This window comes from Peromyscus eremicus, chromosome 8a (genome assembly GCF_949786415.1).
Source record: "Peromyscus eremicus chromosome 8a, PerEre_H2_v1, whole genome shotgun sequence".
In the NCBI taxonomy this organism is placed as follows: Eukaryota; Metazoa; Chordata; class Mammalia; order Rodentia; family Cricetidae; genus Peromyscus; species Peromyscus eremicus.
Window position 1 is genome coordinate 56,727,819 of NC_081423.1, and position 105,984 is coordinate 56,833,802.

A 105,984-nucleotide genomic window follows, 5' to 3' on the forward strand; every position below is an offset into this window, starting at 1 on the left:
GACCTCGCCGGAAAGCAGCAACCTCGCACCAGATGCCGCTTCAGAATATGAGGGACACTTTGGGATCCGCTGACTTTGTGTGAGGGCGGGGCCAACTGTCACCTGACCCGAACCACCTGACTTAGGGAGCCGAGAGTTCCGTGCGAGGAGCTCTGGAAGTTGTAGTTTTCACCAGTCAGAGCCGGATAGATGAAGCTGGGTAGGGTTGAGGGAAGGGCGGAAGGGCGCAGGCGCCTTGGCAGGGACGGGGGCTCCGATGTGAGGGGAGACCTAGTCACTTGTAGGGGCAGCAGGGCTCTCGGAGCCTTTGTCGACTCTCGGAAACTCGGCGCTCCTTGGCGAAGATTCTCCAAGCACCCGCGGCACTGTCCGGTACCTTCAGCCCACTAGGTCCCGCCTTCTGTCGCCTCTCCACCAATCGCCGGGGGTCGCTGCGTGTGGGAGCCTGCCTTCCTTGACCAATGGGAAGATAAGAAGTCGCCATGTGGCGTGAGGCTGAAAGATTGGCAGGGAAGCCCCGCCCCTGCGCTGCCCTCCCCGGTGCAGAGTGCCGCGGCTAGCGCGCCGCTGAAGCCACCCGACCTCCGCTGTCACCGCTGCCATGGCTTCACGACCCGTCACTCTCGGCATCGACTTGGGCACCACGTCCGTGAAGGCTGCCCTGTTGGAGGCTGCACCCGACCACCCAGCCGGGTTCGTGGTGCTGGCCACCTGCACCCGGGCTGCCCGGGCAGAGACAGAGAGCGCCGCAGCCGGGCCCCAGGTGAGGCAGCACCCTGGAGTCGCCGTCTCCGGACGACACTGGCGGCATCCCGGGCAGCACCTTTCCGCGAAGATGTACCCCTGACTGTCCAGCTTGTCTGACCTCCGCCTGCCATCCTTTCCTCTAGGGTCTTGCAGCCTGCAGCCGCTCAGGCTAAGCCGTTAGGTTTTCCCAGGGAGCTTTCCCACCTGCGGGCATCGATCTTCCCACTCTCAGGCTTCTCTGGCGGCCCTGCAGGGCTGGAACCCCCTACTCTCTGCTCATCACTTTCTGTACTTTGACCGGAGAGGAATCGCTTTCAGAGTAATAACCACAGGCCTGACTATCACGCTTGTTGCTCGTGGCTCAACATCTGCCCTGTGCCCTCAAGTTCAGGCTTCGTTTTTTTACCCCTTAGGCAGGTTGGGCTCTGGAAATCAGATGTAGAATTAGGTTTATACCTCGATCCTCTCACTCCGTAGAAGTGAAAGTAACAGAAAATTTCACTTGTTACTCAAAGAATTCCAGCCCCAATGAGAGATCTCTGGAGCATTGTTGTCAGAGGGTAGGACTGAGATAAGCTGATTAAAATTTTAAAATGGCCGGGCGGTGGTGGCGCACGCCTTTAATCCCAGCACTCGGGAGGCAGAGCCAGGCGGATCTCTGTGAGTTCGAGGCCAGCCTGGGCTACCACGCGAATTCCAGGAAAAGGCACAAAGCTACACAGAGAAACCCTGTCTCGAAAAACCAAAAACATTCAGGGACCCACAGGATGGCTCAGCAGGTAAGAGCAATTGCTGAGCAAGCCTGATGACCCTAATTCCATCTTCAGAACCCACCATGGAGGGGAAGAACTGACTCCTGAAAGGTACTCTGACGGCTACATGTGCCCCACGACAGGCACGAGTCTGTACACACACTACATATATATTATATACACTATATTATATGTAGTGTACATGTATATATAGTATATATGTATACACACATATATGTACACATATATTTAAAACTCTATGAATTAAGGACAGTGAACTCTGTTGAGAGATGATGTAAGTAGGCTCAGAACAGACATCAAGCTTCAGACTCCAATCCTGTTAGTTTCCTGAAAAGGGTCAGTTTATAGTCAGTGAATTTACAGAAGTTAATATCAAGACAGAGTGTAACATCTCACTTTTTTCTCGGCCTCAATTTATTCCCTCGTCTGAACTAGGTGTCCACTAAGGCTTCTTCCAGCCAGAAACTTGGATTGAATGCAGTACCCCACACTTGAGCCTTGTGTCTCAAAAGCTCTTGCCAAGGGTCAGTTCTTTGGAGGTTCAGAACCCATCTTGCTGGGACGTGTTTAAGAAGATAAAAATTGCGGGCGGTGGTGGCGCACGCCTTTAATCCCAGCACTTGGGAGGCAGAGCCAGGCAGATCTCTGTGAGTTCAAGGCCAGCCTGGTCTTCAAAGCTAGTTCCAGGACAGGCACCAAAACTACACAGAGAAACCCTGTCTCGAAAAACTAAAAAAAAAAAAAAAAAAAAAAAAAAAGAAGAAGAAGATAAAAATTGCAGGAACACTTCTAATTTTCCCAGGGGCCTTCGGTTGGGGCCTTAGCATATTAGAATGATTATTTCACTTCATGAATTATGACATGGAGAAATTGGCTTTGGTTCTGGAGGAGTGAGGAGCTGGGCCAGGATTATAGTACAGCAGGTTCAGGGCCTGCCTTTTCCTCATGAACTTGAGCCTCCCTCCCTCTTATGAGATAGGGTCTTGCTGGCCTCAAACTTGGATCTTCTTTATTTAGCCTCCCAAGTGCTGAGATTACGGGTGTGTTCCACCCCGTGCAGCTAAAACACAAGGTTTTGGAGGGAATCTGTGACTCAGTTGTCTGTCATCTCTGGCTCCGCCTCCTCAGTTGGAGGGGCTCAGGGATGGACGGGTTTGAGTGAGTTGCTCTGCACTTTGTCAAGTCTGAAGTTGTAGATCTTGGTCTGGGTATAGACTCACTGATGGTTTGAACCTGTTACAGTGTGGGCGCGCCCATTGTCCCAGGACTGCCCCTGGTCCCACTCAACCCTAAAAGGAACTGCTGAACACAGCCTCTCCTTGTCTTTACTCCCAACTGGGCTCATTTTCCTCCTCCATGGTCTCCGCCCACACGACCCACTCACCCCCGACACATTTCAAACAGAGGCCCCTCTGTCCTGAGGTGATGCACCATCTGCTGGCCATTTGGGGACTTTTAAACTACCACTGTCTAACAGAAATGCAAGTCACAAATGTGGGCTACACGTGTAATTTTCAGTCTTTGAGTAGCTATTTTAAAGGAAGTAAGAGGAATGGATGAAATGAATTTAATTTAGATTTTATTATTTATTTATATTTATTTATTTATTTAGAAACAGTGGCCCACTATGTAGACCTGGTTGCCTGGGAAATTAATATGTAACAGAGATCTACCTGCTTCTGCCTTCTGAGTACTGGGACAAAATTAGTTTTCATTATGTATTTTATTTAACCTAATGTATATAAAGTATCATTTTAACATGCAATAATAGAGATGTGTTAATGAGATATTGTACATGACTCATATTAATTCTGAACTAGTGTGTGTACATTTAGATGCTCATGTGTATTTGTATGTATGTGGACGCCAAAGGCCAACCTTGCATTGTATTCTTCAGCCCTCAGGTTTTATTCATGCCCCCCCCCCCAGTTTTTTCTTTTTGAAAAAGTGTCTCTCACTGGCCTGGAGCTTGACAAGTAGCCCCCAAGGATCTGCCTATTTCTGCCTCGCCAGTGCTAGGATTAAAGTACACATCACCGCACCAGAGTTTTAAAAACACGAGTGGCAGGGATTAATCTCAGGTCCTCAGGCTTGTAGGGCAAGCTGACTGATCCGTCTCCCCAGCCCTCAGATGTAACTCGTGCCTATGCAACATTTCAGTTCGGACCGGACTCCGATGGCTAGTGGCTGCCGTACTGACAGTGCCCTAAACAACCGTCCCCTCTCTTTTCTTTGTTTACCCCTGCCCTCCCTGTCTTTCTTCCTCTGTGGAGCTCACACACAGAGCTGTGTACCCCTCTATGCACTTTGGCTGGCACAGTGGAAGGCTCGTTGGTAGGGTGTGGGGCTCCATGCTAAGGATATGCTCTAGTTTGCATACCCCCCTTCCCCAGCTTCCCCTTACACACCCTCCTTTGTTCACTTGGGAGGCCAAGAACTGTCTTGACCGGGCTTTGTTTGTTTGTTCCCAGAAGGACAGATGTACTCCCTGGAGGAACCCAAAGAGTCCAAAGACTCAGCCTTCTCATGTTTTCTCCAGCCCATAAGCCTTCTACCTCACAGCGAATGGCCTTTATTTCCAGTTGCATTCTACTCTCCCTTCTCTTTCCATGGACCTTTCCAGTTGTTAAAAGGCTAGTTTATTTTGTATTTGATGTGATTTTCGTGTGCCCAAACACCTTATTTTAGATGAAATCAAAATACATTTTCAATTTATGAAGCTTAGAACCCTAGCTCTTAGGGAAGGATTTCTTTCTTTCTTCCTGTGTCTGTGCATCTGTGCTTGAGTGTGTGTTTGTAGTGCCTTAAAAGGATAGACGAGGGTGTTGGATCCCCTGGAATTGGAGTTACAGGCAGTTGTGAGCCACTTGATGTGGGTGCTGGGAACTGAACCCTGGTCCTCTGGAAAAGCATGAAGTACTCTGAATTGCTGAGTTATGTCTCTAGTTCATAACCTGAGTTTTTTTTTTCTTTTTGTTTTTTGAGACGGGGCTTCTCTTGTTTTGTAGACCAGGCTATCCTCAAATTCATGTGTCACCACTGCCTTGCCCTTTTTTTTTTCTTCCTAAGTTTTAGAATTTAACTTGTAAAGTTTGTTTCATTAATAAGTAACATTGAGAAAACAAAAATAAAAACAATTACCAAGTATTTAGGGCTATTGAGATGGCTCAGAAGATAAAGATGCCTTCTGCCAAGATTAATGCCTTGAGTTCTATTCTCAGAATCCACATGAATCAACTCCTGCAAATTGTCTTCTGACCTCCAAAAGCATCCTGTGGCATGTGTGCTCTCCTCTCAGCACGCGCGCGCGCATGCACACACACACACACACACACACACACACAATAAGTAAATGTAAAAAGGACTAACAAAAAATATCCCTAAACCAAATGAAGAACTGGTTGGGGCCAGGGTATAATGTCGCAGCTAGCCCTTGCCTAACATCTTTGAAGTCTGGATTAGATCCTAGACACAACAAACCAAGTGTGCCATTTTGACAATTTCTGATGGCCTTTAAATAATACTTAGTTCCATTTTTAGCTAAGGATATGTCTCAGATGTTTGTTTATTTATTAAAAGATCCCTCCCATCTCCGTTTCTCTCTCTTTCTAGGGATTGAATCTAGGGTCTTGGGAATGCTGGGCAAATGCTATATTGCTGGCTTGTGTCCTAACTTGCTTAGTTTTTTAAATTTTATTTATTTATTTTTTTAGATTCATTAATTATGAATGTGTATAAATGTTTTGCCTGAATGTATGTATATATGTACTACATGTGTGCTTGGTGCCTGTGGAGGCCAGAAGAGGGTATCAGATCCCCTGGGACTGGGGTTACAGATAATTTTTTTTCTGAGACAGAGTTTCTCTGTGTTGTTTTGGTACCTGTCCTGGATCTTGCTCTGTTGAGACCAGGCTGGCCTTGAACTCACAGAGATCCACTTGGCTCTGCCTCCCAAGTGCTAGGATTAAAGGCGTATGCCACCACCGCCCAGCAGTTATAGATAACTTTGACCCACCGTGTGGTCCTCTGCAAGAGCAGCAAGTGCTCTTGACCACTGAGCCATCTCTCCAGCACCTCTTAGATGTTTTTAACTGTGGTTATTCACACAGTCTACTTTCTTGTTTACGTATACACACACACACAAGGAAACATAGGAACAAACCCTCAGAATGTGCAAAAGTAAAAGGACTTTATTTGGGGGTTTTGGACCTGCAATTCGGAAGGTCCAGGGTTCAGCTTGCTCTGAATTCACAAAGACCACAGAAAAGTGGAAACTCCAATGGGCAAGTAGGATGGAGCAGTGAAGAATCCTACAGGGAAGGACAAGAGCTGGTGACAGGGGCCAGTGCTGGGCAGACGGTAGGACAAGTATGCTGGTGTGTACTGAGATGTTCATGTAAGAAGTAAGCTCCACAGCCTCCTAGTTTGTGTTTTGAGGCTCTAAGCTCAGTATAATCCCCTTCCTTCCCCTCCTTTTTCCTTTTCTCTTTCTTCCTCTTTTTCATCCTGGGGATCGAATCCAGGACCTTGCACTTGCTGGGCAAGCACTCTAAGGCCGAGCTGAATCCCCACCCCCCAAATTAATTATCTTAAATGTAAACAATTTACTTCAGATATTAAAGTATCCTAAGACTCTGAATAACAAATACTAGTAGCATAGGTGTGATTCTTTTAAATGTAACTGTATGTAATTCTCCCACTTTGAAAGTTAATTTATCCACTGAGAAACAATGAGGCATCTAGGTTTCTTTGGTAGGTGACCTTTGTGAGTCCTTTTTAGCCTATTGAAATTTAGAGTGTTAGAGGGCCTCAAATCTAAACTTGCCTTTAAGCCCTCCCAGTTTCATTGAGATCAAATTGCTCAGTGTATCCTAAATTGCCATGTTCTAAGGGATATCGTTCCCGGAGCCTCAACACAGGGTGATGTAAGAAAGCTTCATCGTTCTGAAGTGATTCAGGATAGGATAAGCCTAGTGTCTGAGCCTGTTACTGGGATGAGATAGAACCCTGAGGTCCTATTTATGGTGTGTTCTCAGGTTTGTACCTCACCAGTACCTATTTTTGAAGTTGAGTAACTCCCCTCCCGTTCGAATGCATTCCTTCATTTGAGTTGCTCTTTCCTTTTCTGAGTTTGGTCCTGGAGACTGAAACTTGCACTTGCTGGGCAAGCTTTCTACTATTGAGCTGTAGCCCCAGACCCACAGTGGACATTTCCTTAGCTGTAAAACGTCAAAATGTGTTTCCCCCGTGTGAGGCCAAAGGCTTATCTTGAACCTGCCCGACCACTGTATTCTTTTTATTGTTGTCCTCTGCCAGGGCCACTTGACTTTTCCTGGAGCTAACGTGGTTTTAGATTAAGCTCTAAATTAGATTAAGCTCTAGATTAATTTTCATGACTTTATCTTTTGTTCTTTCTTTCCTTTGGCTGGGGATTGAACCCAAGGTCTCATAGCTGGTAAGAATGGTTTCTACCACCAACTGTATTTTGTATTTTTATCAGAGTCTTTTGAGGTTGATATTTGTCATGTGTGGAATAGAACCCAGGGCCTGGTAGATTCTAGGTTAATGCTCTACCACTGAGCTACACTCCTATCTGTATTTTGTATTAAGACATTTTTAAAAAGATTATTTATTTATTTTATGTATACGAGTGCTCTATCTGCCTGTATGCCTTTTTCCCAGAAGATGGCATCAGATTCCACTATAGATCGTTGTGAGCCACCATCAGATTCCACTATAGATGGTTGTGAGCCACCATGTGGTTGCTAGGAATTGAACTCAGGACCTCTGGAAGAGCTGCCAGTGCTCTTAACTGCTGAGCCATCTCTCTAGCCCCTCTATTTTGTAATTTTAAAAAAGATTTACTTTATTATTATTATTTTTTTAAGATTTATTTATTTATTATGTATACAGTGTTCTGCCTGCATGTATCCCTGCAAGCCAGAAGAGGGTGCCAGATCTCATTAGGGATGGTTGTAAACCATCATGTGGTTGCTGGGAATTGAACTCAGGACCTCTGGAAGAATAGCCAGTGCTCCTAACCGCTGAGCCATCTCTCCAGCCCCAAGATTTACTTTATTTTTAATTATGTGTATTCATGTATGTCTGTGTGTAGATTTGTGCATGTGAGTGCCAGTGCTCATGGAGACCAGAAGTGTCAGCTCCAACCAAAGCTGGAGTTGAGTTACTGGGTGGTTGTAGGCCCCTACACCTGCAACGTGGGTGCTGCCTAATGTGGGTACTGGGTGTCCAACTTGGGTCTTCTGCAAGAGTTGTACATACTCTTAATGGCTAAGACGTGTGTGTGTGTGTGTGTGTGTGTGTGTGTGTGTGTGTGTGTGTATGGTGTAGGTAGGTGTTTGTGTGTATATGGGTGAGTGTGCAAATGTGTGCATGTATAAGCCAGAGGTGAACCTTGGGTGTTTTCCTTCATTTATTCACTTGATTTTTTTCAGGCAGGATATTTCACTGAACCTAGAGCTTTCCAGCAAGACCCAGAGAGTCTGTTCTCTCTTCACCAACACTAGGACTGTAGGCACATGCTGCTGTGCCCAGCTTCTCTGTGTGGGTGCCTGGCTTCAAAACCAGGTCCTCGTGCTTGCGTGGCAAATATTTATTGACTGAGCTGTCTCCCCAGCCTCAGGATCTGCTTTGTTTGTATTTATTATTTACTCATCTGTTCATTTATTTTTAAATGTAATCTCACTATGAGACTATGTCTCACTAGCTCAGACTAGTCTCAAACTCTCAGGCTCAAACATTCCTCCTGCTAGGACTTATCAGAGAGTACTCTAGTCCTTTGGAGTTTGCTTTCTTTTCTTTTCTTTCTTTCTTTCTTTTTTTTTTTTTTGGTTTTTTTGAGACAGGGTTTCTCTGTGTAGCTTTTGAAGCCTTTCCTGGATCTCGCTCTGTATCCCAGGCTGGTCTTGAACTCACAGAGATCCGCCTGCCTCTGCCTCCCAAGTGCTGGGATTAAAGGCGTGCGCCACCACTGCCCGGCTCATTTTGTTTTTGAGACCAGGTCTCACTACATAGTTTCAGCTGCCTTGGAACTCTCCATGTAGACCAGGTTGACCTTGAACTAACAGATCTACCATCCTCTGCCTCTCAAGTGCTGGGATTAAAGGCATGCTCCATGCTCCACTGTGCTGGGTCCTTTGTCTATTTCTTGACTATGTCTTTCCAGGATCGAGGTTCAGAGGATGATATTCCCCCCAGTATGGCATCTTGTGTTGAGAAAGTCTGTGTAGGGGAATGGAAAGGTCCTAGCCCAGTTTCTTCCTCACCCAAACACACGCAGAGGATTTTTCTCAGATGTGTCAAGACCAGGCTGCAAGCTGGATACGAGCCTCACTTTCCACATCCTTGGGAGGCTGAGGCTGGAAGGGGCATCGCTAAAACAGGAATTCAGAGCAGCCTGGACAACAGGGCAAGATTGCCGCCTCACTTCCCTCACTGTCCCCCCAAAGTCCAGCATACAAAGGCGTAGACCGGCCTTCCATCCCACCTGCAATCTCACCCTCAGGCTCCATCAGGAAGACCAAGGAACGGAGTCCTCCAAATGGGCTTCCCTCTCCCGGTGGTTAATTTCCATTCTTTGGATTCACTCCAGTTCCAAAGAGACTCTTACCAGCTAATTTCTCCTCCTCCCCTTATCACGGAAGACTTTTCAAATTTCTCCACACCCCCTGCTCTTTCTTTCCTTCCTTCCTATAAAGAAGGGGTAATGTAAAACTTCAACTGGCCCTCGGCTTCTGTTCTTTTCCATGCTGTGATTTTCTTTGTCCTCTTGCTTGTTAATAAATTGATTTGCTTTTTTCCCTATTGAATCTGTCTCCAGTCATTCATCCCAGTCAACCTGGAATGAGGGGAGGGAGGGGAATTTCATCTGCCTCTGCCCTGCCAGACTCTTGCCTCTGCCTCTGTCCCACTCTTCCTTCCACAGTATTTCTCCTGCAGACTGTGGAACACGCTTTTCTCAGTAGAGCTTGCCTGGTGTATCGCTAAACTGTCCCCAGTTGTGTTTCCTCCCTGCGGGTGGGGAGTGGGCCTTTGATGAACAGTCTCAGGGGTGGGGAGTGGGCCTTTGATGAACAGTCTCAGGGGTGGGGAGTGGGCCTTTGATGAACAGTCTCAGGGGTGGGGAGTGGGCCTTTGATGAACAGTCTCAGGGGTGGGGAGTGGGCCTTTGATGAACAGTCTCAGGGGTGGGGAGTGGGCCTTTGATGGACAGTCTCAGAGGTGGGGAGTGGGCCTTTGATGGACAGTCTCAGGGGTGGGGAGTGGGCCTTTGATGGACAGTCTCGGGGGTGGGGAGTGGGCCTTTGATGGACAGTCTCAGGGGTGGGGAGTGGGCCTTTGATGGACAGTCTCGGGGGTGGGGAGTGGGCCTTTGATGGACAGTCTCGGGGGTGGGGAGTGGGCCTTTGATGGACAGTCTCAGGGGTGGGGAGTGGGCCTTTGATGGACAGTATCAGGGGGTAGGGAGTGGGTCTTTGATGGACAGTCTCGGGGGTGGGGAGTGGGCCTTTGATGGACAGTCTCAGGGGGTGGGGAGTGGGCCTTTGTACAGTCTCAGGCCGGGCCCAGCTGGAGCTAACCAGATCCTTCAGTTCTGTATCTTGGCAATGACCCTTGGGGGAATGAGTCGTCTCTCTAGGAGATCTCTAGAGGCCCTCCCTCCTTGGTCTGCCTGTTTGCCTGCCCATGCCCACCCTGTCCTGTTTTGTTTCCAGGGACGAGAGCAGGATGTGACTAGAATCATCCAAGCCCTAAATGAATGCCTTGATGCTCTTCCCCGGCAACAGCTCCAGAGAGTCGGGGCTATCGGAGTATCAGGACAGATGCATGGCATCCTATTTTGGAAAGCAGGTCAAGGTATGCTGGGTGTGGGTAATGATCTCATGCCGCGGTCACTTAACGGACTAAGAACAGGGTTGTGAAGGGCTCTTGGACCAGGGTCAGGTTGTCCTGGCATAGGCATAGTACCTTGTTCCTCAGAACAAAACATCATAGGCTGTCACCTGTGTTTTGTGTACATTTTATCTGGGCCAAATGTGTAGTGAAGACTCAAGCTGTCTGCTTACACATCCATTATATTACCTGTGGACAGCCAGAGGAGAAAGCAAGTTTGATTTTTCTTTGGGACTCAGTAGAGAGGATCTCACATAGCTTTCTTTTTTATTGTGCCAGCTGTAATTGGACAAGATACCAAACAGAGGAAACTGGAATTTGAGTGTTTTAAAATTAAAATTTTATTTATTATTCTCTCTCTCTCTCTCTCTCTCTCTCTCTCTCTCTCTCTCTCTCTCTCTCTCTGTGTGTGTGTGTTCATTTGTTCTCTTCTTCCATTGTACGTTCTGGGGATGGAGCTCAGGTAACTGGTTAGACCTGTATGGCAAAGCATATTTACCTGCCGAACCAACTTGGGTATAGGTTTTTTTCCCCTTCCTTTTCCTTTCCTTTTCTTTTTTTTTTGAGACTCAGTCTTATGTAGCTCAGGCTGACCTTAAACTCTTTAAATAGTTAAGGCTTGTCTTAAACTCCTGATCCCCCTGCCTCCACTTCCAAGTAAACCCAGGACCTCACCTCCCATGTGCTAGGCAAGCACACTAGCACTGAACTACGCCCTAGTTCTCGTTTTTTTACTTTTTATTAATGAATTGGTAAGTTGCCCAGGCTGGCCTTGAACTCACATTAGCTTGGGCAGGCTGCAAAGAACTTAGGATCCTCCAGTCTCCTCAGTAGCTGGAATTATAAGCCTGTGCCACCAGCCCCAGCTGGGTATAGTATCTAATCTTATATAATTTCACATAATTCTAGCTATTATCACTTTAGTGGGCAAACCATTATTATTGTTATTATGCTCTTGTCATTTGGTCCTGGGGACGGGACCCAGGGCCTCGTGCATGCAGAGCATCACTTCGTCTTCATCTGATGGTCTGCCGAGGTGCAAAGGTGGTGACCTGTTCTGTGTGGCCCTGAGGGGAAGACTGTGCCAGGAAAACAATGAGCACTTCAGGTACCAGGTGTCAGGCTAAGGATGCATGACCTCATCCATCTTTCCCAACAGCTTTACGATGAGTGTCACTGTCACCACCGTGCAGGTGAGGAGCAGGAAGTTCAGAGAGGTTAGAACAACACGCTTTGGGCCACACAGCAGCAAACGTGGTTGAACTTTCAAAGGCCTCTCAGAAGACCAGAGCCACAGGCAGGTAGTGATACAGTGAAGAGAAGGACTTCCCAACAGAATGTCCACAGAAGGAATAGAATTTACAGGACGTTACCAGCTCCCTGGATTGCTAGGCATTCCTTTTTTTTTTTTTTTTTAAATTATAGAAAATGTCATATAGACATAAACTAGAAAGGATAGTATTACAAAACCACCCGTTCACCCTCAGAAATGTTATCATTTGAGCGCAGATGGGTGCTATTACTTATTGAGATGGAGTCTTGCACCTCCCGGACACGGATGCATGGCACTGCACCTGGCTGAGCTCAGATTTTTCAAGCAGAGGAGAAATGGGGTTGATGGGTGAGGTGGTTAAGAGGGTGGGATGCTGGATTCATGCCTGTCTGTCTAAAAAGTCAGCGACTCAGCTCCCCTGGGCTAAGGGGATGGTGACTTCCTTCATCTAGTGATGTGTCCTCAGAGCCTTGCCCCAGACAGCGCTGGGTATCTGTAGAAGCCTCCTCCTTCCCTTGTCTGCTTGTTATCAGGTCACTTCAGACAAGAGCTGCCTGGCTCCAAGCAGCAGGGGGCCAATGAGGGCGCCAGCACTGACCGACCTCTCCCAGGCAGTCTAGGTTGTAAAAGCTTTTTAAATTCTTGAATTCTTCATTAACAAGAATAAATGTCCTTTTAATACTAAAACCCTTCCTAAAGGGGAGAGCAGAGATCTAATGATTGTGGTCTGCTCCTCTGCCTTCTTTTCTCTGAGTCTCCTGGATTCTGTACCAACCACACAAACCATCAGCCACATCATTGGAAGAGCTGCTTAAAATTTCACGGAGCCAGGCTGCTGTCTTGTTTTGCTTTCTGCTTCTGGGAAAGAGGAAGCGAGTTGGCTGCTGCTGATTCCTGATGATGGAGTCCAGCAAAGTCAGGTTTGGGATCAAGTTGTGCTGTTTTTAATGGTGGCCATAATTCAGGTTGGCTTTAGTACCGACCACATGGAGGCCCTGTACTGGTCCCCCTGGGAGATCTGGAATTGAGTGTAGAAGCCTGTATCTTCAGGAACACAGCCGACACGGTCAGGCACCTGCAACTCGAGCAGAGGGCTAAGTACTTCAGGGAGGACACAGGCAAGCAAGTGGGAGAGCTGGGAGTGACTGGCACTTTCTGAGAGGCCTGTGGTTAGGCCTGTTTTCAGGGTCCACTCTCAGGCTCAATAAAAGAGGGAGAAAAATAGGGACCATAAAGCAAAGCTAAAAGGCGAGCTGCAGACAAGGTGAAAACATTTGCCCATGTCGAGTAGGTGAAGGACAAACGTCAGGCCAAGAAAGGGCAGATGGACCAAGGGTCCCCGACAAACAGTTCCTAAAAGGGGAAGTACAGAGGAGACGATGCTCAGCGTCATCCGCAATTAGGAGAATGCAGATGTCAACCACCACGAGACACTGTTTTCCACCCACTGGACTGAAAGAAATCAAAAGGCCTGGGAACATCAAGAGTTGTCGAAGGAGTGGGAAACGGGTTTATTACAAATACTGCAGCTGGTAGTTAAATAGTGTAAATGAGCTGGTTTTTTGTAGGGCAGCTTGGCCAGGCCTGTTAAGAAGGGTGGCTGCTATTTCTCAGAAATTATACTGCTTGGAACTGGTCCAGGAGAAGCACTTCACGGCACCTTTGTTTATAGTGGTAAAAATGTGCCGTTTACCTGTGGGGACTCATCACACACATGCAGTCAGGCCCATGGCGTGGGACGACACTTAGGAGTTAGAAAGAATAAGGCACATTCAAGCATATTGACACACAGACTCAAGACATGTTGTTGGGCAGCAATAGACACAGTCGAGTATTGTTGTTTAAGCAAACACACCCAGGTCAACTACATAAAACAAAACCTGTCGTGTGAGTGTCAACAATAGACAAGTCACCCAGGAAGAGTACACGGTGATAAGGAGGGGGCTGCAGCTAAGCGGAGAATGAGCAAGCAGGACTTTGGCCCTGCCTGTAGTATTTGAAGATTTTTTTTTTTTTCTAAATTGAGAGTGCATCTATTTATTGTTGTGTCGTTACAAGCTTCAAAATATAATACAGCTCTTTACCAAGGGGAAGGAAGAGGAAGAGAAAGAGAAGGAGGCACCCGCTGGGGCAGATTCTGGGACAGACTCCCTAGATTTACATACTAATTATTAGGTCTGTGGAGCTGGGGAAATTTTAAAAGCATCCTGCTTTATTTTTTCTTACGTGGGCATAACAATCACATAATCACTTCTCAGCACCCATATGGCAGCGCTCACTGTCTGTAATCCCAGCCCTTCGGAATCTGGTGCCCTCTTCTGGCCTCCACAGGTACTGCATGCATGTGGCGCACAGACATACATGTAGACAAAACACCCCTACACAGTAATTAAATAATTAAACAAGCAAATAAATTACCACATAGAGTAAGTGAATTACCATTTTTAAAGCGTGTTAAACAACCTATGGCATATTATAAGCATTCTATTTTTTTTATCATAAAATTACAATTCAAACAATGTAAAAATGGGATCAAAAGAGTTTTGGAAACAGATGAAGGTATGGAGCTGAAGCTGGGGGATTGCAGGGGCTGAAGTAAGAAGCACACACTTAGATTCAGGTAGCAGTGCAGCTGTGAGGAGGCTGTCACAGGAGGAAGTGCCCGTTCTTGTCCCCATCTCTTAGGGGAGCTTAACCTGACACCAGGCAGATGTTGTAGGTCCCTGATGTCTGATGTCCAAGCTTTAACCTATAACTTGCCTCTCTGCTGTGCTGCATGCCAGGAATACTGACAGACTGTTGACAAGGTCCCTTTAGAGTCACTGTTTCATCTATCTGCAACATGTGTCCCCAGCCATTTATTATTTTTTTTAAAGATTTATTTATGTATATGGTACTCTGTGCGCATGTACATCAGCAGGCCAGGAGAGGGCATCAGATCTCATTATAGATGGTTGTGAGCCACCATGTGGTTGCTAGGAATTGAACTCAGGACCTCTGGAAGAGCAGCCAGTGCTCTTCTTAATCTCTGAGCCATCTCCCCAGCTAATTGTAAGGCTCACTCCCTTACTCCATGTTCTTCACATGTCACTTCAGAGAGGACTTCCTGGACCACCTCCAGTAACCTACCACAGTCTTTCCCCTCCCCCTTCTGCACATTTTCCACAGCAATTAAAAGTACCTGGTATCATGTCTTTGCTTGTTTATACTCTGTCTTCATTCTGGCGTATAAGCTTCATGGAGGCAACGGGCTTGTTCATTTACTTTGTGTTCAGAGACTAGACTAGAACCAGTCTCTGACACCCGTTAGACCGTCAGTCGGTATATCATGCAGTCACTGTGCGTGAGTGAATGAATGGATGTCATAGCCTGGGAATAATGGAGAGGGGCAAGTAACTCACATTCTTTGGTTCCCTATGAGTAAATTTGTAGAAAAATGCAATGACCTTGGATCCCAAGTCTGGGGTCTGAGATCAGACACAGCCATAAAACTTTTACCCTGCTTGGCAAGTGATGTTCTTCAGTCAAGGACAGACTCTGACCTCTGTCTATTAAGTCTTGAGCATGCCCAGTTGCTGTGAGCTGTTCTGGACTGGCACATTGTGTCAGCATTCTTTTCCTATTCTGCTGCATTAGTTGTCATTAAATTTGCATGGTGACATGAGAAACAGCCATATCTGAGGAGAAGATAGGTAAGGGAGGTACGCTGTCTTTTTCAAAGGCTTTGGAAAACCCTGAGGCCCAGGGCAGGGTAAGAAGCTGTCTTAGTTAGGGTTTCTATTGCTGTGAAGAGACACCATGACTACAGCAACTCTTATAAATGAAAACATTTAACTGAGGTGGCTCACTTACAGTTTCAGAGGTTCAGTCCATTATCATCATGAGGGGGAGCATGGTGGTGTGCAGGCAGACATGGTGCTGGAGTAATAGCTAAGTAATAGCTAAGGCGACAGGAAGTCGACTGAGACACTGGGCAATATCCTGAGCATAGGAAACCTCAAAGCCTTCCGCTAACAAGGCCGTACTCACTCTGACAAAGCCACACTTCCTAATAGTCCCACTTCCTATGAGATTATGGGAGTCAATTGCATTCAAACTACCATAGAAGCTGTGTTAGCATTCTGCTGCTTACAGAGAGAAAAGGTTAATTTCAGCTCACAGTTTTAGAGGTTCCAGTGAATTGCTTTGGGCCTATAGTGATGTATCATGGTGGAAACATGTGGGAGAGACAAATATCTTACTTCATAGTTGGGAAGTAGATGAGACAGAGAAGAAACTCATGCCCCATGACTTCTCTCTTTAAATTTTTAGGAGATTTTGGCTGGGCATGATGGCACATACCTTTAATCCCAGCACTCGGGAGGCAGAGGCAGGCAGATCTCTGTGAGTTGGAGGCAAGCTTGGTCTACAGAGTGAGTTCCAGGATAGGCTCCAAAGCTACACAGAGAAACCCTGTCTCAAAAAACCATAAATTTTTTTTTAGGAGATTTTATTTATTTTTAGTATGTGTGTATGAGTGCTTGTCTGAATGTCTATGTACCATGGGCATACAGTACCCTCTGAGGCCAGAAGAGGGCATTGCATCACCTGGGGCTGGAGTTAGACTGTTCTAAGCTACCCTATGGGTGTTGTGAATTGAGGCTGGGTCCTCTGGAAGAGCAGCCAGTGCTCTTAACTGCTGAGCCACCTCTCCAGCCCCCCACAATCTCTTTTGAGAGCTCACCCTCAGTGACCTGAAGATCTTCCACTAGGTTCCTCCACCTCAAAGTTTCTGCTGCTTCTCAACAGTATGAGATGGGACCAAGACTTTAATCCGTGGGCTTTGGGAGACATTGCAGTCTGAACTATCACAGAAGAGAAAGACTCATCATCATCATTATCACCTTCTCTAGTACTTACAGAGCATTCTCCATGTACTGGCAGTGTTCTGAATGCTCTTCATGTATTACCTCATTTAAGGTAGACAGCATCACATAGACAACACATAGGACTCTAACCAGAACCTTAATTTAACCCTTGCTTTTGCTAGAATAAAAGTGTCAGGAACATTAAGATCTAGGGGTCCAGAGTTCCAAGTGCTTTCTAGTTTTGAACTTTTAGATGGTTGCCACCAAGGTACTGGCTAACATGACCACCACCCTTGTCCTCAGGATTGGTTTTAGAGGAATCCTAAGAGGAAAAAAAAATACACAAAGAAAATCGGAGAACACTGCGAGAGACCCTGGGGTAAGGGGGACTCGTTTGAGCTGGTGTGTGTGTGTGTGTGTGTGTGTGTGTGTGTGTGTGTGTGTGTTGGCTTGGGCTGGGTAAAATTCTGGCTTCTCCAGAACACCATAGTCCTACAGGAACACAGGTGTCTTCAGGGGTAAAACCAAAGCATTAGACAAAAGTTATCCCCATCCAGCTCCAGGGTTGGTGACTTATAGTCTAAGGATTATGTAACATCATTTGTTCTTGGGGGCTAGATGGGAAGTCCCAGGATGAGGAGATAATTTGTGGCACAGGGCTAGATTACCTTTGGATCCACCCAGGATCTATGCATCCTTCCTGCAGACCTTAGGGCAAGGCCTGGCTCATTGGCATTCCTGGGCAGAGTAGCTAGTATTGCTGGGGAAAATGAGCTCGTAGGTCAGGATAATAGACACTTGAAGAACAATTCTATTCCTCAAGGAAAATGTTGCCCTGGGTTAATTTGATTGTATGAGACAGAACTCTTAGAATGGGACACACTAAGAATTTAAAATTGCCGGGTGGGGGTGGCGCACGCCTTTAATCCCAGCACTTGGGAGGCAGAGGCAGGCGGATCTCTGTGAGTTCGAGGACAGCCTGGACTACAAAGTGAGTTCCAGGAAAGGCGCAAAGCTACACAGAGAAACCCTGTCTTAAAAAAAGAAAAAAAAAAAGAATTTAAAATTAGCTCGATACAAACCAGGTGTAGTGGTGCATGCCTATAATCCCAGCACTCAGGAGGCTCAGGCAGGAAGATGGTGTTGTAGAGACCAGCCTGGGCTGGGCTACAGAGTGAGACCCAGTCTACAAAATTTAATTTGATACACTATCTAGGATTACTATTACTGTGATGAAACTCTATGGCCACAGCAACTCAGGGAGGAAAGGGTTTGTTTGGCTTATGTTTCCATATTACAGCTCATCATCAAAAAAAATCAGGACAGGAACCTGGAGGCAGGAGCTGATGCAGAGGCCATAGAGGGGTGCTTCTTATTGGCTTGCTCCACATGGCTTGACCAACCTGCTTTCTTATAGAACCTAGGACCACCCACCCAGGAGGCCCCACCCACAACGGACTGGGCCCTCCCCCATCAAGCACTAATTAAGAAAATGCCCTACAGGCTTGACTACAGCCTCCTTTTAGGGAGGCATTTTTTTCAATTGAGGCTTCCTCCTTGCCGGTGACTCTAGCTTGTGTCAAGCTGACATCAGCTAGCCAGCACAAACACTAAACAGTGTTGAAGGGAGATTATATCAGCATGGGCACCACAAAGGAACATGTAAAAAGAACCAGGAGAGTTAGCTATGAAAAGCATAGAAGTTGAAACGGAGGGGGTAATACATGAACTTAATAGCAGAATGGATGACACTTCAGAACACACATCGGACTGAAAGACCAGGTTGAGATGTGTCATGGGGCTGGTGAGGGGGCTCAGTGGGTAAAGGCTCCTGCTGCCAAGCCTGGCAACCTGAGTTTGATTCCCAGAACCCGCATGGCAGAAGGAAGGACCCAACTCCTGCAAGTTGTCCTTTGACCTCCACACTCACTGGCATGCAGATGTACACATGTGTGTGCACACATGTGTTCACAAAGTACATGTGAAAACAGTTATTAAAATTGAAGACTGTCAGAAGGAAGATGGAAGACAAATATCTATCTATCTATCTACCTATCTATCATCTGTCTATCTATCTATCTATCTATCTATCTATCTATCTATCTATCTATCTATCTATCTATCATCTATCATCTACCTATGTATCTATCTAGCCGTCTTAGGTAGGGTTTCTATTGCTGTGAAGAGACACTATGACTACAGCAACTCTTAATAAAGGAAAACATTTAATTGAGGTGGCTCACTTACAGTTCAGTCCATTATCGTCATGACTGGAAGCAAGGCAGCATGCAGGCAGACATGGTGCTGGAGCTGAGAGTTCTTACATTTCGACTCATAGGCAACAGGAAGTGGTCGTCTCACTGAGTGTGGCTTGAGCATATGTAAGACCTCCCTCAAAGTCTGCCTCCAGTGACACACTTCCTCCAACAAGACCACACCTAACTCCAACAAGGCCATAACAGTGCCATTCCCTTTGGGGGCCATTTTCTTTCAAACCACCACATTCCACTCCCTGACCCCCAAAGGCTTCTAGCCATATCATAATTCAAAAATGCATTCAGTCCAACTTCTAAAGTCCCCATAGTCTATAACAGTCCCAAACTTATTTAAAAGTCAAAGTTCAAAGTCTCTTCTGAGATTCATGTCTTCTCTTAACTGTAATCACCTATAAAAAGATCAAAATCAAAAAGCAGATCACATACTTCAACATACAATGGCACAGGATATACATTACCATTCTAAAATGTAGGAAGGGAGCATAGTGAGGAAATACTGGACCAAAGCAAGACCAAAAACCAGCTGGGCAAACTCCAAATTGTGCATCTCCATGTCTGATGTCAAAACACTCTTCAGATCTCCAACTCATGTTTCTTGACTGCAAAGTACTTCTTTCTCTTGGGCTAGTTCCACTCCCTGTTAGTAGGTCTTCTTGGCAGGTATCTCACAGCTCTGACATCACCAACATCTTGAGGATTCCAAGGCAATCCAGGCTTCAACTTCACAATTTCATGCAATGGCCTTTCTAGGCCCCCAATCAGGGACACTCCTGACATATCCCTGGTCTCAGCAGCTTTTCTTAGTGGTGGAGGCAAATTCTGTAGCCCCTTTCTTCTATCCTTAACTCCAGAACCATGTGGCCAAAGCTGCCAAGTTCTGCTGCTTGCTAGGGCTGGAACATGGCCCCCTTATTCAATTACATCTTCACCAGCTTTCTGGTTTTTGTGGTTTCCTTCACTGCCTAAGCTTGGCTGTCCTTGAACTTGCTCTGTAGACCAGGCTGGTCTCAAATTCAGAGATCCACCAGCTTCTGCCTTCTGAGTGCTGGGATTAAAGTTGTGCACCATCACACCTGGCTCTAAGCTTTTCTTTATTTTTATTTTTATTTTTTTACAAATTGGAAACTTAGCTGGGTGGGATCTTGCCCTGAGGTCACCACTCACTTTATTCCATTCCTTAATCTGTTTATCTCCTTGACTACAGGGTTTAGCTCCATTCTACTTCCTGCTGCTCCTTTTCTCCTCAGCTTGCTCCTTTTCATTATAAATCTTTATAATGACAAGGGCAACTCAATTAAAGAAAACATTTAATTGTGACTCATTTACAGTTCAGAGGTCTAGTCCATTATCGTCATGGCGGGAAGCAATGCAGCATTCAGGCAGACATGGTCTAGAGAAGGAGCTGAGAGTTCTTATGTCTTGACTCATAGGCAACAGGAAGTGGTCTGTCTCACTGGGCATGGCTTGAGAATATATGAGACCTTAAAGCCCACCTCCACAGAGACACACTTCCACCAACAAGACCACACCTACTCCAACAAGGCCACACCTCCTAATAGTGCCTCTTCCTTTGGGGACCATTTTCTTTCAAACCACCACACTGTCTGTCTGTCTGTCTGTCTGTTTATCTATCTATCCATCCATCCATCACCTGTCATCTATTTGTCTATCTATCTATCATCTATTGTAGCATGAATCTTAGAGAGTCTTATTAATAAAATCAAACCCAGGGCCAGTTATTGAGGTGAACACTGGAAGATCAGAGAGACAGAACAAGCCACAGCTAACCTCACCTGGCCAGCTTCTCAGCTGGTCTTGTTTCCTCAGACTGGAAACTTCTGTGTCCTCATCCCAGTGGCTCTCAGCTGAACTGCTGCTTGAAAGCCTGAAGCTTAACCAGCCAAATGCTTCTAGTTTCTGATCCTCACGCCTTATATACCTTTCTGCTTTCTACCACCACTCCCTGGGATTATAGGCTCGCTTTCTGAGATTAAAGGCGTGAGTCATCATTCTTGGTTGTATCCTTGAACACGTGGATTTCTTTCTGCCTCTGGAATGCTAGGATTAAAGGCGTGTGCTATCACTGCCTATCTTAAGTATCTAGTTGCTTTTCTGTTCTCTGAGCCCAGATAAGTTTATTAAGGTACACAATATTTTGGGGAACACAATACCACCACAATCTATCACTTATCTATCATCTGTCATCTCTATGTCTATGATCTATCTGTCTATGATCTGTCTGTCTATCATCTATCATCTATTTGTCTATCATCTATTGCTCATCTATCATCTATCTGTCTGTCATCTATCATCTATCTGTCATCTGTCATCTATCTGTCTATCATCTATCTGTCTGTCTGTCATCTATCTGCCTGTCATCCATCCATTCATTCAAGAGAGGCAGAGAATATAAACAGAAGCACTAACATCTGAATAATATGAGACCTGGAAAGAAAAATGAAAGTGAAGAGGAGGATGTGAAGAAATAATGAAGAAAAATTTCTCCTAATTGACAAAATAAGATGGAATACCCCAGATTGAAAGGGCCCAAGGAATGTGTACCAAACCCCACAGCTAGTTATGTTCCAGTGAACTTTTTTTAAAGATTTATTTATTTATTATGTGTACAGTGCTTTGTCTGCATGGCCAGTAGAGGGCACCAGATCTCATTACAGATGTTGTGAGCCACCATGTGGTTGCTGGGAAGAACAGCCAGTGCTCTTAACCGCTGAGCCATCTCTCCAGCCCCTCCAGTGAACTTTTAAGGACGGAAAATTTAAAAGCTCACAGAGCCTTAGGTCATATCCCACACAAAATAAAAAGGAACAGATGAACTTTTTCTTCTAGCAGTACTCTCTTGAAATGACATTGGGAGGAGATTTTGAGTACCTGTCACTGCTTCCACATCACAAATTATCTCCAAACTAAGTGGCTTATAGACAGCTACCACTTTGGGTTCAGCTGACTGACTCTTGTGCATGGTGTTGAAGGAGGCTGCTTCAGTATTCATCTGGGGGACGGACTCCTCAGGGTGGCTCAAGATGGCCTTACTCAGGGCCTGGTGCCTTTATGAGGAAGACTGCAGGGCCAGTTCCCCCAGGAATGTCTGCTAGATGTCTACACGTGGCTTATGTGCTTTCTGGCACAGTGGCTGCAGGGTATCTGGGCTTTGTACCTGGAGGCTGGTTTCTCTGAGAGATGTGGGGGTGACGACTCTTTGGTGTGTGTGTGTGTTTGTGCACGCGTGGGCACAAATGCGCACCATGGCCACATTCTGACCATGTGTGGTGGTCAGAAGACACATGTAGGAGTCTGTTGTCTCCTTCAACCATATGGACGCTAGGACTGAACTCAGGTCATCAAGCTTGGTGGCCTGTACCGATATCCACTGAGCCATCTCACTGGCACTTCCCATTATTTTTTGAGCTAAGATCTCTCACTGAATCTGAAACTCACCCTTTTCACTGGACTAGCTGGCTAGTGATCCCCAGGGACCTCTCCATCTCAGTCCTCTAATGCTGGGGTTATAGCCATGCCCAATTTTTACCTGGGTGTTGTGGATTTGAACTCGAGTCTTCTTGCTTGATCTTACCCACTGAACAACCTTTTCTGCTTTGGCCGCAGCATGTCTTATAACCTAGCGTTATTGTCCGAAATTATGACTTTCTCCACATTCTCTTGGTCAAATAAGTCACCAGGTAAGCCCATAACTAAAGGAATAAGATTTAGACACTGCCCCTTAACAGGAGATACAGCAAAGGATGTGTGGGAGTCTACCACAGTTAATGTTTGTAGAGAGAGAAGGAAAGGCTCTTTGAACCTAGACGTTCCAATGGATCAAGCTGCCATTCAACTTTGAGAACATGAAGAACATTCTGAAGCTCGAAGAACTGCAGATGCCGAAGGACCTGTACTGTGAGCAGTTTTGGTTAAAGTATTTAAGTCAGGGCACAGAGGATTTCATAAGGTGTTAGAAGAGATAGATGGATGCAATAAGCTTGGTCAGACCTCTTCAATGTCAAAAATCGTTAATGAACTTGAGGTTGGGGAGGTGCTCAGTGGTAGAACATGTGCTCAGTATTCAGGAGATCCTAGGTTCCATCCCTAGTACAACAAATAAGCAGTTAATTAGCTCAGAACAAAAGAAAAGAGAAAAAAAAAACCATCTGGGTGATCAATCTGGTATCAAACCTAGAAAATTTTGTCATGATGAAGGTTGGAAGGACGGGATGAGCAAGGGGCCTTGAGAGTTCTTTAAGTATCTTCTCTTATGGGATGAGGGAGATGCGGAATCAAGCTGGAAATGAATTTAATAAACCAAACCAAGCCAAGTCCAAAAATAATCTGGGTATGTAGTACCCTGACAACCAGGAAACTGAGGCAGGAGGATCACAAACTTGAGACTAGTCCTGGCTATGAGCTATATAGCAAAACCCTGTCTTAAAACACCCAATCTAACCCAACCCTTTCCCACCCACCCGCTCCACCCCTAGGCTCCACCCCCACACAAGAAGAATGAATGTTAAAAAAAGAGAGAGAGAAAGCAGAACAGAGGTTATTCACACGGGAGGAGTGAGTGACTTGCCCAGGGTCACTCAGCCACTCTGATATCAGAACCCTGTGTGAATGAAGAAGCACTGTCACAGAGTGGAGATGTCTGTGCTGTAAACTCACTTGCAGAGAGGATCCAAGGACATGCCTCTGCTCAATGCTGTTTTCTCCACTCCCGTTGTCTCCTTTGTTGCAGGCTCTGAATGGATGGAGCGAGGGCCTGCCCTTGTATTTGAGCCCAGAGCTGTGAGCCCCTTGGTCACATGGCAGGATGGCCGTTGTAACACTGATTTCCTGGCTTCTCTGCCCAAGCCAGCATCCCATCTCAGTGTGGCCACGGGATTTGGCTGTGCAACCATCTTCTGGCTTTTGAAAAACAGGTCCGACAACTGTTCTTTGAATCAGCATGTGATTTCTGGGGTGTGAATAGACAGGGATAGCTAGTCAGCATTTCTCTACCTGCTGCCCTGTGCCTTGAGTGTGGCCTGGCACAAGGTGGAGTCACAAGGCTCACATTTGGTCTAGAATGGTTCCATTTGTGGAGGCTCACCACTGGATATCTGGTTTTAAACCAGGACAAGATGGGGGTGGAGGTGGGGTGGGAAGGGAGAGAGAGAGGGAGAGAGGGAGAGACAGAGAGAGCAAGACTTGTCAAGGTGAGTTCACAGTGGGGTCAGGGCTGTAGGGGACAGGGCCATGACCTTCTTTCCTGGGTATAGTGCTTCTTCCCCCAAGTTCCCTCCCTTGGGGCAGGCTTGGGATAGCTTTATCTAGAGTGGCTGGGGCAGCCTTTCCCAGGGAGTCACTGTATTGAGCTATAGTATGTGAGGTTGTGGCTGTCCCCTAGCTGTGCCATGTCTAGTCCCCTCTGTTCACAGCTAGGTACATCGTGAGCTTCCGTATCCTCATTATATCGTGCTGAACTGTTTTTGGTATGACAAACAGCCCAGAATCCCTGAAGTCCTATGATGCAGCTGGCACCATTCAAGACTATGTGGTTGCCATGCTGTGTGGCTTGCCAAGACCCCTGATGTCTGACCAGAATGCAGCTAGCTGGGGCTATTTCAACACCCAGAGCCAAAGCTGGAACTTGGAGATGTGAGTATGGCCTCATGGGTGGATCCAGAGGGTGGTGTCTGGAGGGGGAACTTCAGTGGGGTTTTAGAACTGTCAATCTTCCCTGTACTTTAAAGAGTAGGGACAGAGGCTGTCTACTGGAGGGATACTTTCCACTTCATTCCACAAACGTTTGCTTTTCAGGTACAGAACCCCAGGGCCCTGTAAGTTTGCTTCCTTCAGGGCCTCCAATTTTGAGCCTTGAGATACAGTTAAAAGCACATGGTAGTTCAGGTAAAGAGCTTTGTGGTCTACTTCATGCAACCTTCACTAACCATGAGCAATGGATGCATGGGGTGTTCATGAGGCCGCTGGGCCTGATTTGGTTTGGAGTGTGCTAACCAGCTCTGATGGTCCTGGGTCCCTGGTGTTCCCTTTGCTGAAGGGTTGTGTCCCCTTCAAACACAGGTATTGTTTGGAATGCCCTTGAAGTCTGGCTCATCTCTAACCCCTGCTCCCATCCTCCTCCTCTATTTATCTCTACCTCTTTCTGATGGCTGCTGTTGAGACGGGTTCCCCCCCCCCCCCCCACTCCACGGCGAATCTCAAGTTTCTGTTCACTATTTACAAAACCCAAACTCATGACTTTAAAAATGCCAGAGATGTTTCATGATAACACTGCATTCTGCTCTCCCTTCGGCTGTGTGTAAGCTGTAGCACCGTTTCCAGGAACCGGGAAAATCCAGATGGCCAAATACCCCGGGAACTCTAGGGCTCACTTTTGTTTTGCAGACTGGAAGTGGCGGGCTTTCCTGTGCACCTGCTCCCCGACATTGCAGAGCCAGGGAGCATGGCAGGCAGAACCTCTCACACATGGTTTGCAATCCCAAAGGGCACGCAGGTGGGCGTAGCCCTGGGCGATTTACAAGCCTCTGTCTATTCCTGCATGGGCCAAAGGACTGATGCGGGTGAGTTTGCCTTTTGTTCCCTACTCAGACTCAGGCCGCTGTCTCCTCGGTACCAGCTCTGACCCAGGGTCTGTGACCCACAGCGTAGCCGCAGGCTCAGCATCCCGTGAAGGTGGAAACACCTTCATCCTTGCAGGGAATTCTCTGCTTGGAAAGCTGACAGGCCTCAGAGTTCTATCTCCTTGCATTGACCCCACTAGGGTTAGGAGAGGGAGAAGGCTCTCTTTTTCTTTCTATATACTCCATGACCAAGTAAATAGAGATTAGCTGGAACCATAGCTCACTGGCAGAGTTCTTGCCCAGCATGCACAAGGCCATGGGTTCTGTTCTCAGCATGAGGGGTGAGGCAAGAGGAGGGGACTAGAGCTGTTATTGTGTCAACAAAAGTTACATTAATGCACTTCTAAGTGCAGAAACCTTTCTGTCAGGACATAGTCTCCATTTGGTTTCTTTGTAAGAATCTATAAAACCTAAGGACATGTAAAGTGGTGCAGACCCTTTGGAAAACAGTCTGTGGGTCCTCACAGGTTAAATGTTAAGTTACCATAGGACCTGATGATTCTGGTCCTAGAGACACAGCAGGAGAACTAGAAACATGTGTCTGCACAATCATTCCAACCCCATAGCTCATGCAGACACTGTTCACAACAGCCCCGAGTGGAAACAACCCGAATGGAGTGTGGAAAGGATACATTTTCCTTTTAGAGTGATGGAGATGTTCTAAAATTGGTTAGTGGTGAAGGCTGTTCCTAGGAGATGGGGAAAGGACCACTTTTCCTACTGTAGGGTTATAACACAGATCACTTCTGACACTGGGTGCACCGGGTTTCCCAGACATCAGCAAACAATGAACTGCGCTTCTGAGCAACTGTCTATAAGCTAAGGTTCTCATACTCACCTATAGGTTCAGTTAATTTGCCTGTGTTGTTTAGGGAGATATGCTAATTGGTTTATTGTGAAGGATATAGCAAAGGATACAGTTGAAGAGGTGGATGTGGAGGACAGTGTATGGGAGATGGCATGTGAGTTTCTCTACCCTCTCTTCCATGCTACCCGCCAGAATCCTCCATGTCTTAGTTACAGAAACTCTCTTTATCCTGTGTTTAAAAACCCAGGTTCTCTGGAAGAGCAGCTAGTGCTCTTAACCACAGAGCCATCTCTCCAACCCCTAAGTGGTTTTTTGTTGTTGTTTTTGTTTTGTTTTGACAGAATCTTATGTAGCCCAGGCTGGCCTTGAACTCTTTATTCTCCTGTCTCTACTACCTTCTATTTCCTGAGTTCCTAGGATACAAGTGTGCAACACCATGACTAGCTTTCCCTCACCCCTAAAAGCCATGATATTGAATGTACCAGGGTAACAATGCTGTAGCTGAATGCCACAGACTGGAAATTTATAAAGGAAAAGGTTTTTTCAGCTTATGGATCTAGAGGTTTGACAGTACAACATTGAGGGCCCACATCTAGTCTTGAGCTTTGTTGCAGATCATGGCATGACATCATACGTAAAGACAGAGAAAACTAGACAGGGTGAGCTAGCCTTTTTGATAGCGCTGCTCTTATTATAACCCACAAATCCATTCCTCAAAGAGCCATCTGACCCAACTTGGAACATTCCTGCTGATCGCCCTTCTTAGCCTCATAATGGAATTGAATTCTGTCATGGGTTTGGATGAGAACTTTCTAGTCATAGCAAGGCCTCCTCTTCCTGGGGTGGTTGGATTCTCTAGTTCCATGGGCAGGGTTGGTGGGGTCCCTTCCCTGGCCCCCGACCCTGAGTCTAGAGGTAGGCGGGGCCCATGCTGCTTCTGGCTTATAGCCTTGCTAGAAGGTTTGATGTGGTACAGCACAGAGGTCTTTTTTTTATTCCTTTTGAGGCTGTTTTTGCTTTTGTTGTTTCTGATCCCTTAACAGGTGAAGAAATTGGATGCTGACTTGAGTTTGGTTTCTAAACCTGCTAGCTCTGAAAAGTAGTGAACTATTGCCCCTGCTTTACTTTATTAGACTGATTTTATTTATTAGCGCATTATTTATTAGACCGAGTCCAGCGCACACTTGGTGGGGACAATTGGCTGTGCCTCTTAAATAAGTACTCTCCAAGAGCGCACACATTTTGCACACAACCACACTGTGCCCCCTGCTCCGTTATGGTGTTATGCTATGTGACCCTGAGTGAGCCCTGCTGTCTTTGTGCAGTTCTCAACATCAGCACCTCTGTCCAGCTGGCAGCCTCCATGCCTGTGGGATTCCAGCCGCTGCAGACTCCGGATCCTGCAGCCCCGGTCGCCTTCTTCCCTTACTTCGACAGGACCTACCTGGGGGTGGCAGCGTCACTCAATGGAGGCAATGTGCTGGCCACGTTTGTCCAAATGCTCGTTCAGTGGATGGCGGATCTGGGTAAGGTGTAGCCCACAGAGTGGTGTGCTCTCCGCTTATTGCCCTTGTCAGTGAATGTGTACTGTCCGGATCCAGTCTGCCACCCAGCTGAGTCCCTGCATATTCCTGCCTGTCCCAGGAGTCTGAGTTCACGGCTTCCTTTCCTCTGTTTCTGAAATGTCACTGTACACTTTTTTTTTTTTTTTTGAGGCGGGGAGGCAGGTTTCCAGGTACCTTTCCCCTGACCTTGACCATGGATTATTGTAACAGTGTCCCAGCTCCCCGGCCTCCGTAGTCTTACACCTCTGCTAGAAAGTCCAGGTCTTCTGGCTCCTCACATTGAAGGCCTCCCTTCTGATGACTACAGATATCTGAAATGACTGGCACACATGAGCAAAAAGGACCACTGGTGTTTGACAACCTTATAAATCCTCACAGCATGCACTTCTGGTCGGCAGGTCCTGCCGCGATTTCTTGGAAGGCTCCTGGGACTTATGGAGGCCTTCTTTCTGATTTCTTTGATTTCCAAAGAGCATCTACCAGGTTTTCCTCTGCTCTGTATGTACAGTGTCACATGTAACTGTTGTCTACCAGAGTTCTGTCCTGTAAGCACTGAAGGTTAGCCATCCAGGTTTAGGGAAATTGTGGCCTTCAGATGCAGTGATCACTGGAGCATGTATTTCAAAGTCAGGTAACCGTAGGAAGCATACAATATGGGGACAAGATGAGGCATCGGCAGAAGGCATGTGGGAGGCTTCTACTGGCTGTGCATACACGTTGGCAGGCCAGGCCGGGGTTGACAGATTGAGGGGTAAATTCTACCTTCTTGGCTTGGATCCTGTTGGTGCTTTTTGAGTTGCAGAACCAGTCCTCAGCCCATCCAGGCAAACTCTGTGTTCAGATACTGCTGTAACTGGATTGGGTCTACCAACTGCCCTCTGTGCTGTCAATAGGGACTGTTTTCCTTACCTGTAAAAGAGATAACACTGTTCTGTTTACTGCTCTAATTGGTACTGTGTATCAGGGAGAGCGGAGCCTAAAAATGAGGCAGATTAAAGTCTCATGCAATAGCCAACTTTATTCAGAGCATCAGACCTTAACTCTGAGGGTTAAGAAGAGTCACATGACAAAACATGCTTTTCTGTAGAGGCTTCTAAATAAATAACAATAGTCAGTTGTAATGGATAATCTAAAGCAAACGCGCTCCTGTCTGCTACATCTGGGAGGGGCACAGAAGCACATTCCAAGAGCAGCTCCGTGTTTTTGAATAAACTGAGGACATAAGACTCTTGTCTTATTTTCTTGGAGTTTTCTCACAGCACTCAGAATTCCCCTTGCACGACTCCATTCTTGGACCGTGTTCTATTCCATGTGTCTCTCTGTGAGACCTTTCACATTCATGCTTCTTGTTTGATGAAGCAGGGGGTGCTTTCAAGATCAGTGTTTTTATGTAATGTGACTTTTTATGGAATTCTACCATTATGTGCATTTGTGTCTTTTGATTGAGCAGTTCTCCCCCAAGGACTCAGTCTTATACATTTATATGCTGTATACTCTAAAGAACACGAGTTTTCAAAACGTTTTTCTCTGTTGGGGATTGACCCAACTCCTCATACATGTAAGACAAATGCTGTCTGCCTAATCCAAGAACAGAGTTGTAAGAAAACCTAACTATAGATGAAGATTTGTATGTAGAGAGACAGACCTACCATTTTCCCCCAAGTCCTAAATCCTTAAAGTTTCTCTGTGCACTTTTTAGACACTCCAGTTCGGTTTGGTATGGGAACTAGATTAAATTTTTTTCCTTTATTTTTATTCTATGTGTATGGGTATTTTTGTCTGAATGTATGCCTGTGCAGCATAGGCATGCACTGTCTGAGAGGCCAGAAGAGGGCATCACATCCTCTGGGACTGGGGTTACAGACATTTGTGAACTACCATGAGGGTGCTGGGAACTGAAACCAGATCCTCTGGAAGAGCAGCCATCTGGAGCCAGGGCTAGGGGCAGAATTTTATATATTCTGCAAATGTGGGCTGAGAAGAATTTTCTGGTGGGAAGGCCTCCAAACAGAGCCTACTTGGCTTCATTGGGTACAAAAATGTCCATATGTTTGGCTGTAGCTCTGGCACACTGTCCCTGCCTTCAGAAGCATCTTAGGCCTCCCAGACTTGAATTCCTTGGGAAAGGAAGGACCTGGCTTTTGTCCCTCAGCATGTCCCTCCACAGACTCAGACTGCGGGTTCTGGGCTCCGGTGAAAACCCAGTTTTCACTCCATACTCTTGCTTCTCTAAACGTGGGTCAAAAATCTCTTACTCTGTAATATTCCCTCTTCTATGCTTTTTGTTCCCAATTTTCTCATTTAAAAAAGAAAGTTGGAAGATGGGTGTGGTGGCGCATGCCTTTAAGACGAGGCATGCGTATGAGTTTGAGGCCAACCTGGCCTACATAGCCAGTCTGAGGTCAGCCAAGGCTGCAGAGAGACCTTGTCTCAGGGGAGAATCGGGGAGAGGGTGGGGAAGAAACTCAGGCCTGGGCATGTAGCTTGGTGGTGGAGTGTAAGCTTAGCATATGCCAGGGCCTGGGTTTGATCCCCAGCACTTCAAAACAAACAGGAACAAATAGCTGATCATTTTATTGATAATCTTAGAGGCATCAGACTGTGACTAGTTGCATTCAGCACTGAAGCTGTTTTCTTTCTCTTTCCAATTTCTGAGTACACATGATTGAATTTATATGCCAGATATTCTGATGATGTGACTCTACCATGGCTCTCTAGGTTACTGTTTCTCACAAATGGCAGGCAAGTGTCCTACCATCGAGTCACACTCTCACCTTTAATTGTGGAGTTTTTTTGTTTGTTTTTTTCGAGACAGGGTTTCTCTGTGTACTTTTGGTGCCTATCCTGGATCTCACTCTGTAGACCAGGCTGGCCTCGAACTCACAGAGATCTGCCTGGCTCTGCCTCCCAAGTGCTGGGACTAAAAGGCCACCACTGCCACCCGGCCTAATTGTGGAGTTTTAAAACCACCTTGAGGGCTCGAAAGATGTCTTAGTTGGCAAAGTAAAAGCATTAGAATCTGGGTTTGGAATGCTGGCATCCACATAAAAGCTGGAGTAGATGGGCTCTTCACAGAGCTCATTGGCCAGCCAGCTTGCCTAAAGACCAGTGAGCTCCAGTTTTAGTGAGACATTTTGTCTCAAAAAATAACGTGAAGAGCGATCAAGGAAGACACCCAGTGTCAACTTTTGTCTTCCACATGGACACACACACATGTGCACCCCACCTGACATGTATGTACCCACCTGACAAGTACATAGAGCACACATGTATATACACACATACAAGGCTCCTCCAAGACCCGGTATTGACCTCTACATGTTCAGAGATGCTGACTCAGCCTGGGGATGGGGTGGGGCTGAGCATGGCATTTTACATATGTACCCCTCCCCCCACCTCAGGTGGGTCTGATGCCTTTGCATTTGCACAGCTCTGGTTGGGACCAGCAATCCTTGCCTCTGGGAGCTTTCCACAAATACAGAACTTCATAGTCTGCCCTAGGTACCCTGAGTCAGAAGCAATGTTTGTATTTCATATTCATATTTCAGAAGCAACTACAGCCTTAGGCTCATGGCTATCTCACTTGGCTGCATCTAAGAATCTATAGCCTAGACCTGTTCTATCAAGGGAGTGGGTCCCACAGTGCCTTCAGAGCAACTCAGGCTATTGTGAAGAACTATACTTAGTAAAGAGTCCCTAGTCTGGGTAACTTTTTTTTCTCATCAAAGTTGGGTTTGTTCTCCCTCAGCTAATGGAAAGTTTGAGATCAGAATCATTTTTTTCTTTTTATGGTGCTTGATTTGAACCCAGGGATCTAATCATGCTAGGCAAGTGTTCTGCTACCAAGCCATGCCCAAGCCCCCAAAGTGGGTCTAATTTGAAAGTAGATTGATGCAAAAAACCCAACCTTCCTTATTACTTATATTTTTAATTCTTTTCTTTCTTTCTTTCTTTCTTTCTTTCTTTCTTTCTTTCTTTCTTTTTTTCTTTCTTCCTTTCTTTCTTTTTTTTTTTCAGATGAGGGTTTTGCTGTATAGACCAGGTTGGCTATTAACTTGTGATCCTTCTGTCTCAGCTTTCTGAGTCCTGGAGTTATACTGCACCCAGATAATTGTGTTTTCTAGAGTGCAGAGGTAACATAGGATGGGGAACTAAAATCTGACTTGGACACTGGCTTGGCATCAATCAGCTGAAGATAGCACACATATTACTTCTTCCTGGGCCCCAGGTATCCCATGTACATAATGAGAATGGCTTAGGCTGCATTCTTATAGCAAGAGTGGTTTAGTGTGGGATCCATGGAGTGCAGTATCACTACTAATGGCTGAAATAGCAGTTCTGATGATGCTCGTTAATGGATGTTTACGTTTGGCCCTTTAGGATCCCATAGCTGTGCTATGGTTATAATGCTCACTTTAGGTTAGGATTCACAACAGCATGGATGAGCTATCTCCCAGAAATCTAGCTGTGGCCACAGGGAGACAAATGACTGAAATCTAGAACAGAATCTAGCCGGCCAGACTGTGATTCTCTGAGCCTGAAGCTTCCAGCCACAGTGTGAGAAGCAGCAGACAGACCTGCCCTTTCCCCCTGGGGATTCTAAAACAGTCTCTGCCTGCTCCCAGTGGCTGCGTGATCTCACACAGATCTTCCATTTCTGACAGGCCTGGAGGTTGAAGAATCCACTGTCTATTCACGCATGATCCAGGCGGCTGCACAGCAGAAAGACACACATCTTACCATCACCCCAACAGTGCTGGGCGAGAGGCACCTGCCGGACCAGCTGGCCTCTGTGACTAGAATCTCCTCCTCTGACCTTTCCCTGGGTCATGTGACCCGGGCCCTGTGCAGAGGCATTGTTCAGAACCTGCACTCCATGCTTCCTTTTCAACAGCTCAAAGAGTGGGGCGTGGAACGGGTGATGGGGAGTGGGAGTGCGCTGTCCAGGAATGAGGTGCTGAAGCAGGAGGTCCAGAGGGCATTCCCTTTGCCAGTGTGCTTTGGGCAGGACGTGGATGCAGCCTTTGGGGCAGCTCTGGTCATGCTCCGGAGAGACCTCAGCCAGAAGGAGCCTTAGTTCAGCAAGGTCTTTGGTTAAAGTAATGCTGGGAATTCTATCTAAATGACATTGCCAACATGATCTCTGAATTGTCCTTTTCCTGGACGGTTCTTTGGGCAGACTGTAAATTATACTTGATCTTGAGGTACTGTCTAAATTGACCAAGATCTTACCTTCAGGGCATATGATAATCATGCAGCCAGGATCCCAAACTAGTGCCTTCCAAGAACAGGATCTTCTGAGAGCAGATTGCAAACGCAAATGTGAGAGGTGGAGAGAATGGGAGGGAGGGAGGAAAATGGGAAGAGGGAGGGCAAGAAGAAGAAAGAGAAAAACACAAACAGCTTCCTGGCCGCTGGCTCATCTGTGACTCACTTGTAGACAGCAAGAAAGATGACTTCAGAGCAGAACAGTCTGGTAGCCGTGGCTCCAAGCAAAGAAGACCTGCCTTATGTCCAGCGTTTGGACTGGTCTCTGTAAGCGGTCCAGCTTTGAGTCAAATGCATTATTGGAAAAATCCTTCCTGCAGGATTGTACGAGGTGGCTGGAGGCCCCCTCTCCAGTCTTGTTGTCCCTCAGCTATGGCATGTTCTCCGGGTAGAGAGAGACCCAAGGACACTGAAGCAGGATGGCTTGGAGGAGGCTGGGGTCTTGTGCTCCTCGCCATGTATATTTGTTTCTGGGAGAGCACTGCACCGGGGCTGCCCTGAGTCCTCTTAACACAACTGGCCTGAAGGCGCATTCCAGAGAAGGAAAGGCAGGTGGCATGAACAGCAAGAGGGGCCAGAGCATGGTGGCGAACACCATTCTGATAGACTGTTTTAAAGATGACGGCAAGGCACCGAGCCTTTTCCGTGATTGTGCATATGTCCCCATAGCCCCTGCCACAGGGGGTGGCCAATTTCACCAGAGAACCTCTTATCCCACAGGTCCCACCCCTTTCTCTGTGGTGAGGGCCTTGCTGGCCTTTGATGGCTCTGGCTCAGTAGAAATGCCCTGTTGGCGTGGGCATGCATAGAGGGCTAGAGTCACCATCACTGTGCCTACTCCTAGACTCCTAAAGGACCCAAGGCTCGGGGACACCTGTAACTTTGGGGAGCAGTCATGTTGTCTCTTTGTATGAGTTGTTTTGCGAGCTATATGATTGTGGGAAACCATTTGATGAATTTGACTCCCACTGCTGGCTACAGTTTAGTTAACTGAATAAAATTCATTTTTCCAGAATCTTGTCCCTTTGATAAACACACACCCATCTGTTTTGAGAAGATCATATGCTGGAGGATGTCTTCCTGTAGGCTGTGAATATATGTTGTTCCCATTGGTTAATAAATAAAGCTGCATTGGCCTATGGCAAGGCAGCTTAGAGGCAGATGGGAAAATCCAAGGAGAGAGACAGGAAAGAGAAACGCAGAGTCTAGAGAGACACCAGCACTGCCAGGAGAAGCAACATGTGAAAGTACTGGTAAGCCACGGCCACGTGGCAACTTATAGATTAATAGAAATGGGGTAAGTTCAAAGAGCTAGCTAGCAAGAAGCCTGCCATAGGCCATGCAACTGGTAATTAATATTAAGCCTCTGAGTGATTATTTTATAAGTGGCTGAGGGACCATGGGGCCAGGCACAGACCATGGGGCTGGGCGGGACCTGAGCAAACTTGCAACTACAATCATATATTGCTGCATAGCTGTAAAACTGACAGGGCTGACATGGCTGCAGGGATCCTCATAGGTAGATATGGTGGTGCATGCCTTTAATTCCAGCACTTGAGAAGCAGAAGCAAGCAACTGTCTGTGAGTTCTAGGTCTGCACAGTGAGCTCCAGGACAGCCAGAGCTACACACAGAGAGACCCTTTCTCAAAAACAAACAAACAAACAAACAAACAAACACCAAAAGCCTTGCTCAGTGTTCACCAGGGCAAGGATACATATCTTAGATAGACAACCAGGTGTCCCTTAGCCAGATGAGTTGGGACAGTCATGTTGCAGCCCTTGAGGAAGGCCTTAGGAGAGAGGAGGAAAGGCAGAGGGCTCCTTGGTACCCTGTCAATTGAAGAAGCAGTGTTCTCGGACCCTTTAGCTCCTCAAGGTGCAGCTGGCCTTGCATGTTCAGGAAGCTGTGGGTAATGTGTAAATAAAGACTAAGACCTTGGGCTGGTGAGATGGCTCAGTGGGTAAACAGACTTGCTGCCAAGCCCAGTGACTTGAGTCATCTCCCTCGATCCACATTGTCCTCTGACCTCTGCACCTGTGCGGTGGCACGTGCATGTCCTGCCCCAAATAAATAAGTAAATGTAATAAAGAAGGTGAAGATCTGGATGGGGATCCTTTAAGCCATGGAGCCAGCATGACACTAGAACTCCACGACCTTTTCAGGCCACATGTCTGCTCTGTCCTTGAGGGCTGAGCCTTGGAGCCCAGGCTTGTTGACTAAATGCCCCGCTGCTGCTTCCCTTGCATCTCCAATAGGGGTGGGGTTGAAGCACAGATGTCAGGGCCTCTTTTCTCTGGCCTGGAGTTACCACCCCCTCATTGCTTCAACCTTTATCACTGCAAGATGCCAAAACATGTTGGAAGCCAGATTATTCTGCAGATGAATTAGGTGGCTGCTAGCATCAGGCTGGATACCAATGCTCTCTAGTTTTGGGGGGCACTTACGGTTTTCCCCGTCTGATTCACTTTGGCTGGAGAAATGTAAATAATAGTTGTGCGTCAGTTTTAGGCAGCCATCTTTGCCACACTCTCTTCCCTTTGCCTAGGAGATTGGTGGTGTTCCAGAGACACATACTTGGTCTTCCTGGGTCCCTGCCTGAGGGCAATCTGGCATTGAATCTTTACCATTCAGTGAAGAACACAATTGTGAGTGAGAAAGAAACATTTGCTGTCTGGAGTCTTGGAGCTTTGGGGATGTTTTATTACCACAGCAGACTTTCATTCATCCTGACTATGCAGCCACAATAACCATGGCTGTCTGTGGAGTTTCTGTCATTCCTAATGCAGACCAGACTAGTCTCACTTCCAGAGCAACAGGGTTTGCTGGGAATCCTATCTGTCAGGTTGACACGTTGATGAATTTTTATCACGAGGAGATAGAATAAGCATCGTGACAATAATCTATATGCCCAGAAGGGGGAGTCGTTTATTCTCCATGCAAGTGACAGTCAGCCAAATCTTAAAGAGTTTCAGTAACATTTAATATTTGTTGATACCTGCTGTGCAGCGAGAACTAATAAGTTCTGTTTATTTCAACTCATTTAATCTTTATAATCTAGGAGGTGAGTGTTGTTGTCCCCATTTCACAGATGGAGAAACAGACTCACTAAGTAACTTAGCTGAAGAAAACACAAAGCAAGGAGTCCAGCCCCCAAAGCCTACTCTCTTTATTTCATTTATTTATCCATTCATTTTGACCATATTTTTATTATATTTATTATTATTTTAAAGTTTCATACAATATTGTTTCATCATATTCTTTCCCTTCCCCAACTTCTCCCAGATCCTCCCCACCTCTCCACCCAACATTTTATGTTCTTTCTCTCTTCCCTCCAAATAGAAACAAACAAAAAAAATCAACAAAACAAACCCCCAAAGATGAAAGAACCAAACCATAACAACACTACCACAAAAAACGCACACATGCCCAAACCACAGAGTCTGTTTCGAGTTGGTCAGCAACTCCTGCGCACAAGGCTTCCCTTGGAGTGACTCAGTATCACTCTCCTGGAGAAGAGTAAATTTCCCTCTCTTAGCAGATACCAATTGGGTGGGACTTAGTGTCTACTCCCCCTTCTCTGGGCTAGGATATTGTCTGGCGTGGATTTGTTCAGGTCTTGTGGATGCTGTCAGGCTTGGTGAGTTCATACACCATTTCCTTGGAGTCCTCTACCACCTCTGGTTCTTACAGTCTTTCTGCCTCCTCTTTCCCATAGATCCCTGAGCCTCGAGGGGTGAGGTTTAATGAAGACATTCCATTTAGGGCTGAGTGCTCCAAGGTCTCTCACTGTCTGTTCATTGTCCCGTTGTGGGTCTCTGTGTTAATTCCCATCTACTGCAAGAAGCAGCTTCCGTGATGAGGGTGGAGTGATGGGTTCTAGCTGAGTGTAGTGGCTGTGAGGTCCCTGCTAGAGAGTGATTTTGCAGGCTGGTGGGATGTCACATAGGAATGGAGGTGGGCTCAGAAGAGTGACTAAGGGGGGGGGCAGCAAGGAAGAACTTAGGGGACTCTGGGTCTGCGCCAGAGAAGCTGAGTCCCAAGGGGATGAAGGTGGGCTGGGAACACAGAGCCCACTCTCTTTGGAAGTCTAGGGAGAAGGATCATGGCAGGCACATGTGTTCACATGAAAGTGTTGACAAATACAGAGTGTGACACTTGGTCTGGAGTAATTTGGTCAGAGGGCAAATGAAAAGATGCCATAGGAGCTGTGTGTCGAAACATGGTCCAAAGAATGACACATGGTGAACATGCCTTGGGGAACTGTGAGAGAGCCTCCAGGAAAAAAGGCTGAGGACCTTCTACCTCAGGTGCATTTGGTTCCCTGGATTGTTCTTGGATGTGATTTTGTACCTCCTGTGTTAAACATTCACATTTAACTTGTAAGACATGTTCATTCTTGTTGGATGTCAGAACACAGCTATAGAACCCAATCTGACCAGTGTCCCCTGGGTCTGCATATGGCCTTCTGCCCTGCTTTCGTGTTTTCCCAGATATCATCTACAGTACATGCCAGGTAACTGTATTAAAATTGGTCTGTCCTGAGAAAGTTATGGGGAAGGGGCTACTATGTCATTATTTAGTATGTGCTTACTGGTGTTTATTTACATGTTTTTCTGAACTCAAACAACTCTCTTTGAATCATTGCTTTCCTTGTTCCATTCATGTATAAGAGTACACTGAAACTGAAGTAAGGTTGTCTACGGCATTAGACTGTAGTCTGCCCCATTCTCTGAGGTCCTCAGATCCCAGATCCAGCAGACAAGATCTGCACAGGTCGACTAAAAAGTCGACAGTTGTGGTGGGATATGGTGGCCAAATTGGGACAGGTGTGTTCCCCTGAAGTTATGGGGTTTAGAAGGCAGAGGCTTCCTGGGATGGAGGAGTATGGTTGATGGTGTGGATGGTGTGGACGCTGGATGGGAGGGTGGCTTCTACAGAAGGCAGCAGCCCAGGAGATGCTAGAAAACTGCCTGGAGAGAGATGGGCAGCTTGGCCCCACACAAGCAGAGGTGTGAACGCCAGCCCACCCTTTCCCTGTGGCACACCACTGGGCCTGTGACTGTAGCTACATACTGATCATGTGGCTTTCATGTTTTCTGTTTTTCTTTCTTTCCCAAGTAGACACTACCGAAGGCAGGTCCCTGTGCTCTCTGCTCTGTCTTCTTTCGCCTTAACTTGCCCTTTGCTCATATTTGGAATGGTCTAGTAAAGCAGAATCCTACCCATGTCTATGGCCCCACCTAAAGGCCATGGGCCTGCCATATGGAGTCTTCCCAGTGGTACATCTGCCAGGGGATTCTCCACAGTAGCAGGGATATTGCCCCTCAGTCAGGGCTTGCTATAGGCCTTGTCCCATGTGAGTAAGTCTGTGTAGGATTCATATCCACTGTGGGTTCCCAGTGGGCAGAGGCCTTTTATTCACCCTCTTGTACTGCTGTGAGATTTTCAAAGCCTGTGGTAAGGGTCCCACTTGACCTTTGTTTCAGCCATGGGCAATTGGCCAGGCCAAGTCTTTTTTTTTTTTTTTAGTGCTAAAGAGCAGAGTCAAGCCGTGTCTTTTCTTATACAGTCAGATCCTTACAGTCATTACACACGAGGTCTTCTTTGCTTATTCACTCAGGAAGATGTGCTAATAAAATATCTATCTTTAAAAAAAAACAATTTTAACTCACCATACTTCTTAATGTCTAAGATACTAACAATTGAAAGAAGTTAATAAAAAATGTTTTAGGAATAAATAATCCCTAGCACATCAAGCATACATTAGAATGTAAAATCCATCCTAACCTGAGGAAAAAAATCAGAAGGTTAGAAACGCATCAGGGCAAGTCTTTGACAGCAAGACATTCTCATTACAGCGATGCTTGCTTGGCTGACTCATGAAACATTAAGCAAATCCTTTTTTTTTTTCTGTCATTATAAAGCAATTAGTCACAACCTCAGGCTAATGGCCGGACGCAGCTCAGCAGTCAGCAGCCGTGGTTCTGAGAATACTAATACCTCTGGCCTGCCTTGGCTCCTGGAGCTCGTTCACCATCAGCTCATTAGTCCCCAGCGCGAAGAAGGAGCCGCACAGGTGCACCCACCAGCTCAAGATCCTTCCAAGCAAATGTATGGAACACATTACACAAATAACACACGTTTTCTGTCACATGTAGAATTGAGATTTTATATATATGCGTGTGTGTGTGTGTGTGTGTGTATTTATATATTCAATGTGTTTAATTAAAAACAGAGAAGGGACAGTGTGGGGGGAAAGAAGACATAAGGAGGAACAAGTGAGGATAATAAAGATAAAAAGACTAATGTGCTCTCGCAAGGTTTCAGCACATACATATGTAGGAATGAAGCATGAAGTGGAAGGAAGGGGTCAGGAGGTATTGCAAGAGGGTGGCAAGGCGGGTGACGGGGGCAGATGTGAGCAAAGTCAAATGGCATGTGAAACGATCTTAAGGAAACCCCTTATTTTCTCACTAAAAAGAACTGTAAAAGCACAGCAATTTGTATTTTACTTTGTTCTTGGAAAATGGGAAAAATTAAAATCATGAAGAGTAAATACTGACTCAGCGGGTGTCAGTGTGACTTGTCAAAAGCCAATGCATGCAATGTATTAATACATTCAACTATACTAATTTCCTAAGAATTAGCATAAAATATTGGACTTGGAGTGAAAATAAAAAGCTGTTATGTTAAGTGGAGGAAGCCAGTGTGTTGGAAATCATCTCCTTACAGTTAGGAGGAAGTGAGAAATGGACATCCATGCTGCGCTGTGTCGGCCATTCATATGGAAAGTCCAGAAAATGAGATCCAGAGGGACAGAACTGAACTGATAGATCACAGAGGCAGAGGGGGTAGCTGAGAAGGAGGGTGTGGGGGTGGCTTCTTCTTCCTCCTCCTCTCCCTCCTTTCCCTCCTCCTTTTCCTCCTCTCCCTCTTCCTCTCCTTCCTCCTTTTACTCCTCTTCCTCCTCCTCTCCCTCCTCTTCTTCCTCTCATCTTCCTCCTCTCCCTCCTCTTTTCCTCCTCTCCCTCCTCCTTTTCCTCCTCTCCCTCCTCCTTTTCCTCCTCTTCCTCCTCCTTTTCCTCCTCTCCCTCTACTCTTCCTCCTCCTTTTCCTCCTCTTCCTCCTCCTTTTCCTCCTCTCCCTCTACTCTTCCTCCTCCTTTTTTGTTTGTTTGAGAGGGGTTCTTCTGTATCTCAGGCTGGTCTTGGGCTCACTATGTGGTGGAAGATGACCTTGAACTTTTGGTTCTCTTGCCTCCATCCCCAGTCCTGGTGTTACAAGTGTGTGTGTGTGTGTGTGTGTGTGTGTGTGTGTGTGTGTGTGTGTGTTACTATACCAAGTGGAGGTTTCTTTTTAAGCTAATAAAATGTTCTAAATTTTGGTAATGGTCATATGAACCTATGGCTATATACAAACCATTGAATTGTGAGGGAAAAAAAGGGCAAGGTCAAGCAGCCTAGGTGTCCATCAACCAAAGAATGGGCAAGCAAAGTCCAGGCATACAGGCAGACAGTGGAATATTATTGTCTCTGAATGGAAGGAAACCAGACACCTTGAGAGCATCATGTAAGGGGAAAGAAGCCAGTTATAAACAGACAAATATGGTGTGGTCGTCTGCCACACTTGAGTGTACTTACAGCAGTGGTTCTCAACCTGTGGGTCATGACCCTTTTGGGGGGGTCACATATCAGATACCTGCATATCACACATTTATACTACAATCCACAATAGTAGAAAAATTACAGTTGTGAAGTAGCAATGAAATTATTTTATGGTTGGGGGTCACCACAACATGAGGAGCTGTATTAAAGGGTCCCAGCATTAGGAAGACTGAGAACCACTGACATATAGAGACAGAATGAAAACGGTGCCTGCCACAGATTGGAGGGACTGAGGGATGGGGGATTGTCTATGGAAGATAGAGTTTCAGTTTGGGAAGTGAGGAAGCTCTGGAGGGATGGTGGTGTTGCCAATGGTGTGAATGGGCAGCAGGCCGCCTACTATGTGCTTTCAATGGTTAGGAGAGTGAAGTTTAGGCTCTCTCTATCTTACTACAATTCAAAAGTGAGAGCAAGCCCTTGGGGTCCTAATAATGGAAGCTAAAACGGCAAGCGCAATAGAGAAGGAGTGTGGTGTGGAATGGTTTGCTAAGCCTGGCTCTCATGCCTGGACTAAGACCTTGGTGCCACAAGTTTCTCTTCTGCAACTTAAGTATGACAGTCGCTACCCACCCAGTGCCCGGGGTTGTTGTAGGACCTGGGAGGTGGGTGTGGGGAAGTCCTTGGGTGGCAGTTCTGTAGAGTGGCTGGGAGTCACTGTACTCTGACGGCCTCCAATCTGACCACAGCTTCTGTACTACTCCAGGTGGGCCTGCAGTAGTTGTGTCTGAGCTACAGCTTATTTACAGCCCCCGGCCCAGCTTCCTAGAGGCAGCCGCTCGGGTGGCTTCTGCAGGGTGTTTGTGGGTGCAGCCTGCATGTACTCCCTAGAAGCTGGCAGATTTTCCTGGGCAGGATCTGGGAAGGAATGAACTTGTCCCAGTCACCCACTGTGTGTGATGGGTGAACCTGCCACCTGGCAATTAGGTTGACACAAGACATTGACACACATGCTTCCTTGTTCTGTTGTTCACTGTGGAACCCCAGTCGAGCAAGGCTGGGTCCTGGAAGACCTAGAGACTCCCAAAACTATACTGTATATCCTGGGCTCGATACACAGGAACCCAGAGGCCCACAGGAGGCAGGGCCTCCAGACAAGACAGGTGACACAGAGGTCCCACTCTTTTTCACTTTGAAAATATGGCAGCTTTAATGCCACTGGGCTTTGACTCTCTGGTGGGCGGTGACAGTCACTGGGGGGAGCTGCTCCCCAGACCATGGCATACAGGAGAGATGGTTTGGAAAGTCAAGTCTTCCTGCCCTGAGAGCCAAGGCCTGGCACAGGCTGGACTGGGCTGCAGGCGGCTAAGTGCACCTCAGCCCTGGCATGAGTGGAGGCGGGGCGGTGGCTAAGTGGTTTCTGAAAAAGGGCAAAAATGATGGGAAAAGCTTTGGAATCCTCTGGGAATCGGAGCCGTGGCAGCAGCAGCTGCTGCCATTGCTGGAAATGTTTCCTTGAGTGCCAGAGTATGCCCAGAGCCCACCCCTGCCGTGCACCCGGGGAGGGGCGAGGACCCTCACGGAGGCAGGAGGGCCCCTCTAACCACACACCAGCCCGACTCTTCCATGAAGAACAGCTCCGAGGCACTTGCTCCATTTGAGGTGTGCCGGCACCTAGCTGGTAAGTCCCTTTCTCCATTTGGTGGCCTGCCACTGTCCAGCTGTGTGTGGTTCTGCTGGGCTCTGAGGGCCTCAGTTACCCCATCGGAAGACTGGGTAGTACCGTGGCTGCCTTAGGGGCTGCTGGGAGGCTGAAGCAATAGTGCCACACACTTAATTTGGCTGACTGTAGGCAGTGGGTCCCTGAAAGAAGGGGCTGTGAGCATCAGCATCCTTACATTTGTTCCTGCAACAGGAATGAGGAGGCTGCAGCTGCTGTAAAGGCCAGAGGTTTGTGCATCGCTGCATGCGTTCAGCGTGCTGGCCTCTCTGTGCAGAGGGGTGCAGGGCAGGGTGGGGGCAGCCAGCCTGGCTTCTTGCCCTAGTTCCTCTCTCTTCTTAGCAGAGCCCCTCTGTCCTTCACTCCTGGCATACAGGAAGCCCTGCTTAGTTCTTTGTCTTGCCTGAGTTGATGCTTGCGCCTGGTAGAAATGGGTGTGATGTGGCTGGCCACGCTTTCCCAGCTTCTCAAAATCACAGGCAGCCAGAAGGAGATGCTCTCAAGGTCTTAGTGGGAGGGAGGTTTGGGGCACAAAGGCAAGTGGGGGAAGCATCCCCCCGCCCAGAATGTACTCATGGTCTGGAGAGAAAGGGGGATACCCTTCCCTGCAAAGCCAGATTGACTACTACCCATTGACAAGGAAAAGCAACTCAGAGTTAAAGTGCGTCTTGGTGGGTGGGTTTTCAAGACGGTCCTGGGGTGCATCATGAGTTCATGGCCCTGGCATAAACCAGAATTCCCACTTCCGTCAGAAAACCAACAGGTGTCTGCGTAAAACATGGCTGGAATTCCCCGGATCACCGTGACAACTTCTTCTGTGACTGGGGCATCACTATGGGGCTCACATTCATGACATACTTCAGGCATGGTTGTCATAGACTATCTCTTCCCATTCCCTTCCCTTCCATTGCAAATGCCCCCACCCCCTGCCCCACGTGGCCCCAGTAGTCATCTTACCCTTATACTGGGAGAAGCTTAGTTTCCAAGGGGGACTGGCTGTGGAAAGAGCAGTGAGGATTCACAGTAACTTGTAGGCTGCGTCCCCAGTTCCTGGTTTGGCTCGATTGGGATCAGTCCAAGGAAGAGGCAAAGACCCAACCGAGAACCTTGCTGCCAAGTTCACGGAGGGTCCTGCTAGCAGCTTCTCTCTTGTCAATTGGCTGGGCTCCTCAGGATTCCTTTATTCCTGGGTTTGCAGCCAGCATTATCCAAGGTGGACGTTCTGGAGGGAGTGAGGCATGGGCCGTGTACCTTACCTGTACTTTGTTTGGGGTTTGGGGCCTCTTGGGATGCTTGCTTGATCAGGAGGTGGCTTTCCGTTTGGGGCTCCTGTCTGGTAGGAGTGCCTGATCTGATCAAGCCCTCAGGCCTTGCTTGCTGTGGAGCTTAGGACATTGCTGAACGTGTGATCAGTAGCCCCGAGCCTTCCAGAGAGGTGGCAGAGTGCTAGAGAGGCTCTCAGTCAAACCCAGCTTCCTCCTGGTCACTGTGTGACATCTGGGAAATAATATAACCTCTCTGGGCTTCAGTTTCCACACCTAAGATTTACCTCTTAGAGATGAGGGCGTTAAGTGAATGTAGGCGAATGTTGGTGTTGTATATAGGATGTGCTCAAGCACGCTGGCCATTCTTATTCTCATTCGCCCCCTGTGCCTTTCTTTTATTTATTTTTGATTGATTTTTTAATTGATTTAATTTAATTCATGCATGTGAGCACGTTCTACCACAGAGTCACACCCTCAGCCCAGCTGAGCTTTTAAAATGACTACAGCCTCCCCAGACTGTGAACAACAGTCCTTGACAGGAAGCTGTCTTTTAAAAGCCTACACCAGCACCGCTCTCCATGTTTCCAAAGTTCCTCTTGGCTTCCTGCTGCCTGCCTAACCACGTTCCCCCGTTCTGTTTCTTGGCCTTCAAGGCCTGCCGCTTCCGGTCCTGTGGTTCCCCTGTCTCCTGTCTGAACTGCAGCACAGTGTAGATGGGACTGGATGGTGAGCTGAGAGACGAGGAGCGGTTAGAGGGGGATTTCTGCGTCTGGGAGCACTCTCTGCCCAAGTGGCTCAGACAGATGGGACAGCCTCAGGTGCTCCCGAGAGCAGACCAGCGGGAGAAGTAGCTATGCTCTGCCAGTCACAGGTTGGGGCTGGTCAGGGGCCCTCATTTTGTTTTTTTGTTTTTTTGTGGCTGTGAATATTAGTCCACAGCAGATTCATGGGCCTGGCCTGGCCATGTGCTCGGGGTTTGTGCTGCCTGGACTTCCCCTTGAAAACTCAGGACTCAAGAGACCTCCTCAACCCCTGTCAGTGGCTGCTTTCCAGAATGTAGACGCGGCTGGAATGTTCATTTCCCTAGCCGACTGTGAACGGAGATGGATGGCGGCGGCCTGTGTCCGATCACTCTTCTTTCTCTCAGAGTCCAGCACAACCTTTCCTTTCCTAAAAATAGGTTTTAAAATTTATTCTTCGAGAATGTCGTACACAAATACAATGTATTTTGATCATATCCATCCTCTTAGCCTCACTGTCCCCCGTGTCACCTGCCTAACTTCATGTCTCCTCCTTCTAAATAACTGAAATGAGTGTAGACCTAATGTGCACGGGTGTAGACCTAATGTGCACGGGTATGGGATCATCCACTGGAGTACAGGCAACCTGCCAGGGGCCACCCTCCTGAAGAGAACCGACTTTCCCCTCCTCAGCAGCCACCAGCTACCAATAACCCATAGGTAGGGATGGGGCCTCCTGAGCCCTCCCCACCCTGAGTGTGGATTGGATTGGTTTTGTACAGAAAACCACGGCTGCTGTGAGTCCATGCAGCAGCCCTGTCATGTCCTGAAGGCATTGTTTCATAGTGTCCTCCCGGGATCTTTGACTCCTTCAAGCTTTCTGCCTCTTCTTCCATGATGGTCCCTGAGCCTTGGTGGGGAGACACAGCGTGGCTTTTTCAGAGAAAGTTTCTGCTGGGCAGAGGTCACAGGGCATGGGAGGAAGCAGCAGGTAGACAGAGACAGTTGGACCACAAAGCGCACGGTGCTAAAAGGGATAGGCAGAAGCCTGGCCGCTCTGAATGTTCAGGGATGCTGGGGCTTTGTGGAGATGAGTATACTGGTGTTGGGTCCTGAGGGGAGGAGGCGTTTGAAAGGTGGGAAGATTTGGGCAGGGGAGGGGAGGAAAAAATCACTCCAGGTGGAGGCACCATGGAAGCAAAGGCCCCTGATCCAGGAGAGACCTGGGCACCAGGGAGCAGGATGGCCAGCAGGTAAGGGGGGGAACATGGGAGATGGGGTGAGAAAGAGTGTCAGCCACTGCTTAACTGCAGGGCACACACCTGAGGAACTAGCTTGTGCCTAGAGGTTCAGGTCTAGGTTCAGAACACCTGCCAGCCCCACAGCAAACGATGCCACAAAGTATAGGCTGAGATGCTTGAAATACACCAGTTTCACAAAAATGACCCAAGACATGCATACATGCTGCACACGTGTGTGCGTACACACCGGTCCTGACATGGGTGCCGCAGCTGTGTGGAAACAAAGGTGTGCAGTTCGTGTGACTCACGGCACCTGGCACAGGAATTTATACAGCACAGATGGGGGGCATCATCATCTTCTATGGACATGAACTGCCTGGCTCTTTGGAGCTTGGTCAACCTCGTTGGCCTCCATGTCGTTTCTCCACTGTGGTAGGAGGAGGTAGGAAGAACAAACCAGACAGCTGAGGCCCAGAGAACCTCAAGGGTGGGCGGCTTCTGACCTCAGCCCCAGAGCTTGCTGGCTCTAAGTTGGGGAGCTTGACCACCGTGGCCACAGGACCCGCTGGACACTGCAGTTCTGTTTCCCCAGGGCCGCTGGAGTGGGAGGCACAGCCCCGAAAGCTTCAGTGCTGCGGGGCAGTACGAATTGGGCTTTTGCAGCATCCTGCTTCCCAGGAGCCTTGACAGGGAGAGCAGGGAGGAGATGGGAATTTGTGGGCCTCAAGATGGGCACAGACCTCATCTTTGTGGCTACCTGCAGGTTGCACATTGGGCCACAGAGGATCTGGCAAAGATGAAGAAACGGAATAGCTTAGACTCTGGGGAGTCTGAGCGCCCACCCCAAGAGAACTCCTGCCTGGACCCTCCAGACAGAGACCTCAACTCCAAGATCTCAACTCCATCTCCAGCCAAGCCCCACATCTTCACTACCAGGAGTCGCACCCGGCTTTTTGGGAAGGGTGACTCAGAGGAGGCCTCACCTATGGATTGTCCTTATGAGGAAGGCGGGCTGGTCTCTTGTCCTCTCATCACGGTCAGCTCTGTCGTCACTATCCAGAGGCCTGGAGATGGACCTGCCTGTGTCAGGTAAATCTGGAGGTCCTTCCCCACCAAGACCCAATTCCACTAGTGGCAGTCCCAGCCATGGAGTAGCACCTCAAAGTGGTCTTGCTTCTGGGTTAAAAGTCACAGAGCTGGGGAGCTGCAGAGCCTTCAGAGGTGGTCCCCTCACTAACACACAGTCACAGATGTTGATGTTGAAGTGTGTACACTGATCCCAGCTGCCAGCATATGCTAGATATCCAGGCCTCGGATGCTCACCAGCCCCAGATACTCAGACTTCAAACCCAAGGTTAGGATCTTGTGGACTAAGGCGACAAATGGCTCAGGTGAAGAGCCTATCAGTCTTCCTACCTCCTCTGAGGCAGGGTGGGGAGTCACTCAGGGTGGCTTCTGGGTAGTGTGAAGATGTCTTTTCACTCATCAGAGACCAAGCCAACCCCGCCTAGCCCCTCTAGGCTCCTGTCTCCTGAGCCCCAGAAGGAAGGCAGGTGGGCTAGGTAGAAGAAGAGTTGGCAGTAGCAAAGACTTTCTCCAAGCTGTCTACAGACAGGCCAGGGGCAGGATGGGACACCTGTGCCCCAAGCTCCCCTTTACATTGGTTTCCTAAATTGGCTGGTTTGCCTTGGGGCTTAGTCACATTCCTTGACAAGCCCCAAAGGCTTCAGGGGAGAGCAGTGCCCGAGTTGAGGGTATGATTTGTTTTCCAGGCAGGCTTCCCAGGACTCTGTCTCCACCGGTGTTGAGAACCCCCCCAGGCTCTATGACCGCAGGAGCATCTTCGATGCCGTGGCTCAGAGTAACTGCCAGGAGCTGGAGAGTCTGCTGCCCTTCCTGCAGAAGAGCAAGAAGCGCCTGACGGACAGCGAGTTCAAAGGTGGCCCTGTGAGGGCTGGCTTCCCAGGAGGGGCCATTTTCCAGTCCTGGCCTGGTTTTGACCCTCTCTCTGCCCTTCAGACCCAGAGACAGGAAAGACCTGTCTGCTAAAAGCTATGCTCAACCTTCACAACGGGCAGAACGACACCATCGCCCTGCTCCTGGACATCGCGCGTCAGACGGACAGCCTGAAGCAGTTTGTCAATGCCAGTTACACAGACAGCTACTACAAGGGTGAGGTGGGGGGGGGGGTGGTACAGCTACAGCACACCTACACCCTGAGGGGGTTGCCCCGGTCCCTGCCGCTGTGCTGCTTTCTGGTTCTGATTCCCTCCCCTTTCTCATCTGCAGTCTCCTCCCTGGGATCTCTGCGGCTCTCCTGCTGACTCCCTTGCGGTCACCTCTGCCTTCTTCCCTCCTCCTTCCCTCCTGTCTCCCTCTGCCTCCTCTGCTTTGCAACTTGGTATTTTCTGTTGTTGTTCCTGCTTCCCGACTTTCCTGGCCTCATTTGTGGATCCCCGCCTCCTACCGGGAGGGATGGTGCTGACATTTTCTGTGGGCTTCTTCCTACAGTTGCTGCCTGCCAGGGGCCTTCCCTGGTCTCTCTGGGCCCCAGGGGACTGCCATCACAAGGCTAACAGTGGGCTTCCCTCTGTAGGCCAGACAGCGCTGCACATTGCCATTGAGAGGCGGAACATGGCCCTGGTGACTCTCTTGGTCGAGAACGGAGCCGACGTCCAGGCTGCAGCCAATGGAGACTTCTTCAAGAAAACCAAAGGGCGGCCTGGCTTCTACTTTGGTAGGGAGGCCATGTGGCATACATGAGGGGGCTGGAGGCCCAGTCATTCAGGGACTAGCCAGTCTCATTCCTGGGGCCCCACTGGGGGACCCTGTGTTGGCTGCAGGTGAGCTGCCTCTGTCTCTAGCTGCGTGCACCAACCAGCTGGCCATTGTGAAGTTTCTGCTGCAGAACTCCTGGCAGCCAGCAGACATCAGTGCCCGGGATTCGGTGGGCAACACGGTGCTACATGCCCTGGTGGAGGTGGCAGATAACACAGCCGAGAACACCAAGTTCGTGACAAACATGTACAACGAGATCCTGATTCTGGGCGCCAAACTCCACCCCACGTTGAAGCTGGAAGAGCTCACCAACAAGAAGGGGCTCACACCACTGGCTCTGGCTGCTAGCACTGGGAAGATTGGGGTAGGGTGGGGGCTCTGGCCTGGAGCTGCTGTTACCAGGCAGGGCAGGGTGGCTGGAGAGAGGACTGTGTGTACAGGACTCTAATTCCACCAGCGAATGGGGCTATTGATGTGAGTACGAGGAGCTGTGAGCAGAAACCATCCAACAGGGACTTGAGGGGTGTGTGTGTGTGTGTGTGTGTGTGTGTGTGTGTGTGTGTGTGTGTGTGTAGTCTAGGTTGAGAGAGAAAGAGGCTGTTGGTGAGTGAGATTTTTGGAATGACAAGGAGGGTCCTAAGCGGGAAGTTTGGAGTAGACCAGGCCCCAGCCAAATCAGGGTCCCATGCATGATGTCAGGTAAGGCTGATGATGCGTCCGAAGCTGCTTGAATTAGAGGGGAGGGCCTTTCTCAATCATAGAGATACTGGGAAGCTGTCCCTGCCCATTTAAGCCCTGTGGGAGCCTCCCTATGGCTTTCATTGTGTTTCTTGGATTTCTCTCTCTCTCTCTCTCTCTCTCTCTCTCTCTCTCTCTCTCTGTATGTGCGTGTGTGTGTGTGTGTGTGTGTGTGTGTGTGTGTGTGTGTGTGTGTATTTCACTCTGTAGCCGAGGCAGGTATGTAATTAACTAGACTGGTCTCAAAGTTGCAGCAATCCTCCTGTCTCAGCCTTCTGAGTGCTGGGATTACAGCCATGAACCATCATGACTGGCTTATTCCTTAGACTTTGATTATTTCCTTCTGGCTTGAAGTTTTCTAGAAGGGGTCCACCAGTGTCTTTGACAGAAGGACTGTAAATCTTGGGGCCCTGGTGTAATGCACCCGATGCTGGGCTGGCCTGATAGCCTCTCCTACCTGCTACAGGTCCTGGCTTACATTCTCCAGAGGGAGATCCACGAACCTGAGTGTCGGCACCTGTCCAGGAAGTTCACTGAATGGGCCTATGGGCCTGTGCACTCCTCACTTTATGACCTGTCCTGCATTGACACCTGTGAGAAGAACTCAGTTCTGGAGGTGATCGCCTACAGCAGCAGCGAGACCCCTGTGAGTGGCCAAGACTAGTGGGTGGTGCACCCGGCTCCACCCTGCCCATGCTCAAGCTCCATCTAGTTTCACATGAAAAACTGCTGCCTGGAGCCCATGTCCTGCAGGCTTGTTCCACCTCCTTTCCATTATGTTTTCTTTAGCAAATGAAGGATAGTTGTTAGCTCATAAAAATGAGAACATTTCAGACTACAGAGATAAGGACAGCTCTCTTTTGTGCCACGTAAAAAGCTTCATGGAGTTTTTTATTTGTGTAAATGGGATCCTACGACACACGCTGTAGGATAAGCGGTTGTTTTCACTCACTGGCGTGTGTGGTAGTTAGCTTTACCTTAGCACCCGGATGTCTGTCTCATTTAAAAGCTGTTGCCCAGCATTCATCCCACAGGACAGTCAAGCTATTTGCAGCTGCTCACCACGCTGCAGGCCACTGACAGAAGCCTGAGGATTTGTCAGTGAAAGATACATGAAACTGCTATCTCCAAATCAAAAAGTATGCCCACCATGTTTCTTCTTGTTTGAGATGGGGCTTGCGATGCAGCCCAGGCCAGCCTTGGACTCCTCACCCTCCTCCCTTCAAAGTGCTAGGATTGTAAATCCCGGGTCACCACACCCTGCTGTGAGGTGGAACATCGTCAAGCATTTACTGGCCTTTTGTACTTCTTTGGTGGGTCTCCTAAGGTGTACTGGACTGTTTGCTGGCTGCTTCCGGTGTATAGACTTCTTGCTTCTGAATGAATCAATCTTTCCTCTATTGTTCGTGTTGCAGTGGGGTTTCCCTCCCAGCCTGTCTCTTGCCTTTTAATTTCACAAACAGCATCCTTTAGGTATAAAAGGGTTTCATTCGGATAGGGTCGAGCTGGGTGGTTCTTCCTGTACTGTGTGGGCCACATAGGTGTAAGAGTGTCGTGGGCTGGTGTAGCTATTCAGGGAGTTGCTGGTGCAAGAGTGAGCCTCACTTCTCTCTGCTCCCATAGAACCGCCATGACATGCTTCTGGTGGAACCCTTGAACAGACTCCTGCAGGACAAGTGGGACAGATTCGTCAAGCGCATCTTCTACTTCAACTTCTTCGTCTACTGCTTGTATATGATGGTCTTCACCACGGCTGCCTACTATCGGCCTGTGGAAGGCTTGGTGCGGATGGGAGCACGGGCCCTACTTGGGGGTTGGGGTGGGGCACTCCCCTGAGATGCTGTCGGCTCCAGGCCCAGTCCTTGCCTGGTACCCTTTCCTAGCTCACCGAGAGGTAGAAAGACTGCATGGAGAGCCTTGCTTCTTGTCCTCAGTTTCCCCTCTTGCAGGCTGTCCTGTGCCTGGACTTTGTCTTTTAAGTCTGTGGTTCTGGGAGGTTGAGCATGTGAGCACTGAGTTCCCGAGGATGAGGACTCAGGCCTGGGGAGGCAGCTGCCCCCTGGGCTGGGTATCTGGAGATTATAGGATGTTGCAAGCCCCGGTTCCATTGCTACCCGCTGGTCTGCACAGTTTGGCTCACCTGCTGGTTACAAAGTTGCTCCTTAGACCTATGCCCTTGAGTACTTCTTTTTTTTTTTTTTTTTTTTTTTGGTTTTTCGAGACAGGGTTTCTCTGTGTAGCTTTGCGCCTTTCCTGGAACTCACTTGGTAGTCCAGGCTGGCCTTGAACTCACAGAGATCCGCCTGGCTCTGCCTCCCAAGTGCTGGGATTAAAGGCGTGCGCCACCACCGCCCGGCTTGCCCTTGAGTACTTCTTTTATGCTAGCCTGGGTTCCATCTCCCAGTTCAGCTTAGGATGAGACTCTTTACCCTCTTCTGAGCCGTGAACTCCATTATATTTCTGAATTAGATCCTTCTCATTTAATACCCAGAGCACTAATTTTCCGCCCTATTTCTGGAACATTTCACCTGTAAATTTAGTTTAAAAACTGGAGTTCTATCTCTATATAAAAAGGCATTTAGTGACTTCATTTGAAAAGAAAAGAAAACCGGTAATGGGCGTAGCTCAGCGGCATAATGCCTGCCTAGGATGTGCAAGGCCTTGGGTTTGATTCCCAGCACCCCAGCATCATAACAAGATAACAAAAAGAAAGGATACACACATTTTGTTAGAGAGGGGAGAATCATGCTAATAAGTAAGATGAATGAGCAAGCTAGTGCTCGCAGAACACCAAGGTAATCCTCTCTAGAAAATGGCTGAAACAGGAGGGCCGTATGCATGACCGTGTGGGGGACAGTCCTTCTCCTACTCATCCTGGGGAACTTTGACCTTACCTCCTGGCAGAGCAGCTGGGTACCACAGGCTGTGGGACGAATGGGATTCCCAATGTACCAGGTCTGTAAGAGCACCTCCACCTACCCTGTCACCTGCTCCGTCCCCTCAGAGACCTGGGCAGGGACATTGCTTGGGAGACAGTACAGCTCTGCAAGGATCCTCTGATACCCAGAGACTCAGGCAAGCAGGTCTTACAGAGGGACCTTCTTGCAGATATCCAATAATAACTCTTTGTCTTTGTGTTTCTTTCTTTAAAATTATTGTTGTTGTTGTGTGATGGTGAGCATGTGGAGATTGGGATTAGAAAAAAAACAAAACAACTATTTGGAGTCAGCTCTGTCCTTCCATGATGGGTTCCAGGGACCAAAATCAGTTCTCAGGTTTGCCTGGAGCATGCATGGAACCATTTTGTCAGGCCTCTGTTTCTCTCTTTTAATGGAGGCTTGTCTCCCAGGCAGGGGCCACATCTTAACTGTAAGGCTTTCGTGAACGTTTGTTGAATGAATGGATGAATGAGTGAGTGAACGGAGTCGCTAGCTTCTTTGTGCCTCACAGCCCCCCTATAAGCTGAGAAACACCGTTGGAGACTATTTCCGAGTCACTGGAGAGATCCTGTCTGTGTTGGGAGGAGTCTACTTCTTCTTCCGAGGGGTAAGCATTCCTTCACCAGTTGTGGGCATCTATTGTCACTAACAAAGGTCACGAGAACCACTGAGATATGAGTGAGCGAGGCTGAGACTCCTTCGGGTGTTCAAGACTGGGTTGCAGGGACCATCCAGTGCATCCCTAAGGGCCCATGGCAGTCAAGCAACACAGGCAAATCTCCACCACTGAGTCTTGTGGGAGGGGTCTTTCTTTGCCTGGCCAGCAAGCCCCGGGTGTCCTTCTGCCTCGCACTCCCTACCCAGCTCTTGTCTCACAATGTGTAATGCTCTTGCCCCTGGCCTTTGTTTTTCATGAGTGCTGGTCTCAGGCTCGCACATCAGGCACCTTCCTGAGGCATCGCCTCAGGCCCCAGGGTCTTTTCTTTGAACTTGGGGGGCTCCTTTTAGAATTTTGAATTTGGGGGCTCTGTACAAACTAGAGCTTAGGGGAATACAGGGGGCTTGTGCTTTTTAGTTTCATTTTCCTTGAGTGAGACTCAAGAGGAGTGATAACTCAGGTCCATGAAAAGAGATCAGAATGCAAATTGTTATTATTATTATTATTATTATTATTATTATTATTATTTTGACTTGAGGTTTCTCTATGTAGTCTATTCTGTCTTTGAATTCTTGATCGTTTTGCCTTAACTTTTCAAGTGTTGGGATATTAGGTGTGTACCACTATACCTGGTTAGAGAATTGTGATTTTAACCTCTAAACTTCTTGGTTTGGGTCACATGCATTTTTTTTCAGTGACTATCTTGGTTACTTTTCTATTGCTGTGATGAGACACCATGAGCAAAGCGACTTACAGGAAAAAAGTTTATCAGACCTTCTGGTTTAGGAGGGAGAGAATCCGTGATGGAGGAATGGAGGTTGTGGGTGACAAGTGGCTGGAGCAGCAGTTGAGAACTCATGTTTTGAACAGCAAACAGGAAGTACAAACAAGAGAGAGAGAGAGAGAGAGAGAGAGAGAGAGAGAGAGAGAGAGAGAGAGAGAGAGAATATAATACTGGGGATAATGGAAGCAGTTTTTGAAACCTCAAAGCCCATCCCCAGCAACACACCTCCTCCTCTAACAGGGCCACACCTGCTAGTCCTTCCCAAACAGGTCCACTGCCTGAGGATGAAGTATTCAAACATATTAGCCTATGGGGGCCATTCTCGTACAAGCACCATACTTACTTCTAGGGAATCCTTCTTTGCTAGTCACTGGACTTTCTCTTCATGGAAACATTGTCTTTTCACACTGGTAATTTATGTTATCTAAGAGTGTACAAAGCCCCAGCAGCAAGTGGGCACCTCTTAGCAGACAAAGCGTTAAACTGGGGGCAGACGTGTGTAGGCATTTTGGAGAGGATTTCCAGCCACCAAAGGTTGGTCTGGTGAGTTAGTTCAGTTGTGGCTGTGTAAAGGGATTTTTATTATATTTATTACATTATATATTTATTATTATGCTATGCTCATTTATAGAAAAGGAGGGTGGTCGTGGGAGAGCAAACTAGACGAGGCTTCTCAGCCCTACCACGGGATACAGGAGCTGTAGCGTTTTGGTGATCTTTTCCTTCCCGAATTGCCTTCTAGATACACTTGTAATTGTAGTCAGATAACATCACCCTCCCTATTGGCCTCACTAGCTGCTCCATTCTTCACACTCTCTGCTGGAACCCACTCTGGTGTTCCAACGTGGTGACCCTTGGAAAGCGCGCCAGGAGCTCCCCCATTCAGCCACATCTAACACCTCCCAGAAACTTACCTGTCTGTTCACTTGCAGATTCAGTATTTCCTGCAGAGGCGGCCTTCCCTCAAGAGTCTGTTTGTGGACAGCTACAGTGAGATACTTTTGTAAGTGATGCTTCGTGCTCTGTTTAGCCTCCCGAGGTGACAGAAGTTAGTTCTCCTTCATTGTCTCACCTATGCTTGAACAGGCACGTAGTAGGTCCTCAGTTAGCATGCTGAAGCAGTGGTGGGAGGCACTCAAGCAATAGTCACCAGATGAATGAATAGCAACTGTTTACTCTGCCAGGTAAATGTCAGGTGCTGGGCTCAACGGGCTGTGTCACAGGGTCACGTGACTTACAGTTGGCGTCAGGTGTCCCTCTCCTCAGTTTGTTCAGTGTGTGCCTCCCTCTGCCCTCCACTGGGTGGACCCTGGGAGATGGAAGTGAAGTATACCCAGTTCTCACCTTCAAGACTCTCCAGTCTTTAAGGAAGGGTCATTTTATTTTCATTCCAGCTTCAAGGACATTTTGGACTGGGTAATTCACACTTGGTGGGAAAGGGATTGTCCCGTGCACTGAGTATTGAGTAGCTTTCTCTCTCTCCAGTAGCTTTCCCCCATCTTCCAGTCTTGACTATTAAAAACACCTGCAGACAGATACCACCAAAGGTCCTTTTCTTGGTGTGGGGGTGGGGGGTGGTGTGTGCTCCTGGTCGAGAGCCACTGCTTTTCGAGGGGACAGGTAAGTGAAGGCACAGGTGTTGCAGAGCCTCTGTTCATAAAATAAACTAGAACCCGTGAACCTCATCCTGCACAGAGGGCTTTCAACTCTGGATCTCCTGGGATCCTGACTTAAACTCTCTTCTGATGCCCAGGTCTCCCTCAGTCCTGGGGCTTCTCTTCTCATTTCTGGCATGATTAACGACTTGATTTCTGGTGCTATTGTGACTAGTTTGTTTTTAGGATTCATAAACCTCATGTACCCATTGTGATCTTCAGACACCTATATTTTAGTCCCAAAGGGCAAGCTCAAGTTTTAGGATCTATAGCAACTGGTTAACATAATACTGATTTATCTAAAAAAGAATTGTCCCCCGACGTAGTATTGTGACAGTAGACTCAAGATTCCATTCCTAGAAGTTATAGGCTCATTGTAGTTATGGTAAACACACACACACACACACACACACACACACACATACACACACACACACACACACACAAACGCACATTCATGTAATTATACTTACTAATATGTAGTACTTTTATATTATCAAAACTACTCAGACATACTGATATAACTCATAAGAGGGCAAAAAATGCTTATACCCAAATCCAGGGTTTCTTGCCCCCAACTCTTCCCGTTCTCTGAAATCCTCTTGCCTTGGGCTCTTTCTTCTGACACCTACTCATGCCACAGAGAAGGATTTAGTCTCCTCCTCCCCATCTGCTTCCCTTCTTTCGTCATTCCGATGTGATTGTATACTATTTTTGTCTTTGTCAATAATCACCATTTGCATTCTTATACTTTGGTAAATATTCCTAAATGTTGAACAGCTTTGTAATGTCCTATCACTTTTATTTGTGTCTTCTGGCTGATAATTCCCTTAACTGTCACTTGTTTAGTTTTCAATGTACACAATGTTAATTCTTCCCACATACCCTAAAGCAGGTGCAGTCTTCCTTAGAGTCAAACTTATAAGTTGTAACACATGGTCAGATCACCTTCTCCCCCTTGAGCGATTTCTTTCTAGAGTTTTCTTTTCTTTTGTTTGAGACAGGGTCCTCTATGTAGCCCAAACTGGTCTCTTTTCTAACTCACAGCAACCCTCCTGCCTTTGCATCTGGAGTGCTGGGGTGACATATGTGGACCACTGTACCTTGTTTCCTGTTTGCTCTTTGTGATTGGGTTGTTTTCCAAGCCCGACCCTTCTTTCACCCTGGCACTTCTCTCTGCTGCTAGCCTTAGCACTCTCATGGCTCCCATCTAGCTCTTCCTCACTTCTTCCTCTTTCCTGACCTTTCTTGTTTTCCTGCACACCCTTCCATGTTTTCAGTGGGGTCTCCCCGAGGGGAAGCAGCGAACCCTGTCGAGTGCATACGTGCTCATCATCAGTAGGTTGGAGTATTCAATACATTCCTCATTTACATTTTCAGCATACAATGGATTGTGCAGGATATAACTATCATGAATCAAGGAGCATCTACACTATATGTACCTTGTGCTTCTAAGAATACAATTTTGCTTCTCAGCCTGCCATACATTTCCCTCCTTGTGCCTGCTGAGAATGTGTGGGCAAAAGGAAGCAGGACAGCACAGCCCCGGCCCTGCGTGGCTACGTTCTCACTCTTCCGATTCTTGCCCTCCCCTCACCCCAGGTCTTTCGTTCTTCGCATCCCCTAAGCTGACCGACTTTGCCTCTGCCCTCAGCTTTGTGCAGTCGCTGTTCATGCTGGTGTCTGTGGTACTGTACTTCAGCCAACGCAAGGAGTACGTGGCTTCCATGGTGTTCTCCCTGGCCATGGGCTGGACCAACATGCTTTACTATACCCGAGGATTCCAGCAGATGGGCATCTATGCTGTCATGATCGAGAAGGTGGGTTCCCAAGTGTGTTTTCCAAAGAGCCCTCTGTGCCTCATGGATGCGAGATACTGTCCTGCGTATTCTGTTCAGCCTTTCTGCATCCTCCAGGGAGCCATTTGTTTAGCTCTTAGCCTATTTATTCCCCAAGAATCAAGCAACCTGGCATTGACCCTGGCATGGACGTTTTCTTCTAACTTGTTGCCTTTGTGTTCCAAACCTGAGCAAAAGCCATGGGAGAGGTATGAATCGTTTCCTCACGACCTCTGAGCTGAAAACCATAGAACCTGGCCCGCTGTAGGTTCCTGTCACACGTTCTCTGGTCACTCCAGGCTGATGTAGTCCTGATCATTCCTGTGTTCCTCCCATGGCTGGACTTGTCTTTTTACCAGGCTGCTCTTTCCTGCAGATGATCCTCAGAGACCTGTGTCGATTTATGTTCGTCTACCTCGTGTTCTTGTTTGGATTCTCCACAGGTAATGCACTGAGTCAAAGCTGGTGGCAGGCAGGTCTGTTGCTCACCTGACCTCTTCAGGCTCTGCAGGGCCAGGGGAGGAGGAGTCAGGTGCATGTTTGCGGGTGACAGAGGGATAGAGAGAACACACATCGGCATGAGTCCGAGAACTTGAAACGGTGATTTGTGAAGTGCTCTCAGTTGTTTTAGAGATACCGGGCTCCTTGCTTACCATATAGCTACATCCAAATATTTCAACACTATTTCAGGCTCACAGGAAACTTCCAAGAGCTGTACAAATGACTCTTCTCTTCTTCTTACCCAGATTCCCCAATTTTACCACTTTAAAAAATCTCTCTGTCTCTTTGTCTCTCTCTTCCTTCTCTCTGTCTCTGTTTTCCTTCCCTCCCCTACTCCTCCATCCCTTCCATTCTTTTTTCCTGGTTCTGGAGATTGAACCCAGGGTCTAATACATGCCAGGCTGGCTCTCGCTGGGCTACTGCTGCAGCCTTCAGATTCCTCAACCCCGCCGATCCTCCCACCTTTAGTCCCTGGCATTTTATCATAAGGAAGAGCTTTTTCTCCCTCTCCTCAATTCAATTCTTTTTAAACACAAGGATGTATGGCCCTGGCGTTCTTTTTGCTCCTTGTAGATCCCCACTGTCACATGAGTCATAATCCTTGCTATCATCAGTTATCTTGAAGCTGAGATCTGGTCCTCGGGAACTCCTTCAAGCCGGATCCTCGACCTTTCTACCTGATCCACATCCTGTTGTGAGCACATGCCTCTGCCTCAGTTCTCATCTAATTTCTGCGGTTGTATGGTTTCTGAGGCATGCCCATCTCTGCTCCCACTCTACAGTTTATTTTAGAACTCCTGTCTAGGAGGGTTGAATATTGGTGACTAGGGATGCTGATGGGTATGGGCTGTGTTACCTGATCTGAAGTTCTGCATATCAGTATGAAGGAAATGGGCTTAGGGGGTTTTCGGGGCACTGGTGCATGGTAAGAACGGCACACAGCTGCTTAGCAGCTCTCAGGCTCTGCAGCACACTTCCAAAGAATGTTAGCAGAGGCCACTCTGCTCTGGGCTGCTCAACATCCATGGTTCTAGAGTGGACCTCTAAAAGACATGGTGTGGCTTGACATCCACGGTTCTAGAGTGGACCTCTAAAAGACATGGTGTGACTTGACATCTACGGTTCTAGAGTGGACCTCTAAAAGACATGGTGTGGCTTGACATCCACGGTTCTAGAGTGGACCCCTAAAAGACATGGTGTGGCTTGACATCCATGGTTACAGAGTGGACCTCTAAAAGACATGGTGTGGCTTGATATCCACAGTATAGAGTGGACCCCTAAAAGACATGGTGTGGCTTGACATCCACGGTTACAGAGTGGACCCCTAAAAGACATGGTGTGGCTTGACATCCACGGTTACAGAGTGGATCTCTGAAAGAAATGGTGTGGTTGGCAAAGTGACCCAGGCCTGTCTTGTTAAATAAGTTGTATGCTATACAAAGGCCTCTATATTCATATGGTACACATAGCTTTGCATATTTCTTCAAACACTCTTTCCTACTAGATCAGGATTATAAAAAAGCAGTGTATTATTACAGTTTTCTGATAGTCTGGGAGTGGGGAGGTGCTACATAACTGAGCAGCCTTCCTGCTGCAGGGTCCTGGGGTAGGAGAGGTATGTATCAGGGGGTCTGAGGTTTTGGTTTCCATCCACCCACACCCCCTTTTTCCTGTGACCTGTAGCTGTGGTGACACTGATTGAGGATGGGAAGAATAACTCTGTGCCTGTGGAGTCCACAGCACACAGGTGCCGGGGGCCTCCCTCTAGGCCACCGGACAACTCCTACAACAGCTTGTACTCCACATGTCTGGAGCTGTTCAAGTTCACCATCGGCATGGGCGACCTGGAGTTCACTGAGAACTACGACTTCAAGGCTGTCTTCATCATCCTGTTGCTGGCCTATGTGATTCTCACCTACATCCTCCTGCTCAACATGCTCATTGCCCTCATGGGTGAGACGGTCAACAAGATCGCCCAAGAGAGCAAGAACATTTGGAAGCTGCAGGTGGGCACCAGACCCGGGCAGGGAGTGTGGCCTGGAAGGTGCTGACTGGTCCCTGTGCTGTTACATCATTGGGTACATGAACCCCTGTGGGATTGGATAGGGGGAAGGAAGCACTGAGGTCTAGAGATGTCATCTATCCACATTTCAAGCCACACAGCTGGCAGGTAGCAGAGGCAGGGGTTAGACTGGTCAGTCTCACTTTTGGGACTCTGATCTCACCCAGCTCCCCAAGTAGTCCCTTTGTGAGCTCTATCAATTCTTAGGGTTGCCTTCCTGGACCCAGCAGGCTGTAGCTAGGCATAGACAGGTTTGGCTGGTCTTCTTCACAGAGCATGTGCCTGCCAGGCTTTGGACACAGGCCTGTTACAGGGGGTACTGCAGGGCCAGCTTGAGGCTCCTGGGGCTGAGAGAGATTCTGGAGAGGGTAATCCAGACTGGTGGCCTAGTTCCCTTTTCCTTCAGAGAGCCATCACCATCCTGGACACGGAGAAGAGTTTCCTGAAGTGCATGAGGAAAGCCTTCCGCTCTGGCAAGCTGCTGCAGGTGGGGTTCACACCCGATGGCAAGGATGACTACCGGTGGTGTTTCAGGTAAGGCCAAAGAAGGAGTTGAAGCTGAGAACTCCTGCTCTCAGTCCAGGGCACGGGGGACCCATCTGGAGCAGATGACGGTCTAGATACCGGGCTCAGGACTCCCTGGGATTAATCAGAGGAACAGGGGACTCTCAAGACTAGCAGCAGGCACAAGGGCCACCATAGGATTCAGCTGTGGGCACAGGACACCCACCTCAGATCTCAGGAGGGAGGACTTCCAACATTAAGCACTGAATAACTTGAGGTGTCCAAAAATGACTGCCTGGTGAACAGAGCCAAACCCAGGAATCCAGTGTTTAAAATTCTTGGACCTTGTGGAGCGGTTGGGAAGGATGGGGTATCCATGAAACAAGCCCTGGCTGTGTCTCCGCCTGCCATGTCTTCATCCTGACATGAAGGCTGCTCAGCCTTAGACAGCTGGGCCTCCCAGACCCTGTCCCCTCCCCCACAGGGTGGACGAGGTGAACTGGACTACCTGGAACACCAACGTGGGCATCATAAACGAGGACCCGGGCAACTGTGAAGGCGTCAAGCGCACCCTGAGCTTCTCCCTGAGGTCAGGCCGAGGTGAGATGGCGTGGGTGGAGCCACGGCAGGGAGGGCCCTGACACTGGGAAGGTGGGTTCCCTGCTCCGTGTTGTCTTTCCTCACGTAAGACCTGGGCTGTGCAGCACCAACGGATGCCAGCCAGCCACATGCTGGCGACGGCTGCGCGTCCTCAGACGCACCTGTGCAGCACTGCCCGAAGCTCCTTGGATGCACTGATTTCAAATTAACTTTTGGTCATTGCGTGTTCGGAAAACTTTTGATGTAGCCAACATTTTCGTGACCCCCCACGTTCAGTTATGTGACCCCATATGGGGCCACAGCCCAGGGTTTGAGAAGCTGGGTGTTGACCACACAGTGCTGTTGCAGAAGTCTCGGGGGGCCCTGTTTATTTTGTCCTTATTGTTGTTTTTCTTTCTCTCAAATTTGATGTTTTTTGATCTGCCTTCGTATTCTTCGACTCGCTCTTTTTTAGCCAGTTCCAAATGGTTCTTAATTCCATACGGAAAGTTTCTTACTTCAAGTTTTAAGCCTTTTGGTTTTAGAGTTTCTGTTTTTTCTGTGTTGAAGTTTCCATTTCTTTGTTGAGGTCTTCTAGCCATTCCTTCATTAGGAGCACATTTTCCTCTGCTTCTTTGAACATATTAATAAGTTACTTTACACTTTCTATTTGCTAAGGGATGGACTGGCTCAGAGGTAGTGTCTTGGCCTACCAAGAACAAGACCCTGGGTTCAGTGGTCCCTAGCTAAATCCAACATCTGGGCCATCACGGCATCCATTTCTCTTTCTTTCTTTCTCTCTTTCTTTCTTTCTCTCTCTCTCTCTCTCTTTCTTTCTTTCTTTCTTTCTTTCTTTGTGACAGAGGACCACATTTCCTTGGCTTCCCTTTTAGGTCTAGTGTTTTCAGATTGTGTGCTGGACATTGTAGATAAGATACTGTGGAAAGCCTGGATTCAGTTACCTTCCCCCTAAAAACATTGACTTTTGATTATTTTATTTATAATTGTCTTATATAGTGAATGGTACTTCAGTTGTTCAGGAATCACCTTGAACTTATGCAGGTGTAAATGAATGTAAGGATGTTTCCACACACAGGCTAGGTTCCCTCCTTACATTCAAGTTGAAATGTGTCTGCCCCACTTCCAACCCCATTGTAACCAGTCTCTATCAAGCATCTTGAAATCTTACCATCGGCAAGCAGGCAAGCAGGGTCTAGTTCTCAGCCAAGGACTTGTGGGTAACCACCCTGCCCCAAATCCGACCAGACCTCCAACATCATGGTATCTGTTCTCCTATGCTCTGTTTTACTGATTCTAGCTGCCCCATGACTTCTTCCTCCTTAACTCCGCTAGGATGGCTGTTCACTGTATTGTTCCTAAGCAGAGAGCCAGGGCGTTGATGGGGCCCCCTTTGTGAATGTCACTTCTTTTAGGGTTTGTAGTATCTCACATCTGTCACCTCAAGTCTAAACACATCTGCTGAACGGCATGTTGCTCAGCTTATGGTTGTCATGAGCAGGACAGTCCCATACAAGATCCTCCATTACAGTTGGATATGGAGAGCTACTTCCTCAAAGGCTCACTGAGGCCCTGATGATATAGCTCAGTGGTCGAGCACTGGGCTAGCACATGAAACACCCTGGATTCCATCTCTAGTCCAGAAAGAAGAGGCCCACTTTGGGAAAGCAGTTCCCTGCACTGAGGCTTCATTCCGTTCACACAGGTCCCCAGCAGTTCTGTGATTTCCCTGGGAATGTAATTGGAAAGACTCCACATTGTTACCTTTGCTCATTACCTGTTCTTTCATTAGACAGGCCAGCATTGTCAGAGAGCTACTCAAAGATGGCTGTGTGTGATTTGAGTGCTTGCCATGATCCTCCCACTGACTTAGTTAGCTGCCAGGGCTGGTTCAAACTTCTAGAGTCTGACACTGGGCAGTTTATTTTAGACATATTTAAGTATGGTATTATGTTGGGAAAGAGTTTCCTGGTGACAATTATCACAATAAATCTTAAGGCATGACTATGTTGGAACTCTTTTGCAAAGTACATGTGACCTCTTCTATAAGAGTGGGTTCTATAACTTAAGGGCTTAGGGGAGGATCTGATGTGGTCTAGGTCGTTGTAGAGGTCACCAAGCTACAAAGTACATGTGACATCTCCCCTAAGGATGGGTTCTATTGACTGAGAAAGAATGCTCAAGATAAAAGTCTAGGGATGAAGAGTCTGGGATAAACATGCTAGTCTGGGGGATTCAGACAAGGCCCAGCTCTATGGACAGCATAGATCACCAGGCTGTTAACTACATCCACTCCCAGGAGATATAAAACAGGTGTGTATCTCCTCTGCTGAGTGTTTAACATTACTGGTTTCCCTGGTGCTTATCTCTGAGCACAAGGACCTCATGCCCTCTACGCTATACATCTCAGTGACCCTCTATCCAGTTAGACCGATGATTCGGAACAGAAGCTGTGGAGTTTAATATTAGATTTTACACTTTCTGCTTATTTCTTAGGGAACATTCCTTTAGGATTTTGCTTTCTCACTTTTGTAACAGTAGACACTCCAGTGGTCCTAGTTAGATCATTTGGATAACAAGGATCTCTCCCCACCAAGCTGCATGTGGTAGGAAGAGGTGGGAGAATGCCGGAGAGGGACGGGAGGGTGCTAAGTGGAGGAACTGGGGAGGCCATGGGAGAGTCTTGGTCTTAGAACATGATGAATGGTACTGGGAACTGTAGATGCCTCTGGAGACCCTGGGACTGGCGAGATCAACAGCTCCCAAGCTGGGTGTTTCCTCTTCCTAGCCAGTTAGTAGTCGGTATCTCAATGGCAATGATTCCTTACGAGCTCCCTGGGGCTTTCGATCATGCCAAAGTTCTTGAAGCCCAGTGTGACCATGTTTCCCTGGCATTTTCCTCAGCACCTATGCCCTGGCAGGACCTTGACTCAGCACCTATGCCCTGGCAGGACCTTGACTCAGCATCTATGCCCTGGCGGGACCTTGACTCAGCACCTATGCCCTGGCGGGAACTTGACTCAGCACTTATGCCCTGGATGGACCTTGACTCTAAGTCTTGATTATTTATTTTATTTTATTTTATTTTATTTTTGGCACTTTAGAGCTGCCCACTGTGGAGTTGTATTGCAGAAACCTCTTTACCCTTCCATTTGGGCAGTGAGGCAGTGGAGCCGGAAGCAGGTGTGTGATAGACTCTTGAGGTCACAGGTTTGCCAGGGCCTGGAGGAAGAACACCTTAAAGATGTTACCTGGGTGGATGAGGGGAAGAGGAAACTTCATGGATCCAAGAGCTTGAAGATACTTTTTTTCCAGAGAGTCTCACTATGTACCCCTGGCTGTCTTGGAACTCACTCTGTAGACCAGGCTGGCCTTGAACACACAGAGATCCACCTGTCTTGGTTTCCTGAGTGTTGGGATTAAAGGTGTGTGCCACTATGCCTGGCTAAATTTTTTTTTAAAAATATATTTTGAAATTAAAATATAATAACATTATTTTCCTCCTTCCATCCCCTCCCATGTTACCTCCTTCCGACCCCTGTCAGGTCCCCCCATTACCTCTTTTTCTTTTGTTATTTTATATATATCATATATATATATAGTATATATACACATACATACATATTACATATATACATATATACACAAATATATAAATATAACTTGCTGAGCCTGTTTTTGTTGTTTGTGTGTATATGATTTCAAGGCTAACCACTTTGTATTGGATAACCAATTAGGGAGCTTGTCCCTGGGAGAGGCTAATTCTCCCTCTCTCAGCCATCATTAGTTGCCTGTAGTTCTTTGTCTAGGGGTGGGACTCTGTGAGAGTTCCTCCTTTTGCGTGTTTATTGATATTGTCATTGTTTAGGTCTTATTTAGACAGCCATCTCTAGGAGACAGTCTCACAGCAGACTTCCCGGTCCTCTGGTTCTTACAATCTTTGTCCCCTCTTCCAAAATGTTCCCTGAGCTTTAGGTGTAGGAGTTGCATTGATGATGTATCCACTGGGGCTGGGTTCCCTACAACCCGCTGATCTCTGCATCTGTCCAGTTGTGGTTGTCTGTCATGGCCTCTGCTGTAAAGAGAAGCTTCTTTGGATGAGGGGTACCCAGGTCTCCTTTCATCTGGAGATGTGAGGCCTACCAGTAAACTCCCATTTCTTTTGTTGTATCCAAGGTGGTAATGATGTGTTGCCTTTCAGTTTCAGGGAGAAATTGGAAGAACTTTGCCCTGGTTCCTCTTCTGAGGGATGCAAGCACTCGAGATAGGCATACCACCCAGCCTGAGGAAGTTCATCTGAAGCATTTTGCAGGATCCCTTAAGCCAGAGGATGCTGAGGTCTTCAAGGATTCCATGGGCCCAGGGGAGAAGTGAAGGACACCATGTAGGGGTCAATGCTGGGTCTTTGGATGGCCCATTGCCCCTGTCAGGAAGGGTCTTCTCAGGGAACATCAGAGCCCTGTCATTGCCTGGGTCCATCCTGTGCCTGCCTAGGCACGTTCCTAGAACTTCACTGGGCATGCTGTGGGAAAGTGGGAGGGTGTGTGGGAAGAGATCTGTATCCAACTGTCACTGTCTTCAGGCCAATCTTCAAACACTTGGCTTTCAGCTCTTTACTGACCTTGTTAAACAGAGTGGATGGCAGTCTCTACTTGGACAAATGTTAGGCCCTGATTTTTGGGTTGCTGGGACTATGAGCAAATGGAGTCCAGGGAAACAACCTTTAAATACTTGCTTTGATATAAAATGCTGAAACCTTTCTTCTCTATACTATGTTAACATCTTACCTACCCTGAGAGGTTTTGGGGGAGTCTGTCATTTGACAAACCCAGAGAAGGTGGGGGGTGCCAGACTCATTCCTAATTCCAGCAGAACCAAGTTACTCCAAAGTGATTATTTCCCCTTTGATGTAAAATGTCAGTCTTCACAAAATATTAGCTTCATTGCTGTTTAAAAAAAATACAGACCCATATCCAAAGGACACAGCAGGAAGTTTTCAATGTCTCTCATTTGTTGTAATCACAATCCTGCCTCTCTTCCTGCAGTGCTCAATGTGCCTACCACTGTTAGTCTTGTAATTCATAAAATAAACTATGTATGTCTGAAAATACGCTTGCTTTTTAATAAGTATGAACTTGGTGATAATAATTGGGTTGGCATTGCTAGGTGGTTTTCTGTTTAGTCTGTTTGTGCCTCTCACCGTCTCTCTGTTTCTGTCTCTTAGTGTGTGTGTGTGTGTGTGTGTGTGTGTGTGTGTGTGTGTGTGTGTGTGTATGTGTGAGAAAACACTCTGATCAAAAGCAACTTGGGGAGGAGAGGGTTTATTTCATCTTACAGGTTACAGCCCATCATCAGGAGAAGCCAAACCAGTAGCTTGCAGCAGAAACTCCAGAGGAATGCTGCTGAGTTGTGTAGGGAACAGCAGTGGCAAGTCAGGTGGGAAGGATGAAAGTATTTATCAGACTAGAGCAGACACGAAAGTTTACTAAAGACAGTACAGTGTGAGGAGAGGGAAAGAGACAGGCGGAAAATGGGAATTTTTCTTTTTTACAGTTAGAAGGAAATTACATGGTCTTATCTTGTGTGTTGCTTGTGTAGGGCCCATATCGGGAAAGGTTAAGTAGGCTTCTCATTATCTTGTTAAACAGTAAGTTTTATAGCATTAGATGTTTTTCTTTCTTTTTTTCTTTCTACTCTAAATTATTTATTTGCCACAGCATATGTATGGAGATCAGAGGACAACTTGTGGGAGTCAGTTCCTTCCTTCCTACTTTGTGGGTCCTGGGGATCGAACTCAGGTCTTCAGACTTGGAGGCAAGAGACTTTACCTGGTGAGCCATCTTGAAGGCTCAGTGGTCTTTCTTGAGACTGTTCAGTCACTTAACCTGTGGGTGGCGACCCCTTTAGGGGTCAAATGACCCTTTCACAGGAGTCACCTAAGACTATCAGAATACGCAGATATTTACATTATGATTCACAACAGTGGCAAAGTCACAGTTATGAAGTAGCAATAAAATACTTTTATGGTTGGGGAGGAATTGCATTAAGGGTCGCAGCATCAGGAAGGTTGAGGACCACTGATGTAGTGTAAGGGCTCATGCATCACCAGGAGTCAGGCTCTCAGTGTTTGTGTAAGGCATGAGGACTTGCTGGGGCCAGGCTCCAAACTGTCAGTGTCTGATAGTTAAAATGCGGGAGTTTCTGCTTCTATAAGCTGGGATCCACGTCCAGAGGGACCTTCAACCTCCTAACACAATGCCACTAGATGGGGACCAAGTGTTTAAATATACAAGCCCATGGGGACATTCCACTCTCTCTGGAGGGAGTAACATGACCCCTTTCCATGTTTTTTGGCTTATGCCCATTTCACATGTAAGATGGGGGAGCTCAGGGCTGGTCCCTGAGGTGCTCATGGGTAAAGTGAGGTGTGCACAGCCCACAGGGCAGGTGAGTGAGGAGGAAGAATACAGACCGCCAGGGTGGTTGGAGTGTTTATGAAAGGGCTTGATGTGCATTAGCCTTGAAGCTTCCTAACAGCTCACGAGGAAGCTGTTATTAGCTCTACTTTATAAATGAGAAAATCAAGGCTCCAACAGTAAGTTACACAGCCAGCAAAGGGGATGACCTGGGTTTGACCCCAGGCAGCCTGACTTCAAACCCGTCTTTACTGCTGAGTCAGGCCTGGGGCATGCAGGCCATTCCTGTCCAAAGGAAGCTGGGCGGGCTTGGTACTACCTACTGTGGGCCCTGGGCTTCTTGTTTTTCTTGTAGTCTCAGAAAACATTGATTGTTTGATAGCTATAGATTTCATTTTCATTTGTTTACATGTGTTGTGTGCACGTATGTATTCTGGCGTGTGTGCGTGTGTCTGTCTGTCTGTCTGTCTGTCTCTGTGTGTGTGTGTGTGTAGATCTGAGGTTGATATTGGTCACCTTCCTTGATTGCTCTCTACCTTATTCATTGAGGCAAGGCCTCAGAATCGAATCACCAGAACTAGCCAATACAGTTTGTCATGCTGCCGGCTTGCTCAGGGGATGCTGTGTCTTTGCCTTCTGAGCACTGGGATTACAGGTGAGCTGCCACAGCAGCTCCGTATTTCCATGGGTTCTGAGGATCCGAACTCTGGTTCTCACACCTGTGTGGCAAGTGTTTTAACCTCTCAGTCTTCTCCCCAGCCTCAGATTTTTATTTTTATTTTTTATATTTATTTATTCATTCGTTTATCTATCTATCTATCTATCTATCTATCTATCTATCTATCTATCTATCTATCTATTTATTTATTTTCAGAGCTGAGGACCATACCTAGGGCCTATGCGCTTGCTAGACAAGTGCTCTACCACTGAGCTAAATCCCCAGCCCTCAGATTTTTATAAATTGGACCAGCTTTTGGATTTAGTCAGAGCTGGGGTAGATCTGGTGGGTGTTCCTTTGCAAACTGTTAAAGGGACAGGATCAGATGTATAAACTTGTGGTTCATCCTTGAAGTAGTTAGGGTCGTTTTCAAGTGCGCCTCCTCTGTATGATGACGCTGTGGGGATGCTACCATAACTGCTTGATCTGAGTTCTATAAAACTTCAAGAACTTCTGTTTTACATCTCGGCTACGATTTGCATCTCAGACATTTTCAGTTCTCCGAATCATTTCTTCAGCATTAGAATTTCCCCTTTCCTTCCTTTAGTGCTTTCTAAAACTGAGCTTACCAACTTTAGTAATTTTACCACACGAATTAAGTGGACCTCCATAGGGACAGAGAAGAGAGCACTCAGCAATTCCCACAGACCCACCTGAGGAACATGTATCTGTCTGCTGGTTCCTGTGATATGGAGGTTAAGATGATGTTCTCCCAGAAACAGCACAGACGGGCGGGATCAGCCTGATCCACCCCCTTTGCAGCTTGAGCTTAAGTTCTTATTCATCTCCATGTCTTTGAGGCAGCACTTAGTGGAAGGAAGTTGCCAGTCTGACACACAGACAGGCTCCCATAGGAGAGAGAACTGGGGTAGACTCGGCCTGTTGGTGGAGGAGTCATATAGTTCTTTTCTTTTCTTTTATTTTTTGGTTTTTCGAGACAGGGTTTCTCGAAACCCTGTCTCGTTTTGTGCCTTTCCTGGAACTCACTCTGTAGCCCAGGCTGGCCTCAAACTCACAGAGATCCGCCTGGCTCTGCCTCCCAAGTGCTGGGATTAAAGGCGTGCGCCACCACCGCCCGGCAGAGTCGTACAGTTCTTGCCAAGCATCTCCTGTTGTAACTTAAACAGTCAGGGGTTCTGCAAAATGTTCAGGCTGTACCTCAAATCGCCAAGGCTGCTCCATGAGACAATTCAGAAAATCCTGAACATGTTCTGGTGTGTGAGATATGGCTCACAACCATCCCCATGGGCTTCTGTTTATTCAGAAGAAGGACTTGATGGGTAAAGTTCAGAGCTGTCTGTAGACGGCTTAGACATTAGGCACAGGAGCCACAATCATTTGAGGCTTAGCCACTGCTGGCTCTGAGTTCTGCTGTGGGATTTTTATCCTGAGAACTAGGTGGAACTCTTTGGGGCTTTGTTTGTTCTAGGAGTGGATCCCACTTTCCCTGGAGTCAGAGGAGTCTAGCTCTGGGCCCTCAGAGGTGGGATAGTCTGGGGCTGGAACAGTGGCTGCAGATCACCAAGATATATATGAAGAGTTAATTGAAAGAGAAAGTTTTTATCTATCATCTATCTATCTATCTATCTATCTATCTATCTATCTATCTATCTATCTATCTATCTATCTTCTTTTTCTTCTTCTTCTTCTTCTTCTTCTTCTTCTTCTTCATCATCATCATCATCATCTATCATCTATCTATTTTCAGATTATGAAGAAAATAGAACAGATTTATCAGGGGCTGGTCATACATATTTGGATGACATTGATGATGAAATAGACCAGATATTAGAGAAGCTTATGCAAAATTTTGCTTGGAATCAGAGTATAGGCAAAGACAGTAAAATTAAATAAGTATTTAAAAACAGTTTAGGTGTGGCAATTTGGCAGAACCCAGGAAAGTAAGACAATATGTCAGACATGTACTAAATTAAGGACGTTGAGTTTTGTTATAATGTATGCAATTTTAATTTTTTTTTTTTGGTTTTTCGAGACAGGGTTTCTCTGTGTAGCTTTGCGCCTTTCCTGGGACTCACTTGGTAGCCCAGGCTGGTCTCGAACTCACAGAGATCCGCCTGGCTCTGCCTCCTGAGTGCTGGGATTAAAGGCACGCGCCACCACTGCCCAGCTTGCAATTTTAATTTTCATTAATACTACCTACCAAAATAAACTTTATTCCCTATAACTTAACAGGTGTATGCATGTATATAGTTCATTATATGCGGTTAATTCCACTGTTTTGGCTGTAATAGGATTTTGAAATAAATGAAATTTTGAAAGTAAAAACAAAACTCTTGTGTGAACCTTTTTTGTTTTTTAAAGGTCCTGTCTGAATCTTCCTTCTCTTTTTAAATTAAAATACTGTTTGCTAATGCAACTTCAATTCAGTGTTTTCCAGTTTTCTCTTTCTTCCTCCTCCTCATTCCTCCCTTCTTCCACTCTGCTTCCCTCCCCCCACCCCCGCCTTGCTGGTCATGAGGATTGAACTTAGGGCCACATACGTTCAAGTCAAGTACTCTACCATTGAGCTATATAGCCCAGGCCTAAATTAATAAACTACTCTTGGAGCAGTTTTAAGTTCACAGCAAAATTGAGCAGAAGTACAGATTTCCCATGAACTGAATTCTCTAACCCTCCCTCAACAGCCTCCCCTGCCGATGACACCCCGTGCCAGCACCCCCAGCATCCCTGGTGAGGCAGCCTCTCAGCTCTTAGTCCTGAAATGGCTATACATGGAACCTAGCCTGACTTCCATTCAGGCCTGAGGTGGGAGACAGAGCTCTGCCTCACAACACTACATAGGGTATTTTCTGGAACATGTGAAGGAATCTGCTCCTCTTCACTGGCCCCCACCCTGCAGAGACTCCTGTTCAGCCTCCCTGGAGAGTTGGAATCTGTAGACTGGTTACCTGGCATCTGTGGGTCTTAGAAGGAGCAGAGAGTAGGGTGGATTTGCTCAGGGCCTCCTGTGAGCCCTCTGTGGGTGTGGGGCATCAGGCAGAGGATGGCTTTTGCAGACAGACTGCTGACTAGGGCTTCTGCTCTGACCTCAGCTAGCAGGATGAGGTATGTTGGGTATCTTGGCAGGTATCTAGGGTTTGGATACATCTTGGGTACACATCGGTATCTTGGCAGAGATTTATAGGTTGCCTGAAGTTCAGGCCTCTGGAAGGCAGGCTGGGGCAGGGATAACCAGAATCTTCCTTTTTTCTCTTCCTGTCTACATCCTACCCCAGGCTCTGGCCCTGTCTCCTCGTCTGCACATACACACCCAAATTGAAAGGCCTTTTCCTGGGATTACTGTATGTTCTTTCCACCATGGAAGGAGAGTTCAAATTGCCGAAGAAAAGTGAGCATGACCTGCCTCAACTGAATCTACCAGGCTGAGCTGAATCCCCAGGGGAGTCCTTGTCCTGGAGGAGATGGGAATGGGGGGTGGATTGGGGGGAGGGCAAGGGTGGGGGTGGGATGAGGGAGGACAGGGGAATCCGTGGCTGATATGTAAAATTAAATTAAATTATAAAATTAAAAAAAGAAAAAAATTAAAGATCAAAAAAAAAAAAAAAAAAAAAAAAAAAAAAAAAAAAAAAGGAAAAGTGAGCATGGTGTAGCTCATGGCTGCTGTGGGAACTGGGAACCTGGTAGTGGAGGACAGTTGCTAAGAGTCAGGGCTTTGTGAATGAGCCCTACAGGTCATCCACATGGCAGAATGCTGGGTTTTCCAGGGCTGGAGAAGGATGTAGAAGGAGGTGGGGCTTCCAGCTGCACAGCTCTGCGATTGTGCTGTGTGGACCCCAGAGCGAAGATAGCAACCTCACAAAGGCATACTTGATGCCATGTTAATGTAAGCAGAAGCAGCTGCCTTTAGCATGCGCTCCTGGTTCAGTCCTCCTGGGTCAGCTCCCTGTTAGATTACAGCGGTGACAGTATCCATGACTGGCTATGGGCCAACCCAACTCTGGGTGACTAAGGGGTCAGGGTTGACCTAGAAGCCTGGGGTCACTCAGTGAATCTCAGTCCCATGTCTGATTACTTTTCTGAGTCCACACATTGCCATAGGCATGTCACCACCCCTTGAAACAGGTCAGAGTCTCAGGATTTTGATGCTCTGCTGATGAAGCTTCTTTTCTTCCAATTCCAGCCCAAATGCTCCCACCTTAGTTGGTCCTTGTCACCTGTGGTGGGATTATCCCAGTTGGAGCTGGTCTTCTGGGTGGTCCATAATTTTCCTGAGGGTAGGGATAACACTCTCAGGTTCTGAATCCTTCACTGGTGTCTTGCTGGGGCCTCCTTTGTAAGGGGGCTTACGATGGCCGGATTCAATGACACTGAATGTGGACCAGCCCTTGGAGCTACACTGGGTTTCTATGAGGTCATATCCTTACAGCAGAGGGGGCTTCCCCTAATCACTGTTGCTACAGAGCATGCCTTAGGGTGAGCGATAAAGGACTTTTTAAGCTAGTCTCCAGCCGGTTGCTGGAGGAAAGTGTGAAATCAAGGGAAGTTTCAACACAGAGCCCGGAATGGCCTCATGCCCAGGATTCTGAGACATCAGAAGCAAAGACAAGCCAAGGCTTACTCCAGACACTTCCAGGCCTGGGCAAGTGAGGACAAAAGAGCCTGCATTTCATCGAAGGTAGGGCTTTGATGGTGGTGTTTCTGGTACAGTGATGAGAAATCATGAGTACTAACTGTAGGTTTCCATGGATTAGGCTGCAGGAGCAGCGCCCTATCAAAGCCACACCTGAAGCCCACTCTGCCCTGTTCTGGCCACAGATCTTTCTCTTTCATGGCCTAGGAGCTGACCCTGCCTCCTTCCACCTCCCCAGGCACGACAGGGGAGTTGTAGTTATCAGAGATCCAGGATCTCGCCTCTTGGGAACAATCGGGAAAGTCCCTGCTGCGTCAGCCAATAGCACTGTCACAGAGGAGGGACTTCCATTCTAACGCTGTCATGCCTTGCCTACACATCTTCCCTGCAGAAGGATGTGTGCAGCTCCTGAGTCAGGCTCTGCTCCACCCCTTCCCCAGAAGCCATTTGGGTGAGCAGGGAGGGCACAGAGTCTTCCTGTAGTGCCCTGGCCCTGGAGAACAGTGACACAGACAGTTGCTGGGAGAACAGATCGGTGTGACAACAGCCCTCCCAGATGTCACAGACCAGGCATTCCTTCTGCACTCTAGGTCCTTGTTCTCGTCCTTTCCATTTGCTCCCTCGTCTATTCTTTACCTTCCAAGCTGGGTTATGTATGCTTGACAGGCGAGGAAACCCAGGCTTGGGAAAAATGACTTGCCCAAGATCACAGAGGCAGGAAGTGGTGAGGTTGTCACACATGAAGATCTGTGATGCATAATATGCAGCTATTGGGCAACATTGGACTTCCTCTGTCTCTGAGGGACTTGATCCCAGGAACTATTTTTGAAAGATGGACATTGAGTCTTACAGCTGGCCTGGGTACCCCAGGATAGCCTTTGGTTGCAGCCTTCCTTCCCGGGGATCAAAGCAGAGCACCTATGAAACTTCTTTACCTCTGTCTGCAATGGGTCCCATTTCCCAAGTGGGGAAACGGAGGCTATTGGTGCCTGATGAGCATCATATGTAAGAGAGAGAAGGGTTGGGACCAGACCTTCAGCTTTGTGCCATGGCAAGTGCCTTCCCTGCCTTTTCTCCCGTGGGGTGAGGCTGCTTTGTGGGTGTGGGGGTGACTCACGTAGGGCACGTGGGTGGTGGGTGTGGCCTGCCTGGCGCCGAGGGCAGGTGGCCCAGCCAGTTCTGCCTCTGATGCTTCATTCCAGCTGTCAGCTGTCTCTGCGCCTATGATGAGAGCCTCTCACCTCCCCAGCCACCTTCCTGACGGTGGGTTTTTGGACCCAGACATGCGGTGATCTCAAAGCAAGGGCTGCCACCACCACCTGGAACCTTCCAAGTAAGTCCTTGTCACCTAGGGAAGCTAGTATTCCCCAGAAAGACTAGAGCATTGGCCTAGGATCCTCTGGGCTGTCTGCCCTTGGCCCATGGGCCTCAGGAAGATGGGCGGGAGAGCTGGGTTCTAGTAGGGGTAAAAGCCATGCCAGCTTTTGACAACAGGCAGGGGAGAGAATGTAGGCTCTGACAGGCCCAGGAACTTCCCCCTGATGTTAGGGAATCCCAAGGAAAGAGAAACTCTAGAGCTTGTCTCCCTCAGCTAGCTTAGGGTCGTGAATCTCCATGGCAGGAATGCGATGGGCGTTCAAGATGGGATGAGCTATCCCAGCACCGAAGAGGGACAGGGCCCAGGCACTCACAGGCATTCACGTAGCAGCTATGGAGGTCTCCCTGTGGCCTCTGCCTGGTCTCTGTTCCTAGGACAGGCCGTTTCAATCAGTGTCAGGGCCTTGGCAGGTGTGACATACTTCCCGGGTGAGGGATCTGGATCCCAGGGCAGGGAGAGAGTCCAGCAGGTGAGGATACAAGGCATACAGGATGACTCAGGAGTTAATTATAGCTGCTGGAGCCCGAGTTCAGATTGTCCTGACCCCCACTTGCCCCAGCTGTTCAGAATAGCCCACGCTCATGGGACTAGCACAAGAAGGATGGAGCAGTTGGTGTCGGGGCACAGGCTTATTGGGGACCATTCAGCTATTTCTCTGGAGGGAAACCAGGGGATGAGGGAGAGTGAGACACACCTCTGTCCACTTTTGCTCTTGGCCCAGCAAAGCCTTTCCAGCCCCATATGTCCACTGATTGCTTTGGGTAGAGACACACTTTAAAGGGCACCCATCTGGTTCTGGCTGTGATGGATGTAGGCAGGGGCTGGTGGTTACTTCTGTATCTAAGTAAGTTATCTAAAGTGACTTCAATTGCAGTTGGTCCCCTGACTGCCAAGTCACCTCTTGTCCACACTACCTTTCCATATCTATCTTATCCTGCATGGCTAGCAGCCTCTTCCCCCTCCTCATGATCTCCATGACAACTTCTTCCTGGTCCCCAGGACACTGGTCTTTCCCACATCCATGGCCTGTTCTCCTTCAGGCTATGTTGTCTATGTAACCTGGAGTCTTCCCTAGCTCCCTGCTTCCCTGACATCAATCTCTGCTTTCAAGTTGTTTGAGGGCTTCACAATGTGGCTCAACTTGTTGCCAAGCCCTTCCCTGCCGGCGATCCCCATGAACTCATCCAGGGTCTCCAGCTCCACCGGCTCCTTGCCTCTCACTGAGCTGTCTTGAGCCCTGGCGATTGTTCAGGCTGTGCCCCCAGCCCAGATGGCATTAGTGCAAATCCCAGTCTTTAAACCTCCCTCCGAGATACATTCCCCAGTCTCCTTGGAGGGTGTGAGCAGCACCTTGTTCTAACTCAGCCCATACTGACCATTAGTGAAGCATGTTTGTGGACTGAAGGGTTGACCTCCTGTATCCCAGGGTAAGGGACTCTGCTTCTTCTAAGCAAGAGGGAGTCTGACAGGGTGCCAGTCGAGCTGCTGCAGAGACTACCTGAAGGTGTCGAGAAATCCGAACTCCGCCAGCTGTGTTATTTAGAGCAGTGGCTGGAGAAAAGGAGGTGACATTGGTGTTCTGTCAAGGTCAAAGAAGTGTGACCTTGACACAGAGATCTGAATACAAAGTCTTGGGGGGAGGCATTGAGAAAGCAAGTTAAGTCTCAGAGGTCTATCAGAGAGTGATAGGGCTAGAGATGGTGATGGGAGGCTGGAGGCTGGGTGCTTCTTCCCTGGGCACTATGCTGGGCTCTCCTCAGGCTTCAGAAGCAGGGGATATGGAAACTGCAGGAACAGTTTGCCTGTGCCCAAGAAAGGCTGACAGTTTGGAAAGGTAGTGAATGAGCTTCCTGTTGGAGAGGTATGGGCAGAAGGTAGATGGTACCCCATGGGAGTCTGAAGCCCCCAGAAGTTACCTCCTGCCTCCTCAACCTCAGCGTATGTCTCATGCTACAGCAATGAATGCCCACTCCAAGGAGATGGTGCCCCTCATGGGCAGAAGAACCACTGCACCCAGCGGGAACTCCGTTGTGCTGACAGAGAAGAGGCCGGCAGATCTCACCCCCACCAAGAAGAAGTAAGACTGAAGGCTTAGGCCTGAGCTTTGTACAGTGTGGGGCACTGGAGGCACCCACTCCAGCGATCCCTTGTTTCCCATAGACTCAAGACTCTGTCATTTGGGGTGGCCTGATGTCAGACTGGGTATAACTTGGGGGTAGGGTGCAACACTGCATATTCAGGTGCCTTTGCTGAGGTTTTCATGACTGGCACAGGGATGGCGTCTCCTTAGAGGCAATGGAGGAATTGAAGTAAGAACATTCAGGAAGGCTATTGGGAGGGGGGTAAGGGTTGCCCAAGCAGTTCTTGGGAACAGGAGTAAAAGGCGGGTGGCATTCTAGGTAGTCTGGATCCTCAGCTGGGCATGTTTTTCTCACCTATACAAGTAGCTTTCAATCTACTGTGAAATCAAGTCTGTATAATGGATTGTATTGAGAAAACCTGGGGAGGAAGAAGGTACTGTGAGATGGATTGAGTATTGTACAAAGTATAAATGACTGGGAACTTACAGAAAAAAATGAACTTTGGCAGGCAGCAAAACAGGAGACTTCTGGCATGCAAGAAAGGAGGTAGATGTTTCGGGCTAAGCTGGAGAAAGGTGGCTGTAGCTAACCAGAATATACCCGGCTGACTGTTTTCGTTTGAGAGAGGATCTTGCTATGTTTCTTAGGCTTGTCTAGTACTTGATACATAGCCAAGAAGAGTCTTGAACTTAGGATCCTCTGCCTTCTGAGTGCTGGGGTTACAGATGTGTAGTCCCACGTTCAGCTTCGGTTACTGTAATGATTATGTGTCTCGTAGGGCTTCCGATGCATGGCACGGTCATCTGGTGGGAAAAATGGAGATTGTGATTGAGATGGCTAGAGTTGTGTCAAGCAGGATCTCTATATGAAGACACTGCTAAGGACACCAACTTATAAGACACAGTTAATTGCCATTATGCTGACAAAGTGGTTAGCACAGTCAGGGTGACTTTGATAGATAGTATGGGGCTCCTGGGAGCTGGGCAGGCTGGAGTGGTTCTGTCTCACTTCTAAGTTGAGGATGCTGGGACAGAGAACAGACTTCTAGATCTCCATGGCTGATCTTTTTGATTTATTAGGTACCTCTCAGTTGGGCCAAGCTACACATAGTTCAGCTATGCTTTCCCTGGACCCAGGGTGGTCTGTAGTCTAGGACGGTTCATTTGCCCTGCCTCCTCTGCCCCAACTCTAGCCTTCCTCTTGGGCCATTGGAGAATGTGGTTTCTTCTGCTGGCCTGTTGGTTAAAGTCAGAGTCACTGAGGTTTCCTGTCTATCAGGAGACAGACAACTTAACACCGAGATAAAGAACACCCCCTCTTGCTCATAGCCTGGAGTGGGGGGCACAAAGGAGAATGTGAGAAGTGTCTGGAGTAAGTAACATAAATCACGGCAGAGGTGGACTGAGGAGGGACAGGTCATTCTGAGCCTGTGGACAGTCTGGAGCACTTCATAGGGGAGGTGATGTAAGAGTGGGCTTTGGTAGGTGGAATTGACAGGAAGGGTATGCTGGGTAGTAGGACATGAGAATGAAGGCTGAGAGCAGGATCTAAGGAGTTTTAGTAGCTGAAGTGCCATGAGGGTAGAAGAGCCATAGGAGATAAATCCTATTAGGGCCAGGTGTTGGGGGATCTGTTAAAGTACACAGATGATCTTGGGAGGAGTGGGGGAGTCTCATGGTGCTTCCCTGAAGGAGGTATAGGGAGATAGGAATTTTGGAAATGTGGCTTTGGATGACCCATGTGGACAATGTGGAAGAAGGAAGACTGGGGACAAAGAGATCTTGAGGAAGCTGTCAGGAGGCAGGTGATAGGTGGTAAGGTCTGAGCCTGGGTAGTCAGGGATGGAGGAAGAGATGGATGAGAGTGGACTTAGTCATGGGATCTTCCAGGGGCAGGAAGGGAGAAGGAAGAGCCATAAGATAGACCCTTCCTCTGGGGTAACTCAGAAGGATGGCAGGTTACCTCGATCAAGAGCCCACCAAAGGAGCAAGGGCAGGAATGGTGAGCCAAGGTCGTATGTGAAGTACCAAGTAAGAGGTGCCTAGAGGACTAGGCAGAGCTTCTACCCTGGAGTCCAAGAGAGAAAGCTGGGAGGAAGTAGGGTGAGGCAGGTGGCATGTGAGTCGGGGCAGCCTGATCTTCATGGACCAATCCAGGAAGTAACAGAAACACAATTGACCTAAGCCAACATGACCCATCTTTCTGGCTCTCCTTCCTTCCTCCTCCCAGGGGAGGTTTGGGAATAGGGATAGGGTTGTGGACAGGCTCTCAAGAAAACTCCGGGTTCGTCCACATCAGGCCCAGCTGAACTGCTCTTTTTGAAGCCCATGTTTGTTCATGAAATTAGTTACAGGCTCAGAGTTAGTGGCCAAAGATTGCCTGGCCCATCCAATGGCATGAGGTATGATTTTTGTCTCCTGAAGTGGTGGTCCCACAGACTCTCTGAGGATTCTCATGTGAAGGTTTGAGTCTTTCCCTCAGAAATGAGTATAAGACTTGGGCCTAAAGAGAAAAAAGAAAAAGAATAAATTATACGTGAAGACAGAGTACAATGCCAGTCATTACGAGCTATTAGGCTATGAACTAATGGGAGAATTCAAGGCAGGAGGTCTACAGGTCTACAGAGGGGAGAGAGCTTTCCTGAGCCACCATGCCATTCCTTGAATAGTTGCCACATTGGCCTCCTTATTGGGTCCTAGGCAAGGGGACATACAGGGTCAGAGAGCTGGCCTTGGGGAGTTTAGACAGTTGGACATTTCTTGAGCAAAGCCAATGGTTAGTTAGACAAGCTCCTGCCTAGCTCTAGGTTGCTTCCTGGTCTTGGAGTCGTCTCTCGAAAGTGACAGAAATGGTGGAGAAATGATGTACAGCTGTCTGTGCACCTGTGTCAACCACACCCAGGTTGCACCCTTTGGCCTGGACCAAAGGAATAAACATGAGCATCTGCAGCAGGCAGGAGCCAGGATGTCACGTGGTCTAGACCTTACCATGTGCTTATGATAGTGGGTGGGACGTGGTTGTGTAGTGTCAAGTAGGGCAGGGATAGGCAGGCCCTGCCTCATGAGTTAGGCTCTTGCCTAATGGCCTGGTCTTCCCCAGCCTAGCTGTCATCACTCCTCTCTCCACATCTTGTTCTCTGGGCTCCAAAGCTTTCCTTTTCCAAGACAGACTTCCTTTCCATCCCAGGAGGTATTTCTCATTCTTCTCTCTGCTTCAAGGCTTTTCTAGAACCAGAGGCATATTTCAATATCCAGACTGTACTCCAGTTAGCACAGCACAGAGCTTCTAATTCCTGTCCTCGATTATAAGGGCCTGCATCGTTCTCGTGCTCCTATAACCCCCTGGAGAGACTGTTGTGGTCACTGGGACACATGTGTTAGCCCTGGTCGACATCTCTGAGGATGGGGTCTCTGGAAGGGGCGATTATCCCTGTCCTATCCCCTTAGTTCCATACACTGGACAACTGATTAGACTTGAGTAAGTGGAGGAGACGAGGGATCAGGAAGGCAATGAAGAGATTGTGTGAGCCAATGAGGAAGCTGTCCAGAGGCTCAGCACCAGTGACATCATTGCATGGTGAGATGATGCTTTCCCCCTTCTGTGCGGCCCTCAGCTTTAGACCTGGGTGCTGAATACTTACATGATATGGCTTTCTGTGTCATTCTTGATCTCTTGAGGAACCCTTGAGAAGAGGGGACCCTGTGGAGGAGTGGCAAAAGACCCCACTTCAGCTTTGTGTATGAGACTGAGGAGGGGCGGGAAAAGGTGAGAGCTTTCAGCAACTGGGAGCACAACCAGGAAGGATTTAGCCTCCACCATTGACAGTTTAAGGTTGTGTTGAATGTCTGAGCATTGATCGTATCCACAGACCTCTCCACCTTATCTACCTACTTGATTACTTATTACCTGTCCATCCATCCATCCATCCATCCATCCATCCATCCATCCATCCATCTACCCATTCTTCCATTATTCTATTGTCTACCCACTATTCATCTATTGACTCATCTGTTCTTTGTCTGACCAGCCATTATTCCTTCCACTTGAATATGTCTCACTCCTCACCTATCCTTTCATACATCCATTCAGTGGGATCTTCTGAGTACCAGGACCACTGTTAGGAAATCAAAGTTGATTCTGGAAAATCAAAGATAATGTCATTATAGTCCTTGCTGTTGGGAAACTTACAGCTGAATGACCGTATTGTCCAGAACAAAGAACCAAATGACCCATCTGTGCTGTGCATCAGTCTTACCTTGGAGCCAGTGTTGATCAACCCATTAGAATTGCAGATCTGGAAAAGAAGGGAGTCTCCCTGTATCATAGCCACAGGACCAATGCCTGGCACATTGTAGGAACTTGATAAGTATTTGCTGAAGCAGCCTCAGGGGCAGGGTAGGCCTCAAGGGAGGACCAGACCAAACTTTCTTGGAGAAAATCCACATGTGTGGGTTTGGGGCTCTCTATGGAGAAAACCTGGCAATTCTCAACCAGGATGTCTTGAGGCCGAACCTCTAGTAGATGTACTTGGAACTTCTGAGTCAGGCTGCCAAAGTGGAGTGGGGGCAGCTTTGGAGTGATAGTTCAGGGTATGGTAACCTAACTGGTTAACCTTCAAGGTCTACTTCAGCTGGACAGCCCATAAGTGGATGGTCTTAGGGTTGCCTTGTCTGGGAATTATCTCACCCAGTATCCCATCTGCTGAGGATTCCTGGTCCAAAGATGGAAAGTATCCACCTGGAGGCAGATGCTGAGCTTGACCAGAACCCAAGCTTTGGGTCCCAGTCAAAGGTTTTCTCTTCCCTTTGCCTTCTCTCTTTCAATTTTTTTTTTCTCATTTGAAGCATTTGCTTTTAGATAAGGCTAGCCTCCCTTCCTTTTTCTTTTTTTCTTTCTCCTATTCCCCTCAACATGTATCCCCTGTATCCCAGACTGACCTTGAACAATCTTTCTGCCTCAGCCTCCTGAGTGCTCCATAGTGTGAGCCACCATGCCCGGCAGAAGGCTTCTCTTTGATGGTCAGAAGTCAGGAGGGGGAAGGCCAATTTGTCCTCTGCTCCATTTATGGATTTATTATGAACTTTAGACTTGTCTGTGTCTAAAGTGAGGAGAGGGACTTACCAGGTCAACCAGGATTCTCCTGCCTGCCCTGATTGGGTAGCCCCCTTTTAGGTAACCCCCGCAGTGGATTCAGCTGGAAGCAGGCCGGGAAGACCGAGCTGAGAGCAGAGCAATGTGCATTACTGTGTCAGTCATTAGCTTGGACTTCAGGAAGCAGGTCCTATGGCCAACTCGAGTCTACCCTGGGGGGAGGTGCTTACTCATCCTTAGCCTTAGACGCCTTGCCTGTAGACTGGGGCTCTGATCACACTCTGCCACTCTTCTTTCTTAACTTGAGATGGGAGGAACTGCACTTTGGAACATCCTCCATTCTGGGCCTTGGAAAGACTCAGGCAGCAAAGGTGTTTAGGAATGCTGTGTGCCTGCTGTCAGGAGTGTCGTTCTGGATGGGTCACACGGTCTGTGCTGCAGCAGCTGCAGGGTTGGATGGAATGCAACTGAGCTCACCCTCAGCTGATCCTCACCTTAATGTTTCCAGAAGACTCATCTCCCAGTGTGTGACTGTGGTGTCCAAGGTCACGTGTATCTGCGTTTGTGGGTGTGGCTGACTGTGCTGGCGTGTCTTGGGTAGAGTGTCTGGTAATGTGAGTCTTCCATTCCCTTGAAGGCTGAGGAGAAAGCTGGCCGTGGCTTTGTCTCTCTCCTTCACTGCCTGGCAGTGTTTTCTGGGCCTTCCTCTTTTCTTTTTCCTTTTTAAAATTTACTTTTTTTTGCTAGTATATATCAATTGCATAAAGTTAGGGCTTCATTATGACATTCATGCAATGCACATAATGTGCTTTGACCATATTCTCCCCTCTTGTTACCTTTTCTTTTTCTAAAATATAGTTTTGAACATTCATTTATTTGTATGTGAATATATATTGTTATGTGTATGGGTGTTTTGCCTACTTTGTATGTCTGTACACTATGTGTGTGAAATGCCCACAGAAGCCAGAAGAGGGAGGTACAGGATGCCATAGGACTGGAGTGACAGATGGTTGTGAGCCGCCTCATGCATACTGGTAATCCAACCTGGGCCTCCTGGAAGAGCAGCCGGTGCTCTTAACTGCTGAGTCACCCTTCTTGTTCTTTCTTATTCCTTCTCCTTTTATCACTCTCCTTCTAGGTCCCCAGCTGTAGCTGGAGAATTTCTCTCCAGCTCCCGCCAAGTCCCGCCAGTCCCGGAGCCCACTTATAAAATAAACACACAGACTCTTACATTATTTAAACTGCTTGACCATTAGCTCAGGCCTATCATTGTCTAGCTCTTACTCTTATATTTAGCCCATTTCTTTTTTTTTTTTTTTGGTTTTTCGAGACAGGGTTTCTCTGTGTAGCTTTGCGCCTTTCCTGGAACTCACTTGGTAGCCCAGACTGGCCTCGAACTCACAGAGATCCGCCTGGCTCTGCCTCCCGAGTGCTGGGATTAAAGGCGTGCGCCACCACCGCCCGGCTTATTTAGCCCATTTCTATTAATCTATACTTTGCCACGTGGCTCGTGGCTTACCGGCATCTTCACATGCTGCTTGTCATGGTGACGACAGGCAGTGTCTCTCTCAGCCTTCCACTTCCCAGAATTCTCCTCTCTCCCTGTCCCACCTATATTTCCTGCCTGGCCATTGGCCAATCAGTGTTTTATTTATTAACATTTTTGCCATACAGAATGATATCCACAGCACCCAGCATTTTCACCTGTAGTTTTGTGTCCCTTTTCTATCTTCCACGTAGGAGAGAAAAGATGATATTTTGTGTTTCTAAGTCTGGCTTATTTCGCTTAGCAGGCTGACCTCCAGTTCCATACATCTTCCTGAAAATGATACAGAATCCCATTCTTCATGGTTGAATAGAATACCATTTTATAAAATACCATAGTTTATTTGTTTGTCTGTGGGTGGGCAGCTTGGCTGACTCTGTGACTTGACTGTTGTGAATAGTGATGCCTTAAACAGGAACATGCAGGTGTCATGTAGGGCTCTTTTTGCTATAGGCCTATAGAGATCATATAGCTGGGTCACATGAAGTTCTATTTTTGAGGTGCCACCATACTGATTCTCAGAGAGGCTTCACTATTTTACATTCCTTACAGTGGCATGGAAGGGCTCTTTTCTCACCCACCCCCATTCTTGACACCCTTTGGTGTTGCCTGCCATCTTGATGATAGCCATTCTCACATGATATATTTTATTTTATTTAGAGATAGTCCTGCTATGTAGCACAGGCTAGCTTTGAACCTATGATCTTCTTGACTCAGCACCCTGAGTGATGAGATTAAGGGCATATATTACCATGTCTGGTCTGGGGTTTTCTTTTTGGTGGGGGATACCGAGGCTGCCGGCCCCTTGAGTTCTCCCTGCCCTAGACCGGCTTTCTCAGCCCATTTTTTGTTCTGGCAACGAGAGCAGCCAGGGTGACTCTGGCCCTCTCCCTTAAGTTGCTGCAAGGTCTGCCTGGATTTGAGTCGAGGGACCCCTTCTAAAAGGCTTTGCCTTCGGGCCTAGGTTTTAGGAGAAACTGGATGGCAATGGGAAACCTAGCTCCTGCCATGTTCCCATATTTGAAAGACCTTATACAGATCCTCAGGTGCTGTGCCATCCTCAGTGAGCCTCTTGGATTCATCCATATGGTACTTCTAGAGACAAGAGTTGTTCACACTCAGCTTAGAACCCAGAGTCTACTCCATCCCCGAGGGCTAGGCTAGGACACAGGCACACAGGCTGAGGGCTTAGTATGTGTGAGTCAACTGTGGCAAGGCTGCAGGACACATAGGCCCTGCCCTAGCTCTAATGGTCTTGATTGGATGTCCCCTCAGCGCACACTTCTTCCTGGAGATAGAAGGGTTTGACCCCAACCCCACAGTCACCAAGACCTCTCCTCCCATCTTCTCCAAGCCAATGGACTCCAACATCCGGCAGTGGTGAGTACTGGCTGCTGGCCTGGACACGTGGCTGGGCCTGACTATGGCATGGTAGCATTGCACATTTCTAAATTTGTCCTGCTCTCCTCCCTCTCTTCCCTCTCCAGCCACTCTGGCAATTGTGATGACATGGACTCCCCTCAGTCTCCTCAGGATGATGTGACAGAGACCCCATCCAATCCCAACAGCCCAAGGTCAGTGCGGCCCTCCCACTTATCTCCCTGTTCTCAGCAAGGGGAGGTGTCACAGGGAGGGGCTGCACAGGGAAGGGAAAGAAACCATCATCCCCAGGGAGTTGGGACAAACAGCTGGAAGTCTGGGCCATGGTTGTGGCATGTGACATTTTGTGGAGAAGGGTGAAATATTAGTAAATTATAAAATGCTATTTGTTCATCATAAAACATCCAAACAATGCACAGGAGAATAACGACTTTAGCACAAGTTATACAACTACATAAACTTAGAATTCATTCACAAGAACGTCAGTATGGATTTTTGCAAGGGCACATACAGACTAAAGGAGGTACATCTACATTCCAGAGATGGTCTATGCCGATGGACTGTGGAGGCAGGGAGGGATAGACGGAAACGTTCAGACAGGGAGATGAACCGAAGTATTCTCTTCCCTTAGTTCCATATTCCAAAATAATGACTACGATAAGTATATGTCCTTCTTGATCATCCCTGTGTGCATGCAGGCATATTTTGATCAATGTGATTGCATAGAGATTGGAATGGAAACCTGATCAGGCAACACGGAGCACAAACATGGGCATCCCCAAAGACATGAAAGGCACAGGAGTTGGAGAAGTGGCCTGGAGGCCAGCAGCTCTGGTGGTGGAGGGGAAGAGGGTAGGAGTCGAGGCAAATGTGGGGTGAATTCACAGTGCCTTCTGGTCTCAGCGCAAACCTGGCCAAAGAAGAACAGAGACAGAAGAAGAAGCGGCTGAAGAAGCGCATCTTCGCGGCTGTGTCTGAGGGCTGCGTGGAGGAGCTGTGGGAACTGCTGCAGGAGCTGCAAGAGCTTTGCAAGCGGCGCCGCGGCCTGGATGTGCCTGGTCAGTGCCCAGCCCTGGTACAGGGTGCAGGTCCCGGGGACCCTGGTTGGTTTGGCTTGGCCCCTGCTCCGTCTCTGGTGGGGCTGGAGGGTGAGGCATCTTGGATACTGGCATAGCAGTCTTGAGCTTGACTGAGAGGGCCATGGGGAGTATGGATGGGTTTAGGTAGGCAGAGGGCATGGTCTGGCTGTAGGGTGGAGTAAATCTGGAGAGAGTTGCTATTCAAACAGCGTTGGGACCCTGAAGCAGGTCTGGGAGAGGGGGAAGAGTTCTGGAGAGTTCCTCAGGCATTGTCGGGAATTGAAGGATTTTGAGGTTCATAGCTGTGTGAGGATCAAGGTGAGGAGCAGGTTGATGGGGAGGTGATGAGCTAACTTTTAGGCCATGAGGAGGGGTAGGATGGAGATTTCAGCACAAACATGGGCTGTGGGAAGCCAGGCAGCAGGTGACATTGTCTCCCCTCCAGAGAGAAGGTGGAAAGGTCAAAGAGCAGCGGGTGCTGGATGAGGCTTTCATAGGTGGTAGAGAGCTGTGAACAACAAACCCAGAAGGGAGCTGGAGGAGGGGCTAGGGAGAGGAAGGAAGAGTGCCAGGTAGTACAGGGTTGGGGCCCCCAGTGCAGGGTAGAGGCCATGCTTTTGAGGTGTGAGGCTGCCCCTCTCACACCTTGTTCTGTCTGGGAGGCCCAGGGCAGCCAGCCCTTCCTGCCCCTGCCTTTATCCTTGTCTCTGTCTGCAGACTTCCTCATGCACAAGCTGACAGCCTCAGACACCGGGAAGACCTGCCTGATGAAAGCTTTGCTCAACATCAACCCCAACACCAAAGAGATCGTGCGGATTCTGCTTGCCTTCGCTGAGGAGAACGACATCCTGGACAGGTTCATCAATGCCGAGTACACGGAAGAGGCCTATGAAGGTACCTGTAGGCAGAGGCAACCTAAGGGCAAGGGACAGAGGTTGGGATTTCCCGAGGTGAGTGTGGCTACAGAGCCATGCCAGTCTTGCTACACAGAGGCACTTTGGCTATGATATGCAGCAGACACGCTTCTCATCCTTCCTTTTCCTTGTGAATAATGCTGAGTAGGGGTGGACAAGTCAGGAAATGGTGATGCTCTAAAAAGGTAACTTTAGACAGACTACTAGGAATGGAAATAATGGTAACAGGGAGTGACTGGAGTGAGCAATTGTGTTTTGACCCAGAGTCTACCTGATGGGAAGAATCCAGAGCAAGCTCAGAGGAAGAACCCCAAGATGGTCACGGGTTTGACTGATTTGACAGTAGGAAGATTGGGTACCCTGGGGATGTAACTCAATTGAGGGGAGCTTCCCTGGCACATGCAAGACACTGTTAGATCCCCAAGAACCACAAAACAAACAAACATAAACAAACAAAAGCCCAGTGAGTCTAGAGAGCCAGGCAAGGGCCAGTCAAGGCAGCTGTCAGCATTGCAATCATCAATGTCTTAAGCTGTCCCGTTTCAGTCTAGTTTTGTGGCTTGCTTTGTAAGTGGAATCAGGGGATATAATTTATGACCTTGTTTTCCTGTTTAGAACATCCATTGTGAACAGTTAATAGGCCACATCCTGAGTCTTTGGAGTCAGTAACCAGCTTGTCACAGTTGGCAGAAATAGTCAGCTCGTGATCAGCCATCTTGCTGACATGCCAGGGGACGTAACCAGCTCAGGCTTTCCCTGTGGGAGTTTAGATGGGCTCTTTAACCCTCCCTCTGGGGAAAGTAATCTTGATTTTTTTTTTTTGTTTGAACGTTACAGACTTTTGTAAGGGAAAGTCATAGCCCTATGGAGGAGGGTGGGAACCCCAGGGAGGAGTTGCTATGATTGACTGCTGAACTGCAGGGCAAGCTCCCTGAGGGTCAATGTAAAGAGAGAAAGCCTGTGAGCCATGTCCTGTTCTCAGACTGTCTCTGGAGTGTTGAAACTAGTCCTGCAGAGGTTCAGAACAGTGCCTGAGGCTTACCTGTCCCCACTCTTCTCCCCTTCCAATCGCTTTCTGTACTTTTCTTTCTTGTTTATAGTTCAGGGTCCTATGGACTTCCCACCTCCGGCACAAGATAAGATCGCTTTAATTTTGGGGTGGTGTTCCAGGGAAGTGCTCTTACCATGGAGCTACATCCCCAGCTCTTAAAAACAAACAAAAAACTGAGCGAGGGTCTCACTAAGTTGTTCAGGTTGGTCTTGAACTCACTCCACAGTCCAGATAGTCTTGAACTTTTGATCTTCCTGCCCCTGCCTCCTGAGTAGCTGGGACTATAGGCCTGGGCCTCTGGGCCTGCCTAACGAGATCCTTCTGAGGGCAACGACAGAGTCTGTTGCTAATGGTCGATTCCTGGTTTCCTTAGGATCTCATACTGAAGAGGTTTTTAACACATTTTTGAGAGAGTGAATTTATCAACCTTATCGGTCCCTGTAGTAAGGCTTTTCTGTCCTGGCCTCAAATCCTCTTCCTTCTCAGCCTCTCCTAGTCTCTTGATTTCTCCGCCAACCCCTTGCTGTTAGACTTGCAGGAGGTCGTGGGCATCCTTGCCCTGGTTTTCTCCACGGTGGGGTGCCACTCATCCTTGCTTTCCCAGAACCCAACTGGCCGCCAACATGGTGTCCCCCACACAGTATCTGCACCCTTAGTGTTTTCAGTCAGCTACTGCTACCTGGGGAGAGGGGCTCCAGGATCAGCTTAGGTTGCTCCAGGCCTTTGAGTGCACATGCCTTTTCTGTTCTCAGGGCAGACGGCGCTGAATATCGCCATCGAGCGGCGCCAGGGAGACATCACAGCGGTGCTCATAGCAGCGGGCGCTGACGTCAACGCGCATGCCAAGGGTGTCTTCTTCAACCCCAAATACCAGCACGAAGGCTTCTATTTTGGTAGGTGACATCGCCAGGGTTGGGGGAGAGGAGAAGGGGCTTCCTGCCCTGAGGTCCTCTGCAACCGACCCTGCACTGAAAGACGGGGCGGGATGGGGGGTGGTGGTGGAGGTAGGCACTGAAAGACAGAGTCCTCTTCTGTGGATCAGATACCGGACTGGTGCTGACCCATCCCAGAGGGGTCACTGGGAACACCTCCAGAGAGGCCTACTTGGGTGGAAGAGCCTGCTTGACAGTGTGACCCTGTAGCGGAAGGGGTCACATCTGCAGGGAACAAATACTTGGTGTGTGTGTGTGTGTGTGTGTGTGTGTGTGTGTGTGTGTGTGTGTATGTGTGTGTGTGTAAAAGGGTGTAAAGGACATAGCTGTTATACAGGTGAGGACATTGGGCTGAGGAGTAAAGTGACCTGCCCAAGAGCAGTAAGGCAGAGATGGGTGACATCTGTCCAGACTGTCAGCGTGAGTGGGGAGAACCCCGTCAGAAACCTAAAAGCAGTTGCAGTTGTGTTGTGTGTGCCCGATAGATGTCCTTAGAGAGGTGCCGCTTGTGTAAGGTTGTGACCTCTGCAAACTTGAGGTCCTGGAACTTTCTGGTAGATACTCTTGGCCATAATGCCTATAATGTCCTTCCTTCACAACCTCCTGGCTTTATTTAGTGTTTTGTTTTTCTTGGTGTTTGCGTGTGTGTTTGCATGTGTATTTCTCTCTCTGTGTGAGACTGTGCATGTGTGTGTATGTATGATGTGTGTGTGTATGTGTGTGTGTGTGTGTGTGTGTGTGTGTGTGTGTGTGTGTGTATGTGTGTGTGTTGGTGTTAGTGGGAGGAAAGGCACAAATGCCTTTCCCCCTCTTCTGACAATGTTCACATTGCCTTTACAGATTCTCTGGGTTTAGAAAAAAAAAAAAGAGACATGTAACTTAGGTATAGTGAAGTCCACCCATTTTAGTGTACAATTCTGTTATTTTTATGAACATATTTATTACCACCATCACAGTAAGGACAGGCAGTAGGAAGCTAGCTCCACTGGGCCTGACTGTCACTGCTCTGCTCTGTTTTTCGTGGTTTTTTTTTTTTTTTTTTTTTTTTTTAAACTCACTCTGCAGACCAGGCTGGCCTTGAACTTACAGAGATCCTTCTGCCTCTGCCTCCCCAGTGCTGGGATTAAAGGTGGTATCACTACTGCCTGCCTTTCTTTTTTCCCTCTCTCTTTCTTTCCTTTTTTGATGTGTGTGTGTATGTGTGGTTTACATGTGAGGTGTGTGTGGTGTAAGTGCATGTGTGTGCAGAGGTCAGAGGCCATCTGGTGTCCTCCTGTATTACTTTCCATCTTCTCCCCTGAGACACCAGCTAGGCTGGTGGCCGGTGAGCCCCTGCTAACAGCTTGTCTCTGCCCCCATAGCAACCATGCCCAGCTTTTCTGTGGGGGCTGGGGATTTGAACTGAGTTCTTCATGCTTGTATAGCAAACACTCTTAAACACTGGGCTATCTCCTCAACCCCCCACCTCTGGCTTTTTAATCAGCAGGACTAGATGAGCCTGGGCATCTTTGAGGTCAACTTTTTACTCAGTCATTCTTGTGTCCTCATTGCCCAGCACAGGACCTAATTACAGCCAGAGTTGAGAAACATTTGTTGGGTGGAGTAAGAGAGGGCAGAGGTGGGAATAGGGCAGAGGAAGAAGCAGGAGTTTTGTCCAGGTGGGCGGGAGGGTTTCTAAATTGTAAATGGGGTGGTTAAAGTGAGTCAGTGAAAAGGTGGGATCTGAACAGAGGCACGATAAGCCATGCCGAGTATCCACAGGAAGCAAGAACAGCTTATGCAAAGGCCCCAAGGTTAGAAAATGTCCCATGTTGGAAAAAAGGAGGCTGTTGTGCCTGGAGAGGTGTGGGCGTGGCTGAGAGGATGGATGAGAGGGCAAAACGTGTAAGACTTTCCAGGTTGTACCGGAATTAGCATCCTCATCCTGGGTAAGCGGGGGACCTAACTGGATTGTTGTGCTCCTCTGCTGAGCAGAATGTTGGAAAGTTAGTGGGGAGCAGGGAGAGCACATGGCCGGCCACCGGTGTGATCTTGCTTCAGTCTTTACCGAGCAAGGGGAGGTGGGAGGTGGCCAGGGAACCTCGGGGATCAGTGCTGCTGTGAAGGTCAGCATCTGGAACTCTGGTCCTGGGGCCTGGAGGGTATTGCTTTGGGCCCGTGAAAGGACTGAACTCTGAGCCTCCTTTCCCCAGGTGAGACACCCCTGGCCTTGGCAGCATGTACCAACCAGCCCGAGATTGTGCAGCTGCTGATGGAGAATGAGCAGACGGACATCACCTCCCAGGACTCTCGGGGAAACAACATCCTGCACGCGCTGGTGACAGTGGCTGAGGACTTCAAGACCCAGAATGACTTTGTTAAGCGCATGTATGATATGATCCTGCTGAGGAGTGGCAATTGGGAGCTGGAGACCATGCGCAACAATGACGGACTCACGCCACTGCAGCTGGCTGCCAAGATGGGCAAGGCTGAGGTGGGGCCCTGCAGCAGGGGTGGGGACTGGGGAGCCACAGCTGCCCCTCTGTCAGCCTGGGGCCCGTCTGAGGATCCCACAGGTTCCAGCTTCAACCCTGGAAAGGCCCCAGCTTAGGTCTAAAAATGCAGTGATGGCTCAGTGAAATCCAGCATGTGCTCCATGCTTAGGACATCAGTCCTGTACTCTGGAGCTCAGTCTCTCTTCCTGGGACTTCCTCAGGGAGGCCAGATTGGGGAATCCCTAAGGCCGAGGTGATGCAATATCTCAGGTGCTTTGTGACTGAGCATTCCTGAGTGGTGATGCTCAACCACAGGCTGTGTGTCTGTCCTTTCAGGCTTACCTCTTCTGTGGTTCCAGAATGGCCACTCTGGGTCCACAGCCAATGGTTTCTGCTCCCTGGCAATAGAAGGACCTTAGTCTGTTGGTCAAGCCTCTTCTCCAGCAGAGCCCTTTGCCTGTGTGATGTGGTCAAAGAACTCTAGGCTCATCTGAGCATCTTGGGAAGACCTGGGCTGGGCCGGGCTGATATGTTTTGTTTATCTGTGGCTGGAGCTGTGGCTGAGATCAAGTTTCTTCTGAGGGGACGGATCTCGGGAGGGGACTGTGGCTCCTGGGAGGCTGTGGGAGGACACTGGATGGTTGGCACTTATTGAACAATTCCAGCTGTGTACCCTCTACGTCTCCTAGTCAGCTGCCCTGAGGTCAGGCCAGGGCTGGAGCTCACAAGGGACCTTTTTATTCCCTTGAAGGGGAGGAGATGGAAACAGCTTTAACAAAGGGAGAATTGTATGTCTGACACCCCCCCCCCCCCGTCCTGCTACCCAGGGTCATAGCTTTTGTAGGGGCTCTAAAGAGAGCCAGAGGGTATTTGTGTAGTCTAGTTTCTTCCATGAGCTTTTCCCTGCATGTCACTGTCTCATTTGTGCTCCCTGCTACCCAGCCCAGGGAAGAGACATCTTTTGTTTTTGTTTTTTGTTTTGTTTTTTGAGACAGGGTTTCTCTTAGTTCTGGTGCCTGTCCTGGATCTCGCTCTGTAGACCAGGCTGGCCTCGAACTCACAGAGATCTGCCCGGCTCTGCCTCTCGAGGGTTGGGATTAAAGGTGTGTGCCATTACCGCCTGGCTGGGAAGATACATCTTGAAGAGATGCTCTAAGGCTGTGATTCTCAACCTTCCTAATGCTGCAGCCTTTTATAGTTCCTCATGTTGTGATGACCCTCAATCATAAAATTATTTCGTTGCTATTTCATAACGGTAATTTTGCTACTGTTATGAATCGCAATGTATCTATCTGATATGCAGCCCCAGAGGGGCCTTGACCCACAGGTTGAGAACTGCTGCTCTAGGGGATGGTCCTCTCATCCAGGCCAGTCTCAGGGAGATACCCACCAGGGAGGTTCCTGAGTCCTCTCCTTTGTTCAGTGCTTGTGAAAAACTTTCCTGGATGTCACCCAAGGTGGCTGCCAGACTGGGAGTGGAGGACACAGCAATGCTGAAGTCACAGACCTGCCCTTGGGGCTTTTACCCACTGGGGTCTAGGAGCTGTCTGCTTGGCTGTGACGGGAGATGCAGTGGGAATGTGCGGAGCCAAGTGAGATTTACACACTGATGCTGTCCTCCTAACAAGTCCCTCTTGTTGGGTTGTAGGTTCATACCCCTTGGTGCTCTATCCCCAATTTAGGGTGATCAATGGCTTAGCTTTCAGAAAGTGGGATGATGGAAAGCAGTGATCCTCCTGCACAGGGGATCTACCCAGAGAGCTTCACAAAATCATCTCCAGGTTTCTTCCTGCTTCCAGAGTTTTCGCAATTGGCTTTGTGTTTTGAAAAACTCCCCTGAGACCCTAACATACAATCGACTTTGGGGACCACCGACCTACAGAGTGGGCACCACGGGCCTCTTCGTGAAGGCTGGTGCCTGATGTCACAGCTTGTCCAGCCAGAGTGGTGAGCCTGGCTGTAGAGTCTAGACTGAGGGTGGACTGGAGAGCAGAGAAACCGAGACCTTCAAGTTCAGGAGATTATTTCTAAAAATGGTCAGTTCTTGGATTCCTTCCTGAACTGGAGCCCAGCTGGTTTGGGGACCTACTAGCTGATGGTTTGGCTTTCTGCAGTGTGCAAAGGGCTCTCATACTCTGGTTCCCCATGAGAAGGCAAGAACTGTGAACTTCACTCCCATTTCGCAGACACAGCTGGAACCCAGGGCCATGGCTCCAGGCAGAGGTGGCACTCATACTGTTTATGGTAGGAACATTTTCTGGGTTGACCTGCCTCTGGCTGGTCCAGCCCTGTTGTCCCCAAGCCCCATTGTCCTTCTTTCCACCCCAGATCCTGAAGTACATCCTCAGTCGTGAGATTAAGGAGAAGCCTCTCCGGAGCCTGTCCAGGAAGTTCACAGACTGGGCATATGGGCCTGTGTCATCCTCGCTCTATGACCTCACCAACGTAGACACCACGACAGATAACTCGGTGCTGGAGATCATTGTCTACAACACCAACATTGACGTGGGTCTCCCAAGCAGATTGGCAGGGACAAGGAGTGAGGGGTGGACCCCAGGTCAGGGCTTAGGGACCTTGGGAGGAATTGTGCCAGAGTCCCCTAAGCCCCATATTGGTGATTTGTCTTGATGGAGTCTGGCATTGAGGGCATGGTTCAAGAAGAAGCTAGCTCTTTTGTTTCTGGCCCACAATGAATAATAGAGCTAAGGGTGAGGGGCTGGCTTCAGAATCCTGGACGGTTTGGAGGCAATGACAAGGTGTGTAGTATTGATCTTGTACACCCTAACTCATCTATATGGTCTGGCTTAGAATTCTTTATTCCTCTAGACTTGAATACACATGTAGCCAGAGAGTGCTCACTACCTGGAGCAATCTGGACCCTTTTAGGAGGAGGTGGGAGAGGGAAGGCTAGTGAAGCTGGAGGCGAAGACAGAGGATCAGCTCAGACAGTTTTCAGTCCTTGGGGTGAGTGAGGCAGAGGGCCAGGCTCCATCCTTTGTATTTTCATCAACAACCCTACTCCCCAGACGCTCCCTGGACCCTCACAGCAGCCCGTTTGGCAGAGTGGGTAAGGGTTATGGTATAGATGAAGAGATGAAGAGGTGAAGCCAAGAAAGGCTCAGGAGACATCCTAAGGTCACAGGGATGGATACTGGAACCCTTTCTAGTCTCCAGTCCAGTGTGCTCTTCCTGCCAGAAGCCTTAGTGCCCCCCTCACCCGCCCCTGAGCATTGACTGCCCCAAAAAGAATCATGGGAGCTGGAAGTTACCTTTCCAACATTTCCATCAAATCATCCATTGCTCCCGATGACTGGAGCATTCTGTCACTGGCCCTGCTGACTCTGGGCTCCTGATGGGCCCTTTGAAAATGGTCCTTCTCTGCCTGCCTCATCTCCACGGGGTGTTCTATCCCCAGAACCGGCATGAGATGCTGACCCTGGAGCCCCTGCACACGCTGCTGCATATGAAGTGGAAAAAATTTGCCAAGTACATGTTCTTCTTGTCCTTCTGTTTCTATTTCTTCTACAACATCACCTTGACCCTCGTCTCTTACTACCGTCCCCGGGATGATGAGGTACGGGAGTCCTAGGGATGGGGTGGTGGGTGGAAAGGTTTGAGGTGGAGGATCTTGGAAGTGTCTCACGTGGGGATGGAGAAACTGAGGCCCAGAGAGGCTAAGGGATTTTCATGGTGTCGGTCAATTATTCTCCAAAGTTCTCAGTGAACAGAACAGTTAGCCAAGCTGTGGGTGAACAGATCTAGGGTGATGCATACTGGGAACGAGTTGGGGAATAAGGAGCTCCAGGCCCTTTCAGGCTTTCTATGTGGGTCTAGAATACACTGTATCTGCCGTGAGGCCCACAGGAAGTGGGTGGAGGAGAAGTTACTTTGCCAAACTTCCCTGCTACTCTGGGCCTCAGTTTCCATCTGTTAGTAGAGTGCAGAGTCTCAGCTTCATTGAACTGTGGAAGGAGGTCACATTGAGTGTCTGGTAGTGGATATGGTTAGAAAGAACCATGCAATGGGTTGTTAGCAAATAGAACATTGTCCCTCTCACTGCAAAGTTCTGGGTTCTCACTGAGGGTGGGCCAGGCAAGGCCAGGAGATGGGCCTCTGGTCCATCTTGAAGGCCTAGCATGCATATACAGCCTGGTTCCTCCCGAGCTGGTGTTGCCCTTCCCTTCCCATTCCTCATCTTTACCATTCTCTTCCTTTCTTCCTCAGGACCTCCCACACCCTTTGGCCCTGGCACACAAGATGAGTTGGCTGCAACTGCTAGGGAGGATGTTTGTTCTTATCTGGGCCACGTGCATCTCCGTGAAAGAGGTGAGTGCATTTCTATACCCTTCTAGACTGCCCCTTGAGGCCAATAAGGTGGGAGCAGGGCTGGCTTCTGCTGCAGCCTGTATTGCTACTACTTAGGGGTTTCAGGAAGGTATTTCCTTTCTAGGCCTTAGATTCCTAAGTTATAGTACAGAGAATAATGAATAAACCAGGCCTATTCTATCTGCTCCAATCCCTCCTCCGTTCATCTGTTGAGTTGTCCATCATGTACATATCCTTCATGCCACTCTGTGTCTATCATTCTTCCTTCTTCTTTTTTTGGTTTTTCGAGACAGAGTTTCTCTGTGTAGTTTTGGTGCCTGTCCTGGATCTCACTCTGTAGACCAGGCTGGCTTCGAACTCACAGAGATCTGCCTGGCTCTGTCTCCTGAGTGCTGGGATTAAAGGCGTGCGCCGCCGCCGCCGCCGCCGCCGCCGCCGCCACCGCCGCCACCATTACCACCACCACCCGGCTCTCATTCTTCCTTCTTGATTCTACCATCTTGTCACCTGCCTTTTATCATCTACCCAGTCACTCATTCATCCATTCCAAATCCGACACAACCCCAGCATCATACTTCTGGTTTAGCCAATCATTTTCCCCATCTGTTGGTCCATCCATCCATCCACTCGCTCACTCATGTACCTTCCTGCTTACCCTTTCAACCAGCCGATGGATCAACCTGTAGACTTTGAGCCCTTTGTACCTGGGACCCTGGAAAGTGTGTGTGACAGGATGGAGGGAGTTGGCCTTTCTTTAGCTCAGCTTGCTAATGGGCACAAGCATTTAGACTGTAAGGTGGGTCAGAACAGTGTTTAGAGGGAGGGAGATGACTTGTCTGGGAGTGGGAGCAGGGATGGAACCTTTGTCAGTATGGTAGGACAGGGCAGGGAGGCCATGAGAAGCAGCAGGCACAAAGGCTCAGAGGCTGGAAAATTAGGCCACATTTGGTGGGTAGCTATAGTAACTGTGTGGCTTTGTGGTTTGTGGGCTGAGGATAGGATAAGAGTAAGAAGCCTGTGGGAGGGGTCACCCTCACGGAGGGGTCAGTGATGTTCTCCAGGCACAGGCCAGCTTCCATATCCCACCCCTGGACTCTGGCTGAGTTGTCAGATACAGAGTCCTCCCAGAATCCCCACTGGGGCAGTATTTCCTAGAGCCTTGAGTGAGGGCAGGAAGGGGGTTAAGCTTGTCTTTTCTGTTGACTCCAGGGCATTGCCATTTTCCTGCTGAGACCCTCCGATCTGCAGTCTATCCTGTCAGATGCCTGGTTTCATTTTGTCTTGTAAGTAGGTCCCTTTGGTCACAACTCATACGAAGGGCTGAAGAATCTGGAATAGGCCTCCAGCTGTGCCGCCATGTCTAAGCATCCCCTTATCATTATGGTCCAGAGACCCCCTCTGCCTCTTCTAGACAGAGATGCATGGAGATACCTGTGAAGAGGATCAGGAGCTCTTAGGACAGAGCCTGTCCTGATGGCAGGGGAAGGCTAACTCCATCTCTCAGAGTCCCAAATGGCAGGCACCCCAGAGAAGTAGAAGCTTGGGCCGTCCTATTAGTGTTCACACACAGCAGTGTGTCAGGGCGGTCCCTTCCAGCCTCAATGATACCTCAAAGTTGCCATCCGAGACCGAGGTTGGTCAGGACTAGAAGGCTCCTGAGAAATCAGGCTCATCTAGAGCCACCCCTGGAGTTCTTGGAGCAGGGTAGTAAGTCATATACCATGATGCAGTGCCCCAGCTGTGTGAGAACCCCAGCTGTTGCTGTGTTGATGGCCCTGGGCCCCAGCAAGAAAGCCCAGCTTAGCAGCCTCTCTGCATGAAGTCATATGCAGCTGACACTGAAGGATCCTCTGACACCCCCCATCCCCCCGCCCCGCCGTCACCCTTAATGAGCACAGGCAGACCCAGCCTGGCTCTGTGGTAATGTCATGGAGGCCACAGCTGAGGATGAAGAATGCTGGTTCAGCTGTGGCACACTATTGATGTCTCTCTTTTGAATATGTAGGAGGTGGATGTTTCTAATGTGTGTGTGTGTGTGTGTGTGTGTGTGTGTGTGTGCACATGTAAGCACACCAGTGAATGGGCATACACATGTGTGCCTGTGCACGTGTACAGGAGTGCATGTGTATGTACGTAGGTCAGAGTTTGATGTTAGGTATCTTCTTCAATCATTCTCTGCCTTGTTTTTTGAGACCCTTTTCTTTTTGAGACATGGTCTTTCACTGAATCTGGAGTTCCCTGATTGTCTAGACTGGCTAGTCAATAAGCCCCAAGGATCTGATCCTTGATTCTCCTATTTCTGCTTCCCCATGGGCTGAGATGGTGAGCACTCACTGCCACACCTGGCTTTTTCACATGGGCGCTGGGGATCTGAAATCAGGTCCTCATGGTAGGTTTATGCCAGCCAAGCCATCTCCAGCACCCACCTAGGAGTTTTATGAAGTGTGTACCGGCTCTAGAGCAGTGGTTCTCAACCTGAGAGTCACGACCCCTTTGGGGAGTCAAACGACCCTTTCACAGGGTTCACCTAAGACCATCCTGAATATCAGATATTTACATTACAATTCATTACAGTAGCAAAATTACAGTTACGAAATAACAGTGAAAATAATTTTATGGTTTGGGTTACCACAAGATGAGGAATTGTATTAAGGGTTGCAGTATTAGGGAGGTTGAGAACCACTGATCTAGAGGTATGAACTGAGTTCTTCATCCACCAAGGACAGGTTCAGTAAGTGGACAGGCCAGATAGACACTGCCTCAGGATGCAGGGCACATGTGTGCCTGCCACTGTTGAGAAAGTTTGATAGCTCCAGAGAAGACATATTGACATAGTCTCTAGTCCTAGTGCATTACGTCCTGCTCTTCTGCTTCTCCTTTGTTTTGTTATGGTAGAGGAAGGTAGGGCCAGCCTTCCTCACCCAGTCCTTAGTGCGGTTCATCAGGCCTTTGTGCCTCACTTGCGGGAAAAGCAAGCTTGCTGCCGCCTGAACTTGATTAGATACTTTGTAACTGTGCAAACACTAGACGCACAAGAGTATTTTCAACTAGGTGTCTGCGAAACTGCAAGGGTGGGCAGTGTTTAGGAGGATGTTTTCATCATGTGTGCCTGTTGTATGCTATACTTATTGTTTGGAAAAGTTTCATATATAATACATTTTCACCAAATCCAACTGTTACTCTCACCCCTCCACCACCTCTCATATTCCTCTGCCACTTCCCCCTCCCGATTTCATGTGCTCCTTTTGTGTTTTTGGAGACAGGGTTTCACTATGTAGTTGGCTCAGAACTCACTATATAGACAAAGCTGGCAACCCCCCAGGGGCTATACCACCAAAGAAAATACTCTCTCTCCCCCAACAGCCATCAACTGCCAGTATCTCCTCAGCTGTGGGTGGGACTTCGTGGGCCCCTCCCCTACTCATGCTGGGAATTTTGGTTGCCTTGATCCTGTGCAGCTCTTGTACATGCTGCCAGAGCCGCTGTGATTCTGATATATACCAACCCTGTCAGAAAACACTGCTTTGCAGCAGGCCTCCTCAACCTCTGGCTCTTGTAATCATCCCGCCACCTCTTCCACAATGATGTATCACATAAAAACTAACATCTTTAAAATACTTTAAAAATATTTATTTAATTACATATGTGTGTGTGTGTGTGTGTGTGTGTGTGTGTGTGTGTGTGTGTGTGTGTGTGGTGTGTGTGTATGCAGGCAGGGTGGAGGGCACATGCCATCATTGAAGTCATGCCATATATGGAAGCCAGAGGACACCTTCTGTTCTGTGAGTTCCAGGAATCAGACTCAGGTCATCAGGCTTGGCAGGAAACACCTTTACCGCTTCAGCCATCTCACTACCCCCAAAGCCTCCATCTTAACCATTTTCAAGCGCAGCTCAAAGCTGTGGCGTATACGTGGTTGTGCACCCAGCCTCCAGCTTGCTTTTCTTCTTGTAAAACTGAAACCCTATACCGAGTGAATCACAACCCCCCTCTGTCTTCCCCTCTGGCAACCACCCTTCTATTTTTGGTCTCTGATTTTGACCACTCTGGGTACTTTTCACATAAGTAGAAAGATGGTAACTGTCATTTTATAACTGTCTTGCTTCATTGAGCATACACCATACCTTAAAATGATAAAGGAGTAGTAGGCTTTGGGAGACTTTAAAATTATAATTAATTTCTGAGTATGAATGTTGGAAGATTTGTAATTTTTATTAAAAATACACTATTTTACTAAATCATTACTCTACCCTAGTGTTTCTCACATCTATGTGGGAATTGTAACCATGTAGGTGATTTCCAAGTCATCCGGCCTGTGGGCTGTATGCCAGAGTCTGTTGGCATCCTGGGTATGTATATATCTATTTTAAGTCCCTGTCATGTTCAACCAGGCCACACTGGCCCTGCCTTGCAGCTAGTGATGTGGTTTACACAGCATCAGACCCAGCTGAATGGATGACAGGCAGACTTATTTGTCTCATCAGCACCAGCCTCCAGGGTGACCCTTGAGAAGTTAGGGTTTGGGGGGATGAATGTTTCTGCCTGCTGCTGAGAAGTAAGGCCCTTGTCTCCTGTGTCTCCTGAACAGTTTTGTCCAAGCTGTGCTTGTGATACTGTCTGTCTTCTTGTACTTGTTTGCCTACAAAGTATACCTCGCCTGCCTCGTGCTGGCCATGGCCCTGGGCTGGGCGAACATGCTGTACTACACGAGAGGCTTCCAGTCCATGGGCATGTACAGCGTCATGATCCAGAAGGTATGCTGGGAACCGTGCAGACAGCCCTTTGAGAGCAGAGCTTCCCCTTTTCAGATGCAGAAACTAAGATGTGGAGTGATAATCAGTAATCCAGCACTTTCTCCAAAATGCTACAATCTTCATTTGGTTTTGGTCAGATGTTAAATGTCTAGCCCTTAACTGGGCTTGTTGGGCATTGGATAGGAGTATACTTTATGAAGGAAATGTTTTGACCCTTGAGCATCTGGGAAAATATCTAACAATTGCCCTTTTTGATATATGTGCGTGTGTATGCCTGCATGAATGCATAGACAAGTGTATATACATTGCATAGGTACATACATACAATAGTCATACTTTTTGCTCTGTGAAGGATGTCACCAGCCTGCGGTTGCAGTTGACAAATGAGCGCTGCTCCTGTCTGACCTGAAGGCTGGTTGATGTTTTACTTTGTAAGCAGTGATGTGAGATGAAACACTGGAGACTTAGCCTCGAGCTTGTTAGTCAAGCTGAGAGCAACTGCTTTGCTGAACCGGGTAACTGTTAGCAGGCACCGGAAGGGTTGATAACATTCCTGTGCTAGTCATGATGGAACAGCGAGAGACCGCCTATTCTTAAAAATGTCATATTTTAACTAATGTTTTGAAAATTTCATACATGCATACAATGTATTTTGATCATATTTACCTGACTCCTCTGCCTAACTCTGCCTAACTTCTCCTTCTCTCACCCACCCCTCTTAATTTCATGTTCTCTTTTCTTTAAAAAACCCACATATATATATATATATATATTTATATATCCACATATGTATATAATACATAATACATAATATATATATATATATAAAACCACAGACACAGATACACACACAGACACAGACACACACACACACAGACACACACACACACATACACACACCCCTAATGATTCCAATCTGTGCTGCGCATATACTCTTGGGTGTGGAGTCACTCTTGGGTGTGGAGTCATCCACTGCAATGTGATCAACTTAGTCAACTTAACAAGGCCCGACTCTTAAAGAAAAACTGACCCCTTCTCCCCCAGAAGCCATCAACTGTCCATAGCTCCTCAGCTGGGGTCGGGGCTGGTGAGCCCCGCCCCACTCCATGCAGGAATGTTGATTGGCTTTTGTTCTACAGGCAACAGTTGCAGTTCATTGGCACAGTGGTCCTAGCATGTCCAGAGGACACTGTTTCCATCTGCTCTTCCCTGACCTTTGTTCTTACCATCTTTTCGCCTGTTGTCCCACAGTGGTCCCTGAGTCTTTAGGGGAGGGATATGATATAGATGTCCCACTTGTGGCTGAGCTTCCACAGATACTCATTCTCTGTACTTTGTCCAGTTGTGAGTTTCTGACAGCCCACATTTTAAAGTTTAATCTGCCTTGACATTTTCTGGGTCATTGTCTTGAATCTAGATGTAGACATCCAGAAAACAAAGAACATTTTGTTGGTAGGATTTAAATATTTGTAGCACTGCCAGTTTTCTTGGAATAAATATTCCTACTATGGCAGACTTTCAGTTGCTGACATGTCAGTTAACACAGTTGAGAAGAGATGTGCAGTTGCACATTATTACATAGTATTTCCACTATCTGGTTACAATAGCTACAAATAATCCCCCAGACCATAGATAATTGCCTAGTGTAGCAAAATAACCAGATAATTCTCAATTTTAAATATTTATTATCTTATAATGTAGCTTAATTATAAATTTATGTGACTAAAATTTTATTTTGAGGCAGGTTCTTAATATAGCACTCAGGTTGGTTAGACGTTCATGGGCTTCATGCCTCAACCTTTAGCATGCTTGGGTTATAGGCATGCTCCACTATGTTTGACTTACATGATCGAATATTTTTGCGATACATTTTTTCTTATTATTTATTGAGCTACATTTGAAAATTTGTGTTCATTTAAAGTGTAGAATTAGGTATAGCTATATACTGTGAAGTGATAATCAACTTCAACTTAGTTAACACAGCCGTCAGGTCACATAACTACCATTTATAGGTGTTAGAACATTGCAGACCTCTGCTTTGGGCACACTTCAACCACACAATCTGGTATTTTTCATGAGAGTCCCAGAACTTATTTATCTTACAACTGAATGTTTGGCTCAGTTCGTCCTAATGGCCGTGGTCACAACACTCATGCAAATTCAACCATCAGCTCTTAGAAGTTGGTATGGGATGGCTCTGACATGCCACTGCCCCCAGGGAGGCCCGGATGTGAGACTCCATAGAGAAAGGCACAGGGTGACTCAGACTGTGACCTGGGAGGTCACGTGAGGCTGAGGGAAGAGATGCCTTGGGAACAAAACAGGAAAGAAGGCTTCCTGTTGAGGTGGGGCCTCAGCGGAGCCTGGGAGCATCAAGGGATGAGGAGGGGATGGAGAGGGCCAGAGTGAAGGCAGGTTAGAGTGGGTAGCAGGGAGCTGGTGCACAGGCACTGTGTGCTCACGTTGGAATCATGTCCGTTTCTTTGCAGGTCATTTTGCACGATGTTCTGAAGTTCTTGTTTGTTTACATCCTGTTCTTACTTGGATTTGGAGTAGGTAATTGCTTCACAACCAACAGTCACTCCCGTGCTCGTACAGCACTTCATCTGGAGGGCGGAATGACAGAACACACAGCGGCCTCAGCAGCGGCCATTGCAGTACTTGCCACATCGGTGTTTGCCAAGCAGAACCTTTTTTTCCCCTTCTCTCAGCAACTTGACCAAGTTGGTGTCATCACCCTTGACTCCATGGATTAATTCATGGCTGTCACTCTTACCCATCCAGCCTGTGGTTTCCCCAGACTTTCACATCTACCACAATTTGAGATAGGCTCAGTAGATGTCCCCACCCATTCTACAGATGGGGAAACGAGAGCTCACAGAAACTTGATGGGTTGTCTTCAACAACTAGGAGCAACCTAGTGCACTGCGGTAGCTTCCTCTGGCCCTCCACAGCTTGTGACTCTCATGGTTTGCTTCAGATATCTCTGTGAGAGCTAACAGTTTGTGGGGGGCCAGAGATATGGAGGCGCTTTTTAAAAATCCAGTGGGAGCAGCATAACCCAATATTATTTCTGACCACTGCACAGACAGATGGCATGTTTTTCTCTATATCAATTTTGTGAGGTTTTTTTCTTCATTCAGTGATGGTTGACTCAAATTAGGCAGCTGCTCTCATCTGTCTGATGCCTTTTCTGGGACAGATGTTGCTTATTTATTTGACCCTTCACCTGTTCGCTTTTCCCTCCATACATTCACTCACACATGAGCCGGCTCATTCATTCACACATAAGCCCACCCATGCACTCACACCTGAGTCCACCCATTCACTCACCCAGCAACAACAACAACAACAAAAAAACGGCTGTGGTGTGTTGGAGAGAAGAGAAAAGCAAGCCCAGATCTTGTTCACAGGGAACTCACAATACAGCATTAAGAGGGGATGCAGGTCTTGGGAGAGACCGCTCAGGCTACATACAGTCAGAACCTTTGTCTATAGAGAGCCAGGGTCACACACAGGGTAAGTGGTAACCCTGATAGACTGTGGATGAGTGGGGGCCAAGCTGGGGTACAGGAGGGGAGAAGAGGGTGGGCTTTAGTGGACAGGAAGGGCTTTCTGCAGACTGGATGGGAAAACCAGCCTCATTAGGCTTCTGGGAAACCCGAGATGGGATGGAGAGGAGGAGAGATGGGTGTTGAGAGGTCAGAAGGAGGGAGGCAGCAGAGTTCTCTGAGTAGCCAGCCAGCAGAGAGCCCAAGACCACCCGTTTTGTGCCCCCAGCGCTGGCCTCGCTGATTGAGAAGTGCGCTAAAGACAAAAAAGACTGCAGCTCCTACGGCAGCTTCAGCGACGCGGTGCTGGAGCTCTTCAAGCTCACCATAGGCCTGGGCGACCTGAACATCCAGCAGAACTCCACCTACCCCATCCTCTTTCTCTTCCTACTCATCACCTACGTCATCCTCACCTTCGTCCTCCTCCTCAACATGCTCATCGCCCTGATGGGGGAGACGGTGGAGAACGTCTCCAAAGAGAGTGAGCGGATCTGGCGCTTGCAGGTGAGCTGAGCAGAGGCCTCTATGGGGACTTGGCTCAGCACTTTGTCTTGAGGTCTTGCACGGCCATCAGCACCAGTGGATCTGGGGTGCACCCTGAGAATCTTCTTAAGCCTTACTGTAGGTTCTTTGAGAACAGGGTTTCTAACAACAGCACATAGAGGGAAATGCAGACTTTGGGGATGCTTTATTCATTGTTACCCATGACATGTGGACATTGAAAGGTGACCTCAGAGCTTAGTCCTCCCTCAACTTGATGTGCCATGCTTTGCTGACACCTGTGGGAGGCCTGCCCCTTTCTGAACAGAAATAGAGGAGGAGTGGATGGGGAGGGAGAGGGGAGGTGGTGGGAGGGAACAGAAGGAGAGTAGGGAGGGAAAACTGCAGTCGGATTGTAAAATAAACGAGTTAATTAAATTAATAATAATAAAAAAAGAAAGGTGACCTCAGGTTGAAGTAGGGGAAGTAAGAGTCTGGAACATGAAAGTGCCATTTCTGTTCTGTTCTAGCCTGGGCTTCTCATTTCTCACCCCTGAGAACAACAGCTCACAGTGTGGGTCCTGTGGTGATGACCAGATTTGTGAGCTGACTAGAAATGATGCTGCGTAGGAAGTGGTTGTTGGAAGTAGGGGTGTAGGAGGGGAGCATCCCTTCAGATATCTGCCGAGCTGCCTGCAAGGGAGGGACACACAGGGAGAGAAGCTTCTGTTTAGCACAGAGGGTTCCAGTTATCAGAACCTTTTTAACTAGTATGTTAAAACTGTGGGAGACTGGACACATAAACGGGAAAACTTCCATGGAGTCCAAGCCTGGGGGAGAGTGTGGGAATGTTTGACTTCTGAATACTTGCAGTCCCAGGACCCCAACATTTCAGTTAGGAGGCTCCTGATGTCCAGATATACTCTTTATGTCAAGCTTAAAGCAATTTAGCCATCTGTCCCCAAGTTTCTCCTTTCTCATGTTTGAATTCTGTAGACTACCTCAACCATCAAGACCTATGCATTAAGCATAAGTGAGGCTGGAGTGAGCTCTTAGACGGGGTACCTGTGGGTATACCCTCCTCTGGAGCAGGGCTCTTGGAGCGGGCTTGGAGAAACCAGTTTAGGTTTCTTTATCTCTCCAGAGAGCCAGGACCATCTTAGAGTTTGAGAAAATGTTACCAGAATGGCTGAGAAGCAGATTCCGCATGGGAGAGCTGTGCAAAGTAGCAGATGAGGACTTCCGGCTGTGTCTGAGGTAACAAAGAGGGAAGGGCTGTGGGGCAGTAGTCTTTGAGGTAGGCAGGGTCAGCAAATGGGAGGTTGGAGCATCCGCATATCTGTGACAGTCAGAAGAGGGGCTATGTAGAAATTGGGACACCCCAAATGTGTTTGTTTACTGAGATGCGATCGTGAAGTAGTGATTACCATGGCCACACATGCAGGATCAACGAGGTGAAGTGGACGGAATGGAAAACACACGTGTCCTTCCTTAATGAAGATCCAGGGCCCATAAGACGGACAGGTACTATTGCTGGGAGGTGGTGTGAGATCCTCTTTGTAGACCATGTGACTTCATGTGAATCAAGACCAAGAGCCCTGGTTTTCCTACCTGTGAAACTGGAGGTCCTCCTCAGCTCTGACTCTCTGTAGCACTATTTAGAACAGCTTTTGAAAATTGAGTGGTTGGGGGCTGGGGTGTAGCTCAGGCCTTGGGTTCAATCCTCAGCACCACCAGGAAAAAGGATTGCACTAACACATAGGAACAGGGCAGAGTGATGTACTTCTAACCACCCTCTCTCTCTCTCTCTTTCTCTCTCTCTTTCTGCCCCTTTCCCACAGCAGATTTGAACAAAATTCAAGATTCTTCCAGGTGCAATAGTAAAACCACCCTCTATGCATTTGATGAACTAGATGAATTTCCAGAAACATCGGTGTAGAAGCATGGCTTAGAGCTGGTATGAACACCGTGGTCTGATGCTGAGGTGCTGTGCAGAGTGCTGAATTAGAAGCAAAATGCTCCTCACACTGATTGGTGGCTGCTGAGGGGCAGCTGTCAGGATCTGAAAGGAAAGCACCTTGGGTTTTGTGATGTGAGGGAGGTGAGTACAAACTGGTGACCAGCGGCCCTGAGTCTGGAAGTCTCCTGAAGTCCAGGGTGAGGCACCTGCAGGTTGGCTCGGCTCCAAGACACACGTGCTGGGGAAGGAAGAAGGAGATGGGGTCTGAGGAGTGGGGAGCAGCCTTCCCTCCTGCTATGGCCCTATTGTTGGGGCCAGCTGCAGCCCACAGATTCCTCCTTTACCTCCCCAACTATGACTACATCTCCTGAATTTGTGGGAGACTTTTGATCCTGTCCCAGAATGTGCAGAGGGCCTGAGCTAAGCCAGATCTTCTGGGGAAGGAGGGGAGTGAACTATGGAAATGCCCTTCCAGAGCCTCCAGCAAACAGGAAACTGAACTCCATCCTTGGAATGAAATCCAAGGCTAAAACT

The 105,984-nt window shown here is 48.1% G+C and overlaps 3 protein-coding genes and 1 pseudogene across 4 annotated transcripts; 3 read left to right on the forward strand and 1 right to left on the reverse strand.

Annotated features, from left to right (window-relative positions):
- Positions 1-241: 241 nt before the first annotated feature.
- Positions 242-33,280, forward strand: Shpk (sedoheptulokinase). Its single transcript, XM_059271152.1, has 7 exons — positions 242-763; positions 10,256-10,397; positions 23,577-23,760; positions 24,326-24,478; positions 25,229-25,404; positions 27,598-27,798; positions 32,502-33,280. The coding sequence occupies exons 1-7, from the start codon at positions 602-604 to the stop codon at positions 32,912-32,914; spliced, it is 1,431 nt and encodes a 476-aa protein (XP_059127135.1). The 5' UTR covers positions 242-601; the 3' UTR covers positions 32,915-33,280.
- Positions 33,281-46,470: 13,190 nt separating this feature from the next.
- On the forward strand, positions 46,471-65,102 carry Trpv1 (transient receptor potential cation channel subfamily V member 1). Its single transcript, XM_059269498.1, has 15 exons — positions 46,471-46,763; positions 47,447-47,613; positions 47,694-47,846; positions 48,271-48,411; positions 48,518-48,816; positions 49,657-49,836; positions 50,814-50,972; positions 52,641-52,736; positions 54,504-54,574; positions 56,881-57,046; positions 57,441-57,507; positions 59,249-59,571; positions 60,034-60,161; positions 60,616-60,731; positions 64,930-65,102. The coding sequence occupies exons 1-15, from the start codon at positions 46,471-46,473 to the stop codon at positions 65,100-65,102; spliced, it is 2,532 nt and encodes an 843-aa protein (XP_059125481.1).
- A 2,996-nt stretch (positions 65,103-68,098) lies between these two features.
- Positions 68,099-70,970, reverse strand: LOC131917017 (polyadenylate-binding protein-interacting protein 1-like; annotated as a pseudogene).
- Positions 70,971-75,789: 4,819 nt separating this feature from the next.
- On the forward strand, positions 75,790-105,429 carry Trpv3 (transient receptor potential cation channel subfamily V member 3). 2 transcript variants are annotated; one of them, XM_059269499.1, is made up of 17 exons: positions 75,790-75,908; positions 83,825-83,929; positions 84,037-84,123; positions 84,833-84,987; positions 85,726-85,902; positions 87,726-87,866; positions 90,098-90,378; positions 92,708-92,884; positions 93,795-93,953; positions 94,604-94,705; positions 95,915-95,988; positions 99,294-99,459; positions 101,949-102,015; positions 103,240-103,514; positions 104,635-104,747; positions 104,935-105,014; positions 105,332-105,429. In XM_059269499.1, the coding sequence occupies exons 1-17, from the start codon at positions 75,790-75,792 to the stop codon at positions 105,427-105,429; spliced, it is 2,376 nt and encodes a 791-aa protein (XP_059125482.1). The 2 variants fall into 2 exon arrangements, with proteins under 2 accessions (XP_059125482.1, XP_059125484.1); XM_059269501.1 differs by having other exon boundaries at positions 105,335-105,429.
- The last annotated feature ends 555 nt before the right edge of the window (positions 105,430-105,984 follow it).

Coding starts and splice junctions, on each gene's coding strand:
- Shpk (XM_059271152.1), top strand. CDS start 602: ATGGCTTCACGACCCGTCACTCTCGGCATCGACTTGGGCACCACGTCC. Junction 24,479..25,228: donor CAAAGCTGGAACTTGGAGAT/GTGAGTATGGCC, acceptor TTTGTTTTGCAG/ACTGGAAGTGGCGGGCTTTC. Junction 25,405..27,597: donor GGGCCAAAGGACTGATGCGG/GTGAGTTTGCCT, acceptor GTCTTTGTGCAG/TTCTCAACATCAGCACCTCT.
- Trpv1 (XM_059269498.1), top strand. CDS start 46,471: ATGAAGAAACGGAATAGCTTAGACTCTGGGGAGTCTGAGCGCCCACCC. Junction 52,737..54,503: donor TCTACTTCTTCTTCCGAGGG/GTAAGCATTCCT, acceptor GTTCACTTGCAG/ATTCAGTATTTCCTGCAGAG. Junction 60,732..64,929: donor CTCCCTGAGGTCAGGCCGAG/GTGAGATGGCGT, acceptor GTTGCCTTTCAG/TTTCAGGGAGAAATTGGAAG.
- Trpv3 (XM_059269499.1), top strand. CDS start 75,790: ATGAATGCCCACTCCAAGGAGATGGTGCCCCTCATGGGCAGAAGAACC. Junction 75,909..83,824: donor CTCACCCCCACCAAGAAGAA/GTAAGACTGAAG, acceptor ATGTCCCCTCAG/CGCACACTTCTTCCTGGAGA. Junction 102,016..103,239: donor CTTACTTGGATTTGGAGTAG/GTAATTGCTTCA, acceptor TTGTGCCCCCAG/CGCTGGCCTCGCTGATTGAG.